The sequence below is a fragment of the Arachis ipaensis genome, chromosome B10 (genome assembly GCF_059453495.1).
Source record: "Arachis ipaensis isolate K30076 ecotype BB chromosome B10, ASM5945349v1, whole genome shotgun sequence".
NCBI lineage: Eukaryota > Viridiplantae > Streptophyta > Magnoliopsida > Fabales > Fabaceae > Arachis > Arachis ipaensis.
Genome location: NC_142435.1, coordinates 42,672,688 through 42,816,866, shown reverse-complemented (window position 1 = coordinate 42,816,866; position 144,179 = coordinate 42,672,688). Strand labels below are relative to the sequence as shown.

At 39.4% G+C, this 144,179-nt stretch overlaps 5 non-coding genes and 1 pseudogene across 5 annotated transcripts; 3 read left to right on the top strand and 3 right to left on the bottom strand.

The window, feature by feature from the left end:
• Positions 1–49,765: 49,765 nt before the first annotated feature.
• On the bottom strand, positions 49,766–68,020 carry LOC110268406 (cell division cycle protein 48 homolog; annotated as a pseudogene).
• Positions 57,674–57,779, bottom strand: LOC148579839 (small nucleolar RNA R71). The gene has a single exon (XR_015896513.1). It is a non-coding gene; the product is annotated as a small nucleolar RNA R71 (small nucleolar RNA).
• A 24,407-nt stretch (positions 68,021–92,427) lies between the features above and the next one.
• On the top strand, positions 92,428–92,535 carry LOC148579838 (small nucleolar RNA R71). Its single transcript, XR_015895793.1, has one exon. It is a non-coding gene; the product is annotated as a small nucleolar RNA R71 (small nucleolar RNA).
• A 9,453-nt stretch (positions 92,536–101,988) lies between these two features.
• Positions 101,989–102,097, top strand: LOC148579837 (small nucleolar RNA R71). The gene has a single exon (XR_015896664.1). It is a non-coding gene; the product is annotated as a small nucleolar RNA R71 (small nucleolar RNA).
• Positions 102,098–125,761: 23,664 nt separating this feature from the next.
• On the top strand, positions 125,762–125,869 carry LOC148579836 (small nucleolar RNA R71). The gene has a single exon (XR_015895995.1). It is a non-coding gene; the product is annotated as a small nucleolar RNA R71 (small nucleolar RNA).
• A 15,200-nt stretch (positions 125,870–141,069) lies between these two features.
• Positions 141,070–141,177, bottom strand: LOC148579835 (small nucleolar RNA R71). The gene has a single exon (XR_015899539.1). It is a non-coding gene; the product is annotated as a small nucleolar RNA R71 (small nucleolar RNA).
• Between the last annotated feature and the right edge of the window lie 3,002 nt (positions 141,178–144,179).

Genomic DNA, 144,179 nt, shown 5'->3' with positions numbered 1-144,179 from the left:
ACCACCCACACCCCCCTCCCTTACATCCCCCTTCACCCTTACCCCCATTAACCTACCCGAAACCCTCCCTGCCTCCGAACAGCCACCACGGCCGCTGTGCCACCCTCAATCGCCGCGTCAGCCATCGCCACCACCACTCCCTCCCATCTCTCTGCCCCAATTTCATTCCTACGCCTACCAGGTTCCGCCAACTGCCACCTTTCTTTCCATCTCTAGTTTTTTACATATTTTTCTGTTTATGTTCTTCCTTAGTCTAGTTAGATATGCATGTTGTAGTGGATTATAGGTTGTTAGGTAGCCTAGGATGTGGTTAGTGGATTTAGGCCTGTTTAATTGCTCTGTTCGTGTTTCTTGTTTTATCCTTTTCGCAATTCTGCTGTTGCTGTGATGTTAGTATCGTTCATATGCTGTTCTTACTGTTCATGCTGCTATTGCAAATATTCTTTCTTGTTCAGGCTAATCATATGTAATTGCAGCTACCTTTTTAATTCATATGAACTATTCTGATTGCTGATTATTTTCCGGGAACATCCAATTTTAGCCAAAATGCTGCCCAAATTTTTGAAAACTGTTTTGATTTTCATTCATGTTTTGGTTTTGGCAATTTTGCTTTACCCAGCTTTTACCAAACAAATTCATGAGTGACAGGGCACGCTTTCTTATTCTTTTTCAATTTCCTGGTTTCTAAATTACATCTTGGATGATTCAATTCCACTTTTTGTTATTCCTTTATGAATCATCATCAACTTCCTTGCTTGTTTATGAGTTATTTGTTGCTTATATTTGTGAATTTTTGTTACTTAGGGAATGATCATCATGCCACTTAATCTAATCTATTTTTTACTAATTCACTAATTTTAACTTCCTAAACTCTTTTTCATTCCTAACCAACCTAACTTTCAACATATATCTTCTTGGTTTTTCACTATTCTCTTTAACCTTCTAACCAAGGCATGATGATATTTTTTTCCTAATTAACATGCATTCTAATACATTTTGGATTGTTCTTTTTTTCTTCTCGGACTTCTAACTCCTATTCAATCCTTAATGCACATTTACTTAACTAATTTTCATTACTCCTCTGCTTCTTTGCCACTATATGCTTATTTTGTGATTTGCCTACTTGTTTTCCTATTTTTATTATATCCTGGTTTTCTGTTTTTCAGGATGTCTGACACCCAAAGAAAAGGAAAAGAAAAGGCAACAACTGACAAACGAAAAAGAGGAGAATCCTCCATGTCCATCCTAGACATCATGCATGATGACTCCTGGCGGGAGAAACACTTTACCCCGCAGGAGAAGGCTGACCAGCTACTCCCTGCTACTGATCCCATTAAGTTTGCAAACCGATACTGCGAGCTGAAGTATCCGGTGTTTGCAACCTCCAGGAACCTATACCTGGAGAGAACTCTGAAGATCCCAGAAGAACTCCAGCAATACACCTCTGATCAGATCAAACAAAGAGGCTGGTTCTTCCTGGAGAGAAACCTGACTGAGGTTAATGCATCTTGGGTAAGGGAATTTTACTGCAATTACTTCAAAACTTCCCTAGATACAGTGAACCTAAGAGGGAAGCAGATACTGGTCACTGAAGAGGCCATAGAGGATGTTCTGAAGCTCCTGCCTAAATCCGATCAGCTAGATGGTTATCAACAGGCTGAGGAGGACATGTTCTTCATGAAATTTGACTGGGATACCGTCAAGGCAAGGATAGCCCTTGACCCGACTGTTCCATGGGTCATGGGTCAGAATACCACCATGCCTAAGGGAATCAAGTGAGCATACTTGAATGATGAGGCTCGGATATGGCATCAGATCCTAAGCAACTTTATTATGCCGAGTACTCACGAGACGAAGCTACCTGCCGCTATGATCACCCTCCTATGGTGTGTGATGGAGGGTAAGGACCTGTACCTGCCACGCTTTATTCGCTACTACATGGCCAGGGTCCACGTCCGAGGCACTCTCCCCTTTCCGTATCTGATTACACAGCTTGGCCGTCAAGCTGACGTGCCTTGGGAGGATGCTGATGAGAAGCCACCTGCTGCAGAATGCAAGAAAATTATCCCTCACAGCAGGAACTTTTTGGCTTTGGGCTACAGACCTCCATTCTTCACTCCTTCTGATGAGACAGCCACACCATCTGCCGGCCCCTCTTCCTCTACAGCTACCCCTGCTACCACCACTGCACCTCCACCTGCCTCAGAGCCAGTTTATCACTTAGTGCACCGCCTGTTTTGGCAGCTAGACCAGATGGAGCGCCACAACCGGCGGCGATACGAGAGATCTGAGCGTCGCAGCAAGCGACGCTATGAGCACCTAAAGCTGATGATCCGTTCTGGCAGTGACATCCCCTCCGAGCCTGACACCCCATCCGAGCCATCTAAGGAGGAGGCGGATGAGCACGAGGCGGAGACCCATCCACAGAGCGAGGCTGCGTAGGCAGGGACAGAGCAGGCTGCATCACATCAGGAGACCCCGCCTCAGATTCAGGCTACAGACCCAGAGGTTCCTATTCAGTCAGCACCTCCTCTACAGCAGGCAGATCCTCAGACCACCACCACAGAGACTCCGGCTACCCATCCTTCCAGTGTTGACATCCCTTCACACCCTGCTTGAGTGAGCATCAGGGACGATGCTTCATTTTAAGTGTGGGGAGATCGCCATCTCTGGCGTATTTTTTGGTGAACCACTACAGACCCTTTTTATTTTATTTTGTTCTTTTTCTATATTTTGATCTTTATTTTTATTTCTCAATACTTATACATTGCTATTTTGATGTATTTTTACTATATTTCTGCATGTTGCACTTTAGTTTATATTTTAGCCATTTAGTTTAGTTGCAAATCTAACTTATTAGTTAATGTGGATTAATTAGTATAGTTTACCCTTTTTAACTTAGTTTAAATAAAAAATATAAAAAGGAAGTAAACTAGAGACTTTAACGGAAAAAAAAACAACCCACACCTTGTATATATAGCATTACATGTTAGTTAGTTAACAACATTTCATCAAGGAGATACACTAGAACTTTAAAGCCACCTTAAGAATTACATTGAGAATAATGGGAACTCTTAATTTTTACTTGCATGACATATATAACTGATATATGATTTTTGAGTTAGAGAACACACAACCTGTGAGTTTTGAGCTTAATTGCATGGTTACATTTAAACCATAATATTTTATTCCTGTGTGTTCCGCCCTTCTTATTTATACTGGTGTTCTTTACTTTGTTTTAATCTATATGTCCGATTATAGAATATAGATACATACCAAGAAAGTGATTGAGGCCATTGTTTGATTCTAGCTGACTATTCCCAAATTAGCCTACCTTTTACATCACCCTTGTTAGCCCCCTTGAGCCTTTAGAAAACTCCTCTTGTTTTATAACCACATTACTAGCCTTAAGCAGAAAAATAAAATAAAAATCCCAAGTTGAATCCTTGGTTAGCTTAAGATAGAAATTGTGTGTTGTGTAAGTAGAGAAACCTATTGGGAACATGGATGATAAAAACAAAGGGTAGAAAGTAAAAAGAATAAAATAATCCAAAATAGAAATTTTGGGAAGCATGCTCATGTGAAATCAAAATAATTGAATTACCATGTGCAATAAAAAAAATTTATTTTTCAATATTTGAATAAAGGGGATACAAAAGAATTCTCCAAATGCAAAAAACAATGCACATGGGATAAAAATAAATAAAAATTAAAACATGAGCATGTAACATCAAAAGTGGGAAAAGTATGGGAAAATAGGTAAAGAAGCTTTGCTTTACAAAATATGTATGTTAGGTGAGATCTTAGACTAATCAAGGATTCACTTAATTAGCTCACTTAGCCTTATACATATACCCTTACCTTTACCTTAGCCCCATTACAACCTTAATTAAAGACCTCATGATTTTTGTATGCCTATATTCTATAATTGTTGATTCGTTAGATGAAGAACAAAGTTATAGAAAGTAAGAATAAAAAGAAGAATAGAGTGATTAACCCAATAAACACTGAGTGACTAGAGAGTAAACACAAAATCCAGTGAGGGTTCAATAGCTCATCAACATATATCTCTGCTTAAATTACTAATTGTCTTGCAAGTTTGTAAAATATTTTTTTTCTTTCCCATCTCAATTGTAAAAGTGCTTTATCATTATTTAAGGTTTGGCTATGCATATATGACTCCTTGAGAATGTAAATTAATTTGACTACATATACAAGTGAATAAAAATTAGAATTGCATGATTCATTTATGTAGTCGCATTTAGAATAGATTGCATTACATGAGATTCCACCACTTCAACCTTACCTTACTCTTTATCTTAGATTTAGCATGAGGACATGCTATTGTTTAAGTGTGGGGATGTTGATAAACCCATATTTTATGATATATTTTGTGCCTAATTTAAGTGATTTATTCAGTCCTTCACCCACTTATTCATGTTAATTGCATGGTTTTACTTTCCCTTCCTTATTATGTGATGTATGTGAAAAACATGTTTCCTATGCTTTAAAGGTAATTATTTTAATTACCCTTTATTTCCATTCGATGCCATGATTCATGTGTTGAGTAGTTTCAGATCTTCTAAGGCAGGAATGACTTAAAGGATGGAAAGAAAACATACAAAATTGGAAGGAAAGCATAAAATGGAGTTTTTGAAGAAAATGGCAGTGACGCGACCGCGTGATTGACGCGATCGTGTGCCTTAAGCGAAACGCATATGATGCGGATGCATGATTGAAGCGACCGCGTGGCAAGGAAAACTCCAATTGACGTGACCGCGTGACCCATGCGGACGCGTGACAGAGGCCACGCACCAGAAATTACAGAAAATGCTCCCAGCGATTTCTGAAGCCCTTTTTGGCCCGAATCCAAGTCCAGAAGGCACAGATCAGAGGTTATGAAGTGAGGGAATGTATCCATTCAGTAGAGAGTCTCCAATTTAGTACTTTTCATGATTTAGATTTAGTTTTGAGAGAGGTTCTCTCCTCTCTCTTTAGGATTAGGATTTAGATTTAGGATTTTATTCGCTTTCAGGATTATCTTTTTATCAGGTTCAACATTCCTTTTTAATTACTTGTTTTCTCAATTTAGTTTATGAATTCTTCCATGATTACAGATTACTCTTTGAATTAATTCTATTTGAGGTATTTCAATTTATTATTGCTTTCTTTTATTTATATTACTGTTGCTTCCAATCTGAAGACATTTTTATTCCAGTAGATTTACTTTTCCCCTTTTGGTCTTGGTTAAGAAATCAGTAACTCAAGAGTTATCAAACTTAAACATGATTGATAATTGTTATCTTTGCTAATTAAATTGAACTTCAATAATCCCAATATTTCCTTAGGGATTAACTAGGATTCGAAGATCAAACTAATTAGTCACTTTACCTTTCTTTACTTTAAGTAAAGATCAACTGAGTGGAATTAAGATTCAATCTTCATCATTATTGATAAGGATAACTAGGATAGGACTTATAATTTCTCATACCTTGCCAAAAGTTTATTTTACAGTTATTTATTTACTTTACAGTCTTTAACTTATTTTAATTAGAATTTAATTTACTTGTTCCTCATCTTCAAAACCCCAATTTACAACCTTCATAACCAATAATAAGAACATACTTCCCTGCAGTTCCTTGAGAAGACGACCCGAGGTTTAAATACTTCGGTTATCAATTATTTAGGGGTTTGTTACTTGTGACAACCAAAACGTTTGTACGAAGGGATTTTTGTTGGTTTAGAAACTATATCTACAACGCGACTATTTTTACAAAATTCTTTACTAGCAAAAATCTTAACGTTAGTTTATCAACCTCCCCACACTTAAAGTATAGCATGTCCTCATGCTAAAGGAAAGCAAAATATCAAAGGACTACAAGGGCGTAGGGCTCACATGATGCAATCTACCTACATGAATGCGCTACGGTGTATGCTACTATCTCCTTGGCCAAGAGCAATTCAATCTTCCTAGAATACACATATGTATATGCACATAGGGCAAGATGATGGGAAATGTATGAACTCTACCAATTCTAGTCATCAAAGTAAAGTATGCATAATTTGTATGAAGAACGCTCGCGAGAGCCGGGAACAAGGAGTTGAGCTTCGAACCCCTCACCGGAAGTATTTGCACTCTATTCGCTCGGTGTATAGGGTTGATCACTCAATCCTCCCCTACTTCATGCTTTTCCAAAATTTGTTTTTTTTTTTCTAACAATCAACATATATTCCATGCATGCATACAAGTATCATGAGGTCTTTTCTTTAGGTTGTAATGGGGCTAGCGTCAAGGTAGGGATGCATATTTGGTCAAGTGAGCTTGAAATTTGAATCTTTGATGAGCTTAAACTTCTCACCTAACCTATGACATCTTATACAATATTAAAGCTCACATAACTACCCATTCTTTCACTTTTTAACATACTCATGCATTTTCTTTTCATTTCATAACTCATATGCATTGATCTTTATTGAACTTTACTTTTGGAGCATTTTGTCCCCCTTTTTATTTCTTTCTTTTTCTTTTCTTGCTTTTCTATATTTTTTTTCTTTCTTTTCTCTTTTTTTTTTCTTTTCTTTTATTTTTCTCATCATTGTTTTTCATTTTTTTTCAAACTATATACGAGAGCATCAATGCATAAGGTCTACACATTTAATCAATACATGATCATGTACCCAATTCTCAATATTTACAACAAAAATACAAAATTACCCTTTTTCTCAACCAATGTCCCAAAATTTCCCACACTTGAATGTTACACACACTAGCCTAAGCTAATCAAAGATCCAAATTAAGGATTTTTATTATTTTCCGCTTTAAGGCTTGTAATGTGCTAAATCAAGAACAAAGTGGGTCAAATGTAGGCTTAAATCTGGCTAACAAAGGAAGATAGGAGGTAAGGCTATTTGGGTAAGTGAGTTAATTTGAAACGATGGCCTCAATCATATAAATGCATGAGTACAAGGAATAATGGACATATAGAATTAAACAAATCAAAGATCACAATCATAGGAGGAGAACAATTGCACACAAGAAGGGAAAATAAGTGGTTATAAGATGTAACCACACCATTAGGCTCAAAACTCGCTTGCTTGTGTTCTTAGCTCAAAATCCATTTCCATGTTCCAAATTACATTCTTTAAATAAGCTAAGCATCAAAAGATTTTCAAATTTCAAAATTGGTAGGGTCGCCCTAAAATTCTAGTTTTCTAGGAGAGAAGTCATTGCTCTAACCAAGTGGATTTATTAAGAGATACTAACATGCAAAGGATGCCAAAAATGAAAACCTAACATGCAATCTATCCTAATTAGCAAAAGTGATTCAAAAAAAAATTTATTCGGGTGTTTCCTATGAAGACCGGTCGGTCGATCGACCTCCCCACACTTAGAAGTTGGCACGGTCCTCTGTGCCTTGAGTGAGACGTAGTGGTTGATCGACTTCTGAGTGTCCATCATCTTCTTCATTATCGCTTTCCTCATTATCGGTGCCGGTGGACATGGAATTTCCGGTTCTTCCATAGGTGGGGCTAGGCAACCTAGAAGCTTCTTGACAAAAGCATAACGACGTTGGTTACGCCGCTCATAATGGTCAAGCTTCTTGTGGAGTTCCTCTATGCCTTGCATGGATGACTTTGGTGGTGCGGATGAGGTAGAGGGGATGCTCATGGGATGGATAAGTATGGCTCTTCGGTGTCCGCCGGAGGGTAAAAGTATTTCCCGTTTAGAACAACATCTCCATCCGCCGGGATCATAGCCCTTCTATCCTTGGTCTCTCAGGGAACACCGGCTACGGCGACCAAGTCGGTAACTAGAGCGGGAAAGGATAGATTCTCCTTAGCGTGGATGCGGCCCATGGATTGGCGAATGAGATGGGAAATGTGCACCGGTCTCTCGGTGAGGACATACCAAACCAACAAGGCTAATTCGGTAGTGATAGATGAGCCATGGGTGTTTGGGAGCACATAGTGGGCTAGAATTTGGGCCCATGCCTGAGCCTCTCGAGTGAGAAAGCGTGCGGTGATGCCCATGGGCCGGGGTTTCATCCTTCCTCGAATCCAGAATGATTTGGGTATAGCAATGACCTTGAGGATAGCATCCCAATCAAACGCACGTTGGCATCGTGCTGACAAAATCTCTTGATAAGCATCAATCCCTTCCGCTAATGGTCCGGTCTTAAGCACATTTTGGATGGCCTCCTCTATGACGGAAACTTGCCTTCGACGCACAAATACCGATGTAAGGGAGGGGGAGTGGTAATTGGTGTAAAATTTAACCACCCAAGACAAATTTGCCTCCCGTGGCTTCCTCAATAGGAATTCCCATTGCCGTTGTTCGATGCGGGGCATGATGAGTGGTATGATATGAGCCGGAGGGGCTAGAAGGGGCTCCACATGATAGTTCCTTGGTTTGATCAAGGGGAAGACAAGTTCGCAATATCGGTTGGGGAACTTGTTCGGATCCCTTGCCGGATTGTCCTTTTCCAAAACATCAATGTTAGCAATGCTCCTTGTCTTGGTGAGGAAGGGCTTAGCTTTAGGTGCTTGGTGTGCTTTGCTAGTGGACCGTGAGGGTGCCTTCTTGGGTGCCTTTCCATTGTCCCTTTTGATCACCATCCTAGAAAAGAAAGAGAAGTGGTGAAATTGAGCTTAAAGAGGCATCAAGAAAGAATAAGCATGCTAGTGATAAGGCATAAAAGATTAAGTGGCTTAGATACATGACAGCTGCAACATGTAACTAAGGCAATAATGAAAATTTTGGCTAATCACTAGCAAGTGATGCATGAGTGGTATAGGCATGCAAACAAGACGCATGAAAAGTACACACTCTTAACATCAATAACAAGAAGTGAAAAATAGGGGAAGAGCATGGAGAAATGAAACAAGAAATATAGTAAGCTCAATGCACATATGAACAAACAAGTGAATGAGAAAGAGCACAAAGATAGAAAACACTAAGTTAAAATAACTCCAAGAAGTCATGTGGGTCTTTCATCAAACACTTGGTGTGCATCCCTTTTTTGACAAAAATTTAGAGAAGAGTAACAATGTGACATCCCATAAAGCATCATCAATCATTATATCAAACCACAAATTGCAAAAGAAAGCAAGTAAATCAAACAAGCTCACCAAAGCAAGAGTAAACTCCACTTGGAACACCTATGAGAAAATGAAAAGAAAGAGGGAAAGAAAATTCAACAAACAAAGAAAACATGAATGGAATTATGAAGAGGAAGAGTAAGGGAATGTAATTAAGGAAATGAGAAAGAAGAAAAAAGAAAACTAAACAAAAAAATAGAAAGAGAAGTACCTTGAGAGGAGGAGGAAGAAAAATGGAGTATGGATGTGGGAGAAAAGGTAGGGAAGAGTAAGAGAAAGAAGAGGGAAAAAGGGGTGGTCGGAGGTGGTGGTTGCCGCCGGTGGTGGCGGAGAAGAGGTAGTAGAGATGGTAGAGGAGGGTAGAAGTGAAGAAGAATGGTGGTGGTATGAAGAAAGAAAGAAAAATGAAGGAGGAGGGCGCGCAATAATTCAATTGGTTCGCGGAACCGACGCGCGCGTGGCATGCACGCGTGCGCGTGCATGGGCAAAAATGGGTAAAGGCGTGGACACGCACAGTACGCGCATACGTGAAGTGGCGAAATGTGGGTGTGCGCGCGAGCACCATGTGCGCATGCGCGTGCATATGGGTTGTGCCCTCAGCACAGGTTGGGCACAACTCTGGCCCAACTCTCGGGAAAAAGTACCAGAAAATAGAATTTGGTGATCGACGCGGACGCGCACGGTGCGCTGATGCGTCGATTGGCATGATGGTCGAGATACACGTGCGCGCCTGGTGCGCCTACGCGTGAGGTGAGCTGGGCCAGTAGCATGAAGGTGGCCTAACCAGCGCACAACTCTCGGGAGGGATGGCCCAGGATCGCAAATCACATTAGTGACGCGTACGCGGCTAGTGCGCGGACGCGTGATGCTGGTTATGCCCAGGGCCCAGAATTGGCCCAGAATTAGAACAACTCTCTAGAATATGGCCCAGGAGCTGCGAAGACCGATGGACGCGTACGCGCACAGTGCGCGCACGCGTGCCCCCCTTTTTTGAATCAACATGAAAGATGCCTAATTGTCATGAATTTAATGGCCAATCCTGCCAAAAAGGCCAAAAACACCCAAAATCAAAGCAAAACCTAAAAGGGAGTGTTCTTTTACCACACAATCAAATCATTCATGGAAAATCAATGCAAGGCTTCATGAGAAAAATATCCTAGGTATTTACAATTAACTCTAATCAAAGAGGACTATAGCTAAGCAATCGCAAACTAATCAAGAGTTTAAAAGCTATATACAAAAGGGGAAAAAGGATAGATCTCACCATGATAGGGTGTCTCCCACCTAGTACTTTTGTTTAATGTCCTTAAGTTGGACTTCCGCTAGCTCATTGCTCTTTGCCAAAAGGTGCATCTTCCAAAAGCAATACCTCAATCTCTTTGTTGCTCTTCATTTGCTCACCATGATACAACTTGAGACGGTGACCATTGACCTTGAAGATGTCCGAACTTGAGGGATTGCGCAAATGGTAAACCCCATAGGGTTCCGCCTTCACTACTTGATATGGGCCTTCCCATTTTGACCTTAGTTTACTGGGCAACAATCTCAATCTAGAATTGTAAAGAAGGACTAGATCACCGGCTTTAAATTCTTTGCCTCTTATGTTTCTATCATGCACGGCTTTCATTTTTCCTTGTAAAGTCTAGAGTTCTCATAAGCTTCAAGCCTCAAACATTCTAACTCCGCTAATTGTAGCTTCCTCTCAATTCCGGCTCCACCCAAACTTGGATTACACTCCTTGATGGCCCAATACGCCTTGTGCTCTATCTCAACCGGTAAGTGGCAAGCTTTGCCATATACCAACCGAAAGGGGCTCATGCCAATTGGCGTTTTGTATGCCGTTCGGTAGGCCCATAATGCATCGGTGAGCTTGGCACTCCAATCTTTCCTATTGGGCTTCACAATCCTTTCCAAGATGCGTTTAATATCCCGATTGAAAACCTCGGCTTGGTCGTTTGTTTGTGGGTGGTAGGCCGTGGCTACTTTATGCATAATGCTATACTTCTTCATGAGTCCTTCCATTCTTTTGTTACAAAAATGTGAACCTTGGTCGCTCACGATAGCTCGTGGCAACCCAAATCTACAAATGATATTATTTCTCACAAAAGAAAGGACCACGTTAGCATCATCCGTCCGGGTGGGTATCGCTTCCACCCATTTGGATACATAATCAACGGTAAGTAAAATGTAGATGAAACCATTAGAATTAGAGAATGGCCCCATGAAGTCAATTCCCTACACATCAAAAATCTCACAAAATAGCATGGTTCGTTGGGGAATTTTATCCTTCTTGGAGATGTTACCAAATCTAATACATTGAGAACAAGATTTACAAAAATGAGAGGAGTCCTTGAACAGAGTTGGCCACCAAAAGCCACAATCTAGGATTTTTCATGCCGTCCTTTGGGGTCCAAAATGGTCTCCTCCTTCGGAGGAGTGGTAAGCTTCCAAGATCGAATGGAATTTGGTTTGTGGAATGCACCTCCGAATTACTTGATCAGCCCCACATCTCCAAAGGTATGGGTCATCCCACACATAGTATTTGGATTTTCTTCTTAGCTTATCCCTTTGGTGTTTGGAGAGATTAGGAGGGAAGGAGCGAGATACTAAGTAATTAGCGATTGGTGCATACCAAGGAATGGTTTCCGAGATTGCAAGCAAGCCCTCAAAGGGAAAAGAATCATTGATAGGAGTGGTATCGCCTTTTGTGTGTTCAAGGTGTCTTAAGTGGTCCGCCACTAGGTTTTGCGTACCACTCTTATCCTTGATTTCCAAGTCAAACTCTTGCAACAATAAAACCTATCTAATCAATCTCGGTTTAGATTCCTTCTTAGCTAACAAATACTTTAACGCCACATGATCCGAATACACTACCACCTTTGAACCGAGAAGATATGCTCGGAGCTTGTCCAAGGCAAAAACAATGGCCAAAAGTTCTTTTTCGGTAGTAATGTAGTTGGATTGGGCTCCATCTAGTACTTTTGATGCATAGGCTATGACATATGATTCTTACCCTCGCGTTGTGCTAATGCGGCTCCCACGACAAAATTTGAAGCATCACACATTATTTCAAATGGCCGACTCCAATCCGGCCCTCGCACAATGGGAGTTTAGGTCAATGCTACCTTGAGCTTGTCAAAAGCCTCCATGCATTCCTTGCTTAAATCAAACTCAACATCTTTTTGTAACAACTTTGAGAGAGGCAATGCTATCTTGCTAAAATCCTTTATGAATCTCCGATAAAATCCTGCATGTCCAAGGAAAGAGCGGACCTCCCTCTCGGAAGAGGGGTATGGCAAACTAGATATGACATTAATCTTGGCCGAATCTACGGAAATACCATCTTTGGAAACAATATGTCCTAAAACAATGCCTTGCTTGACCATGAAATGACACTTCTCAAAATTCAAGACAAGGTTGGTTTTAGTACATCTTTCCAAAACTTTTTCAAGATTATCCAAGCAATGATCAAAAGAATCACCATATACCGTGAAATCATCCATGAATATCTCCATGCATTGCTCTAGAAAATCCGCAAAGATGCTCATCATGCACCTTTGGAAAGTTGCCGGTGTATTGCATAAGCCGAATGGCATACGCTTGTAGGCATAAGTTCCAAAAGGGCAAGTAAATATTGTTTTTTCTTGGTCCTCTAGAGCAATGTGTATTTGGAAGCATCCCGAATAGCCATCTAGAAAGCAATAATGAGATTTACCGGATAATCGATCGAGCATTTGATCGATAAACGGAAGTGAAAAATGATCTTTTCTAAACCTTCGGTTGTCTATGCATACTCGCCAAGAGTTTTGCACCCGTGTTGCTATGAGCTCCCCGCTTTCATTCTTGATTGTGGTTACCCCGGACTTCTTAGGCACAACTTGAACGGGACTTACCCATTCACTATCCGAAATAGGGTAGATGATGTCCGCCTCGAGTAACCGTGTTACCTCTTTCTTGACAACCTCCAAAATAGTAGGATTTAATCGCCTTTGAGGTTGTCTCACGGGTCTAGCTTCTTCTTCCAAAAAGATCCAGTGCTCACACACTTGGGGACTTATCCCCACTAGATCCGCCAAACTCCACCCTATTGCCCTTTTGTTCTTCCTCAAGACATATAGCAACTTCTCTTCTTGTTGAGGATTTAGTTCCCTTGCTATGATCACTGGAAACTTGTGGACTTCATGAAGGTATGAGTACTTTAGGTGGGGCGGTAATGGCTTCAATTCTAGCTTTTGCTCTTGGCTTGTTACTTGAACTTCTTCACTTGGATCTTCACTATTTTCTTCAATCATATGTTTCTCTTCTAGCTTTTCATAATGCACTTCGGCCACAATGTTGTCAATTAGATCACACCGGAATATGGAATGGTTCTCCGGTGGGTGCCTCATTGCCTCTTCTAGGCTTAAACTTACAACTCTCCCATCTATCTCGAATGAGTAGGTTCCCGAATGGGCATCCAACTTGAACCTAGAGGTCCTTAAAAACGGCCTCCCAAGTAGGATAGATGATGCCTTCTCGAATGCACTTGGTGGCATCTCAATGATATGGAAATCAATTGGAAATATCAAACCCTTTATGTCGACCAACACATCTTCCGCAATACCCGACACGGTTATTATGCTCTTGTCCGCCAAGACAAACCTAGCTGCCGACTGCTTCAATGGTGGGAGCTTCAATAGATGATAAACGAAAAGAGGCATAATGCTAACGCATGCACCAAGGTCGCACATACAATCAATGAATTGGACTCCATCAATGACACAAGAAACTAAGCAAGGACCTGGATCAACACACTTTTCCGGAATGGATCCCATCAAAGCCGAAATGGAACTACCCAATGGAATGGTTTCCAACTCATGAATTCTATCTTTGTTCATACACAAGTCCTTAAGAAATTTTGCGTATTTAGGCACTTGATGTATAGCATCAAAGAGGGGGATAGTTACCTCCACTTTCTTGAACATCTTTACCATCGTTGGGTCAAGTTCCACACGCTTTTTAGCCTTTCTTGCTAATGTAGGAAATGGAATTGGTTGAGCCACTTCCTCCAAGATTTGCTCCGTTCTAGGGACTCCACTCCTTGGTAGAGGGTCTTCATCTACAACTATTACATGTGACTCCTCCTCTTCTTCAATTCTTCTATCTCAACTCCATCTTCCTCTTAAGCAACTTTCGTTGGACTAGGTGCCTTTGAATCCCTTTCCTTCAATTGCGTTCTGGACCTCAAGGTTACAGCGTTGATGCCACCCTTGGGGTTGGGTAGAGGTTGAGAGGGTATGGCACTAGAGGTTGAGGCTTGAGGAGTGGGAATAGAAGGTGGCTCCATGCGAGCAATGAGAGCTTGGAGGGTGGAAGTAAGACCGTTGAGACTTGAGTTGAGTGTGTTTTGGAGTTCTTTTTGTCCTTGGAGTATGGACCGGAATGTGTCATCTTGATTTAGAGATGTGGAAGGGTAGGTAATTTGTGGTGCTTGGGGTTGGTTGGGAGGAGGTGGTTGTCTATGAGGTGGTATGTAGGTTTGATAGTTCCTTCCTTGGTTTGGTTGTTGGTTTGGAGGGTTTTGTGAAAAGCAGTTTTGTGGAGTGTTGTTGTTCCACCTTTGGTTGCCTCTATTGTCCCTTCCTCCTTGTTGATAATTGTCCCGCCAACTTTGGTTGGAGCTATCCCTCCATCCTTGATTGGAGTTGTTACTCACTTGGATATAGTTGCCTCCTTGTTGGGGGTACCCTTGGTTATAATTGCTCCCTTAGTTATGGTATCCTTGATTAGCACGTTCATAGTAGGAGCGATCATAAAAGTTGTGGGTAGCCGCTAGAGTGTTATCTTCTTGGAGACTTGGACATTCGTCTGTGTAGTGAGAGTAGCGTGAGCAAATGCCACACACTCTTTGGGGGACCAATTGTTGACATTGTTGGTTTTGAGGAGAAGGTTGTTGTTGAGATGGAGGTTGTTGTTGATTCACTTGGACTTACTTTAGAAGGCTTGTCATCTCACACAAGGTCTTAGTAAGGGTAGGGTCTCACCACTAGAAGAAACTTCATTTATGGCCTTTGGACGGTTGACTCTCCATCTAGCGTGTTAAGTGGACTCGGCCAAGTCGGTAATGAGTTGCCATGCCTCCTCCGCCGTCCTATACTTTGACAAAGAATCGTTGCTTAAAGCATCCAACAAATTCTTATCTTGCTCCCTCATGCCTTGGCACACATAGCTAAGTAAGACTTGAGTGTCAATCATGTGGTTGGGACATGAATCAAGAAGTTTGCAAAACCGTTCCCAATATTCATACAAAGTTTCTATATCGCCTTGTACAATACATAAGATCTCCTTCCTTAGCTTGTCCGTCATTTCCACGGGCATGAACTTATCAAGAAATTCTCTTCTAAGCAAATTCCAATCGGACACAACATCACTAGGTAAGGTATAGAACCACTCCATGGCTCTTCCCTCAAGAGAAAAAGGGAAAGCAAACAACCATATAGCCACTTCATCGGATCCTTCCCGCCTAGTAGTCGAGCATGCACCATGAAAGTCCTTGAGGTGTCTAATTGGATCTTGTGCGGGAAGTCCATGGAACTTTGGTAAGAGATTGATAAGAGCAGTCTTGAGTTCAAAGTTTGCATTCAAGTTGGGATGAAGCACATGTAGAGGTTGGAGAACAAAATCCAGTGCACCTGCTTCCTTGAGAGTAACTCTTCTTGGAGGGGCCATGTTGTCAAAACCTAGATCAAAAGAAAAACTATTAGTAGTATCAACGGAAGAGTAATTGGTGCTTTTGTTGGATGACGATGATATGGTTGGTGAATTGGTAAAAACCTTTTCACCTTCCTCAAAGACTAACCGCGTCTGAGCTTGCCTAATATGAATCAAAGTTCTTTCAATTTCCGAATCAAAGGGTGTTAAGCTCGGATTTGGTAGTGAACACGTCATACAATGAAGGAGATAAGAAACTCATGACATCAATTGGTATCTAAGCAAAGACTAATCCTAACTAACTATCAAACAAGCAAACAATCAATTAAGAGAGAAATGTAAGTATTCATATATCAACATATTCACGCTAACCAATAGAATGGCACACATAAGCAAGTCCCCGGCAACGGCGCCATTTTGATGAACGGAAATATTCTTATACCGGTTAGAAACTAGTAATGAATCCGATTTTGAGTATAGTCTAACCAACACGCAAATACCGCATCAAATAATTCTAAAATCTATGACCGAGAGTATTGATCCCAGGTCGTTCTCCCTATGAATTGCTTTAGAATCTGCATCATTGATTAGAAAAGCTTTTATGGTTTTGAGAATTGGTGCAACAATTCGAGCTAGTAAAGCAAACAACAATTAATTGAGATAAAAGCCTTGGCTAAGGGTAAGCATTGGAAGTTCCATCATTATAGTTTCTTTCAATTATGATAAGAATTGATTGTTGCTTCACTTAGTTAACCCCCTAACAATGGAGGAAAGTCAAGTGAGAGTAACTAACTTAAGTCACAAGTCCTAGTCTCACCCTAGGAAAGTCTAGCTTTAGTGCACTCCAAGTCAATTAGCAATTCTCAATTCATAATCTACAATTGATATCCACTATTCAAGTGTCTCCAATAACTCAACCCCTAAGCCAAGTGAGAAAAATCTACTCCATAGCTAAGGTTGTCATTATCACAAATAATTGGTAGGCAATCATAGAAGACATGAATGCAATTGAAAGAAGAGAATTGAATTAAAACTATCTAATCCAAACAATTGAATGAAACCTCAATTCATTAATCCACATTCAAAGTAACAAAGTGAACCAAATCTAGATCTAAGAAATTGAACCAAAAGAACATCAATTAAGAGTAGAAGAAGAGTAGATCTACACTTGTAGCAAAACAAAAAGTCAATTAGCAATAGATCTCACCAAGAATTCAAAGGAAACATGCAATGGAGGAAATGAAAACCTAGAGAGAAGTTGGAGTTTCTCTCTCTAAAAACAAAATGTAACTAACTCTCCAAAATATCTAGAATTATGACTAATTGTCCTAACACTCCTAATCCTTGGTCTTCTTAAGCTTTTCCCTCCAAAATCTGCTCCAAAACAGGGCCTGGGAACCCTTAAAATTGCTGGGCATGTGTTTCATTTAAAAAATCATGTGCGCACATCAACGCGTACGCGCACTGCACGCGTATGTGTCCCTGGGGTCTTTTGCAATCTGCGCGCAGGCGTAAGGTGCGCGCGAGCGTCATAAGGAATATGGCCCAGCCATATAAGCGCGCTGGCTCCTTGCTCGACTCCACTGCGCTGGCTCTGGATGAGCGCATCCACGCGTACACGCACGGTGCACATGTGCGTGCATGTCCGAACTTCAATTCTTTAATTTGTTTCATGCTCCTTCCATTCATGCATGCTTCCTTTATTCCTCTTGGCCATTTTTGCCCTATAACGTCTGAAATTACTTAACAAACAAATCAAGGCATATAATGGTAATAGAGGATGATTACAATATCTCAATTTTGATGCAAAAGAAGCATATTTTCATCTATGAGGTAAAATGGGAAAAAGACACGAAATCATGCAGTTTTATAAGAATAAGTGTGGAAGATCATTGATAAAACCCTAGATTCTATGCATGATAAACCCTAAAAACGGGTTTATCAGTCTACCCGGAATGCCAGGCACAGGAGCAACCATCCCAATGCTATTACGGAGGTTTCCTCTAGTAGTGAGACTGCTGCTCTCACAAAGACCCTGGATAGATGACCAACATACTGAAGCAGCTACAGCTGAATCAACAGCAACCTCAGCCTCCTCCACAACAACAATATCAGCAGTTGGTTCCTCAGAGAGTATGTGGATTATGTGTCTGCTATTCCCATTACACTGATGAATGTCCACAACTCCAACAACAAGAAGACAACACCTTGGTAGCTACTAGCAACTACTATAACCGCCCGAATCAAGGGAATTATCAACAAGGCGGTAATTATAACCAAGGTGGGAATTACAATCAAGGTTGGCAAGACAACTCCAACCAAGGGTGAAGAGATAATTTCAACCAGGGGTGGAGAGATAATTCCAACCAAGGATGGAGGGACAACTACAACCAAGGAGGCAGAGACGACTGTGGAAATCAGAGGTGGAACAACAACAATAATCAGCAGAACCAGTATCCACAGAACCCCCCATACCAATAGCAGAACCAAGGCCAGACGTACCGGACACCTCACCAAAGACAAGCCCAAGCACCTCAGAACAACCAACAACAAGCCCCTCAAATTACTTATCCCCCTTCCTCTTTCAATGATGAGATGCTTCGCTCTATTGTACAAGGACAGAAAGACCTTCAGAATACACTTACCTCTAGCATCACTGGTCTTACCTCTACTTTATAAGCTCTCATCTCCCGAATGGAACCACCTTCTACTTCCAACAATCAACCTTCCAGCTCTAATGCACTACCTTCTCAACCTTTATCCAACCCCAAGGGTGGAATCAATGCCATTACTTTGAGGTCTGGAACCACACTGCAAGAGAGGAGTCATGAGGACCCAAGCTCAAAGGAAGACATTCAAGTTGAAGACATTGTTGAGGTAGAGAATGTAGAAGAAGAAGAGGAAGTACAAGACATGTTTGAACAAAGAGTAGCTCAACTAAGGAATGGAACACCAAAAGAAGATGAAGTTGCAAGAGAAGCCATTTCCATTCCTTTTCCACGCCTTGCTAGGAAATCGAGAAAGCAAATGGAGCTAGACCCCAAGATGGTGGAGATCTTCAAAAAAGTTGAGGTAACTATTCCCCTTTTTAATTCCATTCGCCAGGTACCTAAGTATGCTAAGTTTCTAAAAAGTTTATGCATGAATAAAGATAAAATACATGATTTAGAAACTATTCCTCTAGGTAGCTCTATTTCTGCTTTAATGGGTGCTGTACCAGAATAATGTAGTGATCCGGATCCATGCATGGTTACTATTACTATAGAGGGTGTACAATTCTATGACTGCATGTGTGATTTAGGTGCATGTGTTAGTATTATGCCGTTATCTGTATATGATTCCTTGAGACTCCCTCCCTTAAAAAGGTCGGCAACACGTTTTGTTTTGGTAGATAAAAGTATAATCTCGGTGGTTGGAGTTGCTGAAGATGTGCTAGTGAGCATTAAGGGGCTAACATTCCCTATTGACTTCTACATTTTGGAGATGCCCCCTAATGACTCAGGAAGACCATCATCCATCCTGCTTGGAAGGCCATTTCTGAAGACTTCAAGGTTCAAATTGGATGCCTTTTCAGGAACTTACTCTTTGAGATAGATGGCAGAGAAGTGAGATTCAACCTAGATGAAGCTATGAAGCACCCTCCGGAAGATCACTCCATCTTCCAGTGTGACATCATTGATGAAACTGTAGCTGCAGCACCAAGAAGAAGTAAAAGAGATGCACATAGAGCAAGGTGCAAGTGTGGGGAAGTCCTCTAAACAAAATGAAGACACCTTGCCACCATCACTAGCTCCAGATGATCAAGTGCCTATCCATGAGCAGAAAATAGAGTTGAAGCCCCTTCCACCCCACCTCAAGTATGCTTACCTTGAGGATCATTAGAAGCTCCCAGTTATCATTGCAAGGGAACTCACTTCCCAACAGGAGGAGCAGTTGCTTGGTATGCTGAGAAGACACAAAAAAGCTATTGGGTGGAGCTTGGCGGATATAGTAGGCATCAGCCCTCAAGTTTGTGAACATCGTATATTTTTAGAAGAGGGAGCAAGGCCTGTCCATCAACCTCAAAGGCGGTTGAACCCCACCATCTTAGAAGTTGTCAAGAAGGAAGTGACCAGACTGCTTGAAGTTGACATCATCTACCCCATCTCCGATAGTGAATGGGTTAGCCCAGTACAGGTGGTACCAAAGAAGTCTGGAGTCACAACAGTAAGGAATGAGCATGGAGAGCTCCTGACAACTAGAGTGCAGAACTCCTGGAGGGTGTGCATTGATTATAGGTGGCTCAACCAGGCTACTCGCAAGGATCACTACCCCCTACCCTTCATCGATCAAATGCTTGATCGCCTGTCAGATAAATCACACTACTGTTTCCTAGATGGTTACACTGGCTATTTTCAAATTTATATAGCTCCTGAAGATCAGAAAAAGACTACTTTTACATGTCCCTTTGGAACGTATGCATACTAGAGGATATCTTTTGGCTTATGTAATGCACCGGCTACATTCCAAAGATGCATGATAAGTATTTTCTCAGATCTTCTTAAGAGCTGTATGGAAGTTTTTAGGGTTAAGTACTGAAATCGTCCCTAAGGTCTGGGGTAAAAATCAAAATCGTCCCCGACCTTTTTTTGTTATTAAAATCATCCTCAACGTTACAAAACGTTATAAAATCGTCCTTTTCTACTTCAATTTTATTTTTTTTACCATATTACCCTTTATTATTAATAAAAATAATTAAAAATAATATTAAAAAATTAAAACAAACTCTCCCCCCTTTTCCCTCTGTAACTCCCTCACTCCCTCACCCCACTCCCTCACTCACCCTCCCGTAACCCCCTCAGCCCACTCCCCCACCCCCACCCCTCACCCCTCACCCTTCACTCTCTCACCCCACTCCCTCAGTAATTGATTATAGGAACCTCAAGTTCAAAGGTCAAAACCAAACATAAATATTTTCCTCCCTCAATTACATGATAACGCTACTGCAATTTTCTTCAAAGGCATCAAATTTCCACTCTAGTAAACATAGTTTCAGAACTGAACTCCTCCTTTATTATTTCAGAACTAGGACTCAGATAATTTCATCAAAATTATACAATTCGAAAATAAGTTACATTACAATGACCATCCAATTCCAAGGCTTAATATGGATGCAATTAAGCTCCTAAACCAAAAACAAAAGCAGCACTATTCACAACACACAAGATCATTCAAGTCATGAAGAATTACAGCACATGTCTGTGTACATCCTGAATATGTATCATTTAATTTCAATTTTCCGAACAGGCAAAGCAATAGGAAGCTAAAATAAAGTGAAAGTTGGTGTTTTTACAGTCTCCGAGCTTGTTGGGAGTGGTTATGGAAGCTTTGACGCATATTTTAAAGGGCGCAGAAGGCGGAGAAGAAGACATTGAGAGTACTTTGAGGGCGCTAGAATTCTTCATCTCCATCATCTTCCCATACTTGCTCCTTGCGTCATCCTCCTCTACCACCGGCGCCGCCTTCTTCCCTGCCATCGGAGGCGGCGGCATCACCAGATCTCCCACCACCGACGATCCCCTCATGGAAGACCCCCTCACTGACGATCCGAAAGAATGAGGAAGAAGGAAGTTGAAACTTGGAAAGGAGGGTCAGGGCCTGAGAGTTTGGTTATATCTGAAAGTAGGAGGAAGGTAAAATTTTGGGGGTGAAGGGGGAGGAGAGAGACCGAAGAGGCTGGGAGTAGGGTGGGGTGTGGTTTTTCTTTTTTTTAATATTATTTTTATTTTTGTTTTAAGGGTAAAATTGTCAAAGTATTATTCTTTTTTGTAAAAAGGATGATTTTATAATGTTTTGTAACGTTGGAGATGATTTTAATAACAAAAAAGGTCGAAGATGATTTTGATTTTGACCCAAGATGTTAAGGATGAAAACAATACTTAACCCAAGTTTTATGGATGACTTTAGTGTATATGGTGATTCATTCAACCTTTGCTTGGATAGTTTAGCTAGAGTATTAGACAGGGTGTCAGTTCAAACCTTGTATTAAATTTTGAAAAATATCATTTTATGGTAAAACAAGGTATTGTTCTAGGACATGTTGTTTCTAATACTGGTATTTCTGTAGATCCAGCAAAGGTAGATGTGATTTCTAGTTTAACTTACCCCTCCTCCGTGAGGAAAATCCGTTCGTTCCTTGGTCATGCAGGTTTCTACCGAAGATTTATCAAGGACTTCAGCAAGGTAGCATTGCCTTTATCCCGACTGCTGCAGAAGGATATTGAGTTCGAGCTGAGTAAGGACTGCATGGAAGCGTTTGATAAGCTGAAGATCGCCTTGACTCAAGCTCCGATTGTGAGAGGGCCAACCATGCAGTAGGAGCAACGTAGGCTCAGCGCGAAAGTAAGGACCCTTTTATAATTGCTTATGCTTCTAAGACCTTAGACGCTGCTCAGTCTAATTATACTACCACTGAAAAAGAGCTTCTGGCTATTGTTTTTTCTCTGGATAAATTCCGAGCCTACTTACTTGGTACTAAGGTGGTAGTATACTCAGACCATGCAGCTCTACAATATTTATTAGCTAAAAAAGAGTCCAAACCAAGGTTAATACGTTAAATATTATTGTTGCAAGAATTTGATTTAGAAATCAAGGATAGGAGTGGTTCCCAAAATTTGGTGGTGGACCACTTGAGTCGCCTAGAGCACATTAAGAATGACTCCACTCCTATCAATGATGCTTTTCCATTTGATAGCTTGCACGCAATATCTGAAGTAGTTCCTTGGTATGTACCTATAGCCAATTATTTGGTTAGTCATACCTTCCCTCCTAATTTTACTAAGCATCAAAGGGACAAGCTGAAAAGCGAGTCTAAATATTATATATGGGATGATCTATATTTACGGAGGTATGGTGCTGACCAAATAATTAGAAGGTGCGTGCTACAATCAGAATTTCAGTCCATTTTAGAGGCCTGCTACTCTTCTGAGAGTGGTGGACATTTTAGTTCTCAAAGAACAGCTAGAAAAATTTTAGACTGTGGATTCTGGTGGCCCACTCTTTTTAAGGATGCTACTGCCTTCTGTAAATCCTGCTCCCATACCAAAGGTTTGGGAATATATCCAAGACGGATACGATGCCCCAACAGCTTATGTTATTCTGTGAAATTTTTTATGTTTGGGTCATTCACTTCATGGGTCCATTTCCAAACTCTAGTGGTTTTTTGTACATATTGTAAGCTGTTGATTATGTTTCTAAATGGGTAGAAGAAATTCCTACCCGTACTGATGATGCTAACGTTGTTGTCTCCTTTTTTAGAAATCATATTATCTATCACTTTGGATCACCACGAGCAATCGTGAGTGATCAAGGCACTTATTTTTGTAACAGGAGATTAACAGGTCTACTGAAGAAACATGGCATTGTTCACAAGGTAGCAACAGCTTACCATCCTCACACCAATGGGCAAGCTGAGGTGTCTAACAGGGAGATAAAGCACATACTGGAGAAGATTGTCAAGCCTCATAGGAAGGACTGGAGCACCAGGCTTGTTGATGCGCTTTGGGCTTATCGGATAGCATACAAGACACCCATCGGAATGAGTCCATTCTGCCTAGTCTATGGCAAGGCTTGTCACCTCCCAGTGGAGGTAGAGCACAAAGCTTTCTGGGCGGTACGGGAAGGCAACATGGGATTTGAGAAGGCCGGTGCTGAAAGGAAGCTGCAACTAGCAGAACTAGAGAACCTTCGACTCGAAACATATGACAACTCCATGCTATACAAAGAAAGGGTGAAGGTTGTGCATGACAAGCATATCAAGAGAAAAGAGTTCAGACCTGGGGAGCTAGTTCTCCTTTACAACTCAAGGCTGAGGCTCATGCCAAAAAAGCTGAGATCAAGGTGGGAAGGTCCTTATAGAGTAGAGAAGAAAGAGCCATACGGAGTCTTCCACCTGAGTCATCCTTCAAGCTCCAAATTCATCAAGGTAAATGGCCACCGTTTAAAATTGTATCTTGGTAAGAAGATGAAGCACAACAAGAAGCTGGAGATCTTCCTCTTGGAGGATCCACCAACAGAAAAAGACTGAGCTTGTGGACCGTCCAACTTAAGGACGTAAAAGCAAAGTGCTAGGTGGGAGAGAACCCACCATGGTATGATCGTCCCTTTTCATTCCTAGTTTTATTTTATTTTGTTTTGTTTCAGTGTTCATTCATAACTTCTGCATAATTATCTGTATTCTACATAATAAAAAAGAAGAGCATTCGACGCGCAAGCGTCTAGGACGCGCACGCGTCGTATGTGAATGCGAGAATAATAGAAATTGAACAGAGAGTTACGCGGGAGTGGAGCAGGAATCGTGCTTTATGCACAAGAATGCCTACGCGAATGCGTACATCACGCATGCGCGACACCTGCGACTTTGGCACTCCACGCGTACGCGTCCAACACGTGCACGCGTGGATATGGCAATCGGCATAAATAGTGTAATGAACAGAGAGTTGTGATAGTTTGGAGCTGGAACTGTGCTAGAGGCACAAACCCAATCACGCGTACGCGTCTATGACGCGTGCGCGTCCTTTCACTTGATGGCCATCCACGCGTGCGCGTGCCTGACGCGCACCCGTCGCATGCAACTATGGCCCCAACCCAAAACGAATAGAGAGTTGTGCGTGCGCGGGGCTGGCTTCGTGTGATTCACACAACCAAGGGCACGTATACGCGTGCCAGACGCTAACGCGTCACTTTCAATTCTGCGCGACGCACGCGTACACGTACGGTACGCGTGCACGTCGCATGCGCCGCATGGTTACACCAGTATGCCACCCATATTTCAATTATTCCCTCCCCCAATCCTAATTCTTTTTCAATCCTAATTCTCTCTTATTTCTTCTTCCTTCTTTCTTCCTTATTCCTTCTTACTATCTACTACTTTCTTCTTCCCTTTTTCATCTTCTTCCTCAGGTTTCTTTCTTTCCTCTCCTCTACTCTTTCATTCATCTTTCAATTATTGCATTTAATTATTTTTCTTTCTTCTCAATTTTATATTACCTTAGTTATTTATGGTTTCTTTTTCATGCATTTTTATGTTGGTATTGGAGTTTTATTTGGATGTTACTTTTTTATACTTGAACTTGTAGATCTTATGAGGAGTACTTTGACAATTGACATTTCATTAAGGGCTCTCATATACACTTAGATTGATTATTTTTAATTCCTATTTTCACATTACACACCAAGTGTTTGTGAAAAAGCTCTTATGGCATTTTGAATCCTATTTTATTTTACTCTTACACTTTAATGCCTCTTTTTCACAACACTTGTACTCCACATGTATTTGGGATTATCATTCACAATTGTCATCATACAAGTGCTTTTTAATTTGGCACATTTAATAATTGATGCTTGAATTATGCTTCTCATGCCTATTACCTGCATGCTTTTACCCTCTTGCATATACTTATTATGAATTGCCTTTTTGCTCTTAATTGAGGTCTTACCTATATGTTGTAGCTACCATGTATTTAAGCTATTATCCTTTCTTTGGCATTCATTATAACTTTCCCCATCCGGTTTTTAGTTATATATATTTCACAGTATTCCTCTTTCTTTCTTCCTTAGGAATGGGTACCAAGAAGGGAAAAGAGAAGGCCACTAACAAGACACTGGCGAGGAGAGGAACCAAGAGAGCTCCGGCTAAGGCACTTCCATCTACAAGCGTCAAGCTGCCAACAAAGAGGGTGAAGAGGATCATTAAAGTTGATGAAGCAGAAAAAGCCTTTCCCGCACGGGACTCCACCCGGTTCACTAACCGTTATTGCGAGCAGATGTTCCCCGTCCTATCTGAGAGGAACTACAATAATAAACATCTACTCATTATCCCAACCCATTTTGTTGATTTTGTGTAGCCCCGCATCGAGAAGAGACAGTGGGGATTTTTGAGGAGGCAACTACGAGAGGCCAACTTATCATGGGTAGTTGAATTCTACTCTAACTTCTACTCGCCTACTCTGCAGACTGTCTATGTTCGTCAGTAGCAAGTTCCTGTCTCCGAGAGTGCTAGACAGAGAGCACTAGATCTTCCACCTAGCCCAGAGGGATTGGATGCATATCAACAAGCCTCTCTTAAGCGCCAGATGTATCAGTTCGACTGGGATAGCGTCCTTGGGGTTATAGCCCAACCTGGCAGCACCTGGATCTATGGGCAACATCGGTCAAAACCCAAGAGCATCTCAGCCCAGTCACTTGATAAACCCCAATTTTGTGGTTTATTTTACGCTTAATTTGGGGGATTTTATCACCTTTACTCACATTTATTCAATGAAATAGCATGGTTTTGCAATTCTCCCTTGATTTGTGCTTAAAAGTGAAAACATGCTTTTTAGGCCCTAAAATTGGTGATTTTAATTCACTTTAATTCCATTCGATGCCTTGATATGTTTGTTGAGTGATTTTATGTTCATAAGGCAAGTATTGGATGGAAGAAGTGAGAAGAAAAGCATGCAAAGTGGGAGAACTCATGAAGAAATGAAGGAACCGTAAAGCTGTCAAGCCCGACCTCTTCGCACTCAATCGACCATAACTTGAGCTACAGAGGTTCAAATGAGGCGGTTCCAATTGCGTTGGAAATCTAACATTCGAGGCTTCGAAATAATATAAAATTTGCCATATGTTACTTCGCGTTAAGGGGCACGCACGCGCCATGTACGCGTGCACGCCGATGCTGTCCGTGGCCCACTAAAGAGAAATCGCCCCCAGCGATTTCTGAAGCATTTTGGGCCCAACCCAACTCATTTCTGATGCTATTGAATCCAAGGATTGAAGGAGGAATGAACCAAGTAGTCATAATTTAGTTTTCATCATATTTTAGGGTAGAATTCTAGAGAGAGAGGCTCTCTCCTCTCTCTAGATTTTCGGGTAGTTTAGGTTTAATTTTCTTAAATCCAACTTTTAATTCTTATTTTAATTTAGTTTCTCCTTTTAATTTCTTGTTGCTACTACTCTATTCTTCTTAGTTCTCTTGTCAATTTTACTTTTATGTCTTTTTTTTATGTTCATGAGCCCTTTGTTGGATTTGGATCTTTTCTTTAATGAAATTTAATGTTTGATGTTCTTTTATTGATGATTTGAGTTGTTGATTTACTTTTCCTGCAATTGGTAGTTGGTAGATTTTATTATTCTTGCACATTTATCATGCTTTTCCTTTGTACCCACCAAGTGTTTGACAAAATGCTTGGTTGGGCTTTAGAGTAGATTTTGAGCATTCTTGGCTTGGAAAGAGTAATTGGGCAATCTTGAGTCATGAAAACCCAACTTATGTTGGTGATCTAGAGTTGTTAGCTAATATTGTTTCCATTGACGCTAATCTTTTGCTAATTTAATTAGTAAGTTGATTAGGACTTTTGGATTGAGATTAGCTAGTCTTATTAGACTTTCTCTCATGGAAGATAATATGATACCTTCTTCCAATGTTGGAGATGACGTAATAAGATAAATTCTTGTTATTATTGTGGTATGATTGATTAGTCTTGTTTGACTTTCTCCTTATTTGTTGGAGTTGACTAAATAAGATGAATTAATCATTGCATGACTAGGATAGAAAGCCTATGATCTAAATTCTTGCCATGAATGTCTCTCTTTATTAATTGCTTTCTTTAATTGCTCATTTTACTTTATTGTCATTTAATTTCTTGCCCTCTTATCAATCAAAAACCCCCCTTGATCTTCATAGCTGATGCACGGAAACTTGTCTCTCAACAAATCTCCCTCGACAAGTATACCGAATTGTCGTCAAGTAAAAACTCACAGTAGAGTGAGGTCGAATCCCACAGGGATTGATTGGTCAAGCAACTTTAATTGGAAGGATGATCTAGTTGAGCTAAGCAGAAAGTGAGTCGAGAATTGCAGGAAATTAAATAGCGAAAAAGTAAATAGCAGAAAATAAATGACTGGAAGTAAATTGCAGAATCTTAAATAGGAAAGGGAAGTTTAGCATGAAAGTAAATGGCATAAAGTAAAGAAAATGGGTAAGATCAGAAATGGGGAATTCATTGGGCTTAGGAGATGTTGCATTCTCTGGATCAAGTTCATTTTCATCTCTTCTTCAATCGATGCATTCATTGATCTCCTTGGCAATCTTAAGTGATTGAATTCCAATTCCTTGGTAATTCAATCTCTCAAATCAGATCAATAGCCAATTCCTTGGTCTAATTGCTCATGAGAAGAGATGAAGTGTGGTCACTGATTATACCACATGTATTTCCAAATCAAAGTATTGGGAGAATTATATGTCACCATATCCGCCCAAACCCCAATTTGGTCCAACATGAGAAAGCATTTCTAGCATGATCTCTTCATCCCTTTTTCAAGGTTCAGAAGAGATCTAAGTATGAATAGCTTCTTTTCCAAGATAACTACTCAATTGGATGAAGATTGAAAGCTTTCTAGTAAAATCAAGAGAAAAGAAAGAAGAAGAATAATGAAAACTATTATTGATCCATCAAATTACAACAGAGCTCCCTAACCCAATGAAAGGGGTTTAGTTGTTCATAGCTCTGGGAATGGAAAGCAATGATGGAGAGTACATTCTGAAAGTTAAACTAGAAGTGCAGAGAAAGTAAAAATACAGAGAGTAATTCTAATAATGCCAAATAGCCCCCTCTATTCTCTAGTTCAAAGCTCTCCCTATTTATACTATTCTTCTGATCTTCTAGTTGGCTCTTCAAGTCTTGGATATGGGCCTTTGGATCTTGAGTTGAAGCAGTTATCTTCTTCAGTGGGCTCAGCTTTACTTGCAGAGAAAGTGTGAAGTAGGCAGGGACTTTAGCTTAGGGCGTTAGTGGTATTAACGTTAAGTGAAAATGTGGGGTTGAGAACGTTAGTGACAATCACCTTTTTCACTAACGTTCCTAACCCAAAGTGGTCCACGTTAACTTCAACGTTAGTGGCACTAACGTGACCACTAACGTTGACCCTTGGCCCTTCACAAACGTTACTGGGGTTTACCTTTTTCAATAACGTTAAGAGTACCCCTTTCTCCCTACGTTAGAGTTCACGTTAGAATAGTTAACGTGGATTTTAACGTACACTTGCCAAATCTTCAAGAGCGTTAGTGACACTTACCTTTGTCACTAACGCTTCAGAACGCCCCTACTTCCCATGTTAGAGTTCACGTTAACTAGGTTATCGTGACTTCTAACGTGGTATTGATAGCCATCTCCAATGTTAGTGACAAAGGTGAGTGTCACTAACGTTGGCTCATCATCCATCTTCTCCACATTAGCTTCCACGTTAATGTAATTAACGTGGCGACTAACGTGGCTCATAGTGGCTCAACCTAACGTTAGTGACAAAGGTGAATGTCACTAATGTTGGTGATTCTTGCTCCCTCCACGTTAGAGTCCACGTTAACTAGGTTAACATGGCTTTTAACGTAGCCAATATGGGCTTAGTCTAACGTTAATGACAAAGGTGAGTGTCACTAACGTTGGCATCATCTTCTTCTTCCACGTTAGAGCTCACGTTAACTAAGTTATCGTGGCTCTTAACGTGGCCAATTGCCCCTTTTGGAACGTTGGTGGCACTACTTTTACCACTAACGTTGGAGTTCTACTTCTCTTCCATGTTAGCTTCCACGTTAACATAGTTAATGTGGCAACTAACGTGGGCTATGATGGCTCATGAAGGCGTTATTGGCAATCACTTTTCTCATTAACGTTGCAAGCTAGCCTTCATTCCACGTTAGTGGTCACGTTAACTAGACTAACGTGGCTGCTAACGTGGTTCTTCCTTGCTTCCTTTATCCTGAAATCAAGCAATAAAGTGAATCAAAGCTCTGATCCAAGTTATGAGACAGGCATCATTCAATTTGTCCTTTAATTCATGCATAATTCTCATGAAATCATGTAAAATTCACAATGTTTGCTTGAATCAAGATGTAAGTGATTATTTACCCAAAACTTGCTTATTTCCTAAGAAAATGCATGAAACTACCTTAAAACCATAAAGAAAAGGTCAGTGAAACTGTCAAAATACCCTGGCATCACAACACCAAACTTAAAGCTTGCTTGTCCCTAAGCAAGTACTGGAACAAGAGAATGATGAATGAGATGACAAGATGAATGAATCATTATTGTGGAAGTCATGTTCTTGGTTTTATGGGGTTTCATGCATAGCAACTTAGGTTCATTCCTTTACTGGCTTTCAGACCTTTATCATGCCTTGGAATACTCACTTGATTGCACCCTTTGAGACTTTTATTTATTGATCCCTTTGTCTTTCCAAGGTTTATTTCTTCCTCAGGCTAAGTGTTCTGTGAGGGGGCGACTCTTTAAGATAAGCTTTCAGCCAACACTCCCGAACCAGTTGGTTCAAGGTGCTAGGTGTTTAAACACCCCTAAGGACTTACTCCCTCAAGTCTTTCTCCCCCATACATGCACACCACAGGCACATGGTTTGTTATTTTCTTTCCTTGAGGTCTTGGTGTCCAGTACCTCTTTGGGTTACTAAATGTTCTGTAGCAAGGTTGCTCTTGATAGTGGATTTTTAGTTGATAATCCCGGGTTAGTTAACCCAAGTTACCAAGTAATGAAGCACTCCAAAGAACTTATTTATCCAAGCAGATCCTTGGTACAAGAGCACCACAGACACATCCCTCAAGATTCAAACCCTTAGTGCCTAGCCTTATTCTTTATTAACTTTCCTTTCTTTTCCAATTCTTATTGTTCTTTTCCTTTTTCTTATTAGGATCTTATTATTTAGATAGTCTCATGGGGTGTATTTCAAGTATATAATTCAGGACAGATAGTTGCCTTCCCACCTTGTTGGTGAACCAACTTAGCTAAGTGATTACTACACCACAAATTTAAGAACCTACTCCACAACTTGAACATCACTCTGGTATTTCATAACATCTCTTTTTATTGGACTTAAAAGGACAAGAATACAATAAGCAAGATAAAAATGAAGGTAGGCAATTTGACTAGCAAGCATAGACCTAGGCAAAAGCAAACTTAAAGACAGAATTGAAAATTCCTAAGCTACTATGGAAGCATGTTCTATTTCATATATGATTTTCCTTATTTAAAACTTGAAAAAGAAAGATGGGACAGTGAGGAAGCTCCACCACCTTTTACTCATGGGGTTGTTCGCGCTCTCCTTCTTGTTTGCCCTCTTTGTGTCCACTTGTGCTTCCTTGCATACGTGCCAGTCTAGCTTTTTTTCCATCTTCAAGTGCCTTCCTTACTGATTCATGACTCTTTTCCACCCTCTCTCTTTCTTCTCGTGCTAATTCATCCTTCACTTCTTCATAGCTTATGATTCCTGGATGTAGTATAGGCAGTTGTCCGACTAAGTATCCGAGCCTGGCCTAAGTGTTCACCTGGTGTCCAGTCTGGCTCATGTAAACTCCTTCTGAAAACACCCTGTGTTCATCGAAGAGTTCTGCCTGTTCTAATTATTTCCGATGCATTTCATGTATGTGTGCACCTTGATGTGCTTGGATGTTGATTAGCTTTTGGATGGCTTCTTGTTATTGATCCTGCCTTTGTTCCAACCTGTGGAAGGATTCTCCCCATTGTTTTCCTTGCTCCAGTTGCTGCTCCATCAATTGTCTTTGCCACTCCCCTTGTTGATTCTTCCATCTAGATAGTGACTCTTCTTGACGGTTTATCAACTGTAGGTGAAGCTCTTTCTGTGCCCCTTGTCTAGATAAGCCATCAATGGCTTCCTGTAGTTGGTGCATGTCCAAAGGGGCTTGCTCCTCTAGGTTCTGTCCTTCTACCACTTGGTGCACTGGCCTCTTTCTTATCCTTCGTTGGGGTAGGGGAGATGCAACAGCATGCATACACCGGACAGTAATTGGGATACCAACTTTTATCCATTCGGGGTTTTCATCTTCGAACACCACCCCTGCCTTGTCACACAGGCGAAAAATGGTGCTGGGATAGCCTAACCTTCCCCCAGAATCACTTTTCTCAGCCATCTTCCTAATGCCTTGGGCTATGAGTTCATGCACCTTGATCTCTCCCCCCTTAAGTATACATTGCACCATTGTTGCTCTCTTAAGATTCACCTCTGAATTGTTTCCCGCATTGTTTCCCGCAGGGAGGATGGATCTCCTTACAATTTCGAACCACCCCTTTGCTTTAGGGGTGAGATCACCTCTTTTTATGAATTTGGGCTTCCCATTGGGATCTCTCACCCAATCCGCTCCTTGTACGCAGATATCTTTCACAATTTGGTCATAATTAGGACTACCATCTATTCGGGATTGATAGCTTTCTTCCTCGAATGGTATGGTTCGTAGCTTCAACACCCTCATGATGCTCATGGGACTAAAATCCATAGTTACTCCTCTCACGAAGCTTATAAAAGATTCCTCTTTCCTATCATACCTCACTGCGTTTGCGTAAAACTCTCTTACGAGCGTTGCATTTATCCTCGCAGTGACTGGATCGGTGAGGAGCTCCCATCTTCTCTTTTCTACCTTCTCTGTGATTTTGGGGCACTCATTTTTCTTGACTTGAAAGCCTAGCTCATATATGATCTCCTTATCAGCCATCCATCCAAATTGAAGTGCATGGTAAAAAGTTCTAAACTTCTTTTCATCAAAGGGGTGTTGCTCCATAGGCTCCTTCCCTTTTCTTCTTTTAGAGCTTGATGATGCCATGCGTAAGAGTTGATGTGTGAAAATGTTGAGGGGTTGTGGATAAGTGGTGGAATTTGGTTAGGTTTGGATAGGATGTAGCTTGAAGAGTTGTACTTCGAGAGTGAGAAGTTTAAAGAAATGGTTGCTGGAATGTGAAGGGAACTACGGACTAGAAATCACTTATATAAGAAAGTGATGAGTGAATGAAAGGTGTGGATTGATGGGGTGGTTGTGTGATGGACGGATGGGGTTTAGCATGGGATGAGTACAAGGATCATCAACTTTATGATGGTGTTGGTTCAGTTTCCAAGCTTGTTCTTCTTCCAATGTTGCATGGCAATAATTTCCAATGCAATCCCCTTGGAGACACGTGTACAGTCCTCTCCTTTTGTGGTGGCCGAACCCTTCAATTGTCCCATTAATCCTCCTATAAAATAAAAGAAAAAAATAAAATTGTGGGAAGTGGCGCAAACTTTAAAAGACAAGAAAGAGTAACTATTTTTTAAAATTTTTGTTGTTAACTACTAAATGCTATTCACAAATGCAAATCAACTGACTAATTAAATTTTCATATATGCAACCTTGGTGACACCAAACTTAGTTTGTGGCAATGTGGTGTAAGATGATTTGTTCAAGGTGCTAAGAGTGACATGCTATGAGTTGCATTCATGTCCTCTTGGTGTGCCTTGAACACCAAACTTGTTCTTCACTATATGTTGCATAAAAGGATTTATTCAAGGATATGTTAAAGTTGATTTGCGATCCATGAACCTTGCTTTATTAACTACTTTAAAAGCATGTAAGACATGGGTTGCCTCCCATGAAGCGCTTATTTAGCGTCACTAGCTTGACGTTCTTCCTTTGTCATGGTGATTGGTAATGCTTCAGATCTTCCCCTCTTACAGTAAACCTATATCCATTGGCTTCATCAATGATCTCTACATGTTCTAGGGAGAGAACTTTGTTGATGGTGAAAACCTTAGGTAACTGAGATGGGATGGTGGGGAGATGAGGTGGGATATCTAGGAAGCAAGCTGAGATCACTTTATCCCCTGGAGAGAAATCTTATGTGGGGATCTTTTTGTTCCTCCATCTCCTTGGTATCTTTTTCTTTGTTTCTTTTGCTGTTATCCTGCTCTTTATGGTCTCTTTTCCTAGGGGGATTTTGTTGCTGGTCCCATATGATTCTGGTGGTTTTGGCTCCACTTGAGTTTCCTTTAGCTGTGACAGCTGCTGATTATTTTGTTCATCATCCAAAGGAATTCCTGAGTGTACAGCTTGTGCCTTAATGTTTGTTTCTCCCACCATTGCTCTGTCATGCTCTGTCTTTAGTTCCTTGCCTTCCTGACTTGCTTCTTGTGAGGGTTTGAAGACATTGAAAGTGAGTTGTTCATCATGTACCCTCAGTATTAGCTCTCCTCGCTCCACATCTATGAGCGCTCTGGCTATAGCTAAGAATGGTCTTCCTAATATAATTGGGTGAAGATGACTTTCTTCCATTTCCAGTATGACAAAGTCTGTGGGAAGGAAGTAGTTTCCAACCTTCACCAGCACGTTTTCAACCACTCCTATTGCTTATTTTTGAATTTTGTCCGCCAGCCTGATGACTACGTCTGTGGGCATCAGCTCATTGATTTGCAGCCTCTTTATAAGGGATAAAGGCATTAAGTTGATGCTGGCTCCTAGATCACAGAATCCTTTATCAAACATTGTTTCTCCCATGGCACAGGGGATGTGAAAACTCCCTAGGTCCTTCCTTTTTGTAGGCAGCTCTAGTTGAATGAGAGCACTGCACTCCTTATTCATCACTATGGTTTGTCCTTCCTTGAGTGAGCTCTTTCTGGTCAGCAGCTCCTTCATGTACTTAATGTATGAAGGCATTTGTTGGAGGGCCTTGATGAATGGTATGTTTACATGGAGAGATGCAAATATGTCAAGAAACCTTGAGTATATTCTCTTCTCTACACCACCATTGAGTAATTGGGGAAAGGGTGCATAGAGTCTCAGCAGCTCCTTCTGTGTAATTGTGGTTTCTTGATGATTCTCTTCCTGCTTTCCTGCTGATGTATCTTCAGATTGTTCTGATGGTTTGTTCGGCTCTTCCTCAGTCTCCTTATTACTTATAGTAACCATTTTACAATCTTTCCGTCTGACTTTCTTTGCTTCACCTCTCGGATTTTTCTCTGTGTCACTTGGGAAGCTATCAGTAGGTTTGGGAATCTTCTCAGATAGGTATCTCACTTGAAACTCCAGCCTCTTGATGGTGTCTCCCTGATTCTTGATATTGGCTCGCACCTCTTCTTTGAACACCTTGTTATCTTGAATCTCCTTGCATATGCCTTTGAGTAGGGTCTCAATCTTTGAGAGTCTATCTTCCGATGATGGAGAGTTGAGATTGGAAGGATGAGAAGGGCTATTTTGACTTTGATATGGATGTTGAGAAGTGTTGTTGGGTGGGTGTTGGTATGACCTCTGTGTGGAGTGTTGGTGAGTTACATTGTTATTGGGGTTATGGCGTCTCTGATCTTGGCCTTGGTCTTGTTGATTTCTCCACCCAAAGTTTGAGTGGTTCCTCCAACCAGGATTATACGTTTTGGAGTATGGGTCATGATTCTGCCTAGGTGAATTCCCAATGTAGTTGGCTTGTTCCTGATCACCCTCTGCTTCTTCATTCACTCCTTATTGGGTTGCTGCTGAAGTGGTGATTGATGCTACTTGATTCCTCTCCATCTTCTTGGTGAGGTCAGCTAATTGCTTGGTAATCATCTTGTTTTGAGCTAGCAGTGTATCCATATTGTTCAGCTCCATCACTCCTCTAGTATTGCCTCTTTCAGAAGCATAGAAGTAGTCATTCTCTGCTACAGTCTCAATGACATCTATGGCTTCTTCAATGGTCTTCTTCTTGTTCAGAGATCCCCCGGATGAGTGGTCTACTGCCTTCTTTGATTCATACGAAAGGCCTTCATAGAAAATGTGCAACTGCACCCATTCATTGAACATATCTGGCGGGCATCTTCTTGTCAAGTCTTTAAACCTCTCCCATGGTTCATATAGAGTCTCACCATCCTGCTGCCTGAATGTTTGTACCTCAGCTCTCAACCTGTTGATCCGTTGAGGAGGATAGAATCTTGCCAAGAACTTGTTCACCACATCTTCCCAGGTTGCTAAACTCTCATTTGGAAAGGATTCCAGCCATTTAGATGCTTTGTCCTTGAGTGAGAAGGGAAACAGAAGTAGTCTATAGGTGTCAGGATAAACACCATTAGACTTCACAGTATCGCATATCCTCAGGAAGCTGGTTAGATGTTGATTGGGGTCTTCTTGGACACTTCCTCCGAATGAACAATTATTCTGAACAAGGGTGATGAGCTGTGGTTTTAGTTCAAAGTTGTTGGCATGTATGGTTGGCCTTTGGATGCTACTTCCATAGCTTCCTGGGTTTGGATTGATGTAAGAACCCAGAACTCTTCTCTCTTATCCAGCCTGATGCGCTGGACCTTCTCTCCCATGGTTGTGAGCCTCTTCTTCATAATGGTCCTCCATATTCTCCTCCATGTCTGGTTCAAAGTACTCTTCCTCTTCCTTAGCACCAACTACTCTCTTTCCTCTTGCTTCCCTCCTTAATCTAAGGAAGGTCCTCTCAGGTTCAGAATCAAAGGAAGTTGAAGCCCCGCTTCTTCTACCTGTCATACAACCAACAAGGCAAAAACAAGAAAGATAGATGCAGACAGTAATTTCTACAGAAATGCTGTTAGTGTGAGTGATGCAATATATCAAACAGTTAGTGGGTTAGTGACTGAATCGTAAACAACTAAGAAAATGGGTAGGGGAAAGGGAAGAAAATAGCTAAACAGAAAGTAAATTACTCAAATGAACTTAATTCAAACAAAATAAAAACAAAAGCTCAATCTAGTTATCCACCAATTTAATCATTGTTGATATAAAATCAATCCCCGGCAATGGCACCATAAACTTGATGCACGGAAACTTGTCTCTCAACAAATCTCCCTCGACAAGTATACCGAATTGTCGTCAAGTAAAAACTCATAGTAGAGTGAGGTCGAATTCCACAGGGATTGATTGGTCAAGCAACTTTAATTGGAAGAATGTTCTAGTTGAGCTAAGCAGAAAGTGAGTCGAGAATTGCAGAAAATTAAATAGCGAAAAAGTAAATAGCAGAAAATAAATGACTGAAAGTAAATTGCAGAATCTTAAATGGGGAAGGGAAGTTTAGCATGAAAGTAAATGGCATAAAGTAAAGAGAATGGGAAAGATTAGAAATGGGGAATTCATTGGGCTTAGGAGATGTTGCATTCTCCGAATCAAGTTCATTTTCATCTCTTCCTCAATCAATGCATTCATTGATCTCCTTGGCAATCTTAAGTGATTGAATTCCAATTCCTTGGTAATTCAATCTCTCAAATCAGATCAATAGCCAATTCCTTGGTCTAATTGCTCATGAGAAGAGATGAAGTGTGGTCACTGATTATACCACATGTATTTCCAAATCAAAGTATTGGGAGAATTATATGTCACCATATCCGCCAAAACCCCAATTTGGTCCAACATGAGAAAGCATTTCTAGCATGATCTCTTCATCCCTTTTCCAAGGTTCAGAAGAGATCCAAGTATGAATAGCTTCTTTTCCAAGATAACTACTCAATTGAATGAAGATTGAAAGCTTTCTAGTAAAATCAAGAGAAAAGAAAGAAGAAGAATAATGAAAACTATTATTGATCCATCAAATTACAACAGAGCTCCCTAACCCAATGAAAGGGGTTTAGTTGTTCATAGCTCTGGGAATGGAAAGCAAAGATGGAGAGTACATTCTGAAAGTTAAACTAGAAGTGCATAGAAAGTAAAAATACAGAGAGTAATTCTAATAATGCTAAAATGCCCCCTCTTTTCTCTAGTTCAAAGCTCTCCCTATTTATACTATTTTTCTGATCTTCTAGTTGGCTCTTCAAGTCTTGGATATGGGCCTTTGGATCTTGAGTTGAAGCAGTTATCTTCTTCAGTGGGCTCAGCTTTACTTGCAGAGAAAGTGTGAAGTAGGCAGGGACTTTAGCTTAGGGCGTTAGTGGTGTTAACGTTAAGTGAAAATGTGGGGTTAAGAATGTTAGTGACAATCACCTTTTTCACTAACGTTCCTAACCCAAAGTGGTCCACGTTAACTTCAACGTTAGTGGCACTAACGTGACCACTAACGTTGACCCTTGGCCCTTCGCAAACGTTACTGGGGTTTACCTTTTTCAATAACGTTAAGACTACCCCTTTCTCCCTACGTTAGAGTTCATGTTAGAATAGTTAATGTGGCTTTTAACGTAGGCTTGCCAAATCTTCGAGAGCGTTAGTGACACTTACATTTGTCACTAACGCTTCAGAACGCCCCTACTTCCCACGTTAGAGTTCACGTTAACTAGGTTAACGTGACTTTTAACGTGGTATTGATAGCCATCTCCAACGTTAGTGACAAAGGTGAGTGTCACTAACGTTGGCTCATCATCCCTCTTCTCCACGTTAGCTTCCACGTTAATGTAATTAACGTGGCGACTAACGTGGCTCATAGTGGCTCAACCTAACGTTAGTGACAAAGGTGAGTGTCACTAACGTTGGTGATTCTTGCTCCTTCCACGTTAGAGTCCACGTTAACTAGGTTAACGTGGCTTTTAACGTAGCCAATATGGGCTTAGTCCAACGTTAGTGACAAAGGTGAGTGTACTAACGTTGGCATCATCTTCTTCTTCCACGTTAGAGCTCACGTTAACTAAGTTAACGTGGCTCTTAACGTGGCCAATTGCCCCTTTTGGAACGTTGGTGGCACTTACTTTTACCACTAACGTTGGAGTTCTACTTCTCTTCCACGTTAGCTTCCACGTTAACATAGTTAACGTGGCAACTAACGTGGGCTATGATGGCTCACGAAGGCGTTATTGGCAATCACTTTTCTCATTAACGTTGCAAGCTAGGCTTCATTCCATGTTAGTGGTCACGTTAACTAGACTAACGTGGCTGCTAACGTGGTTCTTCCTTGCTTCCTTTATCCTGAAATCAAGCAATAAAGTGCATCAAAGCTCTGATCCAAGTTATGAGACATGCATCATTCAATTTGTCCTTTAATTCATGCATAATTCTCATGAAATCATGTAAAATTCACAATGTTTGGTTGAATCAAGATGTAAGTGATTATTTACCCAAAACTTGCTTATTTCCTAAGAAAATGCATGAAACTACCTTAAAACCATAAAGAAAAGGTTAGTGAAACTGGCTAAAATGCCCTGGCATCAATAGCCAATAAGCATTCACTTCATTGTAAGTCCTCGTGAGACGACCCAGAGTCCAAATACTCCGATTAATTCTTATTGGGGTTTGTTATTTGTGACAACCAAAATTTTTGTATGTGAAGACTCTTTGTTGGTGTAGAACTATACTTTACAACGAGAATTCATTCAATTGAGGAAATTCCATATCAACAAAAGTTCTCTCATCAAAATGGCGCCATTGCCGGGGAGTTGCAATGGTGTTATATTATTGGCTATTGTGAATATTGTGAATATGTTTGCCTTTTGCTTATTTGTTAGTTTTTGTTAGGCTTAGAACTTTGTTGCTTATTTTTGTAGCTTTTGTTTTTATTTGCTATTATGAATTCTCACCACTTTGACTATGAGTTTGGCTCAAATTATGTTGTAGGGAATGGGAACTATAATGACAATATGCATCAAGGATTTGGGAATCAAAGATGGGAGGAGCCTCAAGGGATTGATTAACCTTATTGGCAATAACCCCTCCGGTTTCTTATGGGTATAACTCTCATCCTAATGCATATCAATCTAATGGATGTGGTGACCCTTATTGTGATTGTCAACAACCACCACCACATGCCTATGAGCCATCCCCTCAACATGACTTTGAACCACCTTACTCACAAGCCCCCTACCACCAAACACCCCCATATGACCCTAATCCTTATCCACCATACCAACCCCCTTATGAGCCATATGAACCATACATAGAACCACCACAATTCCAACACAATTACTCTCAAGAACCACCTCAATATACACCTCTACACCCTAACCAAGGTGAACCAACTTCCGATCATGAAACCTTCCTCCCAAACAATGAACCTTCTCTTCCACCATCACCTCCCGATGAAGCCCCCACGCATGAATTGAGAGATCTTGAATCTCATATCCTAAGGCAACAAGAGGAGGATGAAAAGAAGTTTAAAGAGCTAGGAGCCAAGATGGCTATCCTAGTGGAAGCTGTTAGCAATATGGCCTCCTCCCGACTAAGTCTAAGTAACCAAGACACTCCCATTGACGAATGTGGAGAGACAATTAAGGAGCATAGTGAGGGAGTGAGTTTAGAGCTTCATGATGAAGAAGAGGAGTTGAAGAAAGAATTGCCACTAGGGGAGAAAGATGAGACAATTGAGCCGGAAGGAGTAGTTGAAGACCTAGGAGATGATGGAAGTCCATGGGAATGTAGCATTATAGAGCCCTCTTTCAAGAAGCTTGATATTGATGATGAGGAGGGTGTACAACCTCTAAGGCATATCATGGTAGAAAACTTTGAAGAGGTTGATCAAGAGATGGATTCAATCATTGAGGAGTTCCTATCTACAATTGAATCCTCTTCCATTGGGCTTGAAATTGAGATCAAAGAAGAAGATGCACAACCTCCCATGCCTTTGGTAAGCAATGAAGAAGATGTTGAATTGGAAGAGAGCTACCAAGAGGAAGAGGTTAAATTTAAAGAAGCTTGTGAAGAGGTGAAGGTAGTCAAAGAAGAGCACAAGGGAGTGGAACTTGCAAGATCATTAGGACCACCCCTTCCTAAGTCACCATCCAATACAACATTCAAGTGGGTAAAATTCTTATCCCTAAGCTTTAATTTCTCACTTGAATATGGTTTGCTTGAGACTGATGGGCAACTTAGAGCTCTTTGTGGAGTCAAGAGTAGGAGAGAGTTGTGTAGTGGTTGGACACATCACTCTAAGTTCATGATGGTTGCATGCTCAAAGTTGAATAGCAATGGTTGGTGTAAAACCAAATGGCATGGGTCTAGGAGAATGTTTGGAAGCTTCTTTGAGAATTCTAAGGTTATGCCACCCAAGTGGAACTATGATGATCAATTTGAAGATGGGTGTCAAAACAAAGTGTGGGATCCCGGATCGCACAAGGAAAATCAAATTTGGGAGTCCATGGTTTGTGTAGAACTCCATCAAGGCTTGGAGTTATCATCTTTGAAGACTAAGGCTTATTGGAGATTCAAGCATTGGTGGATATTCACGGATAGCTTCAAGCACAAGCCACCTTAAGAAGAGCTCCCCATAAGTCCAACTTAAGGACAATAAACAAAAGTGCTAAGTGGGAGACACCCCACCATGGTAATTTCATTTCATTTTTCCCTTTTGTACATATTGGTAATTAGTTTAATTTCATGTTTTGTTGAGTTTGTTGAGTATAATTGGTAGTTTAGTAGGTTAAATAAGGTTTTATGGTGTTTTGGTAGCTGTTTGGAGGTTTGAAATGCTTGGATTGGTGCAAGAACTTGGAAAAATTTTGAAAAACAGAGCAACAACCCGCGCGTGCGCGCATCTGGCGCGTACGCGCGCCTCAAGCATTTTCAACCATCCACGCGGACGCGCCATGTACGCGGACGCGTGGATGCAAAAATCTCACCCCTCCATACATTGACCCGAGAGTTGCGCCTACACTGCGCCAGCACCATGCCTGAGGCACAAAACTACCCGCGCGTGCGCGCACCTGGCACGTACGCGCCCTTGAAGCTAATTGCGTAACGCGCGTGCACTCACGCTGTGCGCGTGCGCGCCGATAGAATCACCTACCTTCCTGGTACATGTCCTAGAGAGTTATGCCCAGTTTGTGTCTATCCTGTGCCTGCAACCCACGCGTGCGCGCACCTGGCGCGTATGCATCCTTTAGCCAAATTGTGCATCGGCGCGGAAGCATGCATGACGCGTCCGCGCCGGTAAAAAAAAAAATTTCCTTTCTTCTATTTTCTTTTATTACATTTGCTTATTTTCATTTATTGCATTTTAATTTTGTTTTTATAGCTTGTTCTTATCTTCTTTTCTAAGTTTCTTATTTTAATAATGGTGTTGAATTCTCTTACTCAATTGTTGAGAATTTCGTGGTTAATCTTGGTGCTTCTAGACTTGTTTGATATTGATGGGTAATGAAATATTTAATTCAGTGCTTAACTTTTGATGATCCTTATATTCTTTGTGCATTGATATGAGCTTACATGTCTTTCATGACCCACTCTTTCTAGTCGAACTTGATGCTTTTGAGTTCTCTTCATGCCTTGACTTTACTCTTGCATCAAGTATTAATTGATATGCCCTTTGCCTATATTGCTTCCTCACTCACATGCGTAGCTAACATGTAGTGAGAACCCTACTCTTAATTGGCATTAGCCCCTGCCTATGTTCTATTGCTTTCATATCTTTGTTGTAGGCTTAATTTTCTTTCTTTTTCTCTCCTTTGAGGTTGGCCACCAAGAAGGAAAGAAAAGGAAAAGCTTCTAAATGGGGCAATAAACAAGTCCATACGCATAACCTTTTGAAGAAGCTCATCAATTCTAGCAACCCGTCCACCTTGCTCTTCTTTGCATGCACCGAGGATGGTGCAAATTTCTAAGTGTGGGGAGGTCGTCCGACCGACCTCCATGGGTAACAATTTCTCTTTCAACACCAATTTTTTCAATTTTTATCTTTGTTGGTTAGCTGTTGCATTGCATGATAGGTTATATGTTAGTTAGAATTTGTATATATTTTATTACTTCTTTTTATGTTAGGACCACTTGGTTAGGGTGATGATTTCTTTTCCAAGAAACTATTTTTAGGGCACCCTACCAATTTGCAAAATTTTTTCTTGTTGAACTTGCTTGAAGAATTTATTTTGGAACATGGTTTTTGAGCTAAGAAGACAAGCATGTGAGTTTTGAGCCCAATTGTCTGGTTACATTTTATAACCACTTATTTTCATTCTTGTGTGCATTGTTCTCTCTCTATGATTGTGATCTTTAATTTGTTTGATTCTTTATGTCCATTATTCTATGTATACATACATTTATATGATTGAGGCCATCATTTCATTTAGCTCATTTACCCAAATATCCTACCTTTCATCAACCATTGTTAGCCAATTTTGAGCCGATTTTAATCCCTTTTGTTCTTAATTATAGCACATCACTACCTCTAAGTGAAAAACAATAAATGTCCTTAATTTGGATCTTTGATTAGCTTAGGCTAGTGAGGGTGTGTATTATATGGTTATGGGAAATTTGGGACATTGGTTGAGGTAAAAGTGTAATTTTTATTTTTGTTGAAAATATTGGGAATTGGGTACATATTCATGCACTATATGTAAAACCATATGCATTGATACGTTTGTATATACTTAAAAAAAACACACACACATATATATATATATAGAAAAAAATAGAAAAAGAAAAAGAAAAATATATAGAAAAAGAATACAATAAAAAGGGGACAAAAATGCCCCATAGTAAAGTTCAATAAAAATCAATGCATATGGAATGTGAATTAAAGAGAATGCATGAGTATGTGAAAAAAGTGAGAATCATGGGTAGCTAGGTTGTGCATTAGAATTGTATAGGTTGTTATATGTGTTTAGTGAGAGCTTAGACTAATCAAAGATTCAAATTCCAAACTCACTTGACCATATACATCCTTACCTTTACCCTAGCCCCATTACAACCTATGAACAAGTCCTCATGATGAATGTATGCATGCATTGAATAACTGTTGATTGTTAGAAGAAAAACAAATCTTGGAAAGCATGATTAGAGAAGAATTGAGTGATCGACCCTATACACTAGAGCGACTAGAGCGGATACACTTCCAGTGAGGGTTCGATACTCAATTCCTTGTTCCCGGCTTTCATGAGCGTTCTTCTTGCAAGTCTATTTGAACTTCATTTTGATATTTGAATTGGTAGAGTTTGTGAGTCGTCATATGACCTTTGCTATACTTGCTTATATATGTTCTTGGAGATTAATTTATTTTTAACCAAGTAGATAGAGTCATATTGCATTTAGTTGCATGCATGTAGATAGGTGCATATAGTTTATTTGCATTGAATAAATGTCATACCCTTTTCTTGTCCTTCTTTATTCTTAGCATGAGGACATGCTTGGTTTAAGTGTGGGGAAATTTGATAAACCCCAATTTTGTGGTTTATTTTGTGCTTAATTTGGGGGATTTTATCACCTTTTCTCACATTTATTCAATGAAATAGTATGGTTTTGCAATTCTCCCTTGATTTGTGCTTAAAAGTGAAAACATGCTTTTTAGGCCCTAAAATTGGTGATTTTAATTTACTTTAATTCCATTCGATGCCTTGATATGTTTGTTAAGTGATTTCATGTTCATAAGGCAAGTATTGGATGGAAGAAGTGAGAAGAAAAGCATGCAAAGTGGGAGAACTCATGAAGAAATGAAGGAACCGTAAAGCTGTCAAACCCGACCTCTTCGCACTCAATCAACCATAACTTGAGCTACAGAGGTCCAAATGAGGCGGTTCTAGTTGCGTTAGAAAGCTAACATCCGAGGCTTCGAAATGATATAAAATTTGCCATATATTATTTCGCGTTAAGGGGCGCGCACGCGCCATGTACGCGTGCGCGCTGATGCTGTCCGTGGCCCACTAAAGAGAAATCGCCCCCAGCGATTTCTGAAGTATTTTGGGCCCAATCCAACTCATTTCTGATGCTATTGAACCCAAGTATTGAAAGGGGAATGAACCAAGTAGTCATAGTTTAGTTTTCATCATGTTTTAGGGTAGAATTCTAGAGAGAGAGGGTCTCTCCTCCCTCTAGATTTTAGGGTAGTTTAGGTTTAATTTTCTTAAATCCAACTTTTAATTCTTGTTTTAATTTAGTTTCTCCTTTTAATTTCTTGTTGCTACTACTCTATTCTTCTTTGTTCTCTTGTCAATTTTACTTTTATGTCTTTTTTTATGTTCATGAGCCTTTTGTTGGATTTGGATCTTTTCTTTAATGAAATTTAATGTTTGATGTTCTTTTATTGATGATTTGAGTTGTTGATTTACTTTTCTTGTAATTGGTAGTTGGTAGATTTTATTATTCTTGCACATTTACCATGCTTTCCCTTTGTACTCACCAAGTGTTTGACAAAATGCTTGGTTGGGCTTTAGAGTAGATTTTGAGCATTCTTGGCTTGGAAAGAGTAATTGGGCAATCTTGAGTCATGAAAACCCAACTTTTGTTGGTGATCTAGAGTTGTTAGCTAATATTATTTCCATTGATGCTAATCTTTTACTAATTTAATTTGTAAGTTGATTAGGACTTTTGGATTGAGATTAGCTAGTCTTATTAGACTTCCTCTCATGGAAGATAATATGATACCTTCTTCCAATGTTGGAGATGACGTAATAAGATAAATTCTTGTTATTATTGTGGTATGATTGATTAGTCTTGTTTGACTTTCTCCCTATTTATTGGAGTTGACTAAGTAAGATGAATTAATCATTGCATGACTAGGATAGAAAGCCTATGATCTCAATTCTTGCCATGAATGTCTCTCTTTATTAATTGCTTTCTTTAATTGCTCATTTTATTTCTTGCCCTCTTATCAATCAAAAACCCCCCTTGATCTTCATAGCCAATAAGCATACACTTCATTGTAACTCCTCGTGAGACGACCCGGAGTCCAAATACTCCGGTTAATTCTTATTGGGGTTTGTTATTCGTGACAACCAAAATTTTTGTATGTGAGGACTCTTTGTTGGTGTAGAACTATACTTTACAACGAGAATTCATTCAATTGAGAAAATTCTATATCAACAAAAGTTCTCTCATCATCACTCACCTTGGAGCCTCGCGTGTGGGCACAGATTATGTCCCACTATATCTTTCCGAGAACTTACGAATCCACCTTCACAGCGGACATGGCTGTTCTCATCTAGTGCATCCTGACAGAGCAACCCCTTAACCTGCCCCAGCACATCCGGCAGGCCATGGAACATGTGCAGATAGCAGGTAACCTGCCCTTCCCCGCATTGGTTTCAGATTTAGTTTCTGTAGCAGGTGTCCTATCGGGCAGGAGACACGAAGGTCATAATCCCAAGGGCCGATCAGTATGTCCTGAGTGGGAAGTACATCAGACCCCCAGTTCCCTCTGGGAGCCGGCCACCAGGCCCATCTTTGGACACTTCTCCTTCTTCTACTCCACCATCATCCACACCAGAAGTACCGTCTACCCATCAGATGTTCCTTCAGATCCTTGAGAGGTTCGACCGGCAAGACCGGCGGATGGAGCAATTGGAGCGCCACAACAAGCGCCGATACAACTATCTGAAGGAACTCATTGTTGGTACTCACCCACCTCCGGAACAGAAGGACACCCCGGATTCCCCTTCACCCAGTAGCACAGGGAGCCATGGCGAACTAGACAGTGGAGGCGATGCTTCCAGCCTTACCTTGCTCCTTACTGATGGCACGGAGGACCGTGCCAAGCCTTAAGTGTGGGAAAGTCAGTCCTTGACTTCCGGAGGTAATCTCTCTCTCTTAACACCAACATTTGACTTTTTTTTTTGTTAGATAGGATAGATTGCATGATAATAGTTGCTTGCATGTATGTTTTGCTTGGTCAAAGTAATAAATTTCTTTTCAACACCCTATTTTATAGCATTTCACTAATTTAAATTGATTGGTGTTAAACTTGTTTGAAGATTGTAATTTGGAACATGATTTATAGCTAAGAACACACAACCTGTGAGATTTTGAGCTTAATTATATGGTTACATTATTTAACCATGATTTTTATTCTTGTGTGTTTTCGTCTCTATGATTGCAATCTTTGGTTTGTTCCATTCTATATGTCCATTATTTAGTGTATTTGCATGCATACATATAATTGAGGCCATTGATTGTTATTAGCTCACTTATCCCAGATTGCCTACCATTTCAATTACCGTTGTTTGCCACTTTGAGCCTTTTAATCCCCATTTATTCTGTATTTTATCACATCACTAGCCTTAAGCGGAAAAATATTTAATTATCCCAATTAAATCTTTGGTTAGCTTAAGATAGAGATTGTGTATCAATTAAGTGTGGGGAATTGTGGGAACTTAGGTTGATAAAATTGTGTTGTGTTTTATTGACAAAAGTATTGGGAATTTGGGTTCATACTCATGTGAGACCAGAAAAACCATGTGCATTGATATGTTATGTTTGCTTTCATTATCATCAAAAAAAAAGAGAGAGAGAAAAGAAAAGAAAAGTACATAAAAAGAAATAAATGAATAGGGGATAAAACCACCCCAATGCTAAGTTCAATAAAAGATCAATGCATATGTAATGGAATTAAAAATTGATACATGAGTATGTGATGAAAAAGTGGGATTTTGGGTAGCTAGGTATGATTTTAGAATTATATAGAGTGTGTGTTAGGTGAGAACTTAGGTTAGTCAAAGATTCATAATATAGCTCACTTGGCTATACGTATATCCTCACCCTTACCTTAGCCCCATTAAAACCTTGAAAAGACCTCATGATGTTTGCATTTGTACACTAAATATTTGTTGATTGGTTAGATGAAGAACAAGGTTTTAGAAAGCATGACTAGAGAAGAGTAGAGTGGATTAACCCTAGACACTTGAGCGATTAGAGTGCATATACACTACCAGTGAGGGTTCAATGCTTGATTCTATGTTCCCTGCTTTCATGAGCTATCTTCTTACAAGTTTACTTATCTTTTATTGCATGATTTGAATTAGCGGAATCTGATTTATGTTTGTCTTGAGGAACTTGTTTACTTTTAACCAAGTAGATAGAAACATCTTAGCATATAGTTGCATTCACATACATAGGTTGCATTACAAGAGTCTTACTTTTCCCCATTTATTCTTTTGATCTCCTTGAGCTTAGCATGAGGACATGCTAATGTTTAAGTGTGGGGAGATTGATAAACCACTATTTTATGGTTTATTCTGTGCTAAATGGAGTGGTTTTTATCAATTCTTTGCACACTTATTCATATAATTTGCATGATTTTACAATTCCTTCCTAATTCTGTTCTATGATTGAAAACTTGCTTCCTACGCCTTTAAATTGTGTATTTTTAATGTCCTTTTATACCATTCGATGCTGTGATCTGTGTGTTAAGTGTTTTCAGGCTTTATAGGGCAGGAATGGCTTAAAGAATGGAAAGGAAGCTTGCAAAAATGGAAGGAACATAAGAAACTAAAGAGCTGGCCAGCAAGGAACGACGCACGTGCATACCTGACGCGTGCGCGTGACTTGGTGCATTCCATAGCGACGCGTGCGCGTACCTGACGCGTACGCATGACATGCGAAGAAGACCATCAACGCGTACGCGTGACGTGCGCCACGTGCAGAAAGTACAGAAGACTGGGGGCGATTTTGGGCTGAGTTTGGACCCAGTTTTCGGTCCAAAAACACAGACTAGAGCCAAGGGACAAGCAGAGACTCAAGACACATTCACTTTAACATAATTTTTAGTTTTTAGTTTTGAATCTGAGAGAGAAAAATACTACTTCCTCTAGGGTTCTTCACATTCATAGTTTTAGAGTTTTATGCTTTTGATGTGGAAATGCCATAGAGTTACTACCTCCGTTGAAGTCTCTATCATTCTAGTTTGTTTTCTTATCTCCTTACTCTTTTAATCATCCATTTACCCTGTTCAGAGTTACATATGGATATCTTTGATTTTGGAATTTACTAATGCAAAGAATTATTTTTACCTTCAATTAATTTTCTGTTATTATTTTATTTGAATTTCTATGTCTTCTTTTCATTCTCTTTTATCGTTTATAAAAATGGCATTCACATCAATGGAGTAGACTCCCAACTTGACTTGGGAGTTGACTAAAAGGAGACTCTTGAGTTGGAATACTCAAGTGTTAAATGGAAATTGGAAGTTGTTGGCTGGCTCTCTAGTCACTAACGCTAATCCTTCCATAGGAGAGGATTAGGACTTGTGAATTGGAGCTGGTTAGTTACTTGACTTTATTCGGTAAAGAATAACTAAGTAGAAACAACAATCTCTTACCAGTACAGTTGGAAAAATTCATCAAGGATAGAACTTTCAACTAATATTTTCCCAGTCAAGGCTTTTTATTTCAGATATATAAAACCTCTTGTTAATTTTCATTGCTTTAATTAATAATTATTTTAATTTCCTGTTCTCCAACTCTAAAAATTCTCAGAAAATTCCTGACCAATAACTTGCACTCTTTTGTCAACTCGTTGGGAGACGACCTGGGAATTCTAATCCCAGTAATTTATTCTTAATTTGTGACAACTCTTTTTAAATTGATAAACGGAATTTTCATCAGTTAAGAACTGTACTTGCAATGCTATTTTCTTTATAAATTCTTAATCGACAATTTTTCACCCGTCAAACACCCTACCACATAAAGCCTTACGCTCACTACAAGAAAAACACCCATTCAGGTACACTTGAAAGCCAAAAGTGAAAAAAAAATGATGCCTTAGGCTACGGCTACGCTTTTTGGGCTACGGCTACGCTTTTTGGGGTGATTCCTATTTGGCCGTTGCCTATTCTCAAAGGCTACGCTTTTCTGTACCAAGGGCTACGCTTTTGGCGTTTGGGAATAGGCTACACTTTTCAAGTGATGCTGTCCAAGACCAAAGGCTACGCTTTTCAGCTTTTATTTTTCCAGAATAGGCTATGCTTTTCAACGCTACTGCATCACCTGTAAAGCGTAGCCACATTGTATACCATAGCTACTTTTTATAAGCGTAGCCTTAGGTCCCTCTTTTTTTTTGTATACTATAGCTACTGTATATAAGTGTTGCCTTAGGTCTTTTTTTTCGTATACTATAGCTACTGTATATAAGTGTAGCCTTAGGTCTTGTTTTTTTTGTATATATATATAATTATATAATAATTATTAATACAACATAATAGTTAATATGATTACATGTATAATAATTTTGCATTTTTATTTAAATGAGTTGAATATTACAAAATAAAAATAAATACATAATTATACTAAATAATTTTTTTATATAATAAAAATTATCTCTAACCAAAATATATCTATAATATTGATCCAAAAGTACTAGAATGAAGTTAACTGTAAAAATTCATACATCTCAAATATACTCTTCACTATTATTTAAGCAACAGAAAATTCATACATCTCAAATATACTCTTCACTACTCTAGGACAGCGGCGCTAGAGTTAAGCAACAGAAAATTTAAGAACATTAAAGAATTAATGAACAACCTACAACCAGAGCCACATCATGGCATGCACAACCTGGTAGAGTGTATAGACACCAACAAAGTTAAGAGACAATGAAACTTACATCATCAGAGAGCTTCATGTTTTTAGTGTGTATACGAAGAACTTCAAGTCGGCCAACTTCATCAGGAACACCAATATCAATTTCCCTATCAAATCTACCGAACCTTCTCAATGCTGGGTCAATGCTGTTTGGGCGATTGGTAGCTCCAATAACGATAACATGAGCACGAGATTTCAATCCATCCATAAGAGTCAAAAGCTGTGAAACAATCCTCCTTTCAACTTCACCATGTGTCTTCTCCCTCTTGGGTGCAATAGAATCAATTTCATCAATGAAGATGATGGATGGTGCATTCTTTTCAGCCTCTTCAAATGCTTTCCTCAGATTGCTTTCACTCTCTCTTGCCAGTTTGGACATGATCTCTGGTCTATTTATACAAAAGAAGAAAGCTCCCGTTTCATTAGTAACAGCTCTTGCTATCAGTGTCTTCCTGGAATCAGGGGGTCCATAAAGTAGAATACCTTTGGGTGGTTTCACACCAATCGACTTAAAGAGTTGTGGATGCCTCAAGGGAAGCTATACCAACTCACGAATTTGTGCCATTTGTTTCCTAACTCCACCCACATCATCATATCCAACTTCATCCAGCCTCTCTTCATCCTCTCTTTTCAAAGGCTCCCCCTCACAGAAGATTACAGTATCTGGAGCAACCACACAGTACTCCCCAGGATCAATTTCAATGACCTTAAACTCCATACTTCTCATCCCTCCACGGACAAGAAATAGATCTCCTTTTCTGACAGCACGATAAGCTTCCAAGAAGTAAGCTGCAAAATTTACATTAAAAAGTTATAATATTTTACAAGCACCAAAATAATCATATTCCACATGTAATATCAATGTCGTCCAAGAAACTGAAGATTGTAGATTCTATATATACTACTAAGTCAGTTTGGCATGCATTCAAATCAATTCAATTCAATCAAATATCAAGAAAGGTAACAATCAATCATACGAAGCTTGACAAGCCAAGACTACTATCTCTCCAAATAATAATAATAATAATAATAATAATAATAACACAAGCAATGTGAATGTAAGGACTTTTAAGAGAGGTAAGAAATTTTGCAAAACACGCTGACAATCAGTAACGAAGTCTTATAACATTAATAGAAATACTCAAATTAAAGTACTCATCACTAAGAGCAAGCTCATAAAGCAAGTCAAATTAAGTATCTATCCCTAAACCCGCAACTTAAGAGAAGCTCAAGGTAGAAACTTATGTTTCAAGAAAGCATCAAACAGATTGCCAGTGACACCTTCAATGGTATCATCAATAGGCAGAATGTGCACACGTTTCCCATACTTTACATCAGGGCACTGGTGCACGGACACAACATTTCCAAGACGAACCCGCAAATTCGACCTCACAACTTTGTTCATCCTGATCTTGGGCTCTTCACAGGTGTCATCAGCAAGAGCTATGCAAACAGTATCCCTCCTTTTCTTGCCCTGCAAATATATACAAATCAAAAACCCCATCTGACTTAGAAGTTGCAACACAAAGAATAAATATAAGAGATAAATTAATTAAAACTTTAAGACATTCTGATAGTTGTACTCCAAACTCGAAATGCTTTCATTAGATACAAATAAATAACATTTTAAATTTAATCCAACTCTATTTGCAACCATGTCAATCAATCATGATCTTCTTCTTAGTATACATGGCCTAGTACTCCACAGTATAAAATTCAAAATCTCACAACACCGTCCGTTAAGAAAGAACAAAACAAAAATAACACCCCAGTAAGAGACTCTGAAAAAGAGTACTTTTTTGTGGGGAATCAAATAAATCAATTAAGAGCTAAGACACAGCAAGAGGAAGGTAAGTAAGAAGATAGAGGAGGGTAAGAAAGTGACCTTGATGAGGATAGTGTCGCCACGGAAGAGCTGGAGCTTCTCCATGGTATCAAGGTGCATGGACACGGCGGAGTTGTCGTTGTTGATGGCTTCATCCACCACAAGACGGTTCGGCGACTTCTTCCGCTCAAGAATCGCCGTTGAGTAGTCCTTCTTTCCCGATTTCCTGAAAATTCATCCACCACCTTTCTTAAAAAGCTTTCGAAGAAACAACTTGACAAGAAATATGTTGAAAAACAGGCTCTAATATACAATACTAATTGATTTTTCCTGTTAACACAAGTGATCTAATAAAAAAACAGACTTAGTTCCAAAAGTTTTAAAAACATCAAGTCATGTAAAAAGTCAAAAAGGATGTTGAAAGGCTTACCCCAAGAAGTATTCTCATATCTAATGTCATAGCCGAAACAGTCCCACCCTGCAAGTAGCAAAGTGCAATAGAACTCATTCGAATTTCAGGTGAAATTACATGAGAAAGCTACCAGGATATTTTCACCTTCCAAATAAGTTGCTAATCCACTAAAAAGTAACAACCTTCTCTTTTGCATATTGCCCCAAACAAATTTGAAATTCTTTTCTATCACAAAAATAATTTCAGTAAATACCCTATTCAGTTGACCACTTTCTGTGATCTAATGACAGCCAGCCAGCCAGTCTAAACCTATGTGATCTAAAATAATAATGACATTGATATGCTAAACCTAGAAATCAAGGAGGCAGTGAGTGCCATAAAATTGCATTGCCATTTAAAACAATTAATTCGAAAAGCTAAAAGAAGCTAGTAAAGTGATGCAAATATCAGTCGACAGATAAGATAGTAATATAACCAGAACAGGGTTTCAACTTCTATACTCTACTAATTAAATAATAAAAATCGTTTGGCATAGCAACAAAACAAGCCATGCCAAGGTATCTGGCACACTAATGCAAAAGCGAAGCTTACTCCCCATATCTATGTAGTTTATCTCCGAATTTACCTGTCAGCATTTGGCATCTTATGCCTCCATCGTCTTCTAGACCTCCCTAACAACAGCCTGTGGATTTCTTGTCCAGAGACAACAGTAGAAGCTTGCGACTCTCCTTAAACATGCTGGGTTGCAGAAAAAAATTTGTTTCTTCCTTAACACAGCACCTAGTGATTAAAGCAATAAATTTAGCCATATACTCAACCATTCAAAAAAAATGCTCATTATCAGATTGTACAAGCAATAGCAAATTCAAAGGAGAAAGGAACCAGAATACACAGAGGCAAGAAGAACGAGTAGATGCGGATGGAAATAAATAAATAGTATGCATTTTCATCAATAATACATGCTTGTTCATCAATTCACATTTCACAATTGCATATAAATTAGATTATTATACCAAACCCCAAATTAAAAACCTTAAAATTGGAACTCTAAACCACCCAAATTTTAGAACCAAACGGAAATCTATAGAATACCTTCTCGACGATGTGAGCGCAGAGACAACGATGGTGAGGGCACAGCTGACGCTTAATGCAGGAGGGCGCAAGTGACGGTGAGTGGCGAAGTCGTGAGTGGTGCGGAGATCAGTGCAGAAGGGTTCACGACGGTGGTATGGGCGGCGCGCGACGATCAGTGCAGGAGGGTTCACAACGGTGTGAGCTTCATGATCTTCACAACGGTGTGGCGCTGAGTGGTGAGTGGGGACTGGGGTGCGATGATCTTCGCGACGGTGAGGCTTCACGCTCTTCGCATGGTACAGGAGGCAGGGTTTCCTTCTCGCGGTGCAGGAGTGTAGGAGGGTTTTCTTCTCTACTGAAAGGGTGACTTCAATTCTGAGCTTTAGAGGGAAAAAATTTACTAAGTGTCAAATTTTTTGCTCTAGACACATTAGGCATCACTTTTCAAACGCACCCAAAACTTAATAAATAGGCTACTCTCTAAAAGCGTCTCCTTTGATACGAAAAGTGAACCTATAGATATCAACCTACGGCTACGCTTTATAAGTGATTTCTAAAATACCTAACGCTACACTTTTTAAATGATGCCACAATTGTGTATCCTTTTCTCATATAAAAAGGCAACACGGAGAAAAGCGTAGCCTATTCATTTTCTCATATAAAAAGGCAACACGGAGAAAAGCGTAGCCTATTCATAGAATAGGCTACGCTTTTCAAATGTAGCTTAAAAAAAGTGTGGCTGAATGGGTATTTTTCTTGTAGTGGCTATAGTCGTAAATGAAAGATGGTGAGGTATTACAACCTCTAAAATTGAAAAGTATGTATATAGTAATTGAAGAATAATGATATGTCTAGGAGCCTGTGAAGAAAGATAACATAACAAAAATCGTATTGCACTCAAAACGTCAACGATATACATAAACGACATAAATATATATATAATTCAAAAGGAGAGACATAGCAAATACTAGTGTTTATACCTTGGGTCGAGCTAGGCAAGCCAGGTTGGATGAAGATAAAAACGACCGACCACTTATAAAGGTTGGTCGACACCAACCTCTTCCCAAAGAGCTCGGCCAAATTGCTATAAGGGCCCAAATAGGCCCAAAGCAGAAGATCACAACCCACCTAAAGGCGGCTAGCCAAAGATAAGGGGACTCACCCACAAAAAAATAAGATAACTAACTTATCTCAAGGGAGGTCACTCCACACTACTATAAATACACTGGAGTACCCAGGTATAGCTCATACTCTGATTCTACACATAAAACCTGCTCAAAGCCCGTGCTAACTTAAGCATCGGAGTCTCTTGCAGGTACCACTATCCTCCGGTGATCAAGGATCAGCAACATCCCAAGGACCAGCTGATGCCAGGGCATTTTGGCCAGTTTTACTGACCTTTTCTTTACTGTTTTTAGGGTAGTTTCATGCATTTTCTTAGAAAATAAACTAGTTTTGGGTAGATATTCACTTACATCTTGATTCAAGCATACATTGTGCACTTTACATGATTTCATGAGGATTTTGCATGAATTATATGATAAATTGGATGATGCATGACTCATGACTTGGACTAGAACTTTGATGCACTTTGTTGCTTGATTTTAGGACAAAGGAAGCAAAGAAGAACCACGTTAGCAGTCACGTTAGTCCCACTAACGTGACCTCTAACGTGGAATGGGTGCTAACTTGGAAAGTTAATGAGAAAGGTAATCGCCAATAATGCCCTCGAAGCCATCATAAGCCCATGTTAAGAGTCACGTTAACTAAGTTAACGTGAACTCTAACGTGGAAGAAGACAATAAGGCCAACGTTAGTGACACTCCCCTTTGTCACTAACGTTGGACCAAGCTCATAATTGGCCACGTTAGTTGCCACGTTAACTTAGTTAACGTGGCTTCTAACGTTAAGAAGCAAAAGGGAAGCCAACGTTAGTGACATTCACCTTTGTCACTAACGTTGGCCAAGCTTCCATAAGCCACGTTAACTCCCACGTTAACTTAGTTAACGTGGAAGCTAACGTGGAGAGAGCAATTGGTCGCCAACGTTAGTGACACTTACCTTTGTCACTAACGTTGGGGTGAACCACCAAGAGCCACCATGAGCAACGTTAACTCCTAAGTTAACGTGGAAGCTAACATGGATAAAGAGATGATGAGCCAACGTTAGTGACACTCACCTTTGTCACTAACGTTGGAGATGGCTAGCATGACTACGTTAGGAGCCACGTTAACCTAGTTAACGTGGACTCTAACGTGAGAAATAGGGGCACATTGGAACGTTAGTGACAAAGGTAAGTGTCACTAACGTTCTCGAAGGATTGGCAAGCTTACGTTAAGAGCCACATTAACTAAGTTAACGTGGACTCTAACGTAGGGAAGGGGGAGGCTTATCAACGTTATTGGGAAAGGTAAGTCCCAATAACGTGTGCGAAGGACCAAGAGGCAACGTTAGTGGTAATGTTTGTGCCACTAACGTTGAGGTTAACGTGGCTCATACTTGGGTGAGCAACGTTAGTGAAAAAGGTGATTGTCACTAACGTTCTCGAACCCACACTTTCACTTAACGTTAACACCACTAACGTCCTGAGCTAAAAGTCCCTGCCTACTTTACACTTTCTCTCTGCAAGCAAAGCTAAGCCCAATGAAGAAGATAACTACTTCAAACTCAGGATCCAAAGGCCCATACCCAAGACTTGAAGAGCCAACTAGAAGATCAGAAGAGTAGTATATATAGGAGTAGCTTTGAATTAGTTAGGGAGCTGGAAACGTTAGGGGGCCTTTGGCATAGAACTACTCTCTGTATTTACTTTCTCTACACTTCTAGTTTTACTTTCAGCATGTATTCTCCATCTTTGTTTTCATTTTCCAGAGCTATGAACAACTAAACCCCTTTCATTGGGTTAGGGAGCTCTGTTGTAATTTGATGGATCAATTTTAGTTTTCATTCTCCTTCTTCTATCTTTTCTCTTGATTTTACTAGAAAGCTTTCGATCTTCATCCAATTGGGTAGTTATCCTGGAAAAGAAGCTATTCATACTTGGATCCCTTCTGAACCTTGAAAGAGGAATGAAGGGATCATGCTAGAAATGCTTTCTCATGCTGGACCAAATTGGGTTTGAATGGATATGTGACTATAATCCTTCCAACACTTGATTTGGAAAATGCATGTGGTATAATCAGTGACCATACTTCATCTCTTCTCATGAGCAATTGACTAAGGAATTGGCTATTGATCAAGATTTGAGAGATTGAATTACAAGGAATTGCAATTCGATCACTTAAGATTGCCAAGGAGATCAATGAATGCATTGATTGAGGAAGAGATGAAAATGAACTTGATCTGGAGAATGCAACATCTCTTGAGCCCAATGAACTCCCCATTTCTGATCTTACCCGTTCTCTTTAATTTCTGCCATTTACTTTTATGAGCAATTACCCCATTCCCATTTAAGATTCTGCAATTTACTTTCTGCCATTTACATTCAGCTCTTTATTTCCATCATTTACTGTTTCTGCTATTTACTTTCCCGCCATTTAATTTTCTACAATTCTCAACTCAAATTCTGGTTCGCTCAACTAGAACATTTCTCTAATTAAAGTTGCTAGATCAATCAATATCTGTGGGATTCGACCTCACTCTATTGTGATTTTTTACTTGACGACGAATTCGGTACACTTACCGAAGGAAATTTGTTACGAGACAAGTTTTCGGCGTATCAAGTTTATGGCGCCGTTGCCGAGGATTGATTTTGAATCAACAATGATTAAATTGGAGGATAATTAGATTGAGCATTTTTAGTTTGTTTGATTTAATTTTCTGTTTGAGTAATTTACTTTTAGTTTTAGTTAATTTCTTCCCTTCCCCCTACTTTTTCATTTTTTTTAGTTATTTACAATTCAGTTCACTAACCCACTAAGTGTTTGATATATTGCATCACTCACACTAACAGTAATTCTAACAGAAATACTTTCTACATCTATTTTCTTTGCTTGTGCTTTGTTGGTTGTATGACAGGGAGAAGAAGTGGGGCTTCAACTTCCTTTGATTCTGAACCTGAGAGGACCTTCCTTAGATTAAGGAGGGAAGCAAGAGAAAAATGAGTAGTGGATGCCGAGGAAGAGGAGGAATACTTTGAACCAAACATGGAAGAAAACATGGAAAACCATCATGAAGAAGAAGCTCACAACCATGGCAGAGAAGGTCGAGCAAATCATGCTGGGGAGGAGAGAAGAGTTTTAGGCTCTTACATCAATCCAAACCCAGGAAACTGTGGAAGTAGCATTCAAAAGCCGACCATCCATGCCAACAATTTTGAACTAAAACCACAGCTCATCACCCTTGTTCTGAACAACTGTTCGTTCGGAGGAGGCATCCAAGAAGACCCCAATCAACATCTAACCACCTTCCTGAGGATATGTGACACGGTGAAGTCTAATGGTGTTCATCTTGACGCCTATAGACTGCTCTTATTTCCATTCTCACTCAAGGATAAGGCAGCCAAGTGGCTGGAGTCTTTTCCGAAGGAGAGTTTGACAACTTGGGAAGATGTGGTGAACAAATTTTTAGCCAGATTCTATCCTCCTCAAAGAATCAATAGGCTGAGAGCTGAGGTCCAAATTTCAGGCAACAAGATGGTGAGACTATATATGAAGCATGGGAGAGGTTTAAGGACCTGACAAGGAGGTGTCCACCAGATATGTTCAATGAATGGGTGCAGCTACACATTTTCTATGAAGGCCTTTCTTATGAATCAAAGAAAGCAGTAGACCACTCATCCGGGGGATCTCTGAACAAGAAGAAGACCATTGAGGAGGCCATAGATGTCATTGAAACTGTAGCAGAAAATGACTATTTCTATGCTTCTGAAAGAGGGAACACTAGAGGAGTGATGGAGCTAAACAATATAGATGCCCTGCTGGCCCAAAATAAGCTCATTACCAAGCAGCTGGCTGACCTCACCAAGAAGATGGAGAGGAACCAAGTAGCAGCAATAACCACTTCATCAGCAACCCAAGAAGGAGTGAATGAAGAAGCAGAGGGTAGTCAGGAGCAAGCCAACTACATTGGAAATTCACCTAGGTAAAACCATGATCCATACTCCAAGACCTACAACCCTGGTTGGAGGAATCACCCAAACTTTGGGTGGGGGAATCAACAAGATCAAAGCCAAGATCAGAGACGTCACAACCCCAACAACAATGCAGCTCACCAACAATTCACATAGAGAACATATCAACACCACCATGACAACACCTCTCTACATCCATATCAAAACCAAAATAACACTCCTCATCCTTCTACCTCCAATCCCAACCTACGATCATTTGATGACAGACTCTCGAAGATTGAAAACCTACTTGAAGGTATATGCAAAGAGATTCAAGACAACAAGGCGTTCAAGGAGGAAGTGCGAGGAAATTTTAAGAACTAGGGAGACACCATCAAGAGGTTGGAATCTCAAGTGGGGTATCTCTCTGAGCAGATTCCCATACCTACAGATGGATTTCCAAGGGATACAGAAAAAAATCCGAGAGGTGAAACAAAGAAAGTAAGATGGGAAGATTGCAAGATGGTCACTATAAGTGATAAGGAGACTGAGGACAAGCCAAGCAAGCCGTCAGAACAACCTGGAGATACCTCAGTAGAGAAGAAGGAAAAAGATCACCAAGAACCAAAAATCTCACAACAAGAGCTGCTGAGACTCTATGCACCATTTCCCCAACTACTCAATGGTGTTGTGGAGAAGAGAATATACTCAAGATTTCTTGACTTGTTTGCATCTCTGCATGTAAACATACCATTCATAAAGACCATCCAACAAATGCCTGCATACATCAAGTATATGAAGGAACTGCTTCCTAGGAAAAGCTCACTCAAGGGAGGCCAAACTATAGTGATGAACAAGGAGTGCAGCGCCCTCATTCAACCAGAGTTACCTACAAAAAGAAAGGACCCAGTGAGTTTTCATATCCCCTGTGCCATAGGAGAAACAATGTTTGATAGAGCACTCTACGATTTGGGAGCAAGCATCAACTTAATACCCTTATTCCTTGTGAAGAGGCTGCAGATCAATGAGATAATGCCCACAGATGTAGTCATCAAGCTGGCTGACAAAACTCAAAAACAAGCAATAGGAGTGGTGGAAAATATGTTGGTAAAAGTTGGAAAATACTTCCTCCCAACAGACTTTGTCATATTGGACGTGGAAGAGAGTCACACTCACCCAATCATATTGGGAAGACCATTCCTAGCTATAGCCAGAGCACTCATAGATGTGGAGCGAGGGGAGCTAATCTTGAGGATCCATGATGAACAGCTCACCTTCACTGTTTTCAAACACTCACAAGAAACAGATCAAGAGAACAAGGAACCAAAGAAGGATCACAGCGAGACACTGAAGGAAGAGACAAGCACTGAAGGACAACGAGCACATCTGGAGATTCCCTTGATTGATGAACAAGGCAAACAGCAATTGCCACAGCTCAAAGAAAATCAGGAGGAACCTAAACCACCAGAAAAATATGAGACCAGTAACCACATTTTCTTAGAGGAGGAGGTCACAAAAAGTAAGACAACATCACAAGGAACAAAGAAGAAGGTACCAAGGAGGTGGAGAAACAAGAAGATCCCCACCGAGAACTTCTCTCCAGGGGATAAAGTGATCTCAGCTTACTTCCCAGATATCCCCCCTGATCTCCCCACTGTACCATCTCAGTTACCTAAGGTCTTCACTATCAACAGAGTTCTCTCCTTGGAACATGTAGAGATCATTGATACAACTACTGGATATAGGTCTACTGCCAGAGGAGAAGACTTGAAGCATTATCGATCTCCCTGATGAAGGCGAAACGTCAAGCTAGTGACGCTAAAGAAGCACTTCATGGGAGGCAACCCATGTTTTATATGCTTTTAGAAAATAGTGAATAAGTCAATATTTATGAATTCCAACCCAAACTTGACAAACACTTGGTGAAATCCTTATTATGCAGTATATAGTGAAGAACAAGTTTGGTGTTCAAAGCATGCCAAGAAAGCATGAATGCAACTCAGAGCATGCTAGTCTTGGAGCTTTGAACAAAAACTTCTCATCACAGTGCTCCAAACTAAGTTTGGTGTCACCCAAGGTGCCACGAATATGCATATAAGGATACACAGTTAGTTAGTTAGTTGGTGTTCATGAATAAAGAATCTAATTCTTTTTCTTTATTATTCTAGCCGTAAAGTTTAAATCTTTTTTATGATATTGATTTTTCTTATTTTATTTTTATAGGGAAAGGGAAAGGAGCATTGAAGGGGATTGATTGGACAATTAAATGAAGAAGGTTCGGACACCACCAAAGGAGGGACTACACACTTGTTCTAAAAAGGGAACGCATTGGAAAATGTTGCCATGCAACATAGAAAAGAATGGGACCCTTGAAGACCGAACAATCTCCATCATAAAGTGATGATCCTTGTCCTTTCTCTATGCACAACCCCAACCGTCCATCAAGCAACCACTCCATCAATCCACACCTTCCATTCACTCACAACCTCACTATATAAGTGATCCTTGTTCTGTACCCCACCTTCACACTCCACGCCCACTCTTCACACCTCTCCATTTCGGGACAAAGCACCTCCTACCCCATTAAAAAATTCCCCCGCACTCCCTTCATTGCACTCAACCCTAAACAACCAAAAGTCTCCACCCCCTTACCACCTTCACACATTAACCCTCATTCATGGCATCTTCGAGCTCTAAAAGAAGGAAGGGAAAGGAACCTATGGAGCAACACCCGTATGATAAAAAGAGATTTAGAAGCTTGCACCATGCATTGCAATACGGGTGGATAGTGGATAAAGAGATCATTTATGAGCTAGGATTTCAAGTTAGGAAAATTGAGTGTCCCGAAATCACAAAGAAGGTAGAAAAGAGAAGATGGGAGCTCCTCACTGATCCGGTCATTAAGGTAAATGCAAATCTTGTAAGAGAGTTTTCTGCAAATGCAGTCCGATATGATAAGGCAGATGAGTCATATACAAGCTTTGTGAGAGGAAAGATTGTGGATTTCGGTCCCATGAGTGTCATGAGGGCATTAAAGCTACGGTCCATACCGTTTGAAGAAGAGAGTTATCATTCAAGAATGGACAACAGCCCCAATCATGACCAGATTGTGCAAGACATTTGTGTACCCGGAGCTGACTGGGAAAGATATGCGGATAGGAGACCAAGGTTCATCAAGAGAGCAGACCTCACCCAGGAAGCAAAAGGGTGGTTCGAAATTGTAAGGAGGTCCATCCTCCCAGCAGAGAACAACTCGGAGGTGAATCTAAGAGAGCCACAATGGTGCACTGTATACTCAAAGGAGGAGAGATCAAGGTTCATGAACTCATAGCCGCAGGCATTAGAAAGATGGCAGAGAAAAACGACTCAAGAGGAAAGTTAGGTTACCCCAGCACCATTTACCGACTATGCAAGAAAGCTGGGGTGGTGTTTGAAGATGAGGACCCCGTGTGGATAAAAGAGGGCATTCCAATAACCGTTCGACGGATGCATGCTACCGCATCTCTCCTGCCTCAACGGAAGCATAGGAAAAGGCCATCCCCTCAAGTAGTAGAAGGACAAGTCTTAGAGGGGCAAGCACCAGCCACTTTGGATATGCACCAACTACAGAAAGCCATTGATGGCCTATCTCGACAATATTTGGAAAGCCAAGGAGCACAGAAAGAGCTTCAACTACAGATGATGGGGCAGCAAGAGGAATCACTCTCAAGATGGATGACTTAACAAGGGGAGTGGCAAAAGTAAATGATGGAGTAGCACTTGAGTCAGGGACAACAATGGAGTGAAATATTCCACAGGATAGAACAAAGGCAAAATGAACAACAAGAATCTATCCAAAAGCTAATCAACATCCAAGCACATCAAGGTGCACACATACATGAGATGCATCGAAGACAAATAGAACAGGCAGAACTATTGGACGAGCAAGGGCATTCGCAGAAGGAGTTTACATGAGCGAGACTGGACATCATATAAATACTCGAGCCAGGCTCGGATACTTAGTAGGACAGCTGCCTCTATTGCATCCAGGAATCGCAAGGTATGAAGAAATGAGGGATGAATTAGCACGAGAAGAAAGACAAAGGGTGGAAGAGAGTCATGAATCAGTGAGGAAGGCACTTGAGGATTGGAAGCAAGCAAGATTGGCACGGATGCGAGGAAATGCAAGAGGACACAAAGAGGATAAGCAAGGAGGGGAGCATGGGCATCCACATGAGTAAAAGGTGGTGGAGTTCCTTCTTTGGTCCATATTTTTCTATGCTTTAAATAAGGAAGATCTTGTATGAAATAGAACATGCTTCCATGTTAGTTTGAACCTTTTTCAATTCTGTCTTTTAAACTTTTTTTGTTGAATAGGTTTATGCTTGCTAGTCTTTATGTCACTGCATCCTTACTTTGCTTACTTGTATGCTTGTCCTTTTGAATCAAATGAAAAGAGAATGAGTGTTTTATAAAAGACCAGAGTGGAGTTCATACTATGGAGTAAGTTCCTGAGTTTGTGGTGTGGTCATAAGTTAGCTAAGTTGGTTCAACCACAAGGTGGGAAGACAACTATCTGTCATGAATACTATGCTTTGAACATACCCATGAGACTAGCTAAATAATAATATCCTAATAAGAAAAAGGGAAAGAACAATCAAAGTTGAAGAATAAAAGAAAAAAATAGCAAGAAAAGAGGCTAGGCACCAAGGGTTTGAGTCTTGAGGGATGTGTCTGTGGTGTTCCTGTACCAAGGATCTCCTTGGATTACTAAGCTCTCAGGGGTGCTTTATCACTTGGTAACTTGGGTTAACTAACCCGGGATTATCAGCTGAAAGTCCACCATCAAGAGCAATCTTTGCTACAGAACATTTAGTAGCCCAAAGAGGTGCTGGACACCAAGACCTCAAGGAAAGAAAATAAACAAACCATGTGCCTGTGGTGTGTATGTATGGGGGAGAGACATGAGGAAGTAGGTCCTTAGGGGTGCTTCAACACCTAGCATCTTGAACCAACTGGTTCGGGAGTGTTGGCTGAAAGCTTATTTTAAAGAGTTGCCCCCTTACAGAGCACTTAGCCTAAGAACACAAATAAGCCCTGAAATGACAACAAAAGGATCAATGAATAAAAGTCGCATGGGATGCAATCACAGTGAGTATTCTAGGACATGATAAAGGTCTGAAAGCCAGTGAAGGAATGAACCTAAGTTGCTATGCATGAAACCACCATAAAACCAGAAACATGACTTCCACAAGAATGACTCATTTCTCTTGGCATTCCATTCATCATTCTCTTGTTCCAGTACTTGCTTAGGGACAAGCAAGCTTTAAGTTTGGTGTTGTGATGCCAGGGCATTTTGGCCAGTTTCACTTACCTTTTCTTTACTGTTTTTAGGGTAGTTTCATGCATTTTCTTAGAAAATAAACTAGTTTTGGGTAGATATTCACTTACATCTTGATTCAAGCATACATTGTGCACTTTACATGATTTCATGAGGATTTTGCATGAATTATATGATAAATTGGATGATGCATGACTCATAACTTGGACTAGAACTTTGATGTACTTTGTTGCTTGATTTCAGGACAAAGGAAGCAAAGAAGAACCACGTTAGCAGTCACGTTAGTCCCACTAACGTGACCTCTAACGTGGAATGGGTGCTAACTTGGAAAGTTAATGAGAAAGGTAATCGCCAATAATGCCCTTGAAGCCATCATAAGCCCATGTTAAGAGTCACGTTAACTAAGTTAACGTGAACTCTAACGTGGAAGAAGACAATAAGGCCAACGTTAGTGACACTCCCCTTTGTCACTAACGTTGGACCAAGCTCATAATTGGCCACGTTAGTTGCTAAGTTAACTTAGTTAACGTGGCTTCTAACGTTAAGAAGCAAAAGGGAAGCCAACGTTAGTGACATTCACCTTTGTCACTAACGTTGGCCAAGCTTCCATAAGCCACGTTAACTCCCACGTTAACTTAGTTACCGTGGAAGCTAACGTGGAGAGAGCAATTGGTCGCCAACGTTAGTGACACTTACCTTTGTCACTAACGTTGGGGTGAACCACCAAGAGCCACCATGAGCAACGTTAACTCTCACGTTAACTTAGTTAACGTGGAAGCTAACGTGGATAAAGAGATGATGAGCCAACGTTAGTGACACTCACCTTTGTCACTAACGTTGGAGATGGCTAGCATGACTACGTTAGAAGCCACGTTAACCTAGTTAACGTGGACTCTAACGTGAGAAATAGGGGCACATTAGAATGTTAGTGACAAAGGTAAGTGTCACTAACGTTCTCGAAGGATTGGCAAGCTTACGTTAAGAGTCACGTTAACTAAGTTAACGTGGACTCTAACGTAGGGAAGGGGGAGGCTTATCAACGTTATTGGGAAAGGTAAGTCCTAATAACGTGTGCGAAGGACCAAGAGGCAACGTTAGTGGTAACGTTTGTGCCACTAACGTTGAGGTTAACGTGGCTCATACTTGGGTGAGCAACGTTAGTGAAAAAGGTGATTGTCCCTAACGTTCTCGAACCCACATTTTCACTTAACGTTAACACCACTAACGTCCTGAGCTAAAAGTCCCTACCTACTTCACACTTTCTCTCTGCAAGCAAAGCTAAGCCGAATGAAGAAGATAACTGCTTCAAACTCAGGATCCAAAGGCCCATACCCAAGACTTGAAGAGCCAACTAGAAGATCAGAAGAGTAGTATATATAGGAGTAGCTTTGAATTAGTTAGGGAGATGGAAACATTAGGGGGCCTTTGGCATAGAACTACTCTTTGTATTTACTTTTTCTACACTTCTAGTTTTACTTTCAGCATGTATTCTCCATCTTTGTTTTCATTTTCCAGAGCTATGAACAACTAAACCCCTTTCATTGGGTTAGGGAGCTCTATTGTAATTTGATGGATCAATTTTAGTTTTCATTCTCCTTCTTCTATCTTTTCTCTTGATTTTACTAGAAAGCTTTCGATCTTCATCCAATTGGGTAGTTATCTTGGAAAAGAAGCTATTCATACTTGGATCCCTTCTGAACCTTGAAAGAGGAATGAAGGGATCATGCTAGAAATGCTTTCTCATGCTGGACCAAATTGAGTTTGGATGGATATGTGACTATAATCCTTCCAACACTTGATTTGGGAAATGCATGTGGTATAATCAGTGACCATACTTCATCTCTTCTCATGAGCAATTGACCAAGGAATTGGCTATTGATCAAGATTTGAGAGATTGAATTACAAGAAATTGTAATTCGATCACTTAAGATTGCCAAGGAGATCAATGAATGCATTGATTGAGGAAGAGATGAAAATGAACTTGATCTGGAGAATGCAACATCTCCTGAGCCCAATGAACTCCCCATTTCTGATCTTACCCATTCTCTTTAATTTCTACCATTTACTTTTATGAGCAATTACCCCATTCCCATTTAAGATTCTGCAATTTACTTTCCGCCATTTACATTCAGCTCTTTATTTCCAGCATTTACTGTTTCTGCTATTTACTTTCCCGCCATTTAATTTTCTGCAATTCTCAACTCAAATTCTGGTTCGCTCAACTAGAATATTCCTCTAATTAAAGTTGCTTGATCAATCAATATCTGTGGGATTTGACCTCACTCTATTGTGAGTTTTTACTTGACGACGAATTCGGTACACTTGCCGAAGGAAAATTGTTACGAGACAAGTTTTCCGCATATCACCAGCAAGTCGGATGCCACAGCTCCGACCACAATAGCAGATCTCCTCCGAGATTGACCTTCAGTTTCAGGTAACTCTCAAAACATTGGCGCCGTTGCCGGGGAACCTGAAAGTCACCTCCCATCATGGAGGACAACCTTGACAACGATTACAACTCTGGTTTGGAGGACATAATTCTGTATAAGAACACAGATACCACAACAAAGGATACACCTCAAAACAAAGGAGACAAACAACCCCCAAATACAAAAATTTTGGAGGCCATCCGTGAACAACAGAATCGCCTTAAACAGCTAGAACAAGAAGCCGACCGGCAGCAGGAGGCTGAGCGAGATCTCTGAAGAGAAACCAGGAGGCGTCAAGAGTTGGAAGATAAGCTCCTCAAACTCGAGGTCGACTTCAAAACAAAAGCTACTCGAAGATAGCCCCCGCAAGGACCAAGATCCATTCAGAAAGGAAATCATGAAAGCTAAAGTCCCAAAAGACTTCAAAGCTCCTAATATGACTCCCTACGATGGTACATCTGACCTAAGTCATCATCTCAGCAACTTTAGAAGTCAGATGTATTTTACGGATGCCTCAGATGAAATTTGTTGTAAAGCCTTCCCGGCCACCTTGACCAAAACAGCAATAAAGTGGTTTGACAGCTTGCCGCCAAGGTTGATTGCAAGCTTTGATGACCTCGCCCAAAAGTTTCTGGCCAGGTTCTTCATCCAGAAGGATAAAGCCAAGTATCCTCCAATCCTATTGGGGATTAAGCAAGGAGATCGAGAAAGTCTTCGCAGTTACATGGAGAGATTCAACAAAGCATGCCTAGACATACAAAATCTCCCAACAGAAGCAGCGATTATGGGACTTATCAATGGCCTGCGAGAAGGACCCTTTAGCCACTCCATATCTAAAAAACATCCAACATCTCTGAATGAGGTACAAGAACGGGCGGAAAAATACATCAACATGGAGGAGAACTCCCGATTAGGAGAAACCTCAAAGACTGGATTCTCCTACCTATCTCGGGACAAGGATAAAGATTCTAGGAAAAAGGAAGACCAACCCAATGAGAAACCCAAAAAATGCCACAACTACACCCCTCTTCGGGTATCTCTTGTGGACTTCTATCAAGAGATATGCAACACTGAGAAGATCCCACCACCTTGCCCAATTAAACACAAGAGAGGAGGAAGTCAGATCGAGTATTACGAATACCACTGAGTCTACGAGCATTCTACTAATGAGTGCTATGACCTAAAGAATGTCGTAGAAAAATTGGCACGAAAAGGGAGATTAGATCGATTCTTAGCCAACAGGTCAGATGAACCAAAAAAGAGAAGAATGGACGAAGAGGTCGGACGAGCTGAACGTCCCCTCACACCCCTGAGAGACATATCCACATGATAAACAGTGGATTCGCAGGAGGATGGATCTCTAAATCATCCCGCAAAAGACACCTTAATGAGGTGTACCAGGTCGGAGAAGGGGACAGGTCACCCGACCTCCCCACTATTACCTTCACTCAAGAAGACATCGCAGGCATCATCCTGGGCATGATGACCCCGTAGTCATTACCATCATACTAGCCAATGCCAATCTCCATCGAACATTGGTAGACCAGGGAAGCTCCGCGGATATCCTTTTCAAATCCACCTTTGACAAGCTCAACCTACAAGAGAAAGAGCTCAGAGCATATCCAAATAGTTTATTCGGGCTCGGAGATGCTCCTATCCAGACACTTGGGTACATCCCACTACACACAACATTCGGAAAAGGAATACGGTCTAGAACGTTGAGCATAGACTACATCGTAGTCGATGTGAACTCAGCATACAATGCCCTTATAGGTCAAACAATGTTAAATCGGCTCACCACGGTGGTCTCCACTCCACACCAATGTATGAAGTTCCCAACTACAGAAGGGATTGCTACCATAAAGGGAGACCAGAAACTCGTGCGATGCTGTTACAACGAAAGCCTTAACTTTAAAGGCGACCCCAGAGGAAAGGAAACTAATGCTATAGAACTCGGGGCAGTCAGGGAGGTAAAGTATCCATTATGGCTAGCCAACGTGGTATTGGTCAAGAAGTCAAATGGGAAGTGGCGGATGTGCACTGATTACACTGACCTCAACAAAGTCTGCCCAAAAGATCCCTATCCACTCCCAAACATAGACACACTAGTTGACGCTTCGTCAGGCTATCAGTACCTCTCCTTCATGGATGCTTACTCGGGATACAATCAAATCCCAGTGTATCAACCCGACCAGGATAAAACATCATTCATCACCCCAAAAGCAAATTACTACTACATAGTCATGCCCTTCGGACTCAAGAATGCAGGAGCTACATATCAAAGACTGATGAGCAAAGTCTTCGCCTATCACATTGGGAAGCTAATGGAAGTTTATGTTGATGACATGTTGGTAAAGACACAAAAAGAGGAAACGTTGCTATCTGACCTCACTGAAGTGTTTGATACCATAAGAAAGCATGGAATGAGACTTAATCCCACAAAATGCACTTTTGCGGTAAGCTGGCAAATTCTTGGGCTTCATGCTCACCCAAAGTTGAACTGAAGCAAACCCAGATAAGTGCCAGGCCATACTTCGCATGAAAATTTTGACCTGTGTCAAAGAGGTCCAGCAGCTCAATGGAAGAATAGTGGCTCTGTCTAGGTTCCTTACCGGATCAGCCTTGAGATCTTTCCCCTTCTATGCAACATTAAGGAAGGAAAAGAGGTTTGAGTGGATCCCAGAATGCGAATAAGCCTTCTAAGATTTCAAGAAATTTCTAGGGCAACCACCCATCCTTACTCGACCTCAGGAAGGTGAAGAACTCATACTATATCTCGCTGTAGGAAGTCGGACAATAGCTTTAGCACTAGTCAGAGAAGATGAAAGTGGGCAACAACTCATCTACTTCATCAGTAAAGCTTTGCAAGGGGCTGAATTGAACTATCAAAAGATAGAAAAATTCGCCTACGCCCTTATACTCACTTCCCGATGACTTTGACCATACTTTCAAGCTCACACCATCAGAGTACCAACCAACTAACCCATAAAGGGGATCTTATATAAAAGAGACTTAGCTGGAAGAATCCTACAATGGGCAGTCGAGTTATCCGAATTTGACCTCAAATATGAAGCCTAGACAGCTATCAAATCTCAGTACCTGGTCGACTTCATCGCAAAGTACACTGACACCCCGGGCACCCCCACAGAGTGGAGCCTTTATGTGGATGGCTCCTCAAACAAAACCGAGAGTGGCGCAGGCGTCATTTTAGAGAGTGATTAGGGAACCCAAATCGAGCTCTTATTAAAGTTCGAGTTTTCCGCTTCAAATAACCAAGCTAAATACGAAGCCCTACTGGCTGGTTTGAAGCTGCCTAGGGAGGTAGGAACTCAGAAGCTTACCATTTTTAGCGATTCACAAGTAGTCACCTCACAAATTGAAAGGAGGTACCAGGCCAAGGATCCCACTATGAGGAAATACTTAGACAAGACCAGAGAATAGCTCGGATAATTCAAGGGATATGAGATTCGGCATATACCCAGAGAACAAAATGTCCGAGCTGATGCACTTTCGAAACTAGCCAGCACCAAACCAGGGGGTAATAATAGAAGCCTCATCCAAGAAACACTGCAAAATCCGTCAACCACTGAAGAGAAAAAGGTCCTAAGCATATCAGACCAGGACCAAGGGCTAGTACGAGAAACACAGTAATACACCATAGTACACGACATCCTATATAGGAGAGGAATCTCTACACCCCTCCTAAAATGCGTCCTGACCTCCGCTACAAGGGAAGTTCTCGAAGAATTCCACAGTGGCATGTGCGGCAACCACCTCGAGGCGCGAGCTCTTTCGAAAAAGGTACTCCGAGCTGGATTCTAGTGGCCGACCTTGAAAAAGGAAGCAACAGAGTTTGTCAAAACATGCCCTCCATGTCAGAAGCACGCGAACTTTCACATCGTACCATCCGAAGAATTCATTTGTGTCACTTCACCCTGGCCATTCGCAAAATGGGGGCTCGACCTCCTTGGATCTTTCCCTCAAGGATCAGGGCAAGTTAAGTTCTTCATTGTAGGAATAGACTATTTCATAAAATGGATTGAAGCAGAACCTTTGGCCACTGCCACCTCCCAAAGAAGTTGGAAGTTCTTATACAGAAATATTGTCACAAGGTTTGGGGTCCCATACTCCATTACCACAGACAATGGCACTCAATTCACCGACATGGAGTTCAGAAATCTTGTGGCTGATTTGAAAATCAAGCACCAGTTCACCTCTGTAGAGCACCCACAAGCCAATGGACAGGCGGAAGCCGCCAACAAAGTCATAATAGCCGGGTTAAAATGAAGACTACAGGACGCCAAGGGAGCTTGGGCTGAAGAGCTCCCGCAAGTCCTATGGGCATACCGGACGACACCACACTCAACCATTGGAAAATTACCATTCCGACTTCCTTACGGAATGGAGGCAATGATTCCCATAGAAGTAGAAGAAGGATCTCCTAGAATGATCCTCTACAATGAAGATACCAACTCCCAAGCTCAAAGGGAAGAGCTCGACCTACTTCCAGAAGTCCGAGAAAGAGTTCGGATTAGAGAAGAAGCCCTAAAGCGCCGGATGGCTCTGAGGTATAATCGAGAGGTAATCTGGCGAGGCTTCACCACCAATGATCTCATCTTAATCCGAAATGATATCGGAGCAGGTCGGTCAGAAGAAGGGAACCTAGCAGCCAACTAGAAAGGACCATACTGAATTGCAAAAGTACGGGGGAAAGGTTACTACAAGGTGTCCGATCTCGAAGGGCGAGAGATACCAAGGTCATGGCATGCCTGTAACCTAAGAAGGTACTATAGCTAGAAAATAGTAAAGATCTTAGGTCAAGGCACACTCTTTTTCCTAAAAAAGGTTTTTTAATAAGGCGCCATGCCGAGATCTAAGAAGCTGCCCGACCTAGAAGGGTAAAGCACTCTCATGTACATTCTTATTTATGTTTTTATCTCATTATTATTTGAAATGAAAGTTGTCAATTCCCTAAAAAGTTTCCTACCAAGACGCATTAACCTAAGATCATAAAACGCAAAATTCATCGCCCGATTACAAAGAGGTCGGCAAGGTGAAGCGATAGATGCAAGTTAATGCAAGAAGCTATAAAAAGTAACCCATAGAAAGCGACCTGATAAGGTCTGACTAAAAATGGATTACTAAAAATAACTTAAGAAGGCCCGACAGAGAAGTCGGACCAATGAAAGGATCATTAAAAAGGGACGAAGACATCTCGCAAAGGTCAAAGAAAGGCTAAAAAGCCAAGACAAAAGTGCTTAGCTATAAAAGTACAAGTCTTGCAAAACAGACACTACTTAAAAAGCAAAAGCACAAGTCGAAAGGGCGCTAAAACGTCATCCAAACAAACTATAAAGAAAAGGTTCCTTGTCAGAACACTACCTAAAAAGTTGTTGGAATGTGACTAAAACCCCGGGTAGCAAAGTCGTACAGGTTAACGTCAGCTAAGAAGAGGCATAAGAATGATCTCGAAAAGAACAAGCCAAAAGGTTGAGAAACAACTTAAGGCTCAAAAGTGCTTGGCCAAAAAGGATACAACTACACTCAAAGAAGGATGGATCTCAAAACAGGGCTACAAAGGTCATCCGAGACTAAAAAGGTTCTATATAAAGAACACTAAAAAGTTACCGAACAAGTCATTAAAAGCTCGGACACCAAGCCACAAGGATAATTTAGCCAAAAGCAAAGGGATGATAAGTATCAACTCAAAGCAAGGCATGATCCTAAAGGCAAGGGTAGAAAACCCACTCAAAGGAGGTCGGACTAGGAAATACCTAATTTGCAAAAGGTTGCAAAAAGTCAACCTCTAAACGTTCAGCAAAATGCGTCCATCAAAGTAAAACATTAAAGACTCAAAGGCCACCTAAAAGGTGGCCCAGGAGTTTAAAGTGTTTGTTTTTCAAAACAAAAGTTGCTAAGAAGCAACCAAAATGTCAGAAGAGTCAACCACAAGAGACGTACAAAAATATAAACAAGTTCAAAGTCCACAAGTTAGACTATAACAGTACACAAGCATAAAAAGTTATAGGGGATCTAAATTCGCCCCAGTGGCAACATCCTTTGGAGGAGGAGGAGGAGGTATGGTCGAGATAGGGGTAGCATTGACAACTCCATCTGACCCGTTCTAGATCTCCACGTCAGGCTCAGGAGGGTCGACTTCTGAAGGAATGGAAGAAGCTGAAACTGCCGAAGCTTTGGCTGGTGGCGCAGGAGGAGGACCCTCATCCTCATCATCAAGGGCAGGCACAATCTTACCACCCTCCACCACGTTATCCATACTAAACAAGGAGAGATCGGCCTCGGGAGCAAGAACTCGGACCTGAGCCTTCAGGATCTCGTACATATCGGTCATACTACTCACCATATGTCCTTGAAGCTCCATATAATCATCTTAGGCAGATTAAAGCCTCTCCTTAGTCTCAAGCAACTCACTGTAGGTCCGGGTATAGCTCTCCTTATGCGTTTTTGTAGCCTCCTGAGCTAAATTAGCAGCTGCCTCCGCCCTAGTAGCACACTCCTTCTCTTTATCTACATCAATTTCTAACTTGGCAACCCTGGCATCGAGCTCATCCTTCAGACCTTTTACCCTATCAAATTCAGCCTGGGCGTCCTCTAAAAAGGCCTTGGTAGCACGGACAGGGGACTCCCTAACAACCCGAGATAAGGCCGCGCCAATATTGGCCATCCGAATACTATTACTCGTTATGAAGTCAAGGTGATGAAGGATCGAGACGTCGTCCAGAGGGACTTTACCATGTGGAGCAATCAATTCTGTGGCAAAGGCCACACTATCAAACTCTTTGTCAACAAGATTATACGTCCCAACAGTTTTTTGGCGCTTGGGAGACGGGCTAGCAGCATTAGAAGAGGAGGCAGGACCAGAAGCCGCCTGAGATGGATCAGATGGAATTTTTTGAACTCTAGGGGTCGGGATGATCTTTTTCGGGCCTTGAGAGTCAGAAGTCGGCTTCTTCGGGGGCACCTGAAAAGACCCTTCCCCCGAGACCTTCGCTGTCAAGTTTTGGGCAGTTTTCGCCTTTTTAGCCCTCCGGAAGGCCTTCATTTAGTCTGAAGATTTCACCATCTCTGAAAAGGAAGCCAGGAAAACAAGTTACAATAACAGAAAGGGATAAACTCACAAATAAATAGAAGAAAACTATCTGAAAGAAGTTGGACACTACCTAGCTCGGCACGGAGGAGGGAAGGATCTCCCAAAAACCTTTTTGTGTCTAGATGAGGAGGTTCCCCCCAGTGCTCCTCTAGAACACCTACAAAGGATTATTTTACTTTATCTAGTCTCTCCCAAGAATATTTGGGAGCTACTATATCTTTTTGCCACCATAAAGGGAAGGTGGGCTCATCATTCTCATCCAAAAAGAAAGGGCGAGCATCCTCAACAGCTCGGACCTTGAAGTAATAGTTCTTAAAATCCCGAAAGGACTCATCAAACATTGAAAAAACTTTCTTTCCCTGGGTAGCTCGGAAGGAAATCCAAGAAGCCTTCTTCTTGGCCACTCCAGGTTTTGTCAACACAAAAAGGTAAAGAAAAAGGGATGTGGTAGGTCGAACACCTAATTCTTGACATAACAGCTGAAAAATCTTAATGAAGGCCCAAGAGTTTGGATGAAGCTGGGAAGGGGCCACATTACAAGTCCATAAGAGGTCGATCTCAAAAGCAGTAAAATGGATGGTAATATTCAGCTGACTAAAGAAATAGTCATAAGCATAGAAGAAGGGGCGTTCTCCCCTGAGTCAAGGGAGGGAAACTAACCATCTCCTCAGGATCAGGCGACAATAGCTCATAGTTCTTTTCATTATCCCTATTGCTACAGATCCTATGGAATCTCCTAAGCCTCACACAGTACTTCAGATCGGCCACAGTAACACATAATAGGACTATAGAGTCTAGCCAATCATCCATGCCAGCAGGGATTTTGGTGGACATCTCGACAATATTCCTACGGGTAGACATATAGCAACTACACCTACAGTATGAAAAAAGAAAAGAGGTCACTACCAAATAACTCGGACAGTAAGAGAATAATAAAGAAACAATCAACAAGTGTCAGATATGGCAGCAAAAGGGAACCCCAGGACTCGCAAAAAAATAGAGGATTAACACCAAAAGCCCAAGGGCACCCTTTGGAGGCAACAACAAAGCAGAACCCGAAAAAGGAAACGACACAAAAGACAGAGCCCTAACCCTCTCAAACAAAAGAAAATACAAGGAGTTTTAACCTAAGTACCAGCATTTCTTCATACAAACAGCAAAGATAAAAAGACTGTAACTATCAAAAATCAAGAGCACACGAGAATTGCCTTTGCAAGTTTCAACCTTTTTTCAGGAGAAGTTCAACAAAGATCAAAACTTTGTACGAAGGGAAAGCATGCAAGGGTAAAAGCGATGAGAACGACGACTGATGATGGCCAATTTGTATAGGTTAGGAATTTGATTATCAAAATGGAATTGGCGTTGTGAGTATAGTCCTAACCCAACAAATTGACCATCAATCATATGTTATCACAATACGAAACAAATTATAACCGAGAGTATCTAGCTCCCGGGTCGTTCTTCCCTAGGAGTTGCAAATGAAGTGTCATGTCATTGGCTATGAGAGAGCATGGGGAATTGGGAATGAAAGCAAGAGAGCAAGAAATGTAAATGGAAAGAAATTAAAGTGCAAGAAGATAACTTAGCATGCAAGAAATTAAAAGTCAAAGCAATTAAATGCAAGGAAAGGAAACTTAAAATGCAAGAAACCTCTTGGCATGGATTGAGTGCTAAGGCTACCTATCCTAGCCATTGACCATAAACACATGATGATTATGAAGAGTTAATCCTACTTAGTCAACCTTACATCGAAGATAAGTTAAATAGGCATAGTTGATTTCAATCCCTAAGTCCTATGTCAACACTAAGGGGTCACATAGAGTCAAGGGAGACCAAATCAACTAACTACTCTAATATATCAAACAAGAATGGACATCAATGACTCAAGGATCAGCAAAGTCGTCAATTTCAAGCCAAGTGTTAAGAAAAACTAAGTAAAAACTAAGCCAAGCATTTTATCAAACACTTAGTGTGCATGAAAATGAAATAATATTAAATTGCATTAAAATAAATTCTAAAGCTACCAAAGCAAGAAAATAGCAATAACAACCAAAGAAAGCAACAAATGACATGAAAACATAAATTGCATTAAATGTAAATTAAAATAACAAAGAGTGCTCATAACATGAAAAGTGACATAAAAGAGAAATTAACAAAAGAAATGAAGAAGATAAAGACAAGAAAACATAGAAACATAAATGAAGCTATAGTAAAACAAGAATCAAAGTAGAAATTACAAGAAATTAAACTAAAGAACCCTAATTCTAGAGAGAGGGGGGAGCTTCTCTCTCTAGAAAATAACCTACATAAAGCTAATCTAACCCTAATTTCTCCCCTCCTCCCTTCACATGGAGTGAGGCCTTGCTTAATATAGGAAGAATCAGCTTTAGAAAGTCCAAAAAATGGGCTCTGGAGGCCCAGAAATTGCCCCCAGCGATTTTCATTAAGTGAGTCACGTGCTAGGATGTGTGCGTACGCACAGGTGTGTGCGTACGCACACATGCTGATTTTCCTTTTGTGCGCGCGCATAGGATGTCGTGCGCACGCACACATGGCTTTGTGTTTCTTGTGCATACGCTCAGGGGGTTGTGCGCACGCACACTCCAATGTGTGCTTCTCCTTTGTTTTCTTCATGTTTTCTCCCTTTATACATGCTTCCTTCCACTTTTGCCTTGCCAAACTTGCCTCTAGGACCTAAAATCACTCAACAAACATGTCATGGCATCGAATGGCATAAAAGTGGGATTAAAATCACTAATTTAAGCACAAAATAGCATATTTTCACAATTAAGCTCAATTAAGGGACATAACACAAAAGTATGCTATTTGGACGAATAAATGTGGCTGTAAGTGATGAAATCCACTCCAATTAAACCAAAATATATCATCAAATATGGATTCATCAACAACAAATAAAGCATGTAAAAAGAAAAGGTATAAAGTAAAATACCAACGTGAGGAAGAAGGTAAAACAAGCAGTAAGCCACGAGCAGTCTTCACCAACAAAGCTTCAAAAATCCAAGAAAGGAGCAACCTTGAGGAAGAAAAGCTCTTCTTTGCTGAACAAAGAAATGCACGAAAAAGGCAGGTTGGGAGGCAAGGGCGAAGAACAAAGTAAAACAGAAGGGAGCAGGAGAAAAGGGCTAAGTTCAAAATCTTCTCTTTTCGAAACAAAGAGGGAAAACAAAACGGTAAAAGGGTTAAAAACCTAATCAATAAGCTTTAAAAACAATCACGCATTCCCAAGGAAAATTAAAACGCACGCCAAAGGCACGCCACAATTAAAGGAAGCTGAAAACGCCTCGCATTCAAAAAAGGCGACACTGGACTCACACGAGGAGAAACCACTCAAGACTGACCAAAGTCAAAGATGCTCGAGCACGACGTCCTCAAAGTGGGTCGAAGTTTAGGAGACACGACCTCAAAGGAAGATCGAGGCTCAAGCAGGGGCACTGTTCATACCTTGGGTCGAGCTAGTGATGCCAAGGCATCTTAGGCTAGTCTCATTAGCATTTTTTTGATAGTTTTAGATGTTTTATGCATTTTCTTGAGCTTAAAGTAACCAAGAATGGTTAAAAGAAGAACAAAGCAATGAACCATCCAAACAGTATGATTTTGATGCAAATTCCATGAGTTTTTAGTTATATTACTTGAATGCGATGAATGGAAGATTTCTCATGAAATTTTGCAAGACTTTGATGCAATTGTTTGGATGATTTCAGGGAAGAAGAGGCTAGGCAAGGAAGCAACAAAGTCAATAAAGGAAGCTTGAATATCACATGTGGAGTTTAAGTTCCAGTTTAAGCCTAAACTGGAGCTTAAACGCCAGAATCATGAAGGCTAAGAAATGCTGAAACTGAAGTTTAACCTCCAGTTTAACCTTAAACTGGAGGTTAAACGCCAGAATGAAAGTCTCACCAAAGAAGCATTCCACGTTTAACCTCCAGTTTAAGCTTAAACTGGAGGTTAATCGCCAGAATGAGAATGCCAATCAGGAAGCATTTCCACGTTTAACCTCCAGTTTAACCTTAAACTGGAGGTTAAACGCCAGAAATAGGAAGTGCACCAGGGAGCCATTTCCACGTTTAAGCTCCAGTTTGACCTTAAACTGGAGCTTAAACGTGTTCGACCAAGTTTTCTCCTCCAGGGTTGCTTTCTCCATTTCCACGTTTAAGCTCCAGTTTAACCTTAAACTGGAGCTTAAACGTGTTCGACCTCCAGGGCTACCTTTCTCAGCTTCCACGTTTAAGCTCCAGTTTAACCTTAAACTGAAGCTTAAACGTGTTCGACTAAGTTACCCTCCAGGGCTGCCTTCTTCCATTTCCACGTTTAAGCTTCAGTTTAACCTTAAACTGAAGCTTAAACGTGCTTCCACAAAAGGCATCACTGGAAGTGTCTGGCGTTTAAGCTGCAGTTTAAGCTTAAACTGCAACTTAAACGCCACTCTTGGAAAAGGTTTCTGGGCCAAAAATATTGCGGTTTAAGTTAGTATTTGAGCACAAACATTAACTTAAACTTACTCTGGTATGAAACCCAATTGAATATCATGGTTTATGGGATTGGGCCTGAAGGATTGATGAGTCTGAAATTTCAATTTATTGAGTCATGTGTCATTATTTGATTATCACTAAGTTGGCTCAATGAATGTTACAGAATTTGGATCAACAGCCTCATCAAGATTATGGATCATAAACCCAAGGCAAAAGGAAATCAGGGAGAGGCCTCAAAGCCCAAGAAACACAACAGAAGCTCAATATAGAAAGTGTATAAATAGGATAGAATTTAAGTTAGGAGGGGACTTTTACCTTTTCTTTTGGCTAGTTTTCATATCTTTGTAATTGAATTCAGAGCTATGACTCACTAAACCCCCTTTCATTGGGTTAGGGAGCTCTATTGTAATTCAATGAATCAATAATAGTTTATCTTCTTCTTCAATCTTTTCTCTTGAATTTTGTTAGAAAGCTTCTCGATCTAATTCCATTGGGTAGTTGTCTTGGGAAAGAAACTACCCATAATTGGAATCCTTCGGAACCTTGGGAAAGGAATGGAGGATTCATGCTAGAGAAGCTTTCTCACAGTGAATTGGATTGGGGTTTGGATGGATATTGTGACATGTAATCCTACCAAATTGTGGTTCATGAAACTGTGTAGTATAATCAGTGATCGAGCATCATCTCTTCTTATGAACATTTAAACCAAGGGATTGGGAATTTGTTTGTTTTTAGAGAGAATTGGTGAGCCAAGGGATTGGGATCCAATCATAAAAGATTGCCAAGCAAAATTCAATGAACGCATTGGTTGAGGAAGAGATAAACATGTTTTGATTCGGAGATCTCAATATCTCCTATAACCCAATGAATTCCCCATTTCTGATTTCCACTTTCTCTTTACATTCTGCAATTAAATTCATGCAATCACCCCCATTCCCTTTAATTTCAGCAATTTAGCTTCTGCTTTTTACTTCATGCAATTTAAGATTCCGCCATTTAAATTTCTTGTCATTTACGTTTCCCGCCAATTTTACATTCCGCAATTCTCATCTAAATCTTGATTCCGCTCAACTAGAACACACTTCTAATCCGAATTGCTCACTCAACCAATCCTTGTGGGATTCGACCTCACTCTATTGTGAGTTTTTACTTGACGATAACCGGTGCACTTGCCGGAAGGAATTTTGCCGATCGTGCAATTTCCTAAATCGTAGCATAACTAGTTTATGCGCATCAGCTAGGCGTGCCAGGTTGGATGAAGACAAAAACGACTGACCTCTTATAAAGGTTGGTCGACACCGACCTCTTCCCAAAGAGCTCGGCCAAATTGCTACAAGGACCCAAGTAGGCCCAAAGCAAAAGATCACAGCCCACCTAAAGGCGGCTGGCCAAAGATAAAAGGACTCACCCACAAAAAGATAAGATAAGATAACTAACTTATCTCAAGGGAGGTCACTCCACACTACTATAAATATACTGAAGCACACAAGTATAACTCATACTCTGATTCTACACACAAAACCTACTCAAAGCCCATGCTAACTTAAGCATCGGAGCCTCTTGCAGGTACCACCACCCTCCGGTGATCAAGGATCAGCAACATCCCAAGGACCAGCAAGTTGGATGCCACAGCTCCAACCACAACAGCAGATCTCTTCCGAGATCGACCTTCAGTTTCAGGTAACCCTCGGAACAACTAGTCTCGACCTGCGAAGATAAGGTCGGTTAGAAAGTATAATATAACCCAAAGAGTATACCATACATCCTGCTTCTCCATGATTAAAACCTCTAAGAGGGATATACAATTACGATTCACGAAAATAGAGAATATAAAATCTAAGGTTCAAAGTACAAATGTAAAGGAGTCTTTGCTTTCTAAAGAGAGTCTGGCACGCTCAATGTGGTTCACCACGTCCTGCATCTAAAATACAAAATCCAACAATGGGTGAAAATCCAAAGGTTCCTAGTAGGGTAATAATTCTAAATAGAGACTATGTAAAAAGATATGAACCCGCTAGGCAATCCTAAACTCCAGTAATTCAATGTTCAAGCCTAGGGTCCTTTTCAATACCAAACAGGAAAAACTCTAACAGATACTTCAAGTTTATCCTTTACTTGTCTCTTTATTAACAAAGTTCCATAATATAATAATAATTCTTTCGCAGTTACAAACTAAGAATTTTAAGTTAAACAATTTATTCATCGGCTTTTAAATTGATACCGCTATAATCTCTTTTCTATCTGTTAATCATCTCAATCTCTAGCGATTGTCATCTTGCCAAACTTGGCTACAATTTAAAGTTATAAATCTCATCTAATCATCCATCTTATATCGATTATTCTCTACATTTAGTCTTAACCCGGAGCAAGTGGGACAAACCACAACCCTTGCATCTACCTTGGGAGTACCAATCTCAACCCAGAGCAAGTGGGGCAAACCACAACCCTTGCATCACTAACAACCCTCAGCATCAACATTGCCAGCATAAGAAATCTCTCAGTTGTTCAAACACATACAAAATAATACAAAGAATACACAAGTAGAGAGAATAGATAAAGCAATTAGTTCAAAAAGTATATAGATACAATTATTCAAGAAGGAAAATGTAACACCTTACCATGCAGAGTTTTACGCTTAAGTCATAAAGCAGAGGTGGCGAGGTATTATGACCTCTAAATGAAAAAGACGTATGTATCGATATAGTTGAAAGGAATTCATAATGAGGAGCCTTGAAGAAAAGTTTAAGCAAAATCGCAAAAAAAGAAAAGCGCATGGCACATGTAAACAAATAATTAGCCAATAAATCAACTTTTAATCCAAGAAATTAGAAAATTGAATTTTATAGTTTAATGTGATAAAGCTATTAAAAACAGGAATTTCGACACTAATTTTAAAGAATTTGGCATAAGATTGGGTCAAACAGGCCGAACCGGTCGAACTGGGCCCAAAATAGGCCCAATGGCCCAACCAACTCACTCAATTTAATGAGCTCAGCTCATCACTCCTTCCTCACTCATGCAAACACCCTGAACAGGTTCAGCAAAGCGGAAGAACACCCTTCCAAGCACAAAACCTAGCTTGATCTTCAAATCCAAATAACTTTTGATCCGGAGCTCCGATTGAGGAGCCGTCAGCGGCCACGCGTTCATCTCGAAATTCTCTACAAAGTAAACTAACTAATTTGGTAAAAAGTTCAATTTTTCATACCCATATTCTCCTTCTTCAGTTTCGAAATTCATGAGTTTTAGAATTGAGAGTTATGATATTTTGATGTTTTAGGATCGAATTAGCTTGCGAGAATTTTTGGGTGTTATTCTATTAGTCCATGGGTAAGGTAAGAAGCTCTTAAACCTTGGTAAAATTCCAATTTAGTAAATCCTATGTTAAATTATGATGAAATTATATATTATTAGATTAGATGTTTGAAATTTGAAGTAATTGGTGGTGTCGGTAAGCTGAATTCGGGTTGCAGTAACTGAATTATGTTCGGCACACTATTTGGAGCTTTAGGTATTTGCAAAACGGCAATAATTTGTGGTGCTCCGAGCATTAGAGAGAAATCGGCTAAGGTATGGTTTAGGTTTCTCGTATTTAATATATAATATCTTGTGAAAACTTAGGCTAGTTGACCATAGGATAAGAATGAATGCATGAGTATGTTTAATGCTTAGCACCTTTGATGATGATTGTAATATGAATTGAGTATTTGTTGGATGATAATCTTGTTGGTATATCTGAGAAATTGATGCATGAGATTGTTAAAATTGAGGAAGGATGGGATGTGGAGGTTGTTGAGGTACCGAAAGAGTATGTTGTGATGATTTTGTGTATGGTAGGTTGAGTTTGAGTTGTTATATGATTATTGATGAGTATTGATTTGAAGTATATTAAAGTGAAAATCTTAAATGAGTTGAGGAATTGAGAATTGAATAGTTTAAATGGTTGAATTATTGATTAAAGGTTGATAAGCGTTTGGCATTGGTTATGAGTGTTTTGAAAGTGTCTTGGTTGATAGTGGTTTGGTTTGAAAATGAAAATTTGGTAAAAATAGAGGTTGATATTTTTGAGAAAAAATCTGGCTTTTATCAAAATTTGGCGGGCCATAACTTGGTTTCCAGACTCCCAAATTATTTCAAACTTGTTTCATATAAACATTGGGTCCGTGAAGTTTACGCTGTTCAAAGAACGGATCAAAAATGTTTTAAAACGAAAAAGTTATGCACGTTGGAAGTTTGGACTGCAAAGTTGAAAATTTTGCAACATCAGCATTTTTTGCTATTCTGCATAACTTGCGTATGCGACCACTGCATGTAACGCAACCAACCTATTCGGGTTGGGTATCTCGCGTACGCGAGCAGGGTGCTTGCGTACGCGAGTATAGAAAAATGTACGCACCACCCCTGTTTTCAGCACACTTGATTTTATGTTTTTAAAACCTAATTTAAAACCTCTAAACCTCTATTTTTACTCCCCAATGTCCTAATTCTTAAAATTAATCATAGGAAGGGAGTTGAATACTGAGAGGATAATAACTTGTGAGTGAAGAAAGATTGTAAATGGGTAATGTAAGTTGAAAAGTTTAATGGGAAGGGTGGTTCGTAAATAAATGTGATTGTGGCCCCGGGTAGTAGGCAGTGGCGAGGTCCACTTGCTCCGGGTATGAGATGAGGAAGAAGAAGTATGAATACTGAGTTAATTATGAATTTTGGATGAGATACCTGGGTAGTAGCAAGGATGGTAGTTCGTCCCGCTTGCTCCAGGTTAATATTTGAGACTTGATAACAATGATGATTGATTTAAGCTGAATGAATGTATGTTTGAGACCCTGGGCAGTGGCAAGGATGGTGGTTCGTTTCGCTTACTCTAGGTCAGAGATTATGATGCCTGGGTAGTAGCGATAGTAATAGTTATTCCACTCGCTCCAGGTTGAGCTTTTAAACACCCGCGTGGGTAGTAGCTCAAACCCACTTGCTCCGCGATGGGTGTTTCAGTCCATGGTTAGCTACCAGGACGTGTCAGGTTGGCTATATAACCGACGGATGATATCATCAGTCATAGGATAGGCATACATCATGTGCATATTATTTGCTTGCTTGTTGTGCATTAATTGGGAATGCCTAATTGATTATAATATGCTAATTGTTATACTTGCTATCTGTATTACTTGTATTCTACTTGTGCTTGTCTTTGTTTGCTTGTCTGTCTATGCAAGTTCACCGGAGATGGAGAAACGGAGGAAAGGTGGGAAGACTCAGGGTTAAGCTTAAGCTTAAGCTAGGCTTAGATATCCTTAGATGACCACCCATTTAAGATTTCTGTTTTAGTACTTTAGGCTTTATAATCTGAGTGTCGACGTTCTAGGATTGCCTCTGGCATTCCCAGGACCCTATATCTTATGTGCGTGGCACCTTTACCATGCTGAGAACCTCTGGTTCTCATTCCATACTATGTTGTTGTTTTTCTGATGCAGGTCGAGAGGCACCTCGGTAAGCATCTGGAGCTTCTGCAGTGAAGTGGATTTATTTTGGAGTTTTATTTTTGGACTTTTGCTATATGTGTATAGACTCTCCTCATATATATACTTGTGTTATTTTGTACCTCTTAGAGGTTTATGGAGAACTAGGGTTTTATATATGTATTTTGGACTTTGGGTTATGTATATATATGTGTGTAAATATTCTCCGGCCAGCCTTAGCTTCGCAGGCTGAGTTAGGGGCTTGTTATTTTGTATTCTTGACCCACTATTCCTACTTTCTGTTTATTTACGCTTGTGAATCTTTAGTTTTCTTTGTACGTAAGTAATCTTGTTTCCTGAGCGTTGCGCTTTTTATTTTGTGATTTTGTGTTATCCGTTTTTCAACGCTCCTTGTATACTGTATCCTTTTCAACATTATTTTAGAGGTCTTAATACCACACCACCTCTATTTTATGGTTTAAGCGTAAAGCTCTACGTGGTAGGGTGTTACAAATTACGCGAGGATTTCATCTTACCCACCAAATTAAGAATTTTACCCCTCATCGATTTCTCGAGAAGAAGGAAATTTAGGTATGTCTTCAGGGAATGCTTCTGGGAATTATCTTACCACTGGAAGATGATTGATGAGCGGATAATTTAAACCCTTTTTGGCATTATTTTTACATAGTTTTAAGTATGATTTAATTACTTTTTATTATATTTTTATTAGTTTTTATTCAAAAATTACATTTCTGGACTTTACTATGAGTTTGTGTGTTTTTCTGTAATTTCAGGTATTTTCTGGCTGAAATTGAGGGACTTGAGCGAAAATCTGATTCAGAGGCTGAAAAAGGACTGCAGATGCTGTTGGATTCTGACCCTCCTGCACTCGAAGTGGATTTTCTGGAGCTACAGAAGCCCAATTGGCGCGCTCTTAATTGCGTTGGAAAGTAGACATCCTGGGCTTTTGGTGCAGAATTTCTAACCACAGACTAACCGGCAAGTGCACCGGGTCGTACCAAGTAATACCTTACGTGAGTAAGGGTCGATCCCACGAGGATTAATGGATTAAGCAACAATAGTGTTTGATAGGATTAGTTAGACAAATAGAAAATAGTGTTTGGAAGTTCAAAAGCATTAAAAAATAAAGAAGAGTTTGAAGACAGGCAGGTGAATAGGTGAGGAATAAAATATGAAGAAACAGTTAAGGTTTCAGAGTTATCTATTTTCCAGATTGACTCTTCTTATTATTTTATTTTAATCATGTAAGATCTAATTTATGGCAACTATATGTGACTAGACCCTAATTCCTTAAACCTTTCGATTCTCCTCTAAAATTCATCAACAGCCAATTCCTTGGTCAATTAATTCCAATTAGGGGGTGAAGTTCAATTCTAGTTATATGCCACAGAAATCCTAATTACCCAAACAGAAAAGGATTATATGTCACGTATCCTATTAAATCCAGATAAATTAGAAATTTAGGAGAATATGTTTTCAAGCTATTGTTCAAGTAAAGAGCTTTTCCAAGTTATACAAGAACGCATTTAGAAAGAGGGTCATACTTCCATTCCACCCAATTTCATAAAATAAAGAACGAAAACAATTCTTAAATATAAATCCATACATAAATTAAAATAGAAAAAATAATAAAATCAATCCATACAAATAGACAGAGCTCCTAACCTTAACAATGGAGGATTCGTTGCTCATAGTTCAGAGTAGAAAAATAAGGATTCAGGTAAAAATGTACTACTCCTAACAATGATGGATCTGAATCCCCTTTTATAACTAATCCTAATAATTTAAAAAATAAAATTTCTAAAATTAAAATTAAAATAATATATTTTCCTATTTAAAAATCAAATTTAAATTTAAATTCGAATTAATTAACAAGTCTTCAGCTGATAGGTGGGGACCACTTGATTTGTCCATTCTGCAGCTTCTAATCTGTGTTTTCTGGGCTGGAAACTGGGTCAAAACAGCCCAGAAATCGCTCCCAGCATTTTTCTACATTTTCTGCACGTGGCGCATGTCACGCCTACGCGTCAGTCACGCGTACGCGTCGATGGTCTTTTTTCGCGAGTCACGCGGACGCGTCGGTCATGCGTACGCGTCGTTGATCGATTCTTCAAATCACGTGTACGCGTCAGTCACGCGCACGCGTCGCCATGGATACTTCCAAATCACGCGCACGCGTCAGGCACGCGTGCGCGTCGCTCCTCGCTGCCATCTCCTTTGCTTCTTTTGCTGCAGAAACTCCATCAAATCCAGCCGAATGCTACCTAAAATAAACAGTATTGCACAAAACTCAAAATAGCATCCATAGTGGCTAAAATATAATTAATTCTTAATTAAACTCAACAAATTACATGCAAATTTACTAGGAAAAAATAGGAAAGATGCTCACGCATCACAACACCAAACTTGAGTTGTTGCTTATCCTCAAGCAACCAAAACTAATATAAGCTTAGGATGTGAATTTGCATGAGAATGAGAGTTCGATTAAGCTCATGTCTCTTCTTATAGTGGGGTTTACAACTGCAATCCTGAATAGTTTTGGCATCTCATTTTATCCTTTGAAGTTCAGAATGATTGGCATCCATAGGAACTCAGAATTCAGATAGTGTTATTGATTCTCCTAGTTCAGTATGTTGATTCTTGAACACAGCTACTTTATGAGTCTTGGCCATGACCCTAAGCATTTTGTTTTCCAGTATTACCACCGGATACATAAATGCCACAGACACATAACTGGGTGAATCTTTTCAGATTGTGACTCAGCTTTGCTAGAGTCCCCAGTTAGAGGTGCCCAGAGTTCTTAAGCACACTCTTTTTGCTTTGGATCACGACTTTAACCGCTCAGTCTCAAGCTTTTCACTTGACACCTTCACACCACAAGCACATGGTTAGGGACAGCTTGATTTAGCCGCTTAGGCCAGGATTTTATTCTTTTGGGCCCTCCTATCCATTAATGTTCAAAAGCCTTGGATCCTTTTTACCCTTTTCCTTTAAAGGGTTCTTGGCTTTTTCTGTTTGCTTTTTCTTTTTCTCTTTTTGTATTTTTTTCGCAAGCTTGTGTTTTTCATTGCTTTTTCTTGCTTCAAGAATCAATTTTCTGATTTTTCAGATTATCAATAACATTTCTCTTTTTTTCATCATTCTTTCAAGAGCCAACAATTTTAACATTCATAAACTTCACTATCAAAAAAATGCACTGTTCATGTCATGCATTCATAATCACAGAAAATACCACCACGTTTAAGTAAATAAGACTATTCTTCAATATAGACTCACTTTCTCATGCAATATATCACTCCTGTATTTTTTTATTTGAATTCAAGCTCAGTGAGTAATACATGAGACATCTTTTCGGAATTAAAGCAATTAAGAGAAAACTAAACTAGACCTAGGATTCTAACTAATAAAGGATCATACAACAAACAAAGCAAAATAGCAGGAAACCAAAACATAACATAGACAACGAGGGACGAAATAAAAATGAAAGGAACTCAACCACCTTAGTTATCCTAGTGGTCGTTTATTCTTCAGGTTGTGCTCCTCAGTGAAGATAATTCGCCTACCTTTTGGTGCCATAGGAATAAAAAGAAAACCCTTAAGCGAAGCATCAACACCAAACTTAAAAGTTTGCTTGTCCTCAAGTAAAGAAGAACTGAAAATAGAAAGAGACAAATATTATTATGAAAGAAAAAGGAAAGGATAAAAGAACAAGAGAGAATTAGGATTGGGAGAGGGAGAAAGAAAATTGAAACTGGGCAACGAAGGCGACGCGTACGCGTGGGTCGCGGGACTTCCTTAATGACACGTAAGCGTCAAGCACGCGTCCGCGTGCTCTGGATTTTGTGCGATTCGCACGAAGCCAGCCGCGCGCACACGTAACTCTCTGTTCACGTGGCTTTGGGACCAATATTGGCATACGACGCGTTCGCGTCGTGCACGCGCACGCGTGGATAGCCGTTTGGTCAATTGACGCTGGTGCACGAAATTGTGATGTCCAAGCTCAAACAATCCCTGGCAACGTGAGCAACTTGGTGCTCTGATCTCAATACATAATTGTCACAACTTCGATACAACTAACCAGCAAGTGCACTGGGTCGTCCAAGTAATACCTTACGTGAGTAAGTGTCGAATCCCACGGAGATTGTTGGTATGAAGCAAGCTATGGTCACCTTGTAAATCTCAGTCAGGCGGATTTAAACATGATACTTTATTAGATTAAAATAAACAATAAAAGGGATAGAGATACTTATGTAGATTCATTGGCAGGGATTTCAGATAAGCGAATGGAGATACTTTTCGTTCCTCTGAACCTCTGCTTTCCTGCTATCTTCATCCAATCAGTCTTACTCCTTTCCATGGCTGGCTGTATGCAAGGGCATCACCGTTGTCAGTGGCTACATCCCCTCCTCTCAGTGAATCATATGCTCACGCACCCTGTCACGGCACGGCTATTCATCTGTCGGTTCTCGATCATGCTGGAATAGGATTCACCCTCTTTTTGCGTCTGTCACTAACGCCCAACAATCGCGAGTTTGAAGCTCGTCACAGTCATTCAATCATTGAATCCTACTCAGAATACCACAGACAAGGTTTAGACCTTCCGGATTCTCTTGAATGCCGCCATCATTCTAGCTTACGCCACGAAGACTCTGGTTAGGAGATCTAAGAGATACTCATTCTAGCTTAATTCATGTAGAACAGAAGTGTTTGTCAGGCACGCGTTCATAGAGGAGAATGGTGATGAGCGTCACACATAATCATCACCTTCATCATGTTCTTGAGTGCGAATGGATATCTTAGAAGAGAAATAAGAAGAATTGAATAGAAAACAGTAGTACTTTGCATTAATCTTTGAGGAACAGCAGAGCTCCACACCTTAATCTATGGAGTGTAGAAACTCTACCGTATGAAAATACATAAGTGAAGGTCCAGGCATGGCCGAGAGGCCAGCCCCTCTGATCTAAGAACAATGCGTTCCCAGATGATCCTAAGATCCTAAGATGATCAAAAGATTAAAAGCTGATCAAAAGATACCTAATACAATAGTACAAGGTCCTATTTATAATAAACTAGCTACTAGGGTTTACATGAGTAAGTAATTGATGCATAAATCCACTTCTGGGGCCCACTTGGTGTGTGCTTGGGCTTGGGCTTGAGTGTTACACGTGCAGAGGTCATTTGTGGAGTTGAACGCCAGTTTTTGTGCCAGTTTGGGCGTTCAACTCTGGTTTTGGATCCTTTTCTGGCGCTGGACGCCAGATTTGGGCAGAAGGCTGGCGTTGAACGCCAGTTTACGTCGTCAATTCTTGGCCAAAGTATGGAATATTATATATTTCTGGAAAGCCCTGGATGTCTACTTTCCAACGCAATTGGAAGCGCGCCATTTCGAATTCTGTAGCTCCAGAAAATCCACTTTGAGTGCAGGGAGGTCAGAATCCAACAGCATCAGCAGTCCTTTTTCAACCTCTGAATCTGATTTCTGCTCAAGTCCCTCAATTTCAGCCAGAAAATACCTGAAATCACAGAAAAACACACAAACTCATAGTAAAGTCCAGAAATGTGAATTTAACATAAAAACTAATGAAAACATCCCTAAAAGTGACTAGATCCTACTAAAAACATACTAAAAACAGTGTCAAAAAGCGTATAAATTATCCGCTCATCACAACACCAAACTTAAATTGTTGCTTGTCCCCAAGCAACTGAAAATCAAATAGGATAAAAAGAAGAGAATATACTATAAATTCCAAATTATCAATGAAACATAGCTGCAATCATATGAGCGGGACTTATAGCTTTTTGCCTCTTGAATAGTTTTGGCATCTCACTTTATCCATTGAGGTTCAGAATGATTGGCATCTATAGGAACTTCAGATTTCGAATAGTGTTATTGACTTTCCTAGTTCAGTGTGATGATTCTTGAACACAGCTTCTTTATGAGTCTTGGCCGTGGCCCTAAGCACTTTGTTTTCCAGTATTACTACCGGATACATAAATGCCACAGACACATAATTGGGTGAACCTTTTCAGATTGTGACTCAGCTTTGCTAGAGTCCCCAATTAGAGGTGTCCAGGGTTCTTAAGCACACTCTTTGTTTTTTTTTTTTTGCTTTGGACCTTGACTTTAACCGCTCAGTCTCAAGTTTTCACTTGACACCTACACGCCACAAGCACATGGTTAGGGACAGCTTGGTTTAGCCGCTTAGACCAGGATTTTATTCCTTTAGGCCCTCCTATCCACTGATGCTCAAAGCCTTGGGATCCTTTTTATTTGCCCTTGCCTTTTGGTTTTAAGGGTTATTGGCTTTTTCTGCTTGCTTTTTCTTTTTCTTTTTTTTTTCTATATTTTTTTTTTTGCCTAAATTTTTTTTTTTCTGCAAGCTTTGTTCTTTGCTGCTTTTTCTTGCTTCAAGAATCATTTTTATGATTTTTCAAATTATCAAATAACATGTCTCCTAGTCATCATTCTTTCAAGAGCCAACATATTTAACATTCTTAAACAACAACTTCAAAAGACATATGCACTGTTCAAGCATACATTCAGAAAACAAGAAGCATTGTCACCACATCAATATAATTAAGCTAAGCTCAAGGATAAATTCAAAACTCATGTACTTCTTGTTCTTTTGAATTAAAACAGTTTTTATTTAAGAGAGGTGATGGATTCATAGGACATTTATAACTTTAGGACAAAGTCACTACTACTAATGATCATGTAATGAAGATACAAACATAGATAATCACATAATATAGAAAACGAAAAACAGAGAAAGTAAGGACAAGGAATGAATCCACCTTAGTGATGTCCTTGAGCTCTTCTATGTCTCTTCCTTGTCTTTGCTGCTCCTCCTTCATTGCTTTTAGATCTTCTCTGATTTCATGAAGGATGATGGAGTGCTCTTGATGTTCCACCCTTAGTTGCTTCCAATAATTGTGTGGAAGAAAATGTATCCCCTGAGGTATCTCAGGGATCTCTTGATTTGCAGTCAAATGTTCTACCACTGAGCTATAGACCCTTGATGGAAGCTTTTGTCTTTCCTTTCCTCTTTTTAGAGGCCTCTCTGGCCTTAGGTGCCATCAATGGTTATGGAAAAAATAAAAAAAAGCTATGCTTTTTACCACACCAAACTTAGAATGTTGCTCGCCCTCGAGCAAAAGAAGAAAGAATAGAAGAATAAGAAGAAGATATGGAGGAGATGGATGGGAGTGTGTATTCGGCCATATGGGTGGGATTGGGTGGGAGAGAGATGTTGATGAATTTTGAAGGTAGTGGGTGTATAGATGTGAGTGGTAAATGGAAAACAGAAGGGATGATCATGAATGGAAAGAGAGATGATGAGGTAGGTGGGGATCTGTGGGGTCCACAAATCCTGAGATGATCCTGTGGGGTCCACAGATCCTGAGGTGTCAAGGCATTTACATCCCTGCACCAATTTAGGCATGTAAAATGCCCTTGCACACAACTCTGGGCGTTCAGCGCCAGGTTGGTGCCCATTTTGGGCGTTCAACGCCCCTTTGCTGCCATTTCTGGCGTTGAACGCCAGAACCATGCTTGTTCTGGGCGTTCAGCGCCAGAACTATGCTCTGTTCTGGCGTTTGAACGCCAGACAGATGCTCCTCCAGGGTGTGATTTTTCTTCTGCTGTTTTTGATTCCTTTTTCAATTTTTATATTTATTTTGTGACTCCACATGATCATGAACCTAAGAAAACATGAAAAACAATAAAAATAAGAATTAGATAAACATTGGGTTGCCTCCCAACAAGCGCTTCTTTAATGTCAATAGCTTGACAGTGAGCTCTCATGGAGCCTCACGGATGTGCAGAGCTTTGTTGAGACTCTCCAACACCAAACTTAGAGTTTGGATATGGGAGTTCAACACCAAACTTAGAGTTTGGTTGTGGCCTCCCAACACCAAACTTAGAGTTTGACTGTGGGGGCTCTGGTTGACTCTGCTTTGAGAGAAGCTTTTCAAGCTTCCTCTCCATGGTTGCAGAGGGAGATTCTTGAGTTTTGAATACAAGGGAGTTCTCATTCCATTGAAGGACTATTTCACCTCTGTCAACATCAATCACAGCTCTTGCTGTGGCCAGGAAAGGTCTTCCTAGGATGATGGATTCATCCTCTTCCTTTCCAGTATCCAGGACTATGAAATCAGCAGGGATGTAAAGGCCTTCAACCTTTACTAACACGTCCTCTACTTGTCCATAAGCCTGTTTTCTTGAGCTGTTAGCAGCTTGCACTCCATAGATTCCCAGTTTCTCTATTACAGAGAGGGGCATGAGGTTTATTCCTGAACCAAGGTCACACAGAGCTTTAAAGATCATGGTGCCTATGGTACAGGGAATTATGAACTTTCCAGGATCCTGTCTCTTCTGAGGCAATATCAGTTGATCCAGATCACTTAGTTCATTGATGAACAAGGGAGGTTCAACTTCCCAAGTATCAATGCCAAATAATTTGGCATTTAGCTTCATGATTGCACCAAGAAACTTGGCAGTTTGCTCTTCAGTGACATCCTCATTCTCTTTAGAAGAGGAATACTCATCAGAGCTCATGAAGGGCATAAGGAGGTTCAATGGGATCTCTATAGTCTCTAGATGAGCCTCAGAGTCCTTTGATTCCCCAGAGGGAAGCTCCTTATTGATCGCTGGACGTCCCAGGAGGTCTTCCTCCTTGGGATTCACATCCTCTCCTTTCCTCACAGGTTCGGCCATGGCACTTATGTCAATGGCCTTGCACTCTCCTTTTGGGTTCTCTTCTGTATTGCTTGGGAGAGTACTAAGAGGGATTTCAGTGATCCTTTTACTCAGCTGGCCCACTTGTGCTTCCAGATTTCTAATGGAAGACCTTGTTTCATTCATGAAACTTACAGTGGCCTTAGATAGATCAGAGACTAGATTTGCTAAATTAGAAGCATTTTGTTCAGAGTTCTCTGTCTGTTGCTGAGTTGATGATGGAAAAGGCTTGCTATTGCTAAACCTGTTTCTTCCACCATTATTAAAGCCTTGTTGGGGCTTTTGATCCTTCCATGAGAAATTTGGATGATTTCTCCATGTTGAGTTATAGGTGTTTCCATAAGGTTCACCTAAGTAATTTACCTCTGCTATTGCAGGGTTCTCAGGATCATAGGCTTCTTCTTCAGAAGATGCCTCTTGAGTACTGTTGGATGCAGCTTGCATTCCATGCAGACTCTGAGAAATCATATTGACTTGCTGAGTCAATATTTTATTCTGAGCCAATATGGCATTCAGAGTATCAACTTCAAGAACTCCCTTCTTCATAGGCGTCCCATTAATCACAGGATTCCTCTCAGAAGTGTACATGAACTGGTTATTAGCAACCATGTCAATGAGTTCTTGAGCTTCTGCAGGCGTTTTCTTTAGGTGAATGGATCCACCTGCAGAGGTATCCAGTGACATCTTTGATAGCTCAGATAAACCATCATAGAATATATCCAGGATGGTCCATTCTGAAAGCATGTCAGAAGGACACTTTTTGGTCAACTGTTTGTATCTTTCCCAAGCTTCATAGAGGGATTCACCTTCTTTCTGTCTGAAGGTTTGAACATCAGCTCTAAGCTTGCTCAGCTTTTGAGGAGGAAAGTACTTGGCTAAGAAAGCCGTGACCAGCTTATCCCAAGAGTTCAGGCTGTCTTTAGGTTAAGAATCCAACCATAATCTAGCTCTGTCTCTTACAGCAAAAGGGAAAAGCATGAGCCTGTAGACTTCAGGATCTACTCCATTAGTCTTAACAGTATCACATATCTGCAAGAATTCAGTTAAGAACTGAAAAGGATCTTCAGATGGAAGTCCATGAAACTTGCAGTTCTGCTGCATCAGAGAAACTAATTGAGGTTTCAGCTCAAAGTTGTTTGCTCCAATGGCAGGAATGGAGATGCTTCTTCCATGTAAATTGGAATTAGGTGCAGTAAAGTCACCAAGCATCCTCCTTGCATTATTATTATTTTTGGCTGCCATCTCCTCTGCCTGTTCGAAAATTTCTGAGAGGTTATCTTTGGATTGTTGTATTTTAGCTTCTCTTAATTTTCTCTTCAGAGTCCTTTCAGGTTCTGGATCTGCTTCCACAAGAATGTTCTTATCCGTGCTCCTGCTCATATGACAAGGAAGAATGGCCAGAAAAATGATAATAATAATAGAGATCCTCTATACCACAGTATAGGGATCCCTTTGTGAGTGGAAGAGAAGGGGGAGACAAAGAATGTGATGTAAAGGAAGAAATGCAACTGTACGAATGGAAGAGATGTGAGATGAGATGTTAGGATATGAATGAATAAATAGAATAGGATGGGGGAGGGATAATTTTCGAAAATTATTTTGAAAAAGAGTTAGTGATTTTTGAAAATGGTTTTTTTTTTTTTTTTGAAAATTTGTTAGTAATTTTCGAAAATTAAGTTTTAAAAATTAAAATAATTAATAAATTAAAAAGAAATTTTGAAAAAGGAGGAAGGTATTTTCGAAAAATGAGAGAGAGAGAGTTAGTTAGGTGGTTTTGAAAAAGATAAGAAACAAACAAAAAGTTTGTTAGTTAGTTGAAACAAATTTTGAAAACCAATTTTGAAAAGATAAGTAGTTAGGAGGTTAGGAAAGATATTTTTGAAAAAGACAAGATACGAAGATATTTTTGAAAAGATATGATTGAAATTAGTTTTGAAAAAGATTTGATTTTTAAAATCTCAATTAATGACTTGATTCATAAGAAATCACAAGATATGATTCTAGAACTTAAAGTTTGAATCTTTCTTAACAAGCAAGTAACAAACTTCAAATTTTTGAATCAAAACATTAATTGATTATGTTATTTTCGAAAATTTGTGATAAAAATAAGAAAAAGATTTTTGAAAAATATTTTTGGAATTTTCGAAAATAACTAATAATTTTGAAAAAGATTTGATTTTTGAAAAAGATTTTGAAAAAGATAAGATTTTCAAATTGAAAATTTGATTTGACTCATGAGAAACAATTTGATTTTAAAATTTTTTGAAAAAGTCAATCCAAATTTTCGAATTTGAGGAGAGAAAAAGGGAAAGATATTTTTTTGATTTTTGAATTTTTTTATGAAAACATGGAAATTATGCAATGCATGAAATTTTTAGATCAAAACATGTGATGCATGCAAAAATGCTATGAATGTCAAGATGAACACCAAGAACACTTTGAAGATTATGATGAACATCATAGACACAATTTTGAAAAATTTTTAATGCAAAGAAAACATGCAAGACACCAAACTTAGAATTCTTTAATGCTTAGACACTAAGAATTCAAGAATGCATATGATAAACATGAAAAGACACAAAACAAAAAATCATCAAGATCAAACAAGAAGACTTACCAAGAACAACTTGAAGATCATGAAAAACACTATGAATGCATGATATTTTCGAAAAAATGCAAGATGCATATGCAAGTGACACCAAACTTATGATATGACTCAAGACTCAAACAAGAAACACAAAATATTTTTGATTTTTATGATTTTCTAATTTTTTTGGATTTTTCTTTTATATTTTTCGCATATTAAAAGGAAAAATAAGGATTCCAAAAATTTTTAATATGAATTCCAGGAATCTTGCCATGTTAGTCTAAAGCTTCAGTCCAGGAATTAGACATGGCTCACTAGCCAGCCAAGCTTTCAAAGAAAGCTCCAGTCCAAAACACTAGACATGGCCAATGGCCAGCCAAGCTTCAGCAGGTGATCAGAAACAGTAGCAGGTGGATTAACTCCAACTAGCTTGCTCTTGATAACAAATTGCTGCCTCAGTCCAAATGAATTTAGACATGGCTTTACAGCCAGCCAGGCTGCAACATATAATTACATGGGCTGGAGTGATTAGTTGAATACCAATCCCAAAGTAGTTTGGGTATGGCTTTACAGCCAGATATGATTCAACATATTTCATGAAACACTAGAATTCATTCTTAAAAATTTTGAAGCCATAGAATAATTTATTTTTGAAAACATTTTTATTTTTTTCGAAAACAGATGAGAAAATTTTAGAAATTTTTTTGAAAAATTTTTGAAAATAAAATAAAAAGAAAATTACCTAATCTGAGCAACAAGATGAACCGTCAGTTGTCCAAACACGAACAATCCCCGGCAACGGCGCCAAAAACTTGGTGCACGAAATTGTGATGTCCAGGCTCAAACAATCCCTGGCAACGTGAGCAACTTGGTGCTCTGATCTCAATACATAATTGTCACAACTTCGATACAACTAACCAGCAAGTGCACTGGGTCGTCCAAGTAATACCTTACGTGAGTAAGGGTCGAATCCCACGGAGATTGTTGGTATGAAGCAAGCTATGGTCACCTTGTAAATCTCAGTCAGGCGGATTTAAACATGATACTTTATTAGATTAAAATAAACAATAAAAGGGATAGAGATACTTATGTAGATTCATTGGCAGGGATTTCAGATAAGCGAATGGAGATACTTTTCGTTCCTCTGAACCTCTGCTTTCCTGCTATCTTCATCCAATCAGTCTTACTCCTTTCCATGGCTGGCTGTATGCAAGGGCATCACCGTTGTCAGTGGCTACATCCCCTCCTCTCAGTGAATCATATGCTCACGCACCCTGTCACGGTACGGCTATTCATCTGTCGGTTCTCGATCATGCTGGAATAGGATTCACCCTCCTTTTGCGTCTGTCACTAACGCCCAACAATCGCGAGTTTGAAGCTCGTCACAGTCATTCAATCATTGAATCCTACTCAGAATACCACAGACAAGGTTTAGACCTTCCGGATTCTCTTGAATGCCGCCATCATTCTAGCTTACGCCACGAAGACTCTGGTCAGGAGATCTAAGAGATACTCATTCTAGCTTAATTCATGTAGAACAGAAGTGTTTGTCAGGCACGCGTTCATAGAGGAGAATGGTGATGAGCGTCACACATAATCATCACCTTCATCATATTCTTGAGTGCGAATGGATATCTTAGAAGAGAAATAAGAAGAATTGAATAGAAAACAGTAGTACTTTGCATTAATCTTTGAGGAACAGCAGAGCTCCACACCTTAATCTATGGAGTGTAGAAACTCTACCGTATGAAAATACATAAGTGAAGGTCCAGGCATGGCCGAGAGGCTAGCCCCTCTGATCTAAGAACAATGCATTCCCAGATGATCCTAAGATCCTAAGATGATCAAAAGATTAAAAGCTGATCAAAAGATACCTAATACAATAGTACAAGGTCCTATTTATAATAAACTAGCTACTAGGGTTTACATGAGTAAGTAATTGATGCATAAATCCACTTCCGGGGCCCACTTGGTGTGTGCTTGGGCTTGGGCTTGAGTGTTACACGTGCAGAGGTCATTTGTGGAGTTGAACGCCAATTTTTGTGCCAGTTTGGGCGTTCAACTCTGGTTTTGGATCCTTTTCTGGCGCTGGACGCCAGATTTGGGCAGAAGGCTGGTGTTGAACGCCAGTTTACGTCGTCAATTCTTGGCCAAAGTATGGAATATTATATATTTCTGGAAAGCCCTGGATGTCTACTTTCCAACGCAATTGGAAGCGCGCCATTTCGAGTTCTGTAGCTCCAGAAAATCCACTTTGAGTGCAGGGAGGTCAGAATCCAACAGCATCAGCAGTCCTTTTTCAACCTCTGAATCTGATTTCTGCTCAAGTCCCTCAATTTCAGCCAGAAAATACCTGAAATCACAGAAAAACACACAAACTCATAGTAAAGTCCAGAAATGTGAATTTAACATAAAAACTAATGAAAACATCCCTAAAAGTGACTAGATCCTACTAAAAACATACTAAAAACAGTGTCAAAAAGCGTATAAATTATCCGCTCATCAGACGCGCACGCGTCAGGGACGCATACGTGTGGGCAATTTTGTGCTTCTAGCACACTTCCAGCCCCAAACCAGCACAACTTTCTGTCCAAACACCTTGTACGCCAATTTGTGATGTCACGCGTACACATCGATGACGCGGACGCGTGGAGTGCCAAAATCATGAATGACGCGTACGCGTGGGGTACGCGTCCGCGTGGGCTTGTTTGTGCGAAAGACTTCATTCTGGCGCCACTCCCGCGCAACTCTCTGTAACTTTTATTTTTCTCGCACCCCTAGATGACGCGTACGCGTCAGCGACGCTTGCGCGTCGGGTATTTTTTTTTTTTTTGAGGTGTTCGGTTCCTGTTATAAAATAGCTGCATGATCAGAAAATTAGTAAGAACTTAATAAAAATCAAATAAGTAAGAAAACTACTACTACGAAAAATAACTAAGGATACGAAATTATCGGGTTGCCTCCCGACAAGCGCTTCTTTAACGTCACTAGCTTGACGGTCAGTTCTGCTAATTCAGCAGATGAGTGGACCTCTGGCGCTCAATCTCGCCTCCAAGATAATGCTTCAACTTCTGGCCATTCACTGTAAATTTTCTATCAGAATTCTCTTCCTGTATTTCCACATGACCATATGGTGAAGCTCTGGTAACCAAAAACGGTCCTAACCACCGAGATTTCAGCTTCCCAGGAAAAAATTTGAGCCTTGAATTATATAGCAGCACTCTCTGTCCTGGCTCAAAGACTCTGATGGCAATGTTCTTGTCATGCAGTAACTTGGTTCTTTCCTTATAGAGCTTGGCATTCTCATAAGCTGAATATCTGAATTCATCAAGCTCATTCAACTGAAGCATTCGCTTAATTCCTGCAGCTTCTGAATCAAGATTTAGATACCGGATTGCCCGGTAAGCCTTGTGTTCCAGCTCAACTAGCAAGTGACAGGCTTTGCCATAGACCAACTGATAAGGGGACATGCCAATGGGAGTCTTGTATGCTGTTCGGTATGCCCAGAGAGCATCATCAAGCTTCCTAGACCAGTCCTTTCTTGAAACACTGACGGTCTTCTCTAGAATCCTCTTAAGTTCCCTGTTGGAAACTTCAACCTGTCCACTTGTCTGAGGGTGATAGGGGGTTACCATCTTATGACAAACTCCATATCTCTGTAGAAGAGAGTCCAGTTGTCTGTTACAGAAGTGACTTCCTCCATCACTAATGAGTGTCCTTGGGACACCAAACCGGTTGAAGATATATCTCTGAAGAAAGCTCATTACCACCTTGGCATCATTGGTGGGTAGAGCTACAGCCTCCACCCACTTGGACACATAATCAACGGCCACTAGAATATAGTTATTTGCATGTGAGGGTGGGAAAGGTCCAATGAAATCAATACCCCACATATCCAACAACTCAACCTCAAGAATCCCCTGCTGTGGCATTTCATGGTTGGCAGGGAGATTCGTGGCTTTTGCACATCTGTCACAGTGCTTCACAAATTTTCTTGAATTCCTGAAGAGAGTCGGCCAGTAAAACCCACTCTGAAGGACCTTTGTAGCTGTCCTTTCACCACCAAAGTGGCCTCCATATTCAGAACCATGACAGTGCTAAAGAATCTGCTGTGTTTCATCATCTGGGACACATCTCCTGATTATACCATTTGAACACCTTTTAAAAAGGTATGGTTCCTCCCAAATGTAGTACTTGGCATCTGTTAATAGCTTCTTTACTTGTTGCCTGCTGTACTCCCTTGGGATAAAATTCATAGCCTTATAATTTGTAATGTCTGCAAACCAACGAGCTTGCTGAATGAGGAACAATTGCTCATCCGGAAACGTCTCAGTCACAGTTGTGGGTGGTTGTACTCTTGCTTCAGGCTCAATTCTGGAGAGATGGTCAGCTACTTGATTTTCTGACCATTTCCTGTCTTTTATCTCAATATCAAACTCTTGAAGGAGCAACACCCATCTGATTAATCTTGGTTTAGAATCCTGCTTGGTTAGAAGGTACTTCAAAGCAGCATGGTCAGTATAAACAATAACCTTAGAATAAAGTAAATAGGACCTAAACTTATCAACAGCATACACAACAGCTAATAATTCCTTTTCTGTAGTTGTGTAATTCTTTTGAGCATCATTTAACACACGATTGGCATAATAAATGACATGTACAAGCTTACCATGCTGCTGTCCTAAAACAGCTCCTATAGCAAAATCACTAGCTTCACACATTAATTCAAATGGTAAATCCCAGTCAGAGGGAGCTATAATGGGAGTAGAAGTAAGGTTTGCTTTCAGAGTTTCAAAAGCATGCAGACAATCAGAATCAAAGATAAAAGGAACATCAACAACCAACAGGTTGCTCAATGATTTAGCAATTTTAGAAAAATCCTTTATAAATCTTTTATAAAATCCTACATGACCCAAGAAACTCCTAATTGTCTTAACATTAGTTAGTGGTGGTAATTTTTCAAGTACCTCCACCTTTACTCTGTCAACCTCAATCCCCTTACTTGAAATCCGGTGTCCAAGAACAATGCCTTCTGTAACCATAAAATGGCATTTTTCCCAATTTAAAACAAGGTTTGATTCTTGACACCATTTCAAGACAAGAGATAAATGTTTAAGACAGGATTCAAAAGAATTACCAAAAACAGAAAAGTCATCCATAAATATCTCAATAAACTTTTTAACCATATCAGAAAAATTGAAAGCATACACCTCTGAAAAGTTGCTGGAGCATTGCAAAGTCCAAATGGCATTCTCCTGTAGGCAAATACTCCAAAGGGGCATGTGAATGCTGTCTTCTCTTGATCTTGAGGGTCCACTGTAATTTGATTATATCCAGAATATCCATCTAGAAAACAATAAAAGGCGTGACCAGCTAACCTCTCAAGCATCTGATCAATGAAAGGCAGGGGGAAATGATCTTTCCTTGTAGCAGTGTTGAGCCTCCTGTAGTCTATGCACATTCTCCATCCTGTGACTGTTCTTGTAGGAATAAGCTCATTCTTTTCATTCTTGATCACTGTCATCCCTCCTTTCTTGGGAATTACCTACACAGGACTTACCCAAGGACTGTCAGAAATAGGGTAAATAATACCTGCTTCCCATAATTTCATTACCTCTTTTTGGACCACCTCTTTCATAGTTGGATTGAGTCTCCTTTGTGGTTACACAACTGGTTTGGCATCATCTTCAAGGAGGATTTTGTGCATACACTTGGTTGGACTAATCCCTTTCAAGTCACTAACGGTCCACCCAAGAGCTGTTTTATGGCTCTTGAGCACTGAAACAAGCGCCTCTTCCTCTTCAAGCTTCAGGGAAGAGCTAATAATTACTGGATATGAATCATTTTCACCCAAGAACACATATTTCAGAGAAGGGGGTAAGGGTTTGAGCTCAATCTTGGGGGCTTCCTCCTCCTTGATTGGTGTTTTCATCAGCTTCTTTTGGGGTGGTGAATCATCAACTTCAACTAATTCACACTCAGAAATAGGATCCAGAACATCATCAAGTACCTCAGTTTCCAGTACTTCTTGAACAAGTAGTTCAATAACATCTATTTTCATACACCCCTCAGAATCATTGGGGTGCTTGAGGTCTTCAAAAACATTTAGGACCACCTGTTCTTCATTGACCCTCAGTGTTAATTCACCCTTTTGCACATCAATCAAAGCTCTACCTGTAGCTAAAAATGGTCTACCAAGTATAATAAAGGGTTTTACCTCCTCTTCCATGTCTAATATAACAAAATCAACAGGAAAAATAAATGGTCCTACTTTAACAAGTAAATCTTCAACCATACCCACAGGTAATTTAATAGAAAGATCAGCAAGTTGAAGAGAAATACGAGTAGGTTTTACCTCCTCAATTTGAAGCTTTTTTATCACTGAAAGTGGCATGAGGTTGATGCTAGCTCCAAGATCACATAAAGCTCTTTGAATGTCGACTTCTCCAATGGTGCAAGGAATGACAAAGCTTCCTGGGTATGGCATCTTCTCAGGAATGGTGTGTTGAATAATAGCACTGCATTCCTTGGTTAACACCATGGTTTCTTGCTCCTTCCAATTCCTCTTGTGGGTCAATAACTCTTTCATAAATTTAGCGTAGAGAGGCATTTGCTCCAGAGCTTCTGCAAAAGGAAGGTTGATCTACAGCTTCTTGAAGGCATCTAAAAATTTAGAGAATTATTTTTCTTTGGATGCCTTCTGAAGCCTCTGAGGATATGGCATTTTTGGCTTGTATTCAGGAGACTTTGGTAAGGTGGGATAAGTGTCAAGAGAGTTAGGAAACGGGTTGTCTGCATGCTTAGGAGGGGCGTGCTCTACTTCTTCCTTCTTCTCCTCTGGAGTTTCCTTTTCAACTAGATCTTAATTGACCTTGGTCTCAGAACCAGCTGCCTTACCACTTCTCAATTGAATAGCCTTGCAATCTTCACTTGGGTTTACCACTGTATCACTAGGAATGTATTTGAAGACCTTTCAGGTAATTGCTTGCTCATTTGACCCATTTGCACGTCCAAGTTTCTAATAGAGGCTCTGGTTTCTTGCATGAAACTCATCATCATCTCCCAATTAAAATCTTCTTGGGATTCAGAATTTGCCTGCTGAGGTGGTTGTTGTTGCTGAGAATAAAATTGGCGGTTATTATGGTTGTTCTATTGAAAACTGCCCTGAGAACTATTGTTAAAATTCTGAGGTCTCTGAGGTTGATCTCTCCACCCAAAATTTGGGTGATTCCTCCACCCCTGATTGTATGTCTTAGAATATGGATCATTGTTGGGATTTCTAGGACCACTCGCCATGTAATTCATTTGTTCAGAAGAGGGTTGAGCATAATCATAATTATCATTTTGCATAAAGTTACCTGCCATGTCATAGGAGACTTCCTGTGGTGGATTTTGGGTGTTGATAGTTGAGACTTGCATGCCACCCATCTGTTAAGTAAGTAGATTTATTTGCTGAAACATCAGCTTGTTCTGAGCAAGAAGAGCATTAACAGCTTCTACTTCCAACACGCCTATCTTCTGAGGGGTCTCAGAGTTCACAGGATTCCTGTTAGATGAGTATGAATATTGGTTGCTTGCAACCAATTTAATCAGCTCAATAGTTTCCTCTGGTGTCTTCTTCTTGTGCAATGAACCACCTGCAGAAGTGTCTAGGCTCATCTTGGACATCTCACCCAAACCTTCATAAAAGATATCTAGTTGGGTCCATTTGGAGAACATGTCTGGAGGGCATTGCCTAGTCAGTAGCTTGTATCTCTCCCAAGCTTCATAAAGAGTTTCACCCTCCTTCTGTCTGAAAGTCTGAACCTCCAACCTGAGCATAGTCAGCTTCTTTGGTGGGAAAAATTTAGTGAGAAATTCTGTAACAACCTTTTCCCAAGTATTCAGACTCTCTTTTGGTTGGGAATCTAACCACAGCTTTGCTTTATCTCTCAGAGCAAACGGAAAGAGCATGAATTTGTACACCTCTGGGTTCACTCCATTTGTCTTCACAGTATCACAAATCTACAAAAAATCAGATATAAATTGATTTGGATCTTCATGAGGAAGTCTATGATATTGGCAGTTTTGTTGCACCAGGGTGACCAATTGTGGCTTCAACTCAAAGTTGTTTGCAGCTATAGGAGGTACCACAATACTTTTTCCATAGAGATCCGCAGTAGGGGCAGAATAAGAGCCAAGCACTCTTCTCTGTTGATCATCCTCTTTCGGATTTGCCATATTGGCATTAGCATTATTATTAGGATCCATAGTGGATTCTGTAGCCTTGTAAAGTTTTGCTTTTTGCAAACGCCGCCTGAAGGTTCTTTCAGGTTCAAGATCAAAGTCTAAGAGATGTTCTTTGTCTCTGTTCCTGCGCATAAACAAACAGAAGACAAGAAAAGATGGGACTCTCTACGTCAAAGTGCAGAGAAGTCCCTGTGAGGTAACCTGTGTAAAATAATAAAATAAAAATACTAAATAAAAAAATTTTCAAAAATTTTAAAAAAATAAACAAAAAAATTAAAATAAAAATCAACTAGGTAACACCAAACTTAATTTCAGAAATTAAGGAAAAAAATATTAATACTAAAATATTAATTTTTTTAACTTAATAAAACAGAATTAAAATAAAATTAAAACTAAAAGAGATAAAATTAAAACTAAGGAAAACTGAATATATAAAGAAAGAAAACAAAAATAAAATAAAATAAAATAATTAAAAAAATGACAGAAGGTTTGAAAAGAAATAAATAAAAAAATGGATTAAATAAAACTAATAAAATAAAACAAAACAAAAGTGAGAAAAAAATAAATAAAAAAAAAAGAACGAAAGTAAATAAAAAAATAAAAAAGGAAAACGGGGTGCGGGGATGCTAACGAAAGAACAAAGAAAAGAAAAAAATAATTAAATATTATGGGAAGAAAAATAAACAAAAATAAAAAATAAAAATTAATAATAATAAAATAAAACTAATTAAAATCGAAACGCCTAATCTAAACAATCAAACAACTAATAGTTGTTAATCACAGTCAATCCCCGGCAACGGCGTCAAAAACTTGGTGCGGAATTTCTAACCACAGACTAACCGGCAAGTACACCGGGTCGTACCAAGTAATACATTACATGAGTTAGGGTCGATCCCACGAGGATTAATGGATTAAGCAACAATAGTGATTGATAGGATTAGTTAGACAAACAGAAAATAGTGTTTGGAAGTTCAAAAGCATTAAAAAATAAAGAAGAGTTTGAAGACAGACAGGTGAATAGGTGAGGAATAAAATATGAAGAAACAGTTAAGGTTTCAGAGTTATCAATTTTCCGGATTGACTCTTCTTATTATTTTATTTTAATCATGTAAGATCTAATTTATGGCAACTATATGTGACTAGACCCTAATTCCTTAGACATTTCTATTCTCCTCTAAAATTCATCAACAGCCAATTCCTTGGTCAATTAATTCCAATTAGGGGGTGAAGTTCAATTCTAGTTATATGCCACAGAAATCCTAATTACCCAAACATAAAAGGATTATATGTCACGTATCCTATTAAATCCAGATAAATTAGAAATTTAGGAGAATATGTTTTCAAGCTGTTGTTCAAGTAAAGAGCTTTTCCAAGTTATACAAGAACGCATTTAGAAAGAGGGTCATACTTCCGTTCCACCCAATTTCATAAAATAAAGAACGAAAACAATTCTTAAATATAAATCCATACATAAATTAAAATAGAAAAAATAATAAAATCAATCCATACAAATAGACAGAGCTCCTAACCTTAACTATGGAGGATTAGTTGCTCAAGGTTCAGAGTAGAAAAATAAGGATTTAGGCAAAAATATACTACTCCTAACAATGATGGATCTGAATCCCCTTTTATAACTAATCCTAATAATTAAAAAAATCAAATTTCTAAAATTAAAATTAAAATAATATCTTTTCCTATTTAAAAATCAAATTTGAATTTAAATTCGAATTAATTAACAAGTCTTCAGCTGATGGGTGGGGACCACTTGATTTGTCCATTCTGCAGCTTCTAATCTATGTTTTCTGGGCTGGAATCTGGGTCAAAACAGCCCAGAAATCGCTCCCAGCATTTTTCTGCGTTTTCTGCACGTGGCGCATGTCACGCGTACGCGTCGATGGTCCTTTTTCGCGAGTCACGCGGACGCGTCAGTCATGCATATCTGTCGCTGATCGATTCTTCAAATCACGCGTACGCGTCAGTCACGTGCACGCGTCGCCATGGATACTTCCAAATCACGCGCATGCATCAGGCACGCGTGCGCGTCGCTCCTCGCTGCCATCTCCTTTGCTTCTTTTGCTGCAGAAACTCCATCAAATCCAGCCGAATGCTACCTAAAATAAACAGTATTGCACAAAACTCAAAATAGCATCCATAGTGGTGAAAATATAATTAATTCTTATTAAACTCAACAAATTACATGCAAATTTACTAGGAAAAAATAGAAAAGATGCTCACACATCAGCTTTCCAGCAATATATAATAGTCAATACTTTTCCCGAGATTTGATGGCCCAAACTGGCGTCCAAAGACAGCCTAAAATATCTTGGCGTAAAATGCCCAAACTGGCACTAGAATTGGAGTTAAACGCCCAAACTGGCACCAAAGCTGGCGTTTAACTCCAGAAACAGCCTATGCACGTGGAAGCTTCAATGCTCAGCCCAAGCACACACCAAGTGGGCCCTGGAAGTAGATTTTTGCACTATCTGCACTTAGTTATTCATTTTCTGTAAACCCTAGGTTACTAGTTTAGTATAAAAACTACTTTTAGAGATTTATTTCATATCTTTTGAAAATATTTGGTATCACATCCTTGGAATATCTTTTGATTATTGTTCACGTTTGAGGGCTGGCCTCACGGCCATGCCTAGACCTTTCACTTATGTATTTTCTACGATGAAGTTTTTACACCCCATAGATTAAGGTGTGGAGCTCTGCTGTTCTTCATGAATTAATGCAATTACTACTGTTTTCTATTCAATTCACGCCTACTTCTTCTCCAAGATATACTCTCATACTTAATTCAGTTAAGTCAGAATGAAGAGGTGACCCATGACAATCACCCAATCTTCGTTACTCGCTTAGCCAAGATCGCGTGCCTGACAACCACAAAGCGGTCTACATGATGTTGAACGTAGTCGTTGGACGACAGCTGGAGTATATTCTCTTGGATATCTAATACACGGGTCGAGTCCGTGAGATTAGTATCTTCGTGGTATAGGCTAGAACCATTAGCAGCATTCCTAAGATTCAAAAAGTCTAAAACTTGTCTGTGGTATTCCGAGTAGGATTTGGGAAGGGATGGCTGTGACGAGCTTCAAACTTGCGAATGTTGGGTGCAGTGACAGTGTGCAAAAGGACAATGGTCCTATTCCGACACTAGCGGGAACCGACAGATGATTAGCCGTGCGGTGACAGCGTATATGGATTTGTTTTCATCCGAGAGGATGATACAGCTTGCCATGGAAGGAGGTAATGCATGGTTGGAAGAAGGCAGTGGGAAAGCAGAAGTTCAGAAGCAACAAAGTATCTCCAGACGCTTATCTAAAATTCCACCATTGAATTACATAAGTATTTCTATTTTATTTTCTGTTCTATTTATATTTTAATTATTAAAGCCTTATAACCATTTGAATCCGCCTGACTGAGATTTACAAGGATGACCATAGCTTTCTTCAAGCCGACAATCTCTGTGGGATCGACCATTATTCACGTAAGATTTATTACTTGGACGACCTAGTGCACTTGCTGGATAGTTACGCGGATTTGTGTAAAAGATGAGATCACGTTCTCCCACACTAAGTTTTTGACGCTGTAGCCAGGGAATGAACAATCACGATTTTGCGTACCAAGTTTTTGGTGCCGTTGCTGGGGATTGTTCGAGTTTGGACAACTGACGGTTCATCTTATTGCTCAGATTAGGTAATTTTATTTTAATTTTAAGCTTTTTATTTTTAAAAAATTCAAAAAAATAAATAATATATATTTTATTTTGTTCTTCAGAATTTTTAAGAATGATTTCTAGAGTTTCATCATGATCTGTTGAAGCTTGGCTGGCTGTCAAGCCATGTCTAAATTCTTTTGGACCGAGGCTTCCACTTATCATTGCAGGAGCTTTTTGATTCCCATCAATATGGATGTTGTATGTAATGCTCTGCTGAAGCTTGGCTGGCCATTGGCCATGTCTAATCTTTTGGACCGAAGCTTTCACATAAAGCTTGGCTGGCTATTAAGCCATGTCAAAATTTTTGGACCAGAGCTTTAGACTAACATTGCATGATTCCTGGAATTCTTATTAAAAATTTTGTATCTTTTTATTTTTTTTCCAAATTAATTTTCAAAAAATTAAAAAAATTAATAAAATCATAAAAACTAAAAATTTTTGTGTTTCTTATTTGAGTCTTGTGTCAAATTTTAAGTTTGGTGTCAATTTCATGTTCTAACTTTTCTTAAAATTTTCGAAAATTCATGCATGTGTTCTTCATTGATCTTCAAGTAGTTCTTGATGATTGTCTTTGTTTGATCTTTACATTTTCTTATTTTGTGTCTTTTTCTTATTTTTCATATGCATTCTTGAATTATTAGTGTCTAAAGTTTAAAAATTTTTAAGTTTGATGTCTTGCATGTTTTTATTTTCTTAAAAATTTTCAAAAACATGTTCTTGGTGTTCATCATGATCTTCAAAGTGTTCTTGGTGTTCATCTTGACATTCAAAGTGTTCCTGCATGCATTAGTTGTTTTGATTTTAATTTCTTATGTCTTGTGTCTGTTTGATGTTGTTCTCTTTCCTCATTAATTTCAAAAATAAAAAAAATCTTTCCCTTTATTTTGCTCATAATTTTTGAAATTTTGAATTGATTTGGTAAAAAATTTTAAAATTTAGTTGTTTCTTGTTAGTCAAGTCAAAATTTCAAATTAAAAATTCTATCTTTTTCAAAAATCAAATCTTTTTCATTTTTTTTTATTTTCGAAAATTTTCAAAATTGATTTTCAAAATCTTTTTCTTATTTTTATTTCATATTTTCGAAATTAATGCTAACATTTAATGTTTTGATTCAAAAATTTTTAAGTTGTTACCTGCCTGTTAAGAAATGATCAATCTTTAAACTCTAGAATCATATCTTTTAGTTTCTTGTTAGTCAAGTAATCAACTTTAATTTCAAAAATCAAATCTTTTTAATTTCCTTTTTAAATCTTTTTCAAAATAAATTTCAATCATATCTTTCAATCATATCTTTTTGAAAACTTAATTTCAAAATCTTTTTCTAACTTCTTATCTTTTCAAAATTGATTTTCAAATCTTTTTCAATTAACTACTTGACTTTTTGTTTGATTTTAAAAGTTTACTATTTCTTATCTTTTTCAAAACCACCTAACTACTTTTCTCTCTCTCTAATTTTCGAAAATCACTAACCACTTTTTCAAAACTCTTTTTAATTAACTAATTGTTTTAAATTCTAATCTTATTTTATTTTCCTTCTTAAATTCGAATTGTAACTAATAATTAAAATAAAAAAAATATTTTTATTTTCTTTGAATTAATTTTAGAATACTCTTTCTCTCTCATCTCTTTCTATTTATTTTATTTATTTACTAACACTTCTCTTCTAAAAAATTCGAACCCTCTCCCTCTCTCTGTGTTCGAATTCTTCTCCTTCTCCCTCTTTCATTCTATTCTTCTATTCTTCTACTCACATAAAGGAATCTCTATACTGTGACATAGACGATTCCTCTTCTTTTCTGTTCTCTTCTTTTCATATGAGCAGGAACAAGGATAAAAACATTCTTGTTGAAGCTGATCCTGAACCTGAAAGGACTCTGAAGAAGAAATTAAGAGAAGCTAAAGCACAAAACTCTGAAGAGGACCTAATAGAAATTTTCAAAAAAGAAGAAGACATGGCAGCCAAAAATAACAACAATGGTGGATATGCAAGGAAGATGCTTGGTGACTTTACTGCACCCACTTCTGACTTCTATGGAAGAAGCATCTCAATTCTCGCAATTGGAGCAAACAACTTTGAGCTTAAGCCTGAATTAGTTTCTCTAATGCAGCAGAATTGCAAGTTTCATGGACTTTCATTGGAAGATCCTCATTAGTTCTTAGCTGAATTCTTACAAATCTGTGACACTGTTAAGACCAATGGGGTTAATCCTAAGGTCTACAGACTTATGCTTTTCCCTTTTGCTGTAAGAGACAGAGCTAGGACATGGTTGGACTCAACCTAAAGAGAGCCTGAACTCTTGGGAAAAGTTGGTCAATGCTTTCTTGGCCAAATTCTTTCCACCTCAAAAGTTGAGCAAGCTTAGAGTGGAAGTCCAAACCTTCAGACAGAAGGAAGGTGAATCCTTCTATAAAGCTTAGGAAAGATACAAGCAATTGATCGAAAGGTGTCCTTCTGACATGCTTTCAGAATAGAGCATCTTATGTATATTCTATGATGGTCTGTTTGAATTGCCCAAGATGTCATTGGATCACTCTGCTGGTGGATCTCTTCATCTAAAGAAGACGTCTGCAGAAGGCCAGGAACTCATTGAAATGGTTGCAAATAACCAATTCATGTACACTTCTGAAAGAAATCATGTGAATAATGGGACAACTCAGAAGAAAGGAGTTCCTGAGATTGATACTCTGAATGCAATATTAGCTCAGAATAAAATATTGACTCAGCAACTCAATATGTTTTCTCAGAGTCTGACTGGAATGCAAGCTGCATCCGGCAGTACTAAAGAAGCTTCCTCTGAAGAAGAAGCTTATGACCCTGAGAACCCTACAATGGAAGAGGTGAATTACATGGGAGAATCCTATGAAAACACCTATAATCCTTCATAGAGAAATCATCCTAATTTCTCATGGAAGGATCAACAGAAGCCTAATCAAGGCTTCAATAATAATAATGGTTAAAAAAATAGGTTTGGCAATATCAAGCCTTTTCCATCATCTTCTGAGCAACAGATAGAGAATTCTAAGCAGAGCCTCTCTGACTTAGCAACCATAATCTCCGATCTAAGTAAGACCACTCACAATTTCATGACTGAAACAAGGTCCTCCATTAGAAATTTGGAGGTACAAGTGGGTCAGCTGAGTAAAAGAGTTACTGAAATCCCTCCTAGTACTCTCCCAAGCAATACAGAAGAGAATCCAAAAAGAGAGTGCAAGGCCATCAACACGTAAAAAATGGCCGAACCTGTAAAGGAGGGAAAGGCAGTGATTTCCACTGAGGAAGACCTCAATAGATGTCCACTGGCCACTAAGAAGTTCCCTATTGAAGAACCAAAGGAATCTGAGGCTCATACAGAGACCATAGAGATTCCACTAAACTTACTGTTGCCTTACCATTCATGAGCTCTGACGAGTATTCTTCTTCTGAAGAGGATGAAGATATTATTGAAGAGCAAGTTGCTCAGTATCTAGGAGCAATCATGAAGCTGAATGCCAAGTTATTTGGTGATGAGACTTGGGAGGATGAACCTCCATTGCTCATCAATGAAATGAATACCTTGGTTTAACAGAAACTACCTCAGAAGAAATTGGATCCCGGAAAGTTCTTAATACCTTGTAACATAGGCACCATGACCTTTAAGAAGGCTCTGTGTGATCTTGGTTCAAGTATAAACCTTATGCCACTCTCTATAATGGAGAAACTAGGGATCTTTGAGGTACAAGCTGCAAGAATCTCATTAGAAATGGCAGACAATTCAAGGAAACAGGCTTATGGACTTGTAGAGGATGTCTTAGTGAAGGTTGAAGGCTATTACATCCCTGCTGACTTCATAATCCTAGACACTGGAAAGGATGAAGATGATTCCATCATTCTTGGAAGACCCTTCCTAGCCACAGCAAGAACTGTGATTGATGTGGACAGAGGAGAGTTAGTCTTTCAATTGAATGAGGACTACCTTGTGTTTAAGGCTCAAGGATCTTCTTCTGTAACCATGGAGTGGAAGCATGAAAAGCTTCTATCAATACAGAGTCAAACAGAGCCCCACACTCAACTTCTAAGTTTAGTGTTGGGAGGCCATCATCAAGCTCTGAGTCTCTGTGAAGCTCTCTAAGAGCTCACTGTCAAGCTATTGACATTAAAGAAGCACTTGTTGGGAGGCAACCCAATGTTATTTAATTATATTTATTTATATTCCATTGTTATTCTATGTTTTCTTTAGGTTGATGATCATGTGAAGTCATAAAAACAACTGCAGAATTAAAGCAGAATAAAAAATAGCATAAAAAATAGAACACCCTGGAGAACAGGCTTATTGGCGTTTAAACGCCAGTAAGGATAGCAGAATGGACGTTTAACGCCTAGCCTAGCAGCATTCTGGGCGTTAAACGCCAGAATGGGCAGCACTCTGGGTGTTTAACGCCAGAAAGGGGTGTCTGGTGTCTGGCTGGCGTTAAACTCCAGAAAGAGGCAGCAGACTGGCGTTTAACACCAGGAAAGGTAGCAGAGCTGGTGTTAAACGCCAGGATTGGCACACAGTGTGCGTTTAAATGCCAGATTGGTGCAGGGAGCAGAATTTCTTGACACCTCAGGATTTGTGGACCCCACAGGATCCCTACCTACCCTACCTCTTCTTCTCTCCTCTTCATACCTTTCTATAACACTCTTCCCCAAATACCCTTGACCAATCACATCAACAACTCTTCCCCAAACACCCTTCACCTATCAAATCCTACCCTCTTCCCATATCATCTTCACCACTCACATCCATGCATCATAAACCCCACCTACCTCACCATTTAAATTCAAACCATTTCCCTCCCAAACCCACCCATTCCCACACAGATCCCCTCTTCCTCCTACCCTATAAATAACCCTCCTCACTACCTCAACTTTCACACATCACAAACACTTCTTACCCCTTTGGCCGAACCACTCACCTCCCTCTATCTCCTCCATTTCTTCTTTTTCTACTCTTTTCTTTCTTCTTTTGCTCGAAGACGAGCAACCATTCTAAGTTTGGTGTGGGAAAAGCTAAAGTTTTTTGTTTTCCATAACCACTAATGGCACCTAAGGCCGGAGAAACCTCTAGAAAGAGGAAAGGGAAGACAATTGCTTCCACCTTCGAGTCATGGGAGATGGAGAGATTCATCTCAAAGGTCCATCAAGACCACTTTTATGAAGTTGTGGCCAAGAAAAAGGTGATCCCCAAGGTCCCCTTCAAGCTCAAAAAGAGTGAATATCCAAAGATCCGACATGAGATTCGAAGAAGAGGTTGGAAAATCCTCACCAACCCCATTCAACAAGTCGGGATCTTAATGGTTCAAGAGTTCTATACCAATGCATGGATCACTAAGAACCATGACCAAAGTGTGAATCCGAACCCAAAGAATTGGCTCACAGTGGTTAGGGGGAAACACTTGGATTTTAGTCCGGAAAATGTGAGGTTAGCATTCAACTTGCCAATGATGCAAGGAGATCCTCACCCTTTCACTAGAAGGGTCAACTTTGATCAAAGGTTGGACCAAGTTCTTAGGGATATTTGTGTGGAAGGCGCTCAATGGAAGAGAGATTCAAGAGTCAAGCCAGTTCAACTAAGAAGGCTTGACCTTAAACCATTGGCTAGGGGATGGTTGGAGTTCATCCAACGTTTTATAATTCCTACTAGCAACTGGTCTGAAGTTACTATAGACCGGGCTATCATGATCCATGGTATATGAATAGAGAGGAAGTAGAAGTTCATGAGATCATATCCCTAGAACTCTACAAGGTGGCAGACAAGTCTTCTACTTTGGCAAGGTTTGCCTTCCTTCATCTCATTTGTCACCTATGAAATTTAGCTGGAATTGTCATAGAGGAACACATCCTCATTGAAGAGGACAAGCCCATCACTAAGAGAAAGATAGAGCAAACAAGAGAGCCCACTCATGGACCTCAACAAGAGCATGAGGAAATTTCTCATCATGAAATCTCTGAGATACCTCAAGGGATGCACTTTTCTCCACAAAACTATTGGGAGCAAATCAACACCTCCCTAGGAGAATTAAGTTCAAACATGGGACAACTAAGGATGGAGCACCAAGAGCATTCCATCCTCCTCCATGAAATTAGAGAAGACCAAAGAGCCATGAGGGAGGAGCAACAAAGGCAAGGAAGAGACATTGAGGAGCTCAAGCACTCCATAAGATCTTCAAGAGGAAGAACTAGCCACCATCACTAAGGTAGACCCATTCTTTAATTTTCTTGTTCTTATTTTTTTGTTTTTCGAAAATTATGGTTTATGTTTTGTCTATGTTTGTGTCTTTATTACATGATCATTAGTGTCTAGTGTCTATGCTTTAAAACTATGAATGTCCTATGAATCTATCACCTTTCTTAAATGAAAAATATTTTTAACTGCAAAAGAACAAGAAGTACATGGTTTCGAATTCTATCTTGAAATTAGTTTAATTATTTTGATGTGGTGACAATACCTTTTGTTTTCTGAATGAATGCTTGAACAGTGCATATTTTTTGAATTTTTTGTTTATGAATGTTAAAATTGTTGGCTCTTGAAAGAATAATGAAAAAGGAGAAATATTATTGGTAATCTGAAAATTCATAAAATTGATTCTTGAAGCAAGAAAAAGCAGTGAATAGACAAAGCTTGCGAAAAAAAAGAAAAAGAAAAAGAAAATGCAAGCAGAAAAAGCTAATAGCCCTTTAAACCAAAAGGCAAGGGTAAAAAGGATCCAAGGCTTTGAGCATTAATGGATAGGAGGGCCCAAAGGAATAAAATCCTGGTCTAAGCGGCTAAACCAAGCTGTCCCTAACCATGTGCTTGTGGCGTGAAGGTGTCAAGTGAAAAGCTTTAGACTGAGCGATTAAAGTTGTAGTCCAAAGCAAAAAGAGTGTGCTTAAGAGCTCTGGACACCTCTAACTGGGGACTCTAGCAAAGCTGAGTCACAATCTGAAAAGGTTCACCCAGTTATGTGTCTGTGGCATTTATGTATCCGGTGGTAATACTAGAAAACAAAATGCTTAGGGTCACGGCCAAGACTCATAAAGTAGCTGTGTTCAAGAATCAACATAGTGAACTAGGAGAATCAATAACACTATCTGAATTCTGAGTTCCTATAGATGCCAATCATTCTGAACTTCAAAGGATAAAGTGAGATGCCAAAACTGTTCAGAAGCAAAAAGCTACAAGTCCCGCTCATTTAATTGAAGCTAATCTTCATTGATAAGTTTGGAATTCATTGTATATTCTCTTCTTTTTATCCTATTTTGTTTTCAGTTGCTTGGGGAAAAGCAACAATTTAAGTTTGGTGTTGTGATGAGCGGATAATTTATACCCTTTTTGGCATTATTTTTACATAGTTTTTAGTATAATTTAATTACTTTTTATTATATTTTTATTAGTTTTTATCCAAAAATCACATTTCCAGACTATACTATGAGTTTGTGTGTTTTTCTGTAATTTCAGGTATTTTCTGGCTGAAATTGAGGGACTTGAGCAAAAATCTGATTCAGATGCTGAAAAAGGACTGCAGATGCTGTTGGATTCTGATCCTCTTGCACTCGAAGTGAATTTTCTGGAGCTACAAAAGCCCAATAGGCGCGCTCTCAATTGCTTTGGAAAGTAGACATCCTAGGATTTCCAGAAATATATAATAGTCCATACTTTGCCCGAGATTTGATGGCCCAAACTGGCGTCCAAAGACAGCCTAAAACATCTTAGCGTAAAACGCACAAACTGGCACCAAAATTGGAGTTAAACGCCCAAACTGGCACCAAAGCTGGCGTTTAACTCCAGGAATAGCCTATGCACGTGGAAGCTTCAATGCTCAGCCCAAGCACACACCATGTGGGCCCCGAAAGTGGATTTCTGCACTATCTACACTTAGTTATTCATTTTCTATAAACCCTAGGTTACTAGTTTAGTATACAAACTACTTTTAGAGATTTATTTCACATCTTTTGAAAATCTTTGGTATCACATCCTTGGAATATCTTTTGATTATTGTTCACGTTTGGGGGCTGGCCTCACGGCCATGCCTAGACCTTTCACTTATGTATTTTCTACGGTGGATTTTCTACACCCCATAGATTAAGGTGTGGAGCTCTATTGTTCTTCATGAATTAATGCAATTACTACTATTTTCTATTCAATTCACGCCTACTTCTTCTCCAAGATATACTCTCGTACTTAATTTAGTTAAGTCAGAATGAAGGGGTGACCCGTGACAATCACCCAATCTTCGTTACTCGCTTAGCCAAGATCGCGTGCCTGACAACCACAAAGCGGTCTACATGATGTTCAACATAGTCATTGGACGACAGCTGGAGTATATTCTCTTGGATATCTAATACACGGGCCGAGTCCGTGAGATTAGTATCTTCGTGGTATAGGCTATAACCATTAGCAGCATTTCTGAGATCCGGAAAGTCTAAACCTTGTCGGTGGTATTCCGAGTAGGATCTGGGAAGGGATGGCTGTGACGAGCTTCAAACTTGCGAATGTTGGGCGCAGTGACAGTGTGCAAAAGGACAATGGTCCTATTCCGACGCTAGCGGGAACCAACAGATGATTAGCCGTGCGGTGACAGCGCATATGCATTTATTTTTATCCGAGAGGATCATACAGCTTGCCATGGAAGGAGGTAATGCATGGTTGGAAGAAGGCAGTGGGAAAGTAGAAGTTCAGAAGCAACAAAGCATCTCCAGACGCTTATCTGAAATTCCTACCATTGAATTACATAAGTATTTTTATTTTATTTTCTGCTCTATTTATATTTTAATTATTAAAACCTTATAACCATTTGAATCCGCCTGACTGAGATTTACAAGGATGACCATAGCTTGCTTCAAGCCGACAATCTCCGTGGGATCGACCCTTACTCACATAAGGTTTATTATTTGGACGACCCAGTGCACTTGCTGGTTAGTTACGTGGATTTGTGTAAAAGATGAGATCACGTTCTCCCACACCAACTTTTTGGCACTGTAGCCAGGGAATGAACAATCACGATTTCGCGTACCAATGATTCAAATTCTGTTTATCACCCAACACGCTTGTAGCCAAAAGCATGAAACCCTAACATTCACTTCCACTATAACCCACCACCACACAATTTAAATAGTATTCCTCCACCACCACCGGTCCTTCTAACCCTTCCAACATAAATTGAAATGATCATTCAGAATAATCGAGCAGTACGTGATGTTTTGATAGCCAATCCAATCCCAGAATTAGATCGAGGCCAGTCATCGGTAGGCATATCAAGTCATGAACAAAGGTGCAGTGTTTAATTCAAAACGGAACTTTTGACAACTGATAAACCACTATTTTATTGTTTATCTTATGCTCAATTGAGTGGATTTTATCAATCTTTCATACACTTATCCATACAAAATGCATAGTTTTACAATTTCCTTCCTGAATTTGTGCTATGATTGAAAACATGCTTCTTTGGCTTTAAATTACCAAATATTAATCCTCTTTTATTACCATTAGATGCCTTGATATGTGTGTTAAGTATTTTCAGAGATTATAGGGCAGGAATGACTTGGAGGATGGAAAGGAAGCATGCAAAAGTGGAAGGAATACAAGAAACTGAAGAAACTGCTAAAGTTGTCCAGCCTGACCTCCTGGTACTAAATCAACAATAACTTGAGCTACAGAGGTCCAAATGAAATGGTTCTAGTTGCATTGGAAAGCTAACGTCCGGGACTTTGCAAAAATATATAATTTGCCATAGCTTCCCCAAATCCAGGTGATGCGAATGCGTGGATCACGCGGACACGTGACCTGGCAAAAACACAATCCGCGCGAATGCGTGGACGACGCTTCCGCATAACTTTGCAGCGACCTGTACATACCAGAAATCGCCCAACGATTTCTGGACTATTTTTTGACCCAGTTTTCGGACCAGAAAACATAGATTAGAGGCTATAAAGTGGGGGAATGCATCCATTCATCAATCATACATACACATTCACAATTATTAGGATTTAGATGTAGTTTTAGAGAGAGAGAGAGGCTCTCTCCTCTCTCTTAGGATATAGGATTTAGATTTTTAGAATTAGGATTTCTCTCAAGTTTAGGATTATTTCTCTTCAATCACAGGTTCAATATTCCTTTAATTTATTTTCTACTTTTATTTATTCCACTACTTTAATTGTCATTTATCTTTTCAATTTGGCTTATGAACCATTCATGTTATGATTTTTTTAATTAATATATTTTGAGGTATTTCAGATTTTATTTTGCTTTAATTTATTTATGAATGATTTCAATTCAAATTAGATTTATTTTCCCCTTTTGGCCTTGGTTAAGTAATTTATAACACTTGAGTTATCAACTCAGCTGTTAATTGAAATTGGAATTCTTTGCTGGTTAATTTGCACTCCAATAACTCTAGTCTCTCCCTAGGAGTTGACTAGGACCTGAGGATCAAATTAATCTGTCCACTTGACTTTCCTTTATTTAGTAAGGGTTAATTAAAAGTGGGAGCAAAATCCAATTTTCATCACACTTGATAAAGATAACTAGGATAGGACTTCAATTTCTTATACCTTGCCAAGAGATTTTATTATTATTAATTTATTTTTCTTGTCATTTAAATTACTTGTTCCTTATTTAAAAAACCCAAAAATATATCTTTTTACATAACCAATAATAAATCATACCTCCCTGCAATTCCTTGAGAAGACGACCCGGGGTTTAAATACTTCGGTTATAAATTTTATTGGGTTTTGTTACTTGTGACAACCAAACTTTTGTACGAAAGGATTCTCTGTTAGTTTAGAAGCTATACTTACAACACGATTAATTTTATAAAATTTCTTTACTAAACAGAAATCCAATCGTCAAAATGGCGCCGTTACCGGGGAATTGCAAACGTGTGCCTTATTATTGGTTATTGTAAATATTTTATTTTGCTTGTTTATTTGATTTTATTTTTGTTTTTAATTTTTATTAGTTGCTATGAGTTTCCACCCCCATCGCTTTGAGTTTGGTTCCAATGTTGTTGCAAGGAATGGAAATTATAACATGAACATGCATCAAGGTCAAAACAATCAGAGATGGAAGGAGCCACGAGGATCTGATCAACCCTTTCGGCAACAACACCTTCCACAGTACCACAGACAAAGACCATTCCACAATGCATGCCGAGACAATAGTTATGGTGGACCCTTTCGTGACAACCAACCTCCACCAAATTACTATAGTCAAGAGCCATTTCAGGGAGCGTACCAAGATGATGGATATGGTGGACCCCCTTACCAACAAGTCCTACCATATGCTTATGAACCACCTCCTCAACACAACTCTAGACCACCATACTCACAAGCCCCCTACTACCAAACACCATCACATGATTCTAACCCTTATCCACCATATCAACCACCCTATGAGCCATATGAGCCATACATAGATCCACCCCAATTCCAACCTAGTTACTCCCAAGGACAACCACCTCCATATACACCACATCCATATCCATCAATCCAAGAGCCTTATGATCCTACTTATGATATCCGAGCAGAACAAGAGTCAAGGGATCGTCTCAAGGAAACAATGGATCAATTTCAAACAACCCTGTATCAGTTGGACCGAGTGGTAAACCGAATGGCACCCGAAGCTTTCATAGCTAAAGAATCTCAAATTGAGAACAAGGAATTGAAGTGTGCTGTGTAACAAGTGGAAAAGATGGAGAGTGATGAACCACCCTCTTATCATGAACCTTTCCTCCCAGATAATGAGCCCTCACATCCACTTTAACCTTCAATGCATGATACTATTGGTGTTCTTCTTCAAGGGCAAAGAGAGATGAAATGAGGAGTACTAGAATTCATGACTACCTTTACCGAGGTAGTAAACCGATTAGCTTCCCAATATATGAGAACTGAAAGTACTCCCATGGCTACATATGGAGAATCTAAAGAAGAGCGTAGCATGAAGGAGACACTAGAACTTCCGGTGGACAATGAGGAATATGGCTTTGTATTGGAACAAGTAGAGGAAGCCATAACATTTGCAGAGGAAGAAGTGGTTGAAGATATAGGAGATGCTGAACCTCCATGGGAATCTAGAATTGTAGAGTACCCCTCCAATAAGATTGAAATTAATGTCAAGAAGGCCAGTGTACAACCTCCATGGCATATTCCTTATGAAGACTTGGATGGGATAGATCAAGAAGTAAGTTCCCTTGGTGATGAGAATCATGCATCAAGTCCTCCCAGTGATAAATCTACAATCGCAAATGAACTCCTTGAGTATGAAGACTCTTCTCTGATTGAGTCTGCAAATTATGTGGAAGTAGAAGCCCTTCGAAAAGGATGGACGGGAGTTGAGTACACTTTGTTAAGAACGTCGGAGACTTTCCCACCTAGGTTGTTGTCTACTCCTTCACTTGAGTGGGTAAAACTTATCTCTATTCGTCTTCCTATCCCACTTGAGTACGGTATTCTTGAAACGGACGGCCAACTCAGGAAGCTTTCTGGCATAAAGCGTAAGAGGAGACTATTTAGTGGTTGGAGTTGCAAATTAAGGCTCATCAAGGTTGATATTTCAAGAGATGGATGTAAGGACTCAACTGGTGATAATTTAGTTAGATCTAAAAGAAGAGTTTGGTACTCCGTAGAGAATTCAGACTGCTTGCCACCCGATTGGAACAATGATGATCCACTTCAAGACGGGTGTAGATACAAGATTTGGGATCCGAGCATACATGAGGATCGACTTTGGGAGCTCAAAGCTTGTGAAGAACTCCCTCCAGGCTTGGCAATTTCACTTGAGAATGATAAAGATTATTGGAAGTCCAAGCATTGGTGGAAGTTTCAGGATGAGTGGTATGCGAAATTGTTACTCAGGTTGTAAAATTTGTTGTTCGTTCTCTCCCTGGTAATGGCGCCAACAAACTGGTACACAATACCATGGTCCAAACATAACTTCACAACTTCGCACAACTAACCAGCAAGTGCACTGGGTCGTCCAAGTAATAAAACCTTACGTGAGTAAGGGTCGATCCCACGGAGATTGTTGGTATGAAGCAAGCTATGGTCATCTTGTAAATCTCAGTCAGGCGGATATTAAATGGTTATGGAGTTTTCGAATAATAATAACAAATAAACAGAAAATAAAGATAAAGATACTTATGTATATCATTGGTGAGAATTTCAGATAAGTGTATAGAGATGCTTTCGTTCCTCTGAACCTTTGCTTTCCTGCTGTCTTCATCCAATCAATCTTACTCCTTTCCATGGCAAGCTTTATGTAGGGCATCACCGTTGTCAATGGCTACATCCCATCCTCTCTGTGAAAATGGTCCAAATGCTCTGTCATGGCATGGCTAATCATCTGGAGGTTCTCGATCATACTGGAATAGGATTCACCCTCCTTTTGCGTCTGTCACTACGCCCAGCACTCGCGTATTTGAAGTTCGTCACAGCCATCCCTTCCCAGATCCTACTCGGAATACCACAGACAAGGTTTAGACTTTCCGGATCTCAGGAATGGCCATCCATAGGTTCTAACTTATACCACGAAGATACTAATAACTCGGACTCGGTCCCCTGTATTAGATATCTAAGAGATATTCATTCTAGCTTGTTTGCATGTAGAACGGAAGTGTTTGTCAGGTACGCGTTCATAAGTGAGAATGATGATGAGCGTCACATAATCATCACATTCATCATGTTCTTGGGAACGAATGGATATCTTAGAAGCAGAATAAGTTGAATTGAATAGAAAAACAATAGTACTTTGCATTAAATCATGTGGAACAGCAGAGCTCCACACCTTAATCTATGGAGTGTAGAAACTCTACCGTTTGAAAATACATAAGTGATAATGGTCCAGGCATGGCCGAATGGCCAGCCCCCATGAGAGTCTAAGATAGCATAAAACTGATCAAAAGATCTTTTAGATATAAATAAAAAGTCCTATTTATACTAAACTAGCTACTAGGGTTTACAAAAGTAAGTAATTGATGCGTAAATCCACTTCCGGGGCCCACTTGGTGTGTGCTTGGGCTGAGCTTGAAGTTTACACGTGCAGAGGCTTCTTTTGGAGTTGAACGCCAAGTTGTAACGTGTTTTTGGCGTTCAACTCTGGTTCGTGACGTGTTTCTGGCGTTTAACTCTAGACTGCAGCGTAGAACTGGCGTTCAACGCCCTTTTGCGTCGTCTAAACTCGGCCAAAGTATAGACTATTATATATTGCTGGAAAGCCCTGGATGTTTACTTTCCAACACAATTAGAAGCGCGCCATTTTGAGTTTTGTAGCTCCAGAAAATCCACTTTGAGTGCAGGGAGGTCAGAATCCAACAGCATTAGCAGTCCTTCTTCAACCTCTGAATCTGATTTTTGCTCAAGTCCCTCAATTTCAGCCAGAAATTACCTGAAATCACAGAAAAACACACAAACTCATAGTAAAGTCCAAAAATGTGAATTTAACATAAAAACTAATAAAAACATCCCTAAAAGTAACTAGATCCTACTAAAAACATACTAAAAATAATGCAAAAAAGCGTATAAATTATCCGCTCATCACAACACCAAACTTAAATTGTTGCTTGTCCCCAAGAAACTGAAAATCAAATAGGATAAAAAGAAGAGAATATACTATAAATTCCAAACTATCAATGAAACATAGCTCCAATCAGATGAGCGGGACTTGTGGCTTTTTGCCTCTTGAATAGTTTTGGCATCTCACTTTATCCATTGAAGTTCAGAATGATTGGCATCTATAGGAACTCAAAGTTCAGATAGTGTTAGTGATTCTCCTAGTTCATTATGTTGATTCTTGAACACAGCTACTTTATGAGTCTTGGCCATGGCCCTAAGCACTTTGTTTTCCAGTATTACCACCGGATACATAAATGCCACAGACACATAATTGGGTGAACTTTTTCAGATTGTGACTCAACTTTGCTAAAGTCCCCAATTAGAGGTGTCCAGGGTTCTTAAGCACACTCTTCTTTTGCTTTGGACCTTGACTTTAACCGCTCAGTCTCAAGTTTTCACTTGACACCTTCACGCCACAAGCACATGGTTAGGGACAGCTTGGTTTAGCCGCTTAGGCCAGGATTTTATTCCTTTAGGCCCTCCTATCCACTGATGCTCAAAGCCTTGGTATCCTTTTTATTTACCCTTGCCTTTTGGTTTTAAGGGTTATTGGCTTTTTGCTCTTGCCTTTTGGTTTTAAGAGCTTTTGGCTTTTTCTGCTTGCTTTTTCTTTTTTTTTCGCTATTTTTTTTTATTTTTTTCTGCAAGCTTTTGTATTCACTGCTTTTTCTTGCTTCAAGAATCATTTTTATGATTTTTCAGATTATCAAATAACATGTCTCCTTGTCATCATTCTTTCAAGAGCCAACATATTTAACATTCATGAACAACAACTTCAAAAGACATATGCACTATTCAAGCATTCATTCAGAAAACAAAAAGTATTGTCACCACATCAATATAATTAAACTAAGTTCAAGGATAAATTCAAAACTCATGTACTTCTTGTTCTTTTGAATTAAAACATTTTTTATTTAAGAGAGGTGATGGATTCGTAGGACATTCATAACTTTAAGACATAGTTACTAAATACTAATGATCATGTAATAAGACACAAACATAGATAAGCATTTAACATAAAGAAAATGAAAAACAGAAAATTTAAGAACAAGGAATGAGTCCACCTTAGTGATGGTGGCGTTTTCTTCTTGAGGAACCAATGATGTCCTTGAGCTCTTCTATGTCTCTTCCTTGTCTTTGTTGCTCCTCCCTCATTGCTCTTTGATCTTCTCTAATTTCATGAAGGATGATGGAGTGCTCTTGATGTTCCACCCTTAATTATCCCATGTTGGAACTTAATTCTCCTAGGAAGGTGTTGATTTGCTCACAAAAATTCTGTGGAGGAAAGTGCATCCCTTGAGGCATCTCAGGGATTTCCTGGTGATGAGCTTCCTCATGCATCTCTTGAGATCCATGAATAGGCTCTCTTGTTTACTCCATCCTTTTTTTAGTGATGGGCTTGTCCTCATCAATGAGGATATCTCCTTCTATGTCAATCCCAGCCGAATTACATAAGTGGCAAATGAGGTGAGGAAAGGCTAACCTTGCCATAGTGGAGGACTTGTCAGCCACCTTGTAGAGTTCTTGAGGTATAATCTCATGAACCTCCACTTCCTCCCCAATCATGATGCTATGGATCATGATAGCCCGGTCTATAGTAACTTCAGACCGGTTGCTAGTGGGGATGATTGAGCGTTGAATGAACTCTAACCATCCTCTAGCTACAGGCTTAAGGTCCAATCTTCTTAGTTGAACCGGTTTGCCTTTTGAGTCAATCTTCCATTGAGCTCCTTCCACACATATGTCCATGAGGACTTGGTCCAACCTTTGATCAAAGTTGACTCTTCTCGTGTAGGGGCGTGCGTTCTCTTCCATCATTGGCAAGTTGAACGCCAACCTCACATTTTCCGGACTGAAATCTAAGTAGTTCCCCCGAACCATGGTAAGATAATTCTTTGGGTTTGGGTTCTTACTTTGATCATGGTTCCTAATGATCCATGCATTAGCATAGAACTCTTGAACCATTAGAATTCTGACTTGTTAGATGGGGTTTGTTAGAACTTCCCAACCTCTTCTTTGGATTTCATGTCGGATTTCCGGATACTCATTTCTCTTGAGTTTGAAAGCGACCTCGAGGATCACCTTCTTCTTGGCCACAACATCATAGAAGTGGTCTTGATGGGCTTTGGAGATGAATCTTTCCATCTCCCATGACTCGGAGGTGGAAGCTTTTGTCTTCCCTTTCCCTTTTCTAGAGGATTCTCCGGTCTTAGGTGCCATCAATGGTAATGGAAAAACAAAAAGCTTATGCTTTTACTACACCAAACTTAGAATATTGCTCGTCCTCGAGCAAGAGAAGAAAGAAGAGATGAAGAAGAAGAAGAAAATATAGAGGGAGAGTGAGGGGGGTATTTCGGCCAAGAAGGGGAAGAGAGGGTTGTGTTGTGTGAAAATGAAGAAGAATGGAGGGGTTTATATAGTGGAGGGAGAGGGGTTAGGTTCGGCCATTTAGGGTGGGTTTGGGTGGGAAAGTAATTTTGAATTTTGAAGGTAGGTGGGGTTTATGAGGTAGGTTTATAGGGAAGAGTGGATGGATGTGAGTGGTGAAGGGGTAGTAGGGAAGAGAGCTTGATGTGATTGGTGAAGGGTTTTGGGGAAGGGTGTTTATTGGGAAGAGAGAGGATGAATGAGAAGAGGGAAGAGAATGAGTGGAGGTAGGTGGGGATCCTGTGGGGTCCACAGATGCTGAGAAGATCCTGTGGGATCCACAGATCCTGAGGTGTCAAGGATTTACATCCCTGCACCAATTAGGCATGTAAAATGCCTTTGCATGCAATTCTGGCGTTAAAACGCCGAATTGATGCTTGTTCTGGGCGTTCAGCGCTCAGATGCAGCATGTTTCTGGCGTTGAACGCCAGTTCTATGCTTGTTTCTGGCGTTCAGCGCCAGCTTTCCTCAGTGTGTATTCCTGGCGTCTGAACGCCAGGATGCTGCTTGTTTCTGGCATTCAACGCCAGATCCATGCTCTGTTCTGGCGTTGAACGCCAGCCAGATGCTCCTTACTGGCGTTTAAACGCCAGTAAGTCCTTCCTCCAGGGTGTGATTTTTCTTCTGCTGTTTTTGATTCTGTTTTTAATTTTTCTATTTATTTTGTGACTCCACATGATCATGAACCTAATAAAACATGAAAGAACAATAAAAATAAAAAAATAAAATTAGATAAATAAAAATTGGGTTGCCTCCCAACAAGCGCTTCTTTAATGTCAATAGCTTGACAGTGGGCTCTCATGGAGCCTCACAGATGTTCAGAGCATTGTTGAGACTTCCCAACACCAAACTTAGAGTTTGGATATGAGAGTTCAACACCAAACTTAGAGTTTGGTTGTGGCTTCCCAACACCAAACTTAGAGTTTGACTGTGGGGGCTCTGGTTGACTCTGCAGTGAGAGAAGCTTTTCATGCTTCCTCTCCATGGTTACAGAGAGAGATCCTTGAGTTTTAATTACAAGGTTGTCCTTATTTAGTTGAAGGATTAATTCTCCTCTGTCCATATCAATTACAGCTTTTGCTGTGGCTAGGAAGGGTCTTCCAAGGATGATGGATTCATCTTCATCCTTCCCAGTGTCTAGGATTATGAAATCAGCAGGGATGTAAAGGCCTTCAACCTTTACTAACATGTCCTCTACTTGTCCATAAGCCATTTTCATGGAGTTGTCTGCCATCTCTAATGAGATTCTAGCAGCTTGTACCTCAAAGATTCCTAGCCTCTCCATTACAGAGAGTGGCATGAGGTTTATCCCTGACCCAAGGTCACATAGAGCCTTCTCAAAGGTCATGGTGCCTATGGTACAAGGTATTAGGAACTTTCCAGGATCCTGTTTCTTCTGAGGCAATCTCAGTTGATCCAATGCATTTAGTTCATTGGTGAACAGGGGAGATTCATCTCCCCAAGTCTCATTACCAAATAAATTGGCATTTAGCTTCATGATTGCACCAAGGAACTTGGCAACTTGCTCTTCAGTAACATCCTCATTCTCTTCAGAAGAAGAATACTCATCAGAGCTCATGAAGGGCGTAAGGAGATTTAATGGAATCTCTATGGTCTCTAGATGAGCCTCAGATTCCTTTGGTTCCTCAGAGGGAAACTCCTTATTGATCACTAGATGTCCCAGGAAGTCTTCCTCCTTGGGATTCACGTCCTCCCCTTCTTCCTTGAATTCGGCCATGATGGTTATATCAATGGCCTTGCACTCTCTCTTTGGATTCTCTTCTGTATTGCTTGGGAGAGTACTAGGAGGAGTTTCAGTGATCTTCTTACTCAGCTGGCCCACTTGTGCCTCCAAATTTCTAATGGATGACCTTGTTTCATTCATAAAACTCAGAGTGGCCTTAGATAGATCAGAGACTAAATGTGCTAAGCTAGATGGATTCTGCTCAGAATTCTCTGTCTGTTGCTGAGTGGATGATGGAAAAGGTTTACTACTGTTAAACCTGTTTCTTCCACCATTATTAAAGCCTTGTTGAGGCTTTTGTTGATCCTTCCATGAGAATTTTGGATGATTTCTCCATGAGGGGTTATAGGTGTTTCCATAAGGTTCACCCATATAATTTACCTCTACTATTGCAAGGTTCTCAGGATCATAAGGCTCTTCTTCAGAAGACGCCTCTTGAGTACTGTTGGATGCAGCTTGCATTCCATTCAGACTCTGAGAAATCATATTGACTTGCTGAGTCAATATTTTATTCTGAGCCAATATGGCATTCAGAGTATCAATTTCAAGAACTCCCTTCTTCTGAGGCGTCCCATTACTCACAGGATTCCTCTTAGAAGTGTACATAAACTGGTTGTTAGCAACCATGTCAATAAGTTCTTGAGCTTCTGCAGGCGTTTTCTTTAGGTGAATGGATCCACCTATAGAAGTATCCAATGACATCTTAGCTAATTCAGACAGACCATCATAGAATATATCCAGGATGGTCCATTTTAAAAGCATGTCAGAAGGACACTTTTTGGTCAGTTGCTTGTATCTCTCCCAAGCTTCATAGAGGGATTCACCTTCTTTCTGTCTGAAGGTTTGGACATCCACTCTAAGCTTACTAAGCTTTTAAGGAGGAAAGAACTTGGCTAAGAAAGTCTTGACCAGCTTATCCCAAGAGTTCAGGCTATCCTTAGGTTGAGAGTCCAACCATATTCTAGCTCTGTCTCTTACAGCAAACGGAAAAAGCATAAGCCTGTAGACCTCGGGATCAACCCCATTGGTCTTAACAGTATTACAGATCTGCAAGAATTCAGCCAAGAACTGAAAAGGATCTTCAGATGGAAGTCCATGAAACTTGCAGTTCTGCTGCATCAGAGAAACTAATTGAGGTTTAAGCTCAAAGTTGTTTGCTCCAACGGCAAGAATTGAGATGCTTCTTCCATGTAAATTGGAATTAGGTGCAGTAAAGTCACCAAGCATCCTCCTTACATTATTATTATTTTCGGCCATATTGTCTTCTTCTTTTTCAAAAATTTTTGTAAGGTTGTCTCTGAATTGTTGTATTTTAGCTTCTCTTAGTTTTCTCTTCAGAGTCCTTTCAGGTTCAGGGTCTGCTTCAACAAGAATGTTCTTGTCCTTGCTCCTGCTCATATGAAGAAGAAGGGAACAGAAAATAATAATAGGGATCCTTTTTACCACAGTATAGAGGTTCCCTTGTTGTTAGTAGAAGAAGAAAGGGAATAAGAGTGAAGAAGAATGGATAATCCAAACACAAGGGTGAGGATAGGAGCAGTGATTTGAGATGAAGAGAAGTGTTAGTAAATGAATAAATAAATAGAAGAAGATGAGAGGGAGGAGTTTTCGAAAATAATTTTTTGAAAAGGGGTTGATGATTTTGGAAAATTAAAGGAGAAGTAAAATTAAAATTAAAATTTAAAACAATTAATTAATTAAAAAGAATTTTTGAAAAAGAGGGAGGTATTTTCGAAAATTAGAGATGGATAGTTAGTTAGGTAGTTTTGAAAGAGATAAGAAACAAACAAAAAGTTAATTAGTTAGTTGAAACAAATTTTAAAAATCAATTTTTAAAAGATAAGAAGATAAGAAGTTAGAAAAGATATTTGAAAAAGATATGATATGAAAAGATAGGATTAGAAATATATGATTTTGAAAAAGATAAGATAAAAAGATATTTTTGAAGAGATATGATTGAAATTAGTTTTGAAAAAGATTTGATTCTTAAAATCACAATTAATGACTCGATTCACAAGAAATCACAAGATATGATTCTAGAACTTAAAGTTTGAATCTTTCTTAACAAGTAAGTAGCAAACTTGAAATTTTTGAATCAAAATATTAATTGTTGATAATATTTTCGAAAATTATAAGATAAAATTAAGAAAAGATTTTTGAAAAATATTTTTAAAATTTTCGAAAATAAATAAGAAAAATGAAAAAGATTTGATTTTTGAAAAAGATAAGATTTTTTGAATTGAAAATTTGATTTGACTCATAAGAAACAACTAGATTTTAAAAAGTTTTGAAAAAGTCAACTCAAATTTTTGAAAATTTATGAGTGAAAAAGGGAAAGATATTTTTTTTATTTTTGAATTTTTAATGATGAAAGAGAAAAACAATGAAAATGCTCAATGCATGAAAATTTCAGATCAAAACAATGAATGTATGCAAGAATGCTATGAATGTCAAGATGAACACCAAGAACACTTTGAAGATTATGATGAACATCAAGAACATATTTTTGAAAATTTTTCTATGCAAAGAAAACATGCAAGACACCAAACTTAGAAATCTTTAATGTTTGGACTCTAACAAACGAAAAATGCATATGAAAAACAAGAAAAGACACAAAACAAGAAAATTTAAAGATCAAACAAGAAGACTTACCAAGAACAACTTGAAGATCATGAAGAACACTATGAATGCATGAATTTTTCAAAAATTTTATGCAAACTTTAAAACATGCAATTGACACCAAACTTAAAAATTGACTCAAGACTCAAACAAGAAACAAAAAAAATATTTTTGATTTTATGATTTTATAATATTTTTTTTTTGTATTTTTCGAAAATTATTGAAAAAGAAAAATAAGGATTTCAAAATTTTTAATATGAATTCCAGGAATCTTGTCCTCTTAGTCTAAAGCTTCAGTCCAGGAATTAGACATGGCTCACTAGCCAGCCAAGCTTTCAATGAAAGCTCCGGTCTAAAACACTAGACATGGCCAATGGCCAGCCAAGCTTCAGCATGTAAATCAGACATTCATCAGCTAAGTCATCAAATTAACTTGCCTCTATGCTGATGGTTTGGAAGCCTCAGTCCAAAAGATTTTAGACATGGCTTTACAGCCAGCCAGGCTTCAACATGCTTCATGAAACACTAGAATTCATTCTTAAAAATTCTGAAGAACATAGATTAAAAATTTTTTTTTTCAAAAATTAAAAGAATAAAAACAAAAACTTAAAATTAAAATTAAGTTACCTAATCTGAGCAACAAGATGAACCGTCAGTTGTCCAAACTCGAACAATCCCCGGCAACGGCGCCAAAAACTTGGTATGCGAAATTGTTACTCAGGAAGTAAAATTTGTTGTTCGTTCTCTCCCTGGCAATGGCGCCAACAAACTGGTGCACAATACCATGGTCCAAACATAACTTCACAACTTCGCACAACTAACCAGCAAGTGCACTGGGTCGTCCAAGTAAAAAAACCTTACGTGAGTAAGGGTCAATCCCACAGAAATTGTTGGTATGAAGCAAGCTATTGTCATCTTGTAAATCTCAGTCAGGCGGATATTAAATGGTTATGGAGTTTTCGAATAATAATAACAAATAAACAAAATATAAAGATAAAGATACTTATGTATATCATTGGTGAGAATTTCAGATAAGTGTATAGAGATGCTTTCGTTCCTCTGAACCTCTGTTTTCCCGCTGTCTTCATCCAATCAGTCTTACTCCTTTCCATGGCAAGCTTTATGTAGGGCATCACCGTTGTCAATGGCTACATCCCATCCTCTCTGTGAAAATGGTCCAAATGCTCTGTCACGGCATCGCTAATCATCTGGAGGTTCTCGATCATAATGGAATAGGATTCACCCTCCTTTTGCATCTGTCACTATGCCCAGCACTCGCGAGTTTGAAGTTCGTCACAGCCATCCCTTCCCAGATCCTACTCGGAATACCACAGACAAGGTTTAGACTTTCCGGATCTCAGGAATGGCCATCCATGGGTTCTAACTTATACCACGAAGATACTAATAACTCGGACTCGGTCCCCTGTATTAGATATCTAAGAGATATTCATTCTAGCTTGTTTGCATGTAGAACGGAAGTGTTTGTCAGGTACGCGTTCATAAGTGAGAATGATGATGAGCGTCACATAATCATCACATTCATCATGTTCTTGGGAACGAATGGATATCTTAGAAGCAGAATAAGTTGAATTGAATAGAAAAACAATAGTACTTTGCATTAAATCATGTGGAACAGCAGAGCTCCACACCTTAATCTATGGAGTGTAGAAACTCTACCGTTTGAAAATACATAAGTGATAATGGTCCAGGCATGGCCGAATGGCCAGCCCCCATGAGAGTCTAAGATAGCATAAAACTGATCAAAAGATCTTTTAGATATAAATAAAAAGTCCTATTTATACTAAACTAGCTACTAGGGTTTACAAAAGTAAGTAATTGATGCGTAAATCCACTTCCGAGACCCACTTGGTGTGTGCTTGGGCTGAGCTTGAAGATTACACGTGTAGAGGCTTCTTTTGGAGTTGAAAGCCAAGTTGTAACGTGTTTTTGGCGTTCAACTCTGGTTTGTGACGTGTTTCTGGCGTTTAACTCTAGACTGCAGTGTAGAACTGGCGTTCAACGCCCTTTTGCGTCGTATAAACTCGGCCAAAGTATGGACTATTATATATTTCTGGAAAGCCCTGGATGTCTACTTTCCAACGCAATTGGAAGCGTGCCATTTTGAGTTCTGTAGCTCCAGAAAATCCACTTTGAGTGCAGGGAGGTCAGAATCCAACAGCATCAGCAGTTCTTCTTCAACCTCTGAATCTGATTTTTGCTCAAGTCCCTCAATTTCAACCAGAAATTACCTGAAATCACAGAAAAACACACAAACTCATAGTAAAGTCCAGAAATGTGAATTTAACATAAAAACTAATAAAAAAATCCCTAAAAGTAACTAGATCCTACTAAAAACATACTAAAAATAATGCCAAAAAGCGTATAAATTATCCGCTCATCAATGAGTTCAAGCATAAACCGCCATGACAAGGAGTTCGCCAAATGTCCAACTTATGGACTTTAACTAAAAGTGCTAGGTGGGAGACAACCCACCATGGTATAATCGTTCTTTTTCAGTCTTAAGTTTTATTTTATTTTACTCTTAATCTTATTTTATTTTATTTTTACTAGTGTTCATTCATAATTTTTGTATATTCACCTGCATTCTGTATTTGCATCTGCATATTGCATCAAAAAAAAGAGAGAAAAGCACGCGATGCGTCAGCGTCGCTGACGCGTCCGCGTCAAAGGAGCATTAGCGAAAAAAGGGAATCAAACAGAAAGTCACGCGGGAGCGTGGCTGAAGGCGTGCCTTGGGCACCTACGCGTCCATGCGAATACGTCCCTGACGTGTCCGCGTCATTTGCGAATCCAGCCTTCCATACGTGCGCGTCACCCACGCACACGCGTGACCCTGCAAAATCGACGTAAATGGGTGAATGGTAGCAAGTTGTGATGGAATGGGGCTGGACCCATGCTAGAAGCACAAGCCCTATCACGCGACCGCGTGCCCCACGCGTCCGCGTCGTTTTTCAAAGAATAGCCATTCATGCGATCGCGTCAACCACGCGATCGCATCACCCAAATATTTTGGCAAAATAAGTTTGAGACAGAGAGTTGCGCGAACGCGTCGCTGCCCTCACGCCATTCATACAAATCAAGTCACGCAACCGCGTGACCCACGCATTCGCGTCACTTGAAAAACATCACATACCACGCGATCGCGTGACCCACGCTTTCGTGTCATATGCGACGCACAACTTATCCAGATCAGCCAAGATATCTTATCTTTTCTTCTCCAATACTAATTTTTACTTCTCCCTTCTTATTTCTTTCTTCTTCCTTTCTTATTTTCTTTGACTTCTCATCTTCTTCACTTCCATTCTGTTTTACTTAATTTATTTGCATACTTTCATTCATTGCATTTTAATTTTGTGCATGTTTTTTATTTTTCCATTGGTGTTAAATTTTCTTATTCAACTGTTACATCTTTTTTTATATTACTTTGGTGCTTCATGACTTGTTTTATTCTGATTGGGTAATATTATTTAAATCAATGCTGATCTTTTATGATACTTGCACTCCCCTTGCATTGATATGAACTTACACTGTCTTTCATTACCCACACTCTCCCCCATTGTTGTAACTTTTGCACCACTGGTATGCCATGTGCTTCTATTGTTTTCTCACTTGCATGTTGTAGCTACCATGTAATTGAGACCCTCATTATTTGGCATTAACCCACCCAGACTTTATTTATTTTCTTATCTTTATTTCTGGTTTACTTTTTCTTTTTTTTTCCTCTTCTTTCAGGCTGGCCACCGAGAAAGGGAAAGAGAAACTTCTATATGGAGCGAACAGACAAGTCCATCAGCACAATCTTTAGAGAAAATCATTAGTTGAAGCAACCCTTCCACTTGCACATCTTAGCATGCACCGAGGACGGTGCAATCTTTAAGTGTGGGGAGGTCGATACCGACTTCCATGGGTTAGTTATTTTCTTCTCAACACCAATGTCTTATTTTCTTTATTAGTTCATTATTGCATCTGCATATTTAATTACATGTTTTCTTGATTTTAATTTAGTTACTACTTGGTTGAAGTAATATTTTCTTTTTCAAGAAATTTTTATAGTATTTCACTAATTTAAATTGAAAATTTTTTTCTGTTAAAACTTGTTTGAAGTTGTATTTGGAACATAGTTTAAAAAGCTAAGAACACACAACCTGTGAGATTTTAAGCTTATTTATATGGTTACATTATTTAACCATAAATTTTTATTCTTGTGTGTTTTCTTCTCTATGAATGCAATCTTTGCTTTGTTCCATTCTATATGTCTACTATTTAGTGTATTTACATGCTTGCATATGATTGAGGCCATTATTTGTTATTAGCTCACTTATCCCAAATAAGCCTACCTTCTACATCACCCTTGTTAGTCACCTTGAGCCTTTTTACCCCATTTATTCTGTTCTATAACCACATCACTAGCCTTAAGCAGAAAAATAATTAAATATCTCAATTGAATTTTTGGTTAGCTTAAGATAGAGATTGTGTAACAATTAAGTGTGGGGAACCGTGGGAACATGGGTTAATAAGGGAATGTGTTATGTTTTTACTTTGATAAAATATTAGGAATTTGGGTACCTACTCGTGTGAGACTAGAAAAATTAAAAATCCATGTGCATTGATAAGTTATGTTTATTTTTTCTAATTAAAAAAAATCCAAAAAAAAAAACAATATTCAATAAATAAGTAAATAAATAAGGGGACAAAATTATCCCAATGTTAAGTCAATGAAAAATAATGCATATGTGATAAAATTAAAGAAAAGTTGATGCATGAGTATTTAATGCAAAAGTGGGAATTTTGGGTAGCTAGGCATGAATTAGAATTATATAGAGTATATGTATGTTAGGTGAAAGCTTAGGTTAATTAAAGATTCAATTTATAGCTCACTTTGCCATATATATACCCTCACCCTTACCTTAGCCCCATTACAACTTTGAAAGACCTCATGATGTTTGCATTGGTACATTAAATACTTGTTGATTGGTTAGATAAAAAACAAAGTTTAGAAAGCATGACTAGAGAAGAGTAGAGAGATTAACCCTAGACACTTGAGAGTTAGAGTGATATACACCATCAGTGAGGGTTCAATGCTTGATTCTATGTTCCCTGCTTTCATGAGCTGTCTTCTTACAAGTTTACTTGTCTTTTATTGTATGATTTGAATTAGTGGAATTTGATTTATATTTGTCTTGGAGAACTTGTTTACTTTTAACCAAGTAGGTAGAAACATTTTTGCATTTAGCTACATTCATATAGATAGGTTGCATTTCATACATTCTACCATTCCTCTTCACTCCCTTATAGCTTCTCTTGAGCTTAGCATGAGGACATGCTAATGTTTAAGTATGGGGAGGTTGATAAACCAATATTTTATGGTTTATCTTATGCTCAATTGAGTGTATTTTATCAATCTTTCATACACTTATCCATACAAAATGCATAGTTTTACAATTTCCTTCCTGAATTTGTGCTATGATTGAAAACATACTCTTTAAATTACCAAATATTAATCCTTTCTTATTACCATTAGATGCCTTGATATGTGTGTTAAGTTTTTTCAGAGATTACAGGGCAGGAATGGCTTAGAGGATGGAAAGAAAGCATGCAAAAGTGGAAGGAATACAAGAAACTGAAGAAACTGTTAAAGCTGTCCAGCCTAACCTCCAGGTACTAAATCGACCATAACTTGAGCTACAGAGGTCCAAATGATGCGGTTCCAGTTGCGTTGGAAATCTAACGTCCGGGGCTTCGCAACAATATATAATTTGTTATAGCTTCCCCAAAGCCAGGCGACGCGAATGCATGGATAACGCAGACGCCTGACCTGGCAAAAACACAATCCGCATGAACGCATGGACGACGCTTCCGCGTCACTTTGTAGCGACCTGTACGTGGGCGATTTCTGGGCTGTTTTTGACCCAGTTTTTGGCCCAGAAAATACATATTAGAGGCTATAAAGTGGGAGAATGCATCCATTCATCAATCATACATACACATTCACAATTATTAGGATTTAGATGTAGTTTTAGAGAGAGAGAGAGGCTCTCTCCTCTCTCTTAGGATTTAGGATTTAGATTTTTAGAATTAGGATTTCTCTCAAGTTTAGGATTATTTCTCTTCAATCACAGGTTCAATATTCCTTTAATTTATTTTCTACTTTTATTTATTCCACTACTTTAATTGTCATTTATCTTTTCAATTTGGCTTATGAACCATTCATGTTATGATTTTTTTAATTGATATATTTTGAGGTATTTCATATTTTATTTTGCTTTAATTTATTTATGAATGATTTCAATTCAAACTAGATTTATTTTCTTCTTTTGGCCTTGGTTAAGTAATTTATAACACTTGAGTTATCAACTCTGCTGTTGATTGAAATTGGAATTCTTCACTGGTTAATTTGCACTCCAATAACTCTAGTCTCTCCCTAGGAGTTGACTAGGACCTGAGGATCAAATTAATTTGTCCACTTGACTTTCCTTTATTTAGTAAGTGTTAATTAAAAGTGGGAGTAAAATCCAATTTTCATCACACCTGATAAAGATAACTAGGATAGGATTTCAATTTCTTATACCTTGCCAAGAGATTTTATTATTATTAATTTATTTTTCTTGTCATTTAAATTACTTGTTCCTTATTTTAAAAAACCCAAAAACATATCTTTTTACATAACCAATAATAAAGCATACCTCCCTGTAATTCCTTGAGAAGACGACCCGAGGTTTAAATACTTCGGTTATAAATTTTATTGGGTTTTGTTACTTGTGACAACCAAACTTTTGTACGAAAGGATTCTCTGTTGGTTTAGAAGCTATACTTACAACGCGATTAATTTTATAAAATTTCTTTACTAAACAGAAATCCAATCGTCAACAACCTAATTTGGTTACGATAGCCTCAGAGGTAGGAGTATGCACTTGTAAGTCATAAGCTAACATGGTTATTTTTAACCCTAACTCACTAGCTTTCTCAAATGATATGAATGAATGTGACGCTCCAGTATCAAGCAAAGCAACTAAAGTTTTACCACCAATTTTGCAGTTACCTCTGCTCAGTGCATCAGACCTCTCGGCGCCATTAGTCGACATAGTAAACATATGTCCTTGCTGCTGAGCTCTCCTGGTATCTGACTTCTTTTTCGGACAGTTCCAAGACATATGCCCAGCTCCAGCACAGAAATAACACAAACCCAGTGCAGCTCGGCACGGAGTTCCCGGATGGTAGCTTCTGCACCTGTTGCAAGTCATTTCATTTTGAGGCTGCTTCCTAAACCTTCTTCCCTGATGGTTGTTGTTATTAAGTCTCCGGAAGTTGTTCTGGCCCTGTGGTTGTTGAGGAACATAACCTCCTCACTTGAAAGTCTGACCCCTAGGTGCAAAGTTTTTTCCTTCATTCCATTGAAAAGGTACTATGTGACTTTGACAATGACCAAAAGCATGGGATTGGATTTTTGTACTAAAAATAGGATTGATGTTGCAAGTATAGTCCAAACCCAACCATCGATCATCAATCAAATTATAATCTTAAAGATGTCACAATCAACACAAAATAACCGGGAGTTTTAAATTCCCAAGTCATCTTCCCTAGGAACTAATGCCAATAAGTGCACAATTTTGGTTGTGAAGATCAAACGGGTTTTCAATGGTTGAGAGCAAACAAAATAAAAGAATTAAAGAACAAGACAAAATTGCAATTAATAAACTAATGAAAGAATAAAAGAAATATGTATGTAATATAAACAAGTAAGACTCAAAATTGGTGGAAAAGTGGGTTAAAACATAAATGAAACCTTGACTTGGAATGAGTCATGGAATCCCTTCCTTGCCATAACCACAACTATGATAATTGTGATGGATTAATCTCACTAAGTCAACCCTTAACATCGGAGAGTAAGTTAAATGAGCATAAGTGTTCTTAACCCACAGATCCTAGCTTGCTTGCTAATTACCTTAGCAACAAATTAGCGTTAGTGGGAACAAGAACAATTAACAACCCAAGAATTATCACTAAATGTTGGACATTATGGCTCTAGTAATCCATAAAGTCATTTTTCCCAAGTCAAGGGGTGGAAATTACCCCATAATCAAAATTGGCATTTCATCATACACATAGAGGGCATAAACATAAAACATGGCAAAATTGATAAATTAAAGAAAGCTATGAACCACAAATGCTCAAAATCAATAAAAGCAACTCAAACAAACATGCAATAATCATCAAACATCAAATTAACCAACTAGAAATCCAAAATTGCAAAACTACGTATATATTGACAAGAAAAATGAAAATAAAAGAAAGTGTAGAACAAGTGTAGTAATTAAAAGAGAAATTAAAGAAATACTTACAATGAGATAGCAAAATCTAAGACCAAAATTGAACTATAAAATGCTACAAACCCTAATTAATCCTAAGGAAATTTGAGAGAAAACCTAAACTAAACTACCCTAAAACTACTCCTAAAAACTATTCTATGAAGTATGGTATGTATGGTATGATATATGGTTGCTTCCCCCTTCAAATATGCCCCAAAGCCTTCAAAAATGGGCCAAAAAGCCCCCAAAATGCGAGTCCACATGACTTTTTAATGGAGGCATGCGCTGGTACCTGTGCGTACGCACAGGTCTGTGCATGGGTACACTTGCTGATTTTCCTCCTGTGCGTGGGCACAGGTGTTGATTTCCATTCTGCCCTGAGCATGGGCACAGCCTGTGCGTGGGCATAGATCCTGATTTTTACCCTGCCTTGTGCGTAGGCACAGAAGGTGTGCGTGGGCACAGGCTGAAATGCTTTTCTCCTTTTATTTTCTTCATGCTTTCTCCCTTTTTACATGCTTTCTTCCACTTCTACCAAACTATTCTTGCCTCTAGGACCTGAAATCACTCAACAAATATATCACGACATCGAATGGAATAAAAGTGGGATTAAATTGCTCAATTTAAGCACAAAAATGCATGTTTTCACATTTAGGTTCAATTTAGGGATCAAACACAAAAGTATGCTATTTTGGTGAATAAGTGTGAGTTTATGTGATGAAATCCATCCAATTATAGCCAAAATATATCATCAAATATGGATTCATCAGACTTCCTTTTTCTAATGCTGCCTTTCTCACACAATCCTTGACAACTCTACTCTTATTCACCAGTTCAGAGAAGATCCGGATTTTCATTGGTCCTACTGTGCCCAGAATATCACTCCAGAGTCCTCCTTCATATTTAATACACTTTCACTCCTCAAAATCTCCCGGAGCTCCCTGACAAATTTATGAGCGGATAATTTATACGCTTTTTGGCATTGTTTTTACATAGATTTTAGTATGATTTAATTAGTTTTTAGTATATTTTTATTAGTTTTTAAATAAAAATCACATTTCTAGACTTTACTATGAGTTTGTGTGTTTTTCTGGGATTTCAGATAATTTCTGGCTGAAATTGAGGGACTTGATCAAAAATCAGATTCAGAGGCTGAAGAAGGACTGCAGATGCTGTTGGATTCTGACCACCCTACACTCAAAATGGATTTTCTGGAGCTACAAAAGCTCAAATAGCACTCTCTCAATTGCTTTGGAAAGTAGACATCCAGGGCTTTCCAGCAATATATAATAGTCCATACTTTGCCCGAGTTTAGATGACACAAACTGGAGTTCAACGCCATCTTTCTGCCCTATTTTGGAGTTAAACGCCAAAAACAGGTTGCAAAGCAGAGTTAAACGCCAGAAACAGGTTAAAAACTGGCGTTTAACTCCAAGGAAGACCTCTACACATGAAAGCTTCAACGCTCAGCCCAAGCACACACCAAGTGGGCCCGGAAGTGGATTTCTGCATCAGTTACTTATTTCTGTAACCCTAGTAACTAGTTTAGTATAAATAGAACTTTTTACTATGGTATTGACATCTTTTGATCATGTTTTGATGATTGAACCCTCTTTGGGAGGCTGGCCATTCGGCCATGCCTGGACCATTATCACTTATGTATTTTCAACGGTAGAGTTTCTACACACCATAGATCAAGGTGTGGAGCTCTGCTGTTCCTCATGAATTAATGCAAAGTACTATTGTTTTTCTATTCAATTCAAGCCTATTTCTTCTCTAAGATATTCATTCGCACACAAGAACATGATAAATGTGATGATTATGTGACGCTCATCATCATTCTCACTTATGAATGTGTGCCTGACAAACACTTCTGTTCTACATGTAAACAAGCTTGAATGTGTATCTCTTAGCCTCCTGATCTATGATCAGAGTCTTCGTGGTATAGGCTAAAATTATTGGCGGCCATTCTTGAGATCCGAAAAGTCTAAACCTTGTCTGTGGTATTCTGAGTAGGATCTGGGAAGGGATGGCTGTGACAAGCTTCAAACTCGCGAGTGCTAGGCGTAGTGACAGACGCAAAAGGATTACTGAATCCTATTCCAGCATTATCGAGAACCGATAGATGATTAGCCGTGCGGTGACAGCGCATTTTGGACCATTTTCACTGAGAGGACAGGATGTAGCCATTGACAACGGTGATGCCCAACATACAGCTTGCCATAGAAAGGAGTATGAAGGATTGGATGAAGACAGTAGGAAAGCAGAGGTTCAGAAGGAACAAAAGCATTTCCATACGCTTATCTGAAATTCTCACCAATAAACTACATAAGTATCTTTATCCTATTTTACGTTTTATTTATCTTTTAATTATCTTTTGATTATTAAAACTCTATAACCATTTGAATCCGCCTGACTGAGATTTACAAGGTGACCAAAGCTTGCTTCAAGCCGACAATCTCCATGGGATCGACCCTTACTCACGTAAGGTTTATTACTTGGACGACCCAGTGCACTTGCTGGTTAGTTGTGCGAAGTTGTGACAAAGAACTGAAATTATGAACGTGCGTATTAAGTTTTTGACGCCGTTACCAAGGAATGAACGATCACGATTTTGCATACCAAGTTTTTGACACCATTGCCGGGGATTGTTCGAGTTTGGACAACTGACGATTCATCTTGTTGCTCAGATTAGGTAATTTTTTTAAGCTTTTTGTTTTTATTCTTTTATTTTCGAAAAATTTTTCAAAAAAAAAATTTATAAATTATTCAATGTTCTTCAGAATTTTAAAGAATGAATTCTAGAGTTTCATGGTGATTTGCTGAATCCTAGCTGGCTGTTAAGCCATGTCTAATCCTTTGGACCGAGGTTTCAACCATCATTAGAGAAGAGCTTCTTTGTCTTTCTCAACAATTTAGCTTTTGTATGTAATGATCTGCTAAAGCATGGCTGGCCATTGGCCATGTCTAGTGTTTTGGACCGGAGCTTTCACTGAAAGCTTGGCTGGCTAGTAAGCCATGTCTAATTCCTGGACTGGAGCTTTAGACTAACATTGCATGATTCCTGGAATTCTCATTAAAAATTTTGAAATCCTTATTTTTCTTTTCCAATTAATTTTCGAAAAATCCAAAAAAAATTAATAAAATCATAAAAACCAAAAATTTTTATGTTTCTTGTTTGAGCTTAGTGTCAATTTTAAAGTTTGGTGTCAATTGCATTCTTTTATTTTTCTTAAAAATTTTCGAAAAACTCATGCATTTGTTCTTCATAATCTTCAAGTTGTTCTTGATGATTTTTCTTGTTTGATCTTTGCATTTTCATGTTTGGTATCTTTTCTTGTTTTTCATATGCATTTTAGAATTATTAGTGTCTATAGAATAAAATTTTTAAGTTTGGTGTCTTGCATGTTTTCCTTTTCTTAAAAATTTTCAAAAATAAGTTCTTGGTGTTTATCTTGACATTCAAAGTGTTCTTGGTGTTCATCTTAATATTCAAAGTGTTCTTGCATGCATCATGTGTTTTGATTCATAATTTTCATGTTTTGAGTCTTTTGGTTGTTTTTCTCTTCCCTCATTAAAAATACAAAAATCAAAAAAATATCTTTTCCTTATTTCACTTATAATCTTCGAAAATTTGGTTTGATTTAGTCAAAAAGTTTTTAAATTTAATTGGTTCTTATGAATCAAATCAAATTTTCAATTTAAAAATTCTATCTTTTTTCAAATCTTTTTCAAAAAAATCAAATCGTTTTTCATTTTTTTCTTTCATAATTTCAAAATTTTCAAAATTTATTTTCAAAATATTTTTCTTATTTCTATTTCATATTTTCGAAATTAATGGTAACAATTAATGTGATTGATTCAAAAATTTTAAGTTTGTTACTTGCCTAGTAAGAAAGGTTTAATCTTTAAATTTTAAAATCATATCTTTTTGTTTCTTGTTAGCCAAGTAATCAACTTTAATTTTCAAAATCAAATCTTTTTAAATTTCTTTTTCAAATCTTTTTCAAAATAAATTTCAATCACATCTTTTTAAAAATTAATTTCAAAATCTTTTCTAACTTCTTATCTTTTCAAAATTTGATTTTCAAATCTTTTTCAATTAACTACTTGTTTTTTTTGTTTGATTTTAAAAGTTTCTATTTCAATAATATCTTTTTCAAAACCACCTAACTAATTTTCTCTCTCTAATTTTCGAAAACTCCTTCCCCCTTTTTTCAAAATTCTTTTCATTAACTAATTATTTTAAATTTCAATTTAATTTAATTTTCATTTTTTATTTTTGAATTATAACTAATATTTAAAATAAAAACAAAAATATTTTATTTTATTTTATTTAATTTTCAAATTTTAACTTTAATTTTTATTTTTAATTTATTTAATTTTTGAATTCTTCCTTCTCCTTCTAATTATTTATTTATTTACTAACACTTCTCTTCTACTCAAAAATTCAAACCAACTCTTCTCCTCTGTGTTCGAATTCTTATCTTTTCTTTCTTCCATCCTTCCCTTCTTCTACTCACATAAAGGAACCTCTCTACTGTGGCAAAGAGGATCCCTATTATTTTCTGTTCTCTTCTTTTTCATATGAGTAGGAACAAGGATAAGAACATTCGTGTTGAAGCTGATCCTGAACCTGAAAGGACTCTGAAGAGGAAGCTAAGGGAAGCTAAAGCACAACTCTCTGGAGAAAATCTTACTGAAATTTTTGAAAAAGAAGGAGACATGGCCGAAAATAATAATAATGGTGGAGATGCAAGGAAGATGCTTGGTGACTTTATTGCACCAAAATTCCAACTTCCATGGAAGAAGCATCTCAATCCCTGCCATTGGAGCAAACAATTTTGAGCTAAAGCCTCAATTAGTTTCTCTGATGCAACAGAATTGCAAGTTTTATGGACTTCCATTAGAAGATCCTTTTCAGTTCTTAACTGAATTCTTGCAGATCTGTGATACTGTTAAGACCAATGGGGTTGATCCCGGCTTATGCTTTTCCCGTTTACTGTAAGAGACAGAGCTAGAATATGGTTGGACTCTCAACCTAAAGATAGCCTGAACTCTTGGGATAAGCTGGTCACGGCTTTCTTAGCCAAGTTATTTCCTCCTCAAAAGCTTAGCAAGCTAGGAGTGGATATTCAAACCTTCAAACAGAAAGAAGGTGAATCCCTCTATGAAGCTTGGGAGAGATACAAGCAACTAACCAAAAAGTGTCCTTCTAACATGCTTTCAGAATGGACCATCTTGGATATATTCTATGATGGTCTGTCTGAATTATCTAAGATGTCATTAGACCATTCTGCAGGTGGATCCATTCACCTAAAGAAAACACCTGCAGAAGCTCAGGAACTCATTGACATGGTTACAAATAACCAGTTCATGTACACTTCTGAAAGGAATCCTGTGAGTAATGGGACGCCTCAGAGGAAGGGAATTCTTGAAATTGATACTTTAAATGCCATATTGGCCCAGAATAAAATATTGACTCAGCAAGTCAATATGATTTTTCAGAGTCTGAATGGATTGCAAGCTGCATCCAACAATACTCAAGAGGCATCTTCTGAAGAAGAAGCTTATGATCCTGAGAACCCTGCAATAGCAGAGGTGAATTACATGGGAGAACCCTATGGAAATACCTATAATCCCTCATGGAGAAATCATCCAAATTTCTCATGGAAGGATCAACAAAAGCCTCAACAAGGCTTTAATAATGGTGGAAGAAACAGGTTTAGCAATAGCATGCCTTTTCCATCATCCACTCAGCAACAGACAGAGAATTCTGAGCAGAATCCATCTAGCTTAGCAAATATAGTCTCTGATCTATCTAAGGCCATTCTAAGTTTCATGAATGAAACAAGGTCCTCCATTAGAAATTTGGAGGCACAAGTGGGCCAGCTGAGTAAAAGGGTCACTGAAACTCCTCCTAGTACTCTCCCAAGCAATACAGAAGAGAATTCAAAAAGAGAGTACAAGGCCATTACCTTACTTGGTGTGGCCGAACCCAGAGAGGAGGAGAAGGACGTGAATCCTAGTAAGGAAGACCTCCTGGGACATCCATTGACCTATAAAGAGTTTCCCTTTGAGGATCCAAAGGAATCTGAGGCTCATCTAGAGACCATAGAGATTCCATTGAACCTCCTTTTGCCCTTCATGAGCTCTGATGAGTATTCATCCTCTGAAGAGGATAAAGACATTACTGAAGAGCAAGTTGCTAAATACCTTGGTGCAATCATGAAGCTGAATGCAAAATTATTTGGTAATAAGACTTGGGAAGATGAACCTCCCTTGCTCACCAATGAACTGAATGCATTGGATAGGCAGAAATTACCTCAAAAGAAACAGGATCCTGTTAAAGTCTTAATACCCTGTACCATAGGCACCATAACCTTTGAGAAGGCTCTGTGTGACCTGGGGTCAGGCATTAACCTTATGCCACTCTCTGTAATAGAGAAACTTGGGATCTTTGAGGTACAAGCTACCAGAATCTCATTAGAGATGGCAGACAACTCACGAAAACAGGCTTATGGACTAGTAGAGGACATCCTAGTAAAGGTTGAAGGCCTTTACATCCCTGCTGATTTCATAATCCTAGACACTGGGAAGGATGAGGATGAATCCATCATCCCTGGAAGACCCTTCCTAGCCACAGCAAAAGCTGTGATTGATGTGGACAGAGGAAAATTGGTCCTTCAACTAAATGAGGACAACCTTGTGTTTAAAACTCAAGGATCTCCTTCTGTAACCATGGAGAGGAAGCATAAAAAGGTACTCTCACTGCAGAGTCAACTAAAACCCCACAGTCAAACTCTAAGTTTGGTGTTGAACCCCACATTCAAACTCTAAGTTTGGTATTGGGAGGTCCCAACAATGCTCTGAATATCTGCGAGGCTCCATGAGAGCTCACTGTCAAGCTATTGACATTAAAGAAGCACTTGTTGGGAGGTAACCCAATGTTATTTAATTATATCTATTTATTTTCTATTGTTATTTTATGTTTTCTTTAGGTTGATGATCATGTGAAGTCACAAAAACTACTGGAAAATCAAAAACAGAATGAAAATCAGCACACCCTGAAGGAAGAGCATTCTGGCGTTTAAACGCCAGAAACAAGCATCTGTCTGGAGTTTAACGCCAGAAACAAGCACCAAACTGGCGTTTAACGCCAGAAACAAGCATCAACCTGGCGTTAAACGCTAGAAACAGGCTACATTTGGATGTTTAACGCCTAAAACAGGCAGCAATCTGGCGTTAAACGCCAGTATTGTATACAAAGGGCGTTTTGCACGCCTAATTGGAGCAGGGATGCTAAGTCCTTCACCCCTCAGGATCTGTGGACTCCACAGGATCCCCACCTCTCTCACACCTTTTCATAACACTCTTCTCCACCTACCCTTCACCAATCACCTCCATACATCTTCCCCAAATACCCGTAACCACTCATATCCATCCACCCTTCCCCATAAACCCCACCTACCTCCAATATTCAAATTCATTTCCCACCCAAACCTAACCCCATGACCGAACCCTAAACCTCCCCCCACTCCTATATAAACCCCACATTACTTCTTCATGTTCACACAACACAACCCTTTCTTCTTCCCCTTGGCCGAATACACACCTCTCTCCCTCTCCTCCATTTTTCTTCTGCTTCTCCTTCTTTCTTTCTTCTTTTGCTCGAGAACGAGCAAACATTTTAAGTTTGGTGTGGCAAAAGCATTGCTTTTTGTTTTTCCATAACCATTAATGGCATCTAAGGCTAGAGAAACCTCAAGAAAGAGAAAAGAGAAGGCAATTGCTTCCACCTCTGAGTCATGGGAGATGAAGAGATTTATCTCAAAGGTCCATCAAGACCACTTCTATGAAGTTGTGGCCAAGAAGAAAGTAATCCCTGAGGTTCCTTTCAAGCTCAAAAAGAATGAGTATCTAGAGATCCGACATGAGATCCGAAGAAGAGGTTGGGAAGTTCTCACCAACCCCATTCAACAAGTCGGGATCTTAATGGTTCAAGAGTTCTATGCAAACGCATGGATCACTAGGAACCATGATCAAAGTGTGAACCCGAATCCAAAGAATTGACTTACAATGGTTCGGGGGAATTACTTAAATTTCAGTCCGAAAAATGTAAGGTTGGCGTTCAACTTGCCAATGATGCAAGAAAATGCACGCCCCTATACTAGAAGGGTCAACTTTGATCAAAGGTTGGACCAAGTCCTCATGGACATATGTGTGGA